This window comes from Ciconia boyciana, chromosome 4 (assembly GCF_034638445.1).
Source record: "Ciconia boyciana chromosome 4, ASM3463844v1, whole genome shotgun sequence".
Classification (NCBI taxonomy): Eukaryota; Metazoa; Chordata; class Aves; order Ciconiiformes; family Ciconiidae; genus Ciconia; species Ciconia boyciana.
In genome coordinates this window covers 83019147-83135208 of record NC_132937.1, presented here as the reverse complement: position 1 = coordinate 83135208, position 116062 = coordinate 83019147, and the positions used below count along the sequence as shown (strand labels likewise).

Here is a 116062-nt window from a genome sequence, read left to right as displayed (position 1 = left end):
ATGTTCACTTAAACATTCCTGTACAAAATCATGTTTTTGTGATTACAGTAATAAAGGGATGTACCTTGTGAAACATTAAACACTCTGGTTTTGTGTCTCTAGATATTTACTCGTGTTCTTAGAAGTAGCATTTAGAACAAATTGAGATTATATCAAAGGCAGAAACAACATTTAGTAAAGAATGCTGGAGATGGTATTAAAGATCCACAAACAAGCATTTGTGGTAAACTAGTCTGTTTTTTTAATTCTGAATCTCGTTGTTACAGGTATTCTTTTCACCTGAAGTTATCACTGCCTTGGTAAACTGTAATGCGTTAATACTCACAAGGTCAAAAGACTGATGCTTGGGCAACAGAGAGGCATAAACTGAAATCTCTTCCAAGTGTTTTACAAAGCTTCTGAAGGGTTAAGATCACCTGCGTGGCCAAATACTGATGTCCTACTGGACTGATAAATTTCATCAATTGTCTTCAGTGGTCTCAGGATACAAAAAGAAAAAAATCCTGCATGAATTCTGGTAATCAGGGAGGAAGAAAAGTATGTAATTCAGCTGAGTGCAAGGTAGTTGTAAGGGCTAGCATTCTACTTGGATTTTCTTGAGTAGAAAATACATTTGCAGGGACTGGTTGTATCTTCTGTAAGAAATCAGAGCAGCTAAACATTTTTCTGAAATACACAATATTAACATAGGACATGCTGCTTTGTCATTTTAATGACATACTGAGCTTGTCAATGGCATTTATTAATATTAATGGCAGGTATTAATATTAACAAATTTTAGACAAATGTTAATCATATAAAATACAAGAGAAGCTGTTGCTTTCAGCTAATCATAAGACTGTAGGATAAGCCCATGAATTTGTATTGTATGTGGTCAAGCATAAAGAAACACCCAATACTATTTCTGAACAGAATGGAAACCTAAGTTCAGCTGGAAGATCGTACACTCTGATTTATGCAATAAAATTAGTGTAAACTTTCCAGATTAGTGTCTCATATTGTTTCTGTACAGACTTCTGTTGACTCAGTATTTCTAGGAATTTTCAAGGAAACTACTATACAATCTGCTATTTTAAAAAAACATTTATCAAGCCTTTATCAAGCATCTTTTTAAATGATGAAATGCTAAAACCTTAAGCTTGTAATACCTCATGCATCAGTGTTTGTTAAGTTATTTAGCTTGTAACCACTTTGTGAAAAGCTCAAGTATGCAACAGGTTTATGATGAAGAAACAGATCTAGGCATAACACTCTACTAGGTGTTATGATATACTTGACTTTGGCTTGCTCGGTGCTAATGATGATTGAGCAAGAGCTCAGCGTTAAACTTCAGATTTGTTCCAGTGAAAGTGGGTACTTCCAGAATTAAAGACTCAGTTTGGACATGCAGAGCTCAAAGTGGGTAAACCTACACTTTCATGATCTTTTTTTCTTTAAGTGTTTTATCCACCTTTCTTAGCTCTTGATAATTTTTTTTTGCTTCCATCAGGATTAGAATTCAGTTGAATTATGGATCAGATTTCTTCTCTGTATGACAACAGAATGAGAAATAGCTTTCACATTAGTCTCCTAGCAGGGATTAGTGTGACTTTCTTTGTCTATACTAGGTAAATGAAAAAGTGAGTGAGTTGTGCAGGATTTTTTTCTTCAAACTGGAAGCCTGTTGGAGAACAAAAGGATAATAGCATTTCTGGAGTTCAGTGTCACAGAGGGTTGCTAATACAAAAAATTTGTAGTCTTTTTTTTGCATCACAAGGTTGATTTGAACAGAAGACCCATATCAGCTGTCACATTTGGCTAGCATAAAACTCGTTGTTTCAAGAATCTGTTAATTTATTTTGCGTGTATTCCCCTACGTTATGAAGATTGAAGGTTTGCTTATCGTCTTTCCTAGTATGATTAACATCCGTATTTAGCAGATGTTTCTCAAACCAAGTGAATGTAGGTGTTGCTGAACTATTTTCTCTGTGGAGCTCACTACAGGTTCTTGTATTAAATCTAAGTGTTGTTTCTCTGAAACTCCAAGCCAGCGTACCACTGAAGAATCACTAGCATGAACAAAATGAATGTTTGCAAAATGGTGAACTACATTTGGAATGCTGTATAAAAGACAAGGTGCTACTGAAGTCTAGTTTACTTTTTAGGTTAAAGTAAACTCTGTAGATGTTTACAAAAATTTTAAATCATCCCCATTCTTGTATCCATCGCATCCATGGTGCTTTTTGGATTAAAAAACATATGACATGATGCGCTCAAATTGAAGACGTTACCTCTTTCTTAAACTGACGTTCAGTCTACAATAAGTCTCTGATTCTTTAGTCAGTGTCCCTTTTAAAATGCTTCCCTATCAATTATTCCTTCTTTTACCTCTCCCAAGTTATTTCCCTCTGAAGGCCTCATATGGGAGTTTATGTTTCAGCATCTCTGGAGTTCATGCCCCAAATATGTCAGTTTCTTTCAAATTCTGGTGGAGATGAGCTGCTGGCTAGTATATCCTGTGCATTTAAGTGAACAGACAACATCCACTAAAATTACATGTACAGTGAAATTATTGTCTTAAAGAAAAACAAAAAGAAAAAAAACTTACTTTTTTTTCCTGTCCTTCCACTTTAGAGTAGAACAGGCTGTGTAATAATTTGAATCTCTGGCAAAATACAATTCCATTACAACCATGTGAGAGAAAAAAGTTCAATATTAAAACATGTAAGGAACTGAAGTTTCAGGTTGTTCAAAATGTTACTTGTTATCTGCTAAGGGGATTCATCTTTTTTTCAAAATTCTTGTCTTCCATAGTTGAATGGGGGGTAAGTTTGCTAGTAAGTAAAATGACTTTTGACTTCACTGCTAAAACGGTACTTTTTGTTTCCAGATCAGTGAGGAAATGACTAACATAGGGTAGGGATATAAAATAATCTGAATCTGTTTCCTGTCATTAAGAAAAATCTGTCATTAAGAAAGAGGGTCTCAGAAGAGTATGCAGGGCAGCTTAGGCAGAATCCTTCTAGCAGGATATTTGTATGAAAACTAAAGTAAAAGAAATATGCAATGAAAATGGAAGGGTGAGAAAAGACTGGAGATAAACCATGTATCTGTGGTTTAGAGAGATCAAGATAAGAAGAGCACAAGGAAGGAAGATAGCACAAACTATGAGAAAGGAAATGCTTCATCTTAGCCTCACAGCTGATGTGGAACTTCCAGGGGAGGTCTCAGCAGGGTAGAGGAGCACTGCACTGTATGAAAACCTGCAGTTATCTTATGTTGTACTAATACATTGACTTTCCCCCCTTGCTCCACCCACCCACGTGCACACACACTTGAGCTGTTCCAAAAACTACCTACTTACCAGGTCCAAATATTGTGGCTGTTAGAAGTACTGAGGTTTTTATTTGATTTTGTGAACTCATGTAGAAAACTGACTGACCTTTCCAGAGCTGTGATGCTGCCTGTCTTCTTTCCAAGTGATCTTGCTTGTACTCACTGGCTGATGAAAGTGCTTTGTGATGTTTTAGAAACAACTACACCACCTTAAAAAAAAATGCAGCTAAATCTTCAGAGGAGTGAGGAGATGTGAACCCCTTAAAAAGCAAATGCTGTTTTACTCAAAGTTTTATCAAGTATGTTGAATTTTGCTACTATTTACTTAAGAGACCAGTATCTGGAGGAGTACGATGAGGTGCAAGTTTACTTAAAACCAGTCTTTCTGGTAGCAACTGAAAAATCGGCAAACTGAGGTTGTGATCTTATTAAGGACGATCTCTTTTTTTTAATCTGGCCTCTTGTTTAGATGTGTATTTTACTTATCACTTTGATTAGAATTTTTATAGGCATTTCTTTGCTTACTTCTGTTCTAGAAACTAGCCATTCAGAAAGTCCTTAAATCATGAGGATTAGTGGAAACTGATCTTTCAGAGCTGCCCGTGTTCATTCCTTTTTCTCTCCCACAAATCATTCTAGCATGATGAATGCTGAATCCCCCCCATAGGAGGAATTGCACAGTGACAGCTTCAGAATAAAGAAAAACAGAAGTGGCCACCAAAGGGGGGTTTTGTTTTGTTTTCAAAAATATATTTCCATTTTTAGATAGTCTGAAAATTTGATTGTGAAAATGCCACATTCTTATTCAATTATTTAAGTGTGGCATACTTCACGGATTGGACCTGATTCGAAACAGTGATGATTCATAGTTTCTGTAATATGGAAGGTTAAACTAGAGTCTAATGACAGGTAACAGTTAAAACTGTAGTATATTTATTCATTTATTTTGCATTCTGGATCAAGTTAACTTCAGAATATAACCCAAGATACTGATACCTGTAACAAAAACCAGCATTGAAGACCAACACCTATAGTTCCTAGAGGCCCTTTTGAGGCCTGCTCAACAGATGAATTTGAAGGCAGCCTACGTAATTGTTGCCAGTAGAGCTTGATGCTTTTACAGGTTTGCTTTTAAGATTACTAACTTGATTTTAATACATGTTACAGTGGTTCAAATCAAGCTACATTTAAAATATATTCTCCTTGCTTTTTTTTTGTGGGAATCATTGTATCATATGTGCAATCACCTTTCAAAATCAAGAATCCTGGATGATTTTCAACAAACGTTGATAGCATTTTATGAATTAATGTTTCTTAAATTTTTGCTCCTCAATGTATGAGACAGAAAGACAATCCTTGGCCAGTCAGCCATGTGGAGAAATCCTATTTTTTTCTTTAGATGTAACTTTAAAGATTAGCCAGCTAATGATGATACATTGTGCAAATTAAGTATTTAACATTCCAAAACATATTGACGTATTTGAATTCGGCTCACCATGTAATCTTCCTTGTTCCTCTTGGCTGATGCACAGTCAAAAGTTCCATTATGTACTATTGAATTTGAAACCAGATTAATGTCTCAAACTTTTCTTTGTTAATAAGTTATATGATATTAGGGAGAAAAGTAGCTTTTTTAAATAATTGGTTATTAGATTGCAACCAACCACAAATAGTGCCCCTATGAAATTCTTCTACTGGCTTCTCATTAGCATAAATGTATTACGGCATAAATGGTGTCATTAGAATTGTCCATCCATTTTGTGTTAGGGGAAGAACAGAAGCTAAGCTTAAAGACTGGAGTCTTAACCAGAAACTAACAATAATGATAGCATGAGAATTATTCTCTAGCATGCCCACATTTACCAGACTGATTAGACTATTATTATATGGCCTGCCTTTCCTTGGGATGATTATAATGTATTTATCAGAGTGTGCTTCAGGGGAAAATGGGATTCCTTATTCACTCCCTTCAGTCATCACTGTGTTCCAAGGACAAGATCCCTACAGTGAGAGGACACAGGGACTGGAAACCTGTTCACTCTTGTCACCATTACCACAGAGCAGCGTTCTGGTCATCAGCAGTTGAGGACACTGGCACAGGAGCAGCATAATGCCCAAGGACTATCTTGCTTTGATTTCAGGTCATTTTATGTATGGTTGTTGCTTTGCTTTAGTTTAGCAAAGTGAACTAGAGGTAGTTTGCTTTAAGTCCTCTTGGTTTTAGTCAAAAGCCCTCTATTTTGTATTGAATTCTTCAGGTCACAGGTCTTTGCTTAGAGCAAATTATAATTAAATTTAGCTGGCAGTAAAACAAAGAGAAATGGAGGGAAAAAGAGCTTGTAACGTTTTTTCCCCTAATGTTACTAGTCTAGAAGGAAGCAAATTAGTTTTCAGAAGGCACTTCAAAAAGCTGATCTTAGAAGCACTGGTATAGCATAACCACAGAGGTCAGATAAAAGTAATCATTTGTTTTCTGTCCATTTTTGAGGTATGTTTTTATACTTGCCTCTGCTTATGCAAAATCAAACCCTGCATATGCATGAATTTATAATGGTAGCTCTTTAAAAGATCAGTGACAGATGGTGAAGTTGCACATCTTAACCACTTAGCCTCTGAGACTCTCCAGCATTCATAAAACCGTACAAGGTGAGTTTTAAGGTACTGCCATCTAATAGAGCTGCGGTTTGTTGTCATTTTGCAGTGCTTCCAAATGGTTTGAAGTTTGGGGTTAGCAAATTTGTGTGAGGCGGGAGTGTTACCCTGTGCAACAGCATTGCCTCCTAAATGCATCTAGTATTCCACCTTCTGTTTCTGCCTCTAGTACTTTTTAAGTCATCAACACAGCTGCTTATTTTGGGGGATAAAGAAGTTTTATTTAATTTCCCCATTGACTAGAAATCATCTGCACTTCTCTGAAATGGTTTGGTTTGCTCCGCTAGGTAACAAAGTAAGAGGCAGCTTCTCAGGAATAGCCACAATACGGGCAACTTTCCTCAGTGCTGAACTTTTTTTCCCCTTAATTTCATATTTCAGTTCACAACAGGCATTATGAAAGGTACTATATTTGTACAGCTATCGGGATTTTTTTGACCAAGCAAGCATAGGAAGTGAAGAGAATTTAGGACTGGACAAATTCATCCCTTTGGAACTTAATTTCTTCCCTGCCCGTTTTCCTGTGCTCCAAAGCACCACTGCTGCCCTGGCATATTCAAGTAGGCACTCTCAAGCTTTGTTTTTAAAAATACGGTGTTTTCAGAGGAACCTGCCCTCTTCTTACCTCACACCCCACCCCCCCAGAGCTGGGTACAGCGACGGTGGCACAGCAGCTGTGCGGGCCGGCGGGCAGCCCTGTAGCTACCTCGGGGAAAGGCTTCGGCCCTTCGCCCCGCCGGCACCGCATCCTCGCACGCCTTTACAGCGGCCTTCCCTCCCGAGGAACCCGCTGCCCCTGCCCCTTCCCGCCCGCCTTGGGCCGTGTGGACGGCGAGCCCCCGCCAGGCCGCGCCCTCGGTCGGGGTGGGGGGGAGGGGCCGCAGCGGCCGACGCCCAACGGCTGGGCCGCGCGCCCCGCCCCGCCCGGCGTCACGTGCGCGGCGTCACGTGCCGCGTGCAGATGGCGGTGGCGGCGCCGCTCGCCGGGAGCCAGCGGCCCTGAGGGGGAGTCGGCGTCCCCGGCTCGGCCCGGCCCGGCCCGGCCCGGCCCGCCATGGAGGTGTACATCCCCTCCTTCCGCTACGAGGAGAGCGAGCTGGAGCGGGGCTACACGGTGAGGGGCGGCGGGCGGGGCGGGAGACCCCTGCGTCTCGGGGGGGCGATGTGGCGGCGGCGAGCGGGGGCCTCGCCGAGGGCAAGGCCGCCGTGCGGGTGCCGGCCTGAGGGGCCCGCGGGGTGGGGCTGCCGTGCCCTGTCCTGACCCTCTCGGCTCAGGAGGGGTGGCCTTGGCCCGTCGAGCATCTCCTGCCCCACGCGAGCTTCGTGCTCTGGAGCGGTGGCTGTAGCGACAGTGGCTAATGCAGCGTGGCCAGCGGGTGCGGGGAGGCAGCACTTCCTTGCCGCTTGGACCTGCTGAGGGAGTCACATCTGGGCGCTGGGTCCAGGTCTGGGCTCCCCAGTGCAGAGGGTGGAGCAGGTCCAGTGCAGGGCCAAACATGATGAAGGGACTGGGGCATCTCTTGTGTAAGGAAAGGCTGAGAAAGCTGGGGCTGTTCAACCTGGAGAAGAGAAGGCACAGGGGATCTCATCACTGTGTACAAATAATGTGAAGGGAGGGAATGAGGAAGAGGGAGCCAGACTTTTCTCGGTGGTGCCCAGTGACAGGACAAGTGGCAGTGGGCACACGCCAAAATACAGGGAATACCATTTAAATGTAAGACAAAACTGTTTTGTTACCGTGCAGGTGGACAAGCACTGCTACAGGTTGCCCAGAGGACTGTGAAGCCTCCATCCTTGGAGGTTCTCAAAACCTGACTGGGCATGGTCCTGGGCAGCTGACCATGCCCAGGGACCTGTTCTAGCTGACCCTGCTTGAGCAGAGGAGTTAGTCTACACAATTTTCAGAGGTCCTTTTCGACCTCAGTGGTCTTCTCATCCCATGGAGCTGTTGGGCTATAACACTTTTCCACATGTTGCTGGGTGGACACAGGGGATGCTCTGGACCAAAGCCCAAGGCGTTTGACTGAAGGTGGATATTCAAAGCTAGCTTCTTTTATTAAATGTATTCATTCATACTTCTGAGCTGTTAAGAAATACCAGGAAAAAAAATCTAATCCTGTAGAATTGCTGGAAGATTAATCCATGTAGGCGTAGTTGCCTGAAGCAAGTGCATTTCTCCCTTGCATCTACCTGATGCTAATGCTGTATATTCTTTGGTCCTCAGTACTGGCAAGTTATTTACAAGCCTTCTCTACCTGATGCTAATGCTGTATATTCTTTGGTCCTCAGTACTGGCAAGTTATTTACAAGCCTTCTAAGCCACTTTAGATGTGTTAATGTGGAAGTGTAACTGCATTAATATTTCTGCCTCTTAGTTGAACTTAAATGCAGGTGGTCCCCTGCAACATGTCTGTGGGATTTTGAGGAATGAAACTGGCTTTAAAACATTCCGATTGAGTGTGGTTACAATAGCATAGACTGATCCCAGCATGTCCCAGTTGGGCAGGTTAGTTGAAGCGACCAAGTGATTTCTGAGATGTGCACATTGCACAAATAGGATTTTTAACAGCAATATATATTTTTAGTATTTGTGTTTAGTGTGTTTTTTATTTCTTTAATAGTAATTCTGTCAGTGAATCCTGCTATCTAGAGGATTTGGGGGTTTAAATTTTACAAATGTTAAGCTGTGTAAGCTTCAAAGAAATCAGAAATGAAACTGTCTCTTTCTAGAAGTCTTTCAAGAAAATTATCCTGAAAGTGAAAATGATTATTACAGCACTGTGATTAGTACAGCACTGTTCCTCTCAGGTCACTGGTAATGAGTCAAACTCATGCGTCTGAAACTTGCTCTAGCTCAGTTGAGTTTGGTAGTTGTTCCTGCATGATTACTTTGCCTCTTCAATCAGATGAGGAGGGTTCTATACCACATCCCATACAAAAATTATCATGCTTTACACTACCAGATGCATCAGTTCAAGGATTTCCCTGACCATGAAACTGTACTAGAAGTCATAGCTAAAGTCCCTCTGGGTCAGGCATGCTTGTGGGAGACGATATGGAAGTCTGTTCTGATAATAACATGGTGTATTTCCTTTACGTTTTAAAGAGCTTATGGACTACGCACGAGCAAGGCTTATTCTAATCTAATTGTCAATTTGTTACATTGCTAAATAATTTGCATAAGTATTGTTCCAAGCATGAAAATTCATGGCCAGTGCAAATGAGTACTCTATAAGCCCTCCCTCTAGCAAAACCGAGGTTAATGAGAGCTTACCATTGCTCTGCACTGGCTAGGAAGATACTGTGTAGGCAGAGGTATTTTCCTAAGAAAAAACAGTAACATAAGATTTCTTTTGCATTAAGCAAAAAGGTGATTTCACTTGGATGGTTGGAGCTTGCGAATGTTTCCGTGTCCAGACCACATCAGCTCTCATTCTTTTGGACCTCATTATGTGGGGGTTAACAGTCAGAAGCTGTGGGTTTGGTAGATACTGCTATAAAATATGGGGATTGCAGGATGTTGAAGACTTTGTGATTAAGTAGATGTTTCACTAGTTCTGTACTACCTGAATCTAAGGAATTAGAAAAGTTGAGATAAGCAAAGAAAGTGACACTGGGAAGTACTGAATCTCTTTGAAGTGTAACCTTCAAATTAAAGGGAATATGTGCAGTCCTGGACTAGTGCAGTGTATCTGAGTGAAGTATGGTTTTTTCTATGATACTATGTAGGTAATTCAATTTCAGTTATTTTGCATCATCAGGCTTATGTATAGTATTAACATTTAAAACAGTATGGTGATGAAGGTCAAAGAAAGTTTTGCCTCAGTCTTCATTGGCAACCTCTCTTCCTACACCTCTGGAGTGGATGGACTGCAAGACAGGGACTGGGGGAGCGAAGTCCCTCCCACTGTAAGAGAAGGTCAGGTTTGTGACCACCTGAGGAACCTGAACATATATAAGTCTATGGGACCTGACAAGATGCATGCCAAAGTCCTGAGGGAATTAGCTGATGTAGTTGCCAAGCCACTCTCCATGATATTTGAAAAGTCGTGGCAGTCAGGTGAAGTCCCCAGTGGCTCGAAAAAGTGAAACATTGCACCCATTTTTAAAAAGAGTACAAAGGAGGACCCTGGGAACTACTGACCTGTCAGCCTCACCTCTGTGCCTGGGAAGATCATGGAACAGATCCTCCTAGAAGCTATGCTAGAGCACAGGGAGGACAGAGAGTAGATATGAGACAGCTAGTATGGCATTACCAAGGGCAAGTCTTGCCTGACCAACCTAGTGGCCTTCTGTGATGGAGTGACTAAATCAGTGGACAAGGGAAGAGCTATGGATGTCATCTGTCTGGACTTCTCTAAGGCCTTTGACACTGTCCCCCACAACATCCTTCTCTGTAAACTGGAGAGATATGGATTTGATGGATGGACTGTTTGGTGGATGAGGAGTTGTTTGGATGGTCGCATCCAGAGGATAGTGGTCAACTGCTCAATGTCCAGATGGAGATCAGTGACGAGTGGTGTCCCTCAGGGGTCTGTATTGGGACGAGTACTGTTTAATATCGTCATCAATGACATAGGCAGTGGGATCGAGTGTAAGCTCAGCAAGTTTGCAGATAACTCCAAGCTGAGTGGTGTGGTTGACATGCCTGAGGGACGGGATGCCATCCAGACAAGCTCGAGAAGTGGGCCTATGTGAATCTCATGAGGTTCAATAAGGCCAAGTGCAAGGTCCTGTATGTGGGTCAGGGCAAATCCCAGTATCAATACAGGCTGGGGGATGAAGGGATTGAGAGCAGCCCTGCGGAGAAGGACTTGGGGGTACTGATGGACGAAAAGCTGGACATGAGCTGACAATATGCACTATCAGCCCAGAAAGCCAACCATATCCTGGGCTGCACCAAAAGAAGGGTGGCTAGCAGGTCGAGGGAGGTGATTCTGCCCCCGCTACTCCGCTCTTGTGAGACCCCACCTGGAGTACTGCATCCAGCTCTGGAGTCCTCAGCAAGGAAAGACATGGGGGAGCAGGTCCAGAGGTGGGCCACAAAAATGATCAGAGGGATGGAGCACCTCTCCTGTGAGGACAGGCTGACAGAGTTGGGGTTGTTCAGCCTGGAGAAGAGAAGGCTCCGGGAAGACCTTCTTGTGGCCTTTCAGTACGTGAAGGGAGTTTATAAGAAAGATGGGGACAAACTTTTTAGTAGGGCCTGTTGTCATAGGACAAGGAATAATGGTTTTAAACTAAAAGAGTATAGATTCAGACTAGATACAAGGAAGAAATTTTTTATGATGAGGGTGGTGAAACACTGGAACAGGTTGCCCAGAGAGGTGGTAGATGCCCCATCCCTGGAAGCATTCAAGGTCAGGTTGGATGGGGCTCTGAGCAACCTGATCTAGTTGAAAAAGTCTCTGCTCATTGCAGAGGGGTTGGACTAGATGACTTTTAAAGGTCCCTTCCAACCCAAACTATTCTCTGATTCTATGATCACAGTAGTACTACTTTACACAGTTGATATTTTACTATTCTCTTTCCCGCAAGTGCTAACTTGCTCAGAATTAAAATGTTTTCTTCAAGTAGCTGAAACAAGGAACTATCAGAGATGATGTGATTAATAGCAGAAAAGGATGATGAAGCTTGGGGCAGATAGAAGATTGCTCACATGCTGGCTCCCCACCAGCCCAGTAATGTGCCAGGGGGTTACAGAGCGTGTCTTCTGCACTGTGACTGTCAGGGGTCATTGCAGAGAAACAGGGCTGAAGAAACAGGGTTTTTGAGAAGTGTGGTGATGGTCATCCAAGTTTCTTTGGTAGAAACAGTGATGGTGATGACCTCCTGCATGAAATGAGAGACTGGAAGCAGACTACTTCCTCTCTGCCGTGGCTTTGCATGGCTACCAAAACATGCTTTCCTGACATCTCCGGGTTTCTGGTTCCTTATCTTTAGCAGAACAGAATCCAGTTCCTCTTGGATTCAGGCTGCCACTGTGTGTTCCCACTGCCTGGAAAGGAAAAACACAAAAAGAGCATTTGTCCTTTTCTCTAAGGAAGCTCATTATCAACTTACTGGTTTGTTTTCAGCTTGTTTTCACTGAAACTTGTTTCAGATGATTTTCTTTTTCTCCTTGGTATGGCTAGGCAGCACTGGGAAAGTGGAACATGCAGAGACCCACCAACCATTGGCTAGCTGTAGAAGCAAAATGCAGTTCTGGGGAGAGGGTAGAAGTGACTTGCCACAGAAACTGGAAACTTCTCCCTAGCTTCAAAGGGAAAACTGCAGAGAAATTAAGAAATAGAAAGGGTGGGGTCTTGACCAGTGAAAAGTCGGTTTAGGGAAAGAAAATATTAGAAAGAAAAATGAAGGAGAAGTCTGTAATACAACACTTGAGATAGGGCTCTGTCAACAAAGTAAATGGGAAACTTGCTCCTTTCAGTCTTTGTTTCAGGAGCTCAGCTTTATTAAAGCACTGTTGCTCTGATATAAAACCCTGAGAGCCTTTTATCCACTCCTCCCCCCCCCAAAAAAAAAAAAAAAAGGCAGTAAACTTGCACTTGTTCCAGTTCTGTTTGGGGTATACATAAAATGGAAAGGAAAATGTCTGTTTTCCTTGCAGACAATTAGATTTCATTGTCAGTTTAAATTGATGACACCAGCTTCCAAACTATTGAGCCTGTGCTAATAAATGCAACAGTTGTTCATAATTTGGCAGTGAATGACCTTTAAATGTAGACGCTTACTAAGGATGTCCCTAGGGAACAATTCAACTTCGAAATGACACCCATGTGTTCTTGTTATCATTTACATATGCTCCCTTTGTCAATAACAGAATAATAAATACTAGTTAGATTTCTAAAGTTGATTCAGATGCTAGGAAACTTACTGAATAAATTAGTGTACATTTGATTTATATTGACCAAAAAAATTTCACAGTGGTATATTGCAGGTCAAGGTGACATACATTTAAATGTGTTGTAGAGCAGAGGGCATACTTGACTGACACATGTGCTTACTATGTTTTTAATTAGCACTTCCAATGCTACTCCCCAAATTGCTCCTGGACTTGCAAATGTTGTTGAAGTAAGATATGACAGGTAAGATCCTAAAGTACTCTGGATTTTTTGAAAGTCCATAGACTTTACCTCCATAGAAGAAATGGTTTAATTACTAGGCTATACTCTTGTTTATGGAAGCATAAAACTACAAGGACTTAAAGGTTGGTATAGCTTATATATTTCAGCATTCTTTACTGTTAAAGTAAACGTGCATAGAGTCAAAAAGGGAAGTTGTTAGATGTTCTTCCGTATGAAGCCTAGGAGTAAGCCACAATAGCAAGTGATAAATGTGAAAGATAAAGGGGGAATATTTGTAAGTATTGTGGTTATAAAGCATGGAGGAAGTAATTATGTGAATGAGTTTATGTAAAAACAGTTTGAAGTATTACTCTTCTAACCCTTTCACTGAGTCTCTGGACTGTGTGAACTTGCTAGTTTTAGAAAATCTGAACAGGCTCTCTGTACCTTGAGTATGAAATTTGCCAGTCTGAAGACTTCTTGCTTACCAGTCTGGCTTTTACAAGCTCACCAAGTGTTACGTTGTGTCACAAGTCCTATTGAAATCAGTGACAGACCAGTTACCCCAAGTTCAAGGAAGTTAAACAGAAATATTAGATCTGTTAGATCAATTAGACTTTTTTATTGTCTTAGTGTCTTCATAGAGAATTTTTAGATGTCCTGGTATGTCGACAAGGGAGTCAGAGTAGGTCTATACAGATACTTTTCTCTCTTACATGGGAAGATGAAGAGGGTAAAGATAACTTGACAGATGCCAATGATTCTGTAATGTCAGAAGAATGCTGTAAGAGACCATTGTTTGTTTCAGTTCCAATGAAGGAGCATGTATTAGTGGTAGAAATAGACCTGATAATTTAAGCCAAAGGTTGCTGTTACTGAAAATACTTTTTGTTGTTGTTAACTTGTGGATTTGTCAGCAGTGATGATTAAATTTCTTTCCTCCAGTCAGTTTTCCTGTTGACAGACTTTAAGTCAGTGATATGAAACTGACCACTTGGTATGCAATGGGAACTTCAAGAGTATAAAGTAAGACACAGAGAATTTTGTAGTGCACATGAAGGCAGCTAAGGCAGAAACTGGAAAAAGGTAAAACCAAGGTGAAAAACTGACTGAATGTGTACATAATAATCAGTTAAAGCTCTTTCCTTTTTTGTGTGTTTAATCTGCTTTGGCGTATAGACAGATTAGACAGAGACATACAGCTCCAGTGATCTCTAATTGTTGTGCAATTGCTCAAAACCCCCCTGATTCACAGTCATGAAATCCTAGTGGAAAGGGCTGTGTAAGATTTCTCTGAGCAAGAAATCACTTTTGATGTATTCCTGAGGGGGGGTTCAGCAGTAGAATATAGAAGCAGCAGCATGATTACCTATATCAATTTACCATCTGAAAGACCAAAAGTTGACACATTCTGTCAGTAAACCATAACTGCAAAACATCCATTACCCAATTCTCTCCCAAGATGAACTGATTTGCGGTTTTGATGAGAAAGTTACATTTTCAGAAAGATAGGGGGTAGCAGAGCATTCAAACATGCATCACAATAAAGATCTATTTGAATTCTGTTGAATCTTTGAGAAGTAGTAGTGGCAAAACTTTGTTAATAATATAATGCTACCAATGGAATTATTTCATCAGAGGGGTTCATGCTTAACTGCTCCTGCTGGTGTCTTCTGTCCGTATAGCATCAAGTCGTGATACTTATAAAATCTTGTCCACAAAGATAGTGTTAAGCATATGTACATTCTTTACTTCCCAGGAGCGAGACCACACCAGGCTTTAAAACGCAACATGAGGGAAGATATAATAGACTTCTCCATTTTTTTTATTACTGTAATGCACATTTTAATCGGTCTTTGAACTTTTTAATGCCTGATGTATTCATTCCAGGTTTAATTGATAATTAGTCATCATTGTCATGGCATTTATGAAGTTATCCTGGCATTTCAGTATATGATATCATTTTTATGTTAGGTGACTGGTGGGTCCTGAAGAAGCTGAAGATGTGTTTTTCATCTACAGCAGTGACTAGGTTATTAAATCAATTAAGTTAGTATTGCAGGAGCAGTTCTAGAAAGCTGTCCTTTTAATAATAGGTATTTATTTTTAGAATAACTGGAAACTTTAAATTACAGTTCTTCAAACCATTACGATTCAAAATTATCCATTGGAAAATACCACCAGATATCTACCCACTACAGCTTTTAATTTTTGCAGTCTTTGTGAAGAATGTTGTCTGCTTCTAATTTACATTAATGCATTCTTCTTGGCCTTAGCTGTCTCTCTTTTTAAGTTCCTTTGTGAATTTTTTATATGGAGGAATTTCAAGGATTGCTTGTGTGGAAGCTGAATATATGTAAATCTTAGTGATTCTTGTAATGATTGTCTTTGAATTCGCATGAAATAGGAAAGAAATCGATGGGACTTTATACTGCAGCTTAGTGACCTAATTGTGTTTCTTACTCAATAGGCCACTGAGGACAAAGTTTAGTCAGTCTCGACACAGCGTTGCCAAGGTGGAGAAAGGTCTTCCTGGTGCCCTGGCAGTGAGGAGAACATAGAGAAGACAGGCTTGTGTGACAGAGCACTTGGTGGTAGAGTTTCAGTGCTACATTTGAGTACAGTGGAAGTACTTACGTTAGGTATGCGCCATGGAAGTGTGCTAATGGAGGCTTTCCAGCTACTGTATTTTGAATACTCTTATTGTAAGCAACCATTACTTCTCCTGTTTACAAGAATTGTATGAGGACTTGTATCAACTTTTCATTTTCAGTTTTCTATAAGCCTGAACTTTCTGTGGCTTGGGGAAGGCTAAAATAGCATTTTGTAGAGCATTCTGGAAGGGGATTTTGATGACAAAGCAGAAGTGTCGTCATTCCCTTTGAAAGTGGTATTGTTATTTTTAGTGGGAAACAAAAGGAGACATCTATGTAGTCTGTTAACCAACTATTTGTTCTTAGATGTCCTGATGATAAAGATCTTGTAGCTAGAACATGGATACTCTCTTTCTGGGAACAGTCTGGGTTTTTTTAATTATTTCAACCTATATATCATGTTATAAGCATTTTGCATTTCATAAACCAATAAACATTGTGTGGTTGTTTGGTGTTTTTTTTTTTTAAATAAAGTACTTGGGGCACAACAGTAATGCTTGGATACTTTTTGGCATTGAAATAAGACAGGACAGAAAGAGCATACCATGAGAAAGGAGCACCATCTCCATTCCAGGTTCTAAACAAAAGATGTTTCCTCTCATTCCTCCTGTGCTGGTGCAGTGAGAGCTCCACCTCCTGTTCAGAACAACCTTCAGCTCTAAAAACGTATAAATAGGAAATCTGAGAAGACTCTTTTGGATGTGGAAGTGGCCACCAGTGTAGCTGGAGTAAGTAATTTATAAGAAATGACAGCCAAACCTCCACTGCATCTTCCATTTAGTATATTATTCATTTGTATGTCACAGTGTTTGTGGGTCCCAGTTAAGACCAGGCCCTCTGCGTGACAGTTGTTGAATTGTGTGCATGGTACACAGAGTTTCAAAAATCAGACTTGGAAGGGGTTGCCTAAACTTGGTAATAGTTGTTTGCCTGATGAGATGCTGTGAAAAGTAATGTCTATCCAGAATGATATTATTATTGTTTGACTACTTAATTCTTTAATATAGTGAAAATGGTATAAAACTTCTGTGAAAGTCTTTTCTCCCACTAGTCTACCTTGAAAACTGTGAGATAAGAATTACCGATCTTCATTATTTTATTTTTTATATTCCTTGTCTCCTCCTGTAATTGATTCACTTTTTAAAAATGGATTCCCTTTTTATACCAGGGCAGAAGGTATTCATGTGCTGCAGTATCTCCAAATTGGAAAATAATGAAATCTAAAGCTTTCCTATCATCTTTTACGTAAGGACAAACAAAGAATCTTGATTATGTGGTGAAACAATCAATTGTTCAGCGGCAAGTTTGTATTGATTACAGCAAACTGCTTTTATGAAAAGCGACCATATGTACTTCAGCTAACTGCCTTTACTTCTGGTCTTGCACAGGGTTCTGTTTCTTTGCATATAGATTCCCTTCCCTTCCTCTTTACTTAGTAATCAAGCTCTTTCTAGGAATAGGACTCCTTGGTCATGCATCTTCCTTGCAGTTAAGCTGCGATAGTAATTACAATCTAACTTTCTTGTTCTTTTGAGATGTGGAAACATAAGGAACGTGTCTTCATTTTAATCATAAATTAATGGACTAACAGATTTATAGTAATGTCAGGGAATGTTATAAAAATATTTACTTTGCTTGAAAGATGTGAAGAAATGGATATTCAGGAAAAAAATGCAAAACAGATTTCGAGTTGAATGCTATGCCATTATAGAATCAGAAAATATATTAGCCAATTGGTTTTCTGATTTCTTCCAAATTCTAAGAAATAATTATGTCCCTACATGAAACTCCAAAACAGTCCATTCTTAAAAACAAGTTAGAGAATATTTAAAAGCTAGGTTTTAATTAAAGATCCATTCTCCATCTTAAAGCCAAAGACCTAGCTTCCTTTTTTATGTTGTAGTGAGGGAGCATAAAAAGTCAGTAAATACTGAAAACATCTATTTTTGGTATTGAATAGAAAATGTCAGAGGCCTTTCCTTTTGCTGAGCGCTCAGAATGTGGATGTGGATGTGTGATTAGTAGGAGTACAATTTTTGCACTATTTCCTCTGCATGTTTTAAAAATTCCTGTTTGACACAGAGATTACAAAGCTCAAGTAGATTCTGAAGTACGGCTGAATATGGTTTTGTTTTTTTTTTTATTTCCTTTCCATATTTCTCCTCTGTATCAAAATCTGTTCCTGTGGTAGTTTCGATTTTACCTTCCCTTGGCAGAAATGTTACGATGTCAGACTTCCAGGTTTTGCCATAAATTCTTAGTGCCAGCTGGGAAGAGGGAAAGAATATTTTTAGATGTGTTTTAAAACAACTTGTTAGGAGTGTTGTTGAGGATGGTAATTGTCTCCTCTCAAATAAGACAATCCTTATGTTGGCCTGAATTAGAGTAAAAGTAGGAGATTATACTCTAAGTTCAGCACTTGCAGCTAGGAAGTCCTTTAACATTTTCGCTTTACCTTTTGGTGCCTACTTGCTACTATATATTTATCTGAAAAATAAACATAAGGAGAATACGTTAATGGGAATCAGAAACAATTTTAAGGTACTTGGTAGAATCATTTTTTCTCTACGTGGATTTAGTCTTCATATTTGAATTTTTCCTTTCCTACTAGATGGTTTGTATCTAATTGCAGCTTCAGAAAACCTCTACACATAGTTTTAAGGCTGAAAAAAACTGGTACCATCTGGTCTGTAATACAGAACTCTAAATTAAAAGCCTGATTTTTGCCTAGACTGTGGGAGGAGGAAGGGAATTTCTTCTGAAAGGCAACTGTTCTGTAAACTAAGGAAATGTGACTAGAAGTTAGTTCCTTAAACCATGAAAGCCACTGCTTTATCTTCCCCGCCCCCCCCCCCCTTTTTTTTAAGTGTGAATGTTATGAATGTCATTACTCTTTTTAAATTCAGTGTCCAGGATAATACTACTAACGCAAAGCTTTCTAACTGCCCAGGTATTTAAATAATACATTTTGTGAACTGATAGAGAAAATGCAGTTACTTTAGTTTTGAAGTGTATTTGGTGTCTGGGAAAGAACTGGCAACATGCTGCACATTCAAAACTATTTTTTGCTGCTAGACAACTAAATTGTCAAAAATTGCTGATTTGAAAGGGGGTAAAAACCTGCTTAAAGTAATCACAGATATAACTGTTATCTGTTAGGGGCTAAGAACTTAATGCCTCATTTCTCAAATGAGTTTTTACAATAACGAGATAGCTGTATCACACTCCTAAGTGAAAAGCTCATGAACTTGCCTGCGTGGTTATTTCCAACCTCTACTCTTCTAACAAGCTCCCAAAGTTGTTGCTTATAAAAGTGGAAAATGGACCTGATAAAAATGTTTAGTCTGCAGAGCTGTGTTTTATTTATCATATCACAAAAGAACAATGTTTTGTTGCATCATGGTCAAAATAGAAGCGACCTTGCTTGTTCATGAGTGCTCAAAGCCTAGAGATAAGAGGCAAAATAATAGAGTACAATAGAAAGAGTGTAGTGTAATTATTTGTGGCTTGTCAAGTGAAGCCCTCTCAGGCCCCAAGTGATTCAAATCTGGGAACTCTGCACAATTCTGTACACTAACCGTAGCCAGCATCAGAGAAATCTCACCCAGCTTCTCCGACAGTACTGAAATTGCATCAGTTTGTCATGCACTGAGCATGCCAGCTTCACACAATATCATTTGCTTGCAAATGGGCCTGGCCCCAACGCCCTGAGACACATTCTTTGGTATCTGACTCTTGGCCTGTGATTTGTCATGTCTCTAGTGCTATCGGCGTAAAGTAATTTTAATAGATTCTGATGGTTTGCTTGTGGAAGGTAAAGAATGCACTACAGATTGTGTCAGGTAGCTTTCTATGGCATGTAGCATGGTAGAGGCCCTCATGATGGTGATAGCCAAACAAAGAGTATGGAGAAATGAGAACCCTATTTTGAGTGGTATTTAACGCTCCCCTTCTCAACACCCTGCTCTGGACATCCTTGCTAACTCAGCAGGTTCAAGAACTTAGCAGCTCAACAAAGCAGTGTTATTTGTGCTTAAGAGTTGTTTACAGATGGAATATATAGCCAAAAATTGATGTCTTTTTTTCTCCCTATTCAAAAGGAAAAGAGTGTAAGACCTGTAAAAATGTTAATTAATTTCCAGAGACTAAACTGTATATATTTGTTTCTTGGTGTTTAACTCTGTATTAATTGTTTGGAGTTTTAGTACTCTCTAAATAACATCACTGGATTTTTTAGCAAGTATGTTCTTTACTGTAAAAAAAAAAAAGCTTGTACAATTTATACTGAAATGTCTTGTATAAAATTACATAAATATGGTCTAGAATATAGATTCCTGAATAATTTCTTCATAGATATTAATTGCAATAGTTAATTGACAATTATTGGGTTACTAAATCTTTGTTTGGAATAGTTTTCTTGCATTATGAAGTAAGTATGTGGCATTTTTTTACTCTTCCTTTGACACCACTGAGATGAGATTATTTTGCCATTGACAACTCTGATCTTTGCATCATTTTTTTAAGGTGACTTCCTTAATTGATTATTACTTTGGTGTTGGAGCCTGCAGCATAGCTCCCCAGAATTCTGCTGATACCAGTCGATTAATGTGAAGGTGTTAATGTTAGTGATTTCATCTAAGAAACATTCCAAACCATGTCAGTAATCTGTTCTTAAAAACTGCCAGATCATTGAATCTTGTTATTTTGAACATGTTAGTTTGGCTTAACAAGGATTTCTCTGCAGAGCCAAAAAAAAAAAATTTTAGTGAATCCTGTGGGAAGAGCAGGTTTTTATTCAATTGTTGTACATTAGTATAGCATACATGCACATGCCTTAATATTTAACAGACTGTTTTAAAATATGTTGTTATTAATATTTATAGTATCTCTGAGGAATTTATAAAAATGCTTGAGCACAAACTATTTCTTTTTCGTTTTACCGAGGGAATTTCTGACAGCAGTGTAACTCTGAGCACCCCGCTAGCAAGTCTGTGCAAGTCTGCCACTTTCTTTCCCACTGTAGCTTCCACATTTGTTAGCAGTTTTGCATAGCTAAGCAAAATTTTAAAATGAGCGTGCGTTTTTTCCTTTTCTGTTCTAAATATATTCAGAAAAATACTGTTGCGTTATACAGGTCCTCAGAAATTCTGAGTTAGGATCAGAACTCACTGTTCAATATTGCACATAAAAAGAAAGAAGGAAAGTTTCTTTTTAACTTGACGTAGACCAACTTTCAAAAGTATGTTTTGCTTTTATTTCTTGGTGGAGTTTTTTGTAGGATGACTTCTTAAAACAATGTAGATTTTTGAGATGTGCTAGCTTATGCGTATGTTATTTGTGCATCAGTAAAACAGCTCTGCCTTATTTCCTAGTTTAAAAATGTGGTTGGTTGTGGAAGGTACAAGTTAGTTGAATCCAGTGAGCATGCTGTTAACACAAGTTTTTTTTGTACTGAAGGCAATCTAAATCAGTTGTCACTAAGCAAACATCAAACCCAACAAAGTACTGTGGCCAGTGTAATCTCCTTATATTCAGGTAGGGACAGAACATAGACGTGCATGCACATACATTTGTTTGTACGTATGTGGGCACAGGTACACAGAATGACATGCATATGTCAACAATGGAAGGATTTATTGGGTTGTATTGCAGAGGGGTCTGTTTGAGGTCCTGTATGAGTCGATATTTTAATGACCTAGATAATAGAATAAGAGTGTCCTTATTTAAATTTGCCGTCAACACCAAGGTGGAAGTAACTGTGAACATGCTGGAGAACAAGAGTAGAATTAAAAATAATTTGGGTGAATTGGAAAGATTATTTAAGAAAGGAAAATGGTGTGCTAATTCAATAGGAACTGGTGCCAAGTGCTGTATTTATCAAAAATAATCAGTAGCATGGAGTAAGAATCCAACAGATTAGGTAACAGATAGTCCTGAAAGGATCTGGGGTTTATCGTGCATCACAAGATGGCCGTGTCACTGATGTCATGCTGTTGTAGAAAAGGCAAATGCATGTTGAGGTTTCAAAAGATGAATGTAAAAAAGAGATCAGTGATGAGGAGTGTATAGTAAGCATGGAGTGCCATGTCCAATTTTAGGTACTGCATTCTAAGAAACATGTGAGTGTATGGGAAAGAGCATCCACAGGAGAAGGCAGTGCAGGAGGAAGTATGACATGTCACACTGTTTTCTGGATCTCTGATCAGTGTGAAGAATGAAATACACCAAGGGCTGTTTAGATCAAAAAGAAAAACTGAGCAGGAACTTCGTAACAATCCTCAGTAACATAAAGAGCTGTTGAAAAAAGAAAAGAGGCAATCAGTCTGTGGATTGGAGGTGGTGTGGTCCTATGCTGTGCAATTCCCTGTCCTATCCACCAGAGGTAAGGAAGACTAATTACAAAATGGTGCTGAATAATAAAGATACTGCAGCACCAGAAGACCCTTCAGGAGCAGGGTATGGAAACTCTGTCTGTACGAGGCTTAGATCTTTCTGTTGAGAGTAAGAAGTATAGTTGCTCCTGCCTGGAAGCAGCAGGGTGAGCCAGATAACTCCCAGAAATACAGAGCCAGAATAGGCCTGAGGTCTTTCAGTACTGGGAGATAATATGCAGAAAACCCATGTAAGCAAATTGTGTGGACGTTCTGAAGCCCAGCTGGCCGTCTCCCAGCAAAGTCATCCTCAAGCTTCTTTTTGTGAGCCTCCCTTGACACTCAGCAATTGTCTTTTGAGTTATTTCAAAAAATTTACCTATATCCATCCCCTAACCTCCTATCACTTAAATTCTATGGCTTTCTAAAACTCTTGAGAGTTCACCCAAGTAGCTCTGTTCTCTTCTCCTGGGAACTGCAGGAGTATCTCATAGTGGAACAGTTGCTGAAACAATGATGAGCTTCTCCATCTCTGTGTCTGCATGCAGGAGAAGAAACATCACTTGTTAGTTTGCTCAAGAGAGCCTTTTGCAAGGTCTTCCTGGGAGGTAATCATTCTTTTCTGCTCCCAGCTTTAAATTTTGGCATGACAGCAGTGCTTGAAGTGGACTTGTCACATCAGATTTTGTTGGGTTTTTTTGCTTTTTTAAACACTGCTAATATTATTCAGTAAAGCATTTGTGTTCAGTGTGCATCTTATTTAGTACTTCAGAATTGGAACAACTGTATCTGTTTCCATAACTGTAAATGTACATAGCAATGAAGGAAGGTGCAGAATATTAGGGGCATCTCCCTCTGTAAGCTAGTAAAGAAACTGCAAAAATTCCGTGCCACTCTAACCTCCGTACACCTCTTCCTATGTATAATATCAGCCATAAAATGAAAGCTTTCTAAATGTTTAAATTGCTAGATGGGTAGCTTATTAAGAGGTGGCTAGACTGGTGGCTTAGCTGTGAAGCAGAAAGCAGCACAGGGGCCAGAGTGACAGGAGTACTGATCAGAGCTCTGTGTCTCCAACCCCAGTCCAGCCCTTTGTCCTCATCTGTCTGTTAAAAAAGGAGACAGGTACATTTTTATAGGAGGGGAAAGCCATGCAGGAGCCATTCCCAGAGTTAGCACCTGAAGAGCACAGACGTGTTCCACCTCAGTCCTGTCTCATCTGAAGAGGCATGAAGGTAGACTGTACAAGTCTGGAAAGTTAGAAGGCTCTTCAGGTTTACTAATGACAGAGATAACAGAACAAAGACCAAGTGGTTTGTGCCACTTACTCCCAAATATTTTCAGAAGCTGATCAAAGAATTGTATTTTTCAAAAGAGTATTTCAGGGAGATTTGTAGGGCAACTATTGTTGCCACTTTACATACCTTTATCTGCAGAATTTACTGGAGGTATCACCTGATCTTGCATTGGTTGATGAATTAGTCAAGCACGTATTTTTAACTTTGTGGGATGAGCTGCTGCTCGTCAGTGCGTGCTTCGGTGCTCAAAGATCAGTGTCATCTCCTTTTCCTGATGTTTCTTGCATGTTCACTGGTAATGCAGACCTTGTCTCTGCCATGATGCAGGGGGTATTATGTGATGACTCCCAGCAAAATTCTTGCGTGCTTGTTCCCATGTGCTTTCTGTTGGGCACTGGTGTGCTCCATTGCATCACAGACCGTGTACTTTGCCAGAAGACGCAGACAGAGCAAGGCAATACAATAGTGCTCCACCACCTGCCACTCTAGTCCTCTCTTACTCCTCTTAGCCAGAGACATCCACACATAGTTTAGCTTCACTTAATTCTTGATGTATATAATTCATTTATTGCTTATGTAGCTTCTTGCCCTTAACACCAAGGAAATCACCAAAGAATCTTCTGCAGCTCCTGCAAGAGTAATGCCTTAAAACCAGAAGGCTTGGTGCAAAATGTTAGGTGTACAGAAGTATGGTGCTGTGCCTCTGTCCTGAACACTAAATATAAACCCCTTGTATTTCCCTGCTTTCCTTGGTGTTAGCAGAATGTTTGACGCTAACTGATTTAAAAATCCCTAGTATGCAAGAATCATGGTCGCTAACAAGGAATGTGATTACAGTGAAAAATGTTTATTCCCCATAGCTCAGGCAGACAATTCCTATATTTCTTAAGGTAGCAGGGTGAGGTTATGGTGAGCAGTGTGGTAAGTAGCCAACATGAGTCAATGTTTACTCAGTCCCCAGTTACAAACCCATTTGTACCTCCTGCATTACAACAGTTCTTCATTTCTAGTTTGTAGATAGTAAAGCATGATTCCATTTACAAATCGTGAGCAGACTTGCAGAAGAGCATTGGGGACTAATTTATCGTTCCCCAGGGAAGGCAAGTTAGTAGCCAGGTAACCTGTTTGATGGCTGACATACATTGACGGTCAGCCTTTCGGAGGCGTCAATGCTGGATCACCCAAGCACTGGAGACAGCACATTTAACTTTGATTACTGACTAACATCCAGGCCTCTTGGGTGGTTTTAACCTGAGAGCTCGGTGCATGCACACTCTGCGCAGCCTCTAGCAGGGGGCAGAAGAGACAAGGTACCATGAGAGCATACTCTGAGAAGGAGTTGAGTGTGGAAATCTCCAAGTCAACTAGATATGCTCTTACACCCATGCAGTCACAGCATGGCTTTGCACTGCTGTACAGAGATCAGGGCTTTGAAACTAATACAGATAAAAAGCTGTAGTTTGATCAGAGCAGCCTACTGATGTAGTAGTATGTCTGGTACTGAAGCTGGCTTGGCAATAGCTTTGGCATTGCGTTACTTTCTACTGCCACAGAGAGTTAGTAGTTTCTAATAGGCTTAGGATATTAGAAGTCTAATAGAATTCTCTTCGTGTAGACAGCTTGGAAACATAAAAAGTCCCCTTTCATAGAATCAGAGAATGGTTTGGATTGGAAGGGACCTTTAAGAATCATCTAGTCCAACCCCCTGCCATGGGCAGGGACATCATTCACTAGATAGGGTTGCTGATTAGATCCAACCTGACCTCTAGCACTTCCAGTGATGGGGTATCCACAACTTCTCTGGGCAGCCTGTTCCAGTGTCTCACCACCGTCATCATAAAAAAATTCTTCCTTATGTCCTATCTAAATCTCTCCTCTTTTTGTTTAAAACAGTTGCCCCTTGTCCTGTCACTACAGGCCTTAGTAAAAAGTCTCTCTCCATCTTTCTGATAAGCCCCCTTTAAGTGTTGAAAGGCCACAATAAGGTCTCCCCAGAGCCTTCTCTTCTCCAGGCTGAACAACCCCAATACTCTTAGCCTTTCTTCATAGGAGAGCTGTTCCAGCCCTCTAACCATTTTTGTGGCCCTCCTCTGGACCTCCTCCAACAGGTCCATGTCTTTCCTGTGCTGAGGGCTCCAGAGCTGGACGCAGTACTCCAGGTGGGGTCTCACCAGAGCAGAGCAGAGGGGCAGAATCACCTCCCTCGACCTGCTGGCCACCCTTCTTTTGGTGCAGCCCAGGATATGGTTGACTTTCTGGTCTGCGAGCGCACATTGCTGGCTCATGTCCAGCTTTTCATCCACCAGTACTCCCAAGTCCTTCTCCGCAGGGCTGCTCTCAATTCCTTCATCCCCCAGCCTGTATTGATACTGAGGGTTTCCCCAACCCAGGTGCAGGATCTTGCACGTGGGCTTGTTGAACTTCATGAGGTTCACACAGGCCCGCTTTTCAAGCCTGTCAGGGTCCCTCTGGATGGCATCCCTTCCCTCTAGCGAACCAGCTGCACCACTCAGCTTGGTGTTTGGTTCAGTTCTGTGTTTAGATGGCACTTACAAGGCCTGGGATCAAACATGAGCAAGACCGACCACAACAATGCTGGAACACTTGCTCACTGAATAGTGCTAAGTTCTTGAGAAATAAGTTTTTAATTATCCCTTGAGGTATTAAGCCCAACGGGATTGATTTAAGTTGTACATGGACAACATTATTTCTTGAATTCCCTGACTTTGGAGTGCTCTCAGGGTTCTTTTGTTGTTTTGGGTTTTTTTTTTATGTAATAATGTCTAAATTTATACTTTTACAGTGGATGTTGTAGTACTCTGTATTTCAGTGAAAACAATAGCAAAGTTCACTGTATAGTTTTGGAAAAAAAAAAAGCCGAGTTACAGGCTTCTTAAATGTTTTATAGCATGTCACTGTTTTTTTTTTTCTTTTATTCTCCTTTGTGTAACATTGTAAATATTTAAATATGGCTCCCAAAAATAAAATCCCTATAAAATGTTGAGCTCCTGTTGAAGGCTCTAGGGATTTGGTGTGCTAAGTTAGAGCTGGTTGAATGCATTTTAAAAATAACTTTTGGCTGTAATTGTTCACTTCAACAACTTTGACTAGTGGTCAGAAGTAAGAGGCAGGGTGCAGGCCAGCCTACTGATGACCACTGAGAAGCTCCAAGGTCCAGGTTGTGCCTCCGGGTTCCAGCTACTCCTGAGCAGCTGGGATGAGGGATGACTTTTGTAAGCTCCCAGTATGAGCACGTATTGAGCAACACTGGATTGACTTGGTTTAGATGCAGTGGAAACATGCAGTCACTACAGAATATTCCTTTTAATTTGCAGGGATATTGAAGCAGAGAGAGAAGGTTGGATTTTGATTTCTATTGCTTAAGCTTTCTAAGCAAAGTTTCCTTCAGGAGTGGGAATTAGCACTGCTTGCTCTTACTAGGTTCTTGGAATTAATCCTGGCTGAAATGGAGTCAGAGGCAAATGTTTGTTCTGTTTGGTCAATCTCCTGCACGTTTTATGTTGTAATCATATATGTGTTATTAAAAAGCCCAATGGTCAAAGAAATGCACTTAGAATTCACACTTAGCATAAGTTTTGCTGTTTTCTAGTTGTTGATCCCAGTTGGGTACTGATTTCACACATAAGTGTGTGTATATGTGCCTAATATATATATATATATATATATATTTGTAAAAAATAAGAGAACATTCAGCACTTCAAATAAACAGCCATACTCTTATTTTATTAATCTGAGTGTACTCATATTACTGTTAAGATCTTGAACTGATTCTCCTACATTAACTGTTTAAATTAATAAAATAATGTATTAGGTGATAAAGTGTGTGTATTACAGAGCATATTATTGGTTACCTGGCTTATTAGTTAGTTGTGTATTAAAGCAGACAGTATTTAGACAAATAATTAGATACTTCTGTGACCTTACTTTTTATGTATAAAATAAAATAGTGGCAAGCACAGTCTGATTCATGGGGGCTTATTGTCATAATTGCTATTCATGTTTAATTGGCAAGGTACAGGAAGTATACATTTTTCTCATTTAAAACATCTAGTAGACTGAAGTTTGTTTCTTCTGGGTGTTTTTTAAGAAAATTTTTGGAAAAAATCAAAACTCTTCATAATAACGTGGCGTCAGCTATAGATACTGGTATATGGTAAAGAGTCTTTACAAGCCATTCACTTGATTATTTTGTTATCATAAATAACAAAGAAGAATGAATGTTTAAAAGTCCATAGAAAGCACTGGAGTATTTTTGCCTCTACTGAGTTATTAGTATTAGTCATTCTGTAACTTGAATAAGGTGTGCATGCTCTTTATCTGAGGATTGTCCATGTATGTTAGCTCAGGTTCACTCCTTGGAGTGATGGTTTTTGTCAGCTTGTATCTTTGCTGGGGTGCCTAGCAGACCAGTAGGGGTCTCTCTATGCATTGAATTTAGGAAATATGTAAGTCATGTTAATTAGTATGCTAGCACACTTGAAAATAATAAATCCTAAAGGAGAATTTTACTCAAAAAACAAACTTTAAGACCATTTTAACAAGTCTGTCGGAAAGATACCAAGTTATGTTTTTCCTTCTGAAATGTGCATCTATTAAATGAAATAGGTGGCTGATAATATCCTGCTCTTCTAAGTCAGGCAGTTAATTGTGCAACTAGTTGATAATCAATGTGGTCACTTTGAACCAATATATAAGATCCATACGTTTCTAGTTTTTCTGTAGTGGCAGTGTTGTGAAATATCTCTTTCCCTCCTGCCCTCCCCTAAAATCTATATCTTAGGATTTGAAATGTTTTCTGTATAAGGTTGAAGAAAGATGAAAGGACATAAGCATCTTAATCCTTTCGTAAATGGTGCATTTATCCAGTTTTAAATTAAAGATGAAGACGGAGATTTGTTGTTTGTAATACTTTCATTACTGAGATTTCTTAACGAGGGATGCATTGCACATAATTAGATGGAACTAGCTATGCTGTTTATTTTCATATCCCTCCCATGATGATCTCTTCTACACTTATTGCAGTAGTTTCTGTACATGTGTTATTCTGTGCCGCAGTTGTGCCTTCAGGAGCTCACATATGGATCTTGAGCCTTATTTCAAAAGACTTTGAAGCCATTGAGAATCTTCAGTGTAAGTGGTCTGTGAAGAAAGCCCTGTTTTCCAGGAAAGACCACCCCAGTCTGGTGCCCTAGCTGAGATCCAGGACCTGACAGTTCAGTTTCTGATTCAGGCGAGTCACAGTGGTCTGGTAGTTTGCTTCAGAAAAGCATGGAGAACCACGTGGAGTCAGGTGAAACTGAGAAAGAGAGTAAGAGCGTATTTGTAATACTCATAGTCTTTGCTTCAGAGGCTGCCTGTAAGGTTAAAGTGGTCAATTTCTGTAATACTGGTACAACAGCAGACGGGAGCAGAAAGAGGTAATAGCAAGATAGTAGGCAGCAGCATTGCTTGTTTTTCTGTGCCTGCTGAGATTTGCTTAATTTGATTGATGAGCAGTATCTGAAAACTTGTGCTGATCACTTTTGCACACCTTCCACTCTAACATGAGAACCAAAGATCTGCACAAGTGTCTGTCTTTCTCCCTTTTTTCAATGAATTGGTTGAAATTCTAGTTATATTGGTAATTTGTGCATTATAATAAAGAATATCTTTGTTTCTTCCTTTCCTTAACTGTCGTCTCTTTACTAAGAGTTGTATAGCATGGGAGAGAGGGAACGGTGGAGAAACAAGTGGTGGAAAAGAGTATCAATCTTTTCCTTGTATTCTTATTTTATAAAATATTATTTTGCTTCATTAAGTATTCTAAAAAGTGATATCTTGCAAGCACAGAAATGTCTTCATATGACTATGATATATTTTTGATGGGAACAGAATAACAAATTTAGTAATCCCGTAACAAAAAGCTGTGAGCATCTTTTCAGCAAATGTTGCTTGAATTAACAAAATTACTTCAGCTTCAGTGTAAGTATTTTCTAGTGTAGCATGAGACTACTTGTTTTTCCTTCTTCTAATGTTTGTTCTCTGCATTGTAGCTTAAGTCATTGTAGCTTAAGTGAATCAGCTTTTCTTGATTCTCTCTGCCCCCAGGTATACTAGTTGTTCTGGTCATCTAAGCTTAAAATATTTTAACACCTTTATATGTAGCCTTTATTTCTTCAAAACTGATCTATGAAACAAAAGCTTGCTCTCCTTTTCATCTGAAATACATTCTTATCTTATATTATGCTTATCAAAACTCTAAAAGATTGAACATGTAAATATTTCTACCTCTTCAGTTGATGAGTATGTAGCAAAATTCTGCAGTGGCTGAAGTTAATGGTATGTTGTTAACATGGTAGCAACTGAGATTATTAGTTTCATTAGATTATTATTAGGTTAGGTAACCCTAATAGTTACCATAGCACATAATACTTAACATGACCTATATATGATTTATTCTGATGGTTAATGATAAATGAGTAGTGATAATTGGGAGATTACAGTATGTTTTTTTAAAAGGGAATATTTGGTTAGGGCAAATGGTTGTTGTATTACTCGGTGATTAATTGTATTACTTTCTGCAATTTTTTCTTCAGAAAGCCTATCCATTCCAGTGTAGATTGAAATAAGGCCTTCCAGGAGAGTTCAGGGATTTGATATGAATTAGGAATATGACAAAATGTCAGCATATTCAACTATGCTTTCAAACAGCACTTGGTGAATGAGATACAAGAAAAAAAAAAACTGAAATCCTTTTGCTTCTTCATCCATGGGGGAAACATGCACTCATCTCTCTTCAAAACATATCCAAAGAATGGTTTTTGAAGTATGTTGACAAGATCACCAAATTTGTATGTTCAGACCAGATAAAGGGAACAGGTTCCACGATCTGAGAAGATAAAAATATTTTATCACTTTATTGACTGAAACAATGTTTCTGTAGTTTTAAATGACTGTGTGATTCTTTTTTTCTCTATGTACTGCTTTTCTGTACATACATTATAAATTTTGATTCTATTTAGGCTTTTTTTTCTTAAATCACAGATGTAACGATTTACCTTTTTTAAACTCAATCTCATTTTCAGGTACACTTGTACTTAACTTAAAAAACTTAAAACTTAAAAAAAGTAAAAATTAGTAAAAAAAAAATTAAAGAAAAACTGTTCACAGGCCCAAACATTTAGTAATATAACTGAGAACTGATAACAGTTGAGCCACCTAGGCAGAGTGAAAAGACTTGTTACAACCTACTGTAGTAAATGTTGTACTGGTTTTGGAAGTTACTGCTTGTATACTGAACTTCGTACAGGACACAAATTGGTCATTTTGCCAAGGAGCAGTGTAAGAAGACTGAAGCTGGAGGAGGGAGCAAAACGTGACATGGAAGTGCACTGCAGGAGTTGTCATAGATCCTTGGTGTGGGACCCTTTTGAATGATGTGCCTTCAGTGCAAAGATGAGCCCCTGCTCAAAGGAGCCCTCGTAAGCGATGTTTCCCAATGGAAAGATCGGGTTATGTGATGCAGGTTGTAGTGTCTCATGCTTTGGGATTCAATATAGCAGAGAGAGAACTGTAAATTACTGCAAATTAGTAAACATTGTGTTTGTGACTACATGCATTTGTTTTTCTTAGTCTTTCAGGATTCCTTTTAAAAATGTTACGTCCTTGGTTTATTGTAAACCTTTTATAAGACAACAGCCTATGGCACTTAAATCCATATTTCTCCACTAACAAAGATGCCTCTGATGCATAATGAGTCCAAAAATTAGTTTTTCTTTTGACTTTGACTTTAACTCCATTGGGTTTAACTAGGAAAACAGAAAAGTCATTGCTTCAGCTTAGTATGCCTGTCTAGAAAGAAGCGATGATACTGCTACAGGCATGCTTTGAGCAATGGCGTGGGCATTTACCCAGTTCATATATCCCTGTCATAAAGAGTCAGTTTCGGTTCTTTTGAAGTCAGATGCAGTGATGTAGGCTTTCTGTGAATTATTCACAGGGAAGAAAAAGTCTTCTGTCTCTTCTAAAATGGAAATAAATGCTTGTGATGTATGTTTTCCTGTAATGAAATAAAGGAATATTAAAATAATGCCCTAAATATGAGCAAGTCATTTAGATTGTTTCATGCTGCAGTTAGGATCTGCTTTAGGAAAATAAAAGCTGAATCTAAAAGGAATTAAGTAGTAACATTATCTGAAATGTGATTTTATGAGTGAAAGTCATTTTATGTTATCTAAAGATTGAAAGAGCAAAGTGTGTTTATTATAATTCACTTTCAAATTCTGCACGTCCTCTTTGTATCCATATGTCAGCAGCCTGTCATACAGTCTCTGTTTCCAGTCCTCTTGGCTCCTATTCTGTTGCAGTGGAAATGTGTGGCTTCTTGCTTTTCCCATAAGAACTCACTCCAAGGTATGTCCAGCAAAATTTGGGAATTATTAATAATGAGTAGAGTATCCTTGATTTTCAGGGTGACTCAAAATATATTAACTTCACTGAATGAAGAGACATGTTTCTTGTGCTTTGGATAGATACTTTGCACTTCAAATAAAGCAAACAGTTCTAGATCCAAGGTTAATTTGAAAGTAGGTTCACTTGGCTTTTTTGTTTTTTTCATAATTGGTTATGAATTGCTGCCATTATCAGTATCAGTGTCAAGGCTTTGAGCCCAGATATTTGTGCATATCAGACAACTGAGATGAAGAGAATTTCCTGTTTTCTGTATAAGCACAAAGTACAAGAACCAGACTTGGAAAGGACAGAATGTAATTTGTCTGCAACTTCTTGTCTAAAGATATTCTTCGTGATGATTTTGAGTTCTTATGAATAAAAGGTTATGTAGTAAAGGATTTTATGGCAGAAATGCATAAGACTTCTTTCTCTTTGTTTTCTCGGTTTAAAAAAAAGTCAGTGCTAAAATAAGTTTCTTAAATATACATAAAATAGCATCCTATCTGTACTGTCCATTGTCTGGAGTACTTCCTCTTCCCTTCCCACTAACTTCAAGAAGATTACAGAGAGTTTGCTTTTCAGACATTTGGCATCACATACATTGAGTGTGTGATGTTTTTTTTATCTTGTTTTCCCCTTAAATCTGTACATATTAAATATGCATATTTTTGTGTATGTGCAGACAAATGCTGACAGGTAACCATAGTATCTGAGATGACACAGTTTCTGTTAGTTGTGTACCAAGCTAGCTGTGGAAAAATGTTGAAGATATATTTGAAAGCCATTTGGTAAGATTAAGTCCTTGGTTTCATTTTTCTGAATCATTGTAAATATTGGCTTCTGAGCTGAAATTTCCCATCACAAGTAATTAGTACACATTGAGATTCTTCTTAAGTTTCAGTGAGATCAATTCATCTGCTTCTGAGAAAAAAACAAAGGGAAAAAAGTGTTTTGCCAGGGTTAATAAAATAAATTCAGTCTTGTAACTGTGGTACTGCTTTTTTTTTTTTTCTTTGGAGTAGAAATTGGGACATTTTATTAGAGTGGGATTTTATTAGAGTGGGAAAAGTAATTGCTCTGTATCTGGAACTCGATCCAAACTTAGCCAGATGACCTCTGAAAACCTGGGTTTACCCCAAGGTTTTTTTTAGTCTGAAAGCAAAATTCTCCTAGATTTTTTGCAGCAAGTGCATTACAAGAACACCAAGAAAAGAACAAGACACTTCTAACAGTTATTCTTTTTGTCTGAAAGAAGTTTCAGTGATACGACTGAACTGAAAATAGCAAGACTGCTGTCATCTTTTTACTTTGTTAATAAGTCGTATATAGGATAGTCCATGTTGTTTCTACTGAGAAATAGCAGAAGATGTACTCTACTTGTTTAAGGCATAATTCACTTGCATTTCTCTGTTATTTTTAAAACTTGGATTTCTCTAGTTATGTAGGACTTGGGTTTAGTCAACCTCTTGTTTCGTGCTGCTTGTCTAAGTCAAGGAATAGGAAATGCCTTCTTTGAGAACTGAGTCATTTATCTCTTTCCCCTTGAAATGAAAATAAATTTCTGAGTGTCTGAGGTGGCCACTAGTTTTGTTTTGAATCTGAAAATTGTTTTCAATTATAAGAAGTTAACCTGAATGTAAGGCTTAACTTAGAAAGGCTGAGCAACACTTAATCATTGTGAAGAGCTGCATTTGGACCATTGGTATCTTTTCCCCCTCTGGATTTTTTTCTTTGAAACAAAGACCTACTTGCTCCTGTCCACTGTAAGATATGAAATGGAAAGCAAGTTCTTCTGAGGTCTGTGGTGTGATCAGTGTACCCCTAGAAGTTTCATGATTTCAAGTTATTCGGGTACTTCTTGTAACATGCTGGCTTTTTTGAATCACTGCAGTTTACTTTGTGCTAAAATTGCTTTGAGTTTTCCAGTTAGATTGCTAATGCAAACATAGATTCTGTAAGGAATGGTTGTATACTGCAATCATATCCTTACAGGTTACGCTGTGGAAAATGAGTTTACATTGATGTGGTTTTCTACTCAAGATAACAAAAAGAAGAAAGTAATAAAAATAAGAAAATGAATATTTTACCTGCAGGACAGTTTGCGTGGAGAGCCTCTGTCCAAGAATTCTTCAGCACTTAAATCAATACAGTTTGAAAGACTCATGCAAGTTGATAGAATAACCTCTGAAATACTAATCATCAGTTATCACTTCCATTGGGAAACTGTACCAGTCCCAAGCATAAAAATGGTCATTTAAAATGTCTTTACTAAGCAGCACAGAATTCTACAGAACTAAATCTCGAGTAGATCTGGCTCCCTAAATGGTAATTCCATCTTTTTTTAAAAGGTCAGCTCAATTAGATTTTGGCAAGATTGAGTCTTCAGTGTCTCTTAGTATATTCATCAGGACACGTTGGCTGGTAGTTTGCAAGTGTTTATGAGCAAAACAGGTTAGTAATACATTGGTACCAGTACAAATAGATTGTCCTCATCACCACATAGACAAAACACTCATGAGAGCTGTGCAATTCTTTAAGCACTAGTGGCATGATATAATGAAGTTGTATTCCATTAAGCACTTGTATACAAGGGAGCAAAATGTCATCACCTGAGTGTGGCTGCATTTCTATGATACAACCTCATCTGTTCCGTCAACTAGTTTTGCTCTGATCAATAATCAGTTTTCTGTGGCCTTTCACTACTGTCAGATGTCGTTGAATGATGTAAATACACGTCAGAAACTAGAAACTTGACAGCTCACCTAGACTAAAGAGAGAAGTGTAGGAGGGGGTGTACTGCTGGGATAGACAGAAATGACAGCTGATGTCTGCTGTGTATAAATGATTTGATATTGCTACAGACAAGATTTTTCATTTTCCATAAGCATGCTACAAAATTACTGTGGCTTGTACAAGTCAAATCATTCAAAAAGACTGAAGAGAAAAAAAAGTCTTTTTATATTACAGGACAGCACTGAGCACAATGTTTTAAATGGCCCACTTACAAGTTACTCTTATTTTATTCTTGTCTTTTGATACTAAATCTTGGGTCCCACCTGCAGTTAAAATGAAGGAAGATTAAATAAATATTGAAAACGTTGTCCTGGGGAGTGTACAGTGGGTAAAATGTCTACCTATGCTAGCATAGTCTTTCAAAGCATCAGAGAATTCACTTCTTCAATATTTCACCACAATATCAAAAAATGGAGGGGTTTTGGTTGGTTGGAGCTTAAAAAAAAACCCTTCAAAATTGACAGTAGGGGAGTAAAGAAGAAAATAGTTACATTCCATAGTGGGGACTTGTAGCTGAAACGTGCAATATTTTTTTTATTTGAATTTTTTTTATTATACTTCATGATTCCAATGAGGATCAACTTCCATAGGAGTTAGTACAAAGAGGAGAGAGCTTAGTACTATTCAGTATTTAATTTATAGTTGCTGTATTATGGGGCTTGCACTGTGGAACAGACTCTTGCTCCAATTTTGCCATAAGGAGTTTACAACACAAGTGCCAGATCACAATTTTCTGGGAGGAGAGGAAGTTTCTGTAATAGATGGTTGGGATAGATAAACATTTAAGCTGTTTGAACAGGAGCATGGTATTTGACTTTTTGTCTTGAGGGTCGGTTTAATCCTTCCTATGCAGTATAGACATCTTATCTTTACCATATTTGCTACCACATAAGAAGGAAAATATGGAAGTCATTATTTTGAAGAGAAAGTAAATACATTAGTAAAATGAAATCTGTTTCTAAAAAATTTGTGGTTTTAGTAATCTGAAGTATCAGCTGCTGATGTATTAACAGAGAGATCTGTACTCTAGCCTACTTGTAATAGCAATCTCACTGATACCAGGTTGCCCTCCACCCTGCTCTCCTGGCCACTGGCAAAAGTGCTGAGAAGATAGGGGTGTTATCTTCGTGTGATGGTGTGTGCGTGCGTGTGTATACAGGTGTGTCATGAAGCTATCTATCTGTCATATCCAGTTGAGTCTTCACTACCTTAATAATATTATCACGCTTTAACGTTCTTATCTGTTACACTGAAGCGTGATTTGTATGAAGAAAAGCTCGAGAGCCCTCAGATTCGGTACTGTGCTTCCGCTGCGGCAGGTTTTGGGTGTGTGCCATTTGGCCAGTGCTTACATACTGGAGATTTGGTCTTCGCCAATCAATCACCATACTGCCCATGTGTACCAGGTTGTCTCAGCTGAAAGGCCTGGTCTCAGAGCAGCAGTCATGATTCCCATTGACTTCTGGAGTCCTTGGTTTGGGCTCTCAGGTTAACGTCACCTCTGCATCTCCAAGGGGTTTTCTGCACGGCTTTCAAACAATAGTTGTCCTCAGCTGGAAAACTTAGACCAGGTTTATTGAGAGGGGCATGACTCTTGGTTGAGAATAGCCAAGCAAAACCACTCTAAATTAACTGTATTCCCTATTTTCTCAGACATCACGTCTTACCTCTACCTTTCCTTTATATTGTTAATTATTTGGTGCGACTTGCCTTTGTGTTGTGTACAAGGAATGGCTAGGTGCTCATCTGCTAGGTGCTCATATACGTTTGTAACAAGTACAATGGAAAGTAAAGTAGTTGATGCTAAGTCATTAATTGCTACTCTGCTAGCATACTTGAATTAATTTACTGCATATGATGAACTATTGTGATGAAAGGGAGGCTGCTGGAAAGCTCTGTGTAGGCCGATGTTTATTTTAAATCAGAAAATTATTTTGAGTTGATTTCTAATTTGGCTTATGAACTTGCTCAGAGCCAGTATTGGTGCCTTGCAAATGAGAAACGTTGTCACTCTTTCTGATACATAAAATAACCAAAATGATTTTATAACAGTGTTAGTGTGTGTAGAATAACTGTCACAAAAACAGAGTGGTGTCAAGGTGTAGCTGTTAAGAGGGACTTTTGTTACTGACTTCATTGTGGCCAGGATATTACCCACTTTTTTGTGGGGGAGGAAGGGAGATGATTGACTTGTGGGGTGGAGGAAATCATTACACAGAAGGAAAATACTTCAGCTGCAGTCTTGTATGTCTGGACTCAAATATCTTAAGAATGGTTATCAAAATTCTCTAGAAGCTAGTAAGAGGTCTCTGCTGCAACTTAGTGCTTTCTTGTGCTTTAGGATACTTTTCAGGTTTAAAACAATCTACTGCATATTTTCTGCCTATTAATTATTTTTTTTACAAAATCACCTTTATTTTACTTTGAATACTTGGTTGTTAGTACTGGCAAGTAAGATTAGATATCTCATAGACCAGTATAACTCCTCCAAATATTGTAATCTCTAGAATACATCAAAAATCCCCAAATGATGAAAGGAAAATGCCGCTTTCCCATTGTTCACAATCCCACTCTTGATATGATATTTAAAAAATTCTTTCTAGAGCTGCAACAGTTCTGAAATGCACTTGCAATCCTAAATACACTGCACAGTGATATAAAGATTAAAACTCATTTGTGATAACAGGGAGTTATATGGTTGCCCCAAATATATACTGATCATAGCAATTTTCCATTCCATTCTGGTTTTTCTCCCTGTGTATTATATGTATTAAAGTAAACACATAGCCAGTTTTTTTTTTTATTTACAGATTTTGCAGTGTTTCTGTCACTTCAACTTCTTGTTCCTTATTAAGACTTCAGAGATACAAACCAGTAGCTCAGTAATTGCTTTCTTGAATCTGCCTTTAATAATTACATTTAGTAAAGCTGTATCGAAAATTAGAAAGGCAGAGACTAATGGAAAACTAGATTTTTCACTGAATTAGAAAGCAAGACAATCCATATATTGACAACATTTCAAGTTGAAACAGATCAGGAAAACTGTTTTGGACTGTCTGTGCACAGAGGCAAACACAGGCCTGATGTGCAGTGGCATCTGCATTTTATACAGGCAGAGAAACTGTAAGAGATTTCATGTAAATAGGTGTCTTGAGAGGGGACAGTACAAATCTGATTTGGAAGCAAGTCACTTGAGGTTTTTTTAGTCAGAGAACCTCTTTTTTCTTCGCATTAACAAAAAGTCTAGAAAGTACAACTTTTCACTGATTAAGATACCTTGAAATAGGAGGTGGGAGAAGGAGAAAACGTGTTTTAAGTTTTTATTTTAGACTGGACCATAATCTGTGGAAGAATGTTTGTTGAGGTTGGTATGACAGACAGCACTGTGAGCCAGCTTGTATGAAGGGGGTAGAAGAGGGAAGGTATTGGATCATTGTTTAGTCATTACTGGGACTTTTCACCAAAAATTTAAGGTATTTGAATTCCCATTTTAAGAACAAGCAAAAACATGAAAACTATTTTCAGGCTTCTATTCCTGATATGTTGAATAATTTAAATGCCTCTTACTACAAGCATGCAATTAATTAATTAATTAATTAATTTAGCACAGTGTGTTCATTAATAAATGGATGCTTTGTAGTACCTTAAAAAAATAAACAACTTCAAAGTGTCTACAGATCTTGCAGTAGGAATAGATCATCTCGCTGTTATGTATTGTTAGTTGAACATAAAAGCTTGTGCTTACAAGATTTGTGTTTTAAACCAGGTTTATTTACTGTTCTGTCTCCACATGCTTTCCTTTTCATGTAGTAACTGAGGTGTTTTGTGGATAAAGATCATTCGGGTATCTTTGCATCTTCTGTAGTGTTTTGAGATTGGGCCTTGCTTCAGGCCTTGTGCCTAACAAAGGTTATTTTAATATCTTCAGCATTTTTGGAGATCCCTATTTTTACCCAACAGTACAGTCCCACTTACATGCTACACATTCAATAATAGTTTGCTTTGACAGCATAAGGCTTTCTTCTGCTGCTTTTTAGGACATATTCACAGAATTGGGCACATGTCTTGCCTCAGTCTTTGTGAGATTTGGATCAGTGTACATCAGTAGAGCATAGATCATTTGATTTTATGACAACATGGACCAATTTCAATAAACATGGAAAAAGAGAGTTTTGCTTATATAAATTTATATGGTTTATTTATTGGATATTAAATTCATTTTACTTCAAATTGCTGCTGAATTTTCAATTTTCAGAATGTTTCATTGAACATAGGTTGATGGTTTGATGCTTCTGAACATAGAAGAGCATTGATTTTCTCTTACTAGAAACTTCACCTTAAATCCTAATCACATAAAATAGAATTTAAATAGTAACTTTCATTGTGTTATGCACATGTATTAATCAGTATGTAATCTTAAGTGCATGATTAATACATGTTGGTAATCTGATAAGGTTCTTCATTAATCCAGCAACTTTTATGACATACGGAGAGTGCCAGTTGTTGCTAGTTAGCTTTTGAACCTTTGTTGAGGCAGTGTGCTATACTGTTCAGTGATAACAGTGAAGAAGACACTATTAGATCACCAGCAATCTGAGAAATTTCACTCTTGTTTGTAGAACCCATAAAAGCTAATATTATCCTTGTTTGCAATTGAAATAATGAATATGTAAGAAAGCACTGCCAAAGTCACAGAGAAAAGGGAGAGAACCACAAAGGTGAGGCATGGTTGGGATTTCCTCTTGGCTCTCTGGAATTGCTATTTGAGCAAACCAGCATTATTTGTAATTTAGGAAGGATGTTGTCAGTAGTGAATAAATTACTGTTTTAACGGTGACTTTTGGACCTGACTTTATTTTCCTGTACCTGGTGGGAAAGATGAAAGGTTCTTAAGAAGAGAAATAGTGTGAAGCTAATGGGAATATCTATTGTCTCCCATCCCACCCACCTTCTTCAAAGTATTGCAACAGGATCTTCACAGAAACAACAGGTGCAGGATATAATTTAATAAATCAGAATAAGTTTAACTTTCCAAGGTAGTTACTCTGCAAAGCTGAAGGGCAAATTGCTGCTCGATAACGCAAAACTGTACATATTTGTGACAGATGAAAAGTCGTGAATGCATAACTGGATCTTCTAACTGTCTTCCAAAAAATGACCACAGAAAAGGAAGCAATTATTTTTGTCTTTTGATTTTTCCTCCTGACTTGGAAGAAGCTTTCATAGGAACATAGAGTCATTTAGGTTGGCAGGGGCCCATGGAGGTCCAGGCACCCCCCCACCCCACCCTTGCTCAAAGCAGGGCCAACATAGATCAGATTGCACAGGGTCTTGTCCTATCATGTTTCGACTTTCTCCCCTACCTCTCTGGGCCCCTGCTCCAGTGTTTATCTAATGTAGACTTCCTGATGAAACTATTAAATAGGCCAGATTTGGCACTAGATCTGGAGTTAGTCTTATTTTTCTAGAAAAACTGAGCTTTGCATGCAGTAATTTTCCATTGGTTCTTTTAAAAAAATGGATAGAAGGAGATTTGATAGAAAATGTTTTCAGTGCAGAGAAAGATCTCGGAATAGGATTATACATTTTATAAAATTTATTTCTGGGTAGAATTTTACAAGCTATTTATTTTTCAGATTGATGTAGTGACACATCTTGGGGGAAGACTTTTTTGAAACCGAGTATATTGGGTAATATGTACATAAAGCAACAACTGTCCAAAAGCATTCAAGTCCTAGTTTTTTTCTGAAATTATTTTGTAACTATTATGTTGTCACTGTGAACTACAGTAATACTTCATATCGTCCTTTAAGACCATTACAAATCCTATCACTCTTTACTGTCAGAAATGTTATGTTCAGTTTTAGTAGGAAGTTACAATTTCATGTAGAATTAATGGTCATGATCTTACAAAGCTAACATGTAATGTAGGAGTAAGAACATGTCACCCTTTTAACACTAGCAATTTTTTACCTACACATTTTAATGAATTGGTTTGCTCTATCTTCTGTGGTCTTAAAGAATAATTGGAGGAGTTTGTTCTACTTAGAAATCCTCCACTGGTTTTATCCAGTATTTGTTAGTAATTGCACTGATTAAGAAGTTTTGAGGAAAAATAACTTTTGTCCTTTTTTGTATTTCAAGAATACCTGAAGTATGAATACTATTTGACGATTTTTCAGTTATGTATTGTCAGTGCATGCCAAAAACACTGGCTGGAACAAAATTTTGCAGTGGTTCATGGTTTTGCAGGTTAATGTCTTTTTTTGAGACTTTTCTTCTCTCATGAAGTAGAGGAGCAAAGAGATATTTTTCACTGAGACTCTCTTTCCTCAGGTAGAAAAATCAATACTCTATTTTGTGGAATAGCTCTTCTATTTCCTCCTCCACCTCTTCAATATACCCTGGAAGGAGGAGTTGAGAAATGTTGGATCTACCTGTAGAACAACACTGGTCCCTGCAGCAATACAACTTCTCATGTTAAATGAGCTACATGCCAGCACCAGCAGTGCATGGAGGAGCTGACTTTAGGAGATATTTGGGCTTGTGCGTGCACTTGCCAGGTTTGGTGGTGGGGTTTTTTGGTGGGTTTTTTCCCTACATTTTACATGCAATCCTTATTAAAAAGTCTTCCTGACAAAATTAGGAAGAAGCGAGTAAGTGCCATGGTTAGTTTCTTGTGTCCTGAAGTAGGGACCTGTACAACAGTATGTGAGGTGGGATGTTTGCTGTCTGCTTGGTTGTAAGCACATTGTATGTCTCTGCTCTGCATGTGCTGGGTCTCTGAGGGCTTGGACTTTTAACCTCGGGCCTCTGAGTTGTGCCCAAGTGGGATGCTCTAAGTAGGTTTTCCTAGGAAAAAGCATGAAATAAAATGTTCAGCATTGCAGAAGCACTTGGATTTTAGACCTAAAGTTTCCACAGTGACTGATGTTACCATTTGCCTTAATCTCAAGGCCATACTTTCTGTGCATATGGTTTTCCTGCCTTTTTAAATGTTTTTTAGTTCTTACATGGAAAGAGCTCCTAAGGACTCTTTCGTTCCTTGTTTGCCTATTTGTTCCCACGACATTGTCAGTCCCACGTGTTGAGCTGAGCGGACACTCTGTGGGGAAAAGTAGCGTGTGACTAACCGCTGTAAGTAAGTATGCCCAGGGATGCTGGGTTGCATTGTGTGAAAAGCTTAAATGACACTACGAGTACTTAAATTCACAACTATTGTTTCTTAATGGTTTCCCCTTTTTCTACTTTCTACCCATGAGCAGGTGACTGGGAATGAAGGGAAGGGAATATATCAGTTGGATAGGTACTGCCCCAGACATACAACCAGTGAACAGGGAGCTTTTAGGTCCTTAGTATAGACCTCTAGACTAAGAGGTGCCTGAGTTTTTATCATCTGGCTGCGCCACCAGCAGTGGAGGGAGGGAGAGGGATACCATGTGTTGCCAATGGGTTTTCACAGCAAGCAGGTGCAGTGACATACGTTTCTGATTTACACGACAAAATCGTGAGTTCCCTTCAAGGTTACAGGAGCCAGAGTACTTCAGTACTAAAATCCCCTTCTCCTGCTCTTCCTTGGCCTGCTTATTTTAATGGTAACACAGTATGATCTTTTCAGGTGTTGTTTCCCTGTGCCATAGCGTAGATTCCTGTCCAGCATCTCTTTCTTACAAAAACTTAAAAACACCCTCCAATCTTTTTTCTGCTCCCTCATAGAAGCTCCTGAACCACAGAAAAGTATTCTGTAGGTCTGAAACTTACCCTAACTTAGTGGAGATGCCACAAACTTCCAGTCAGTATGGACGCGCTGTAAAAATAACAGAGCACCAGCAGTGCTGATGCCGTTGGAAAACCTACATTATGCACTTCCTCTGTGCAAAGTTTTGTTAGGAGTTAGGCTTTTTTCCAGAAGTTTATGGGTTGGCCAAATTTGCCTCCCAGCTGTTTTCCTGGTCATCTTGTCCACATCCTGGGGGAATTTGTGTGAAACAGTTTGGGTTTTGTTTTGGGTTGGGTTTGGGATTTTTGATGGGGTTTTTTGGCATGGGTAGAGTAAAATATGTTTTTCTTTAAGTCTGTGCTTGGACTGTCTCAGCTGTAACTTTCTAAAAATATTTTCTGTCTGAATCACATACCTGGTATGAAAAATCTAAGCCCAAAAATTAAAGGTTGGCAAAACTATAAGTAACTGAGAACAGTCTTGTAATGGAAAATATTAGATTATTCTAATTACTCCTAGCACTGCCATTAACTCCTATAATATATTTTATTAAATTAACTCCATCTCAGGTGTTCTTGAAATGTTATTGAGATGTTAATTAAAAATAGCAGTAGTCTCTGTGAGCTGCAGCATGAAACAGGAAGGTGGAGTATCAGCTGATGCAAGGTGAATGTCCCTTCGTTACCCCTTCAGATTTCTTACCTGTGAAAAACATACATGGGTGAAAGAAAAGATAAGTAGGGACAGAGACTGTACAGAAAGATCGACAGTTGGAGATAAGATGGCATCTCATACACATATAGGATAAGGTAAGTTGCATTTTCTCTGCCCTGTAAATAGAGAAGTGGCACTTTCTGTAAATATGTAGAAGAATCAACTTTTGCTGCAAGTAAGAACTTAAAGTAAACTGAGCAAAGTTTACATTCCTTCTGCAAGGATGCTCTGGAGACTCACAATAATAGAGCCTTTGTAACAAAAAAATATTTGAAGAAGTTATTTATGGCAGTGTTTTGTGTGAATAGAAATGGCAAAAGTTTTTCTGTTCAGTACAAAAGGTGAGAACCAGGAAAATGCCAAGATTCCATGAGGTTTGCATAGGGAAGTGAAGTTTTCACTAAGTTCATAATAAGGCAAAAAGAAAATTTGAAGCCTCAGAATGAGGGAAGGAGTGATATCTGTGACAGTATCACACTGTATCTGTAATGACTTCTTATTGCTATCTGTCATTTTTTTTCTTGAACGTAGTTTCGAATTTGTCCAACAAATTCAGTTAATAAACCCCTTAAATCCCTAAATTCAGTCAATAAACCCCTTAAACCCCTAAATTCAAGGGGTTTAAGTCTGTATGTATTTAAATAGGGGACTTGGTGGGTATCTGCAGGTGATGAACATCCAGAGTTTTCTAGTACAGTAAATGAAGATTTCTTTTACACCCAAGAACCAGGACATGAAATGTGACTCTCAAATTTCAGCTAAAAATGAGTATACAGGTATTGTTTCCTCATGCTGCTGCATTTAGAAGACTACTAGCTTTTATTACTGAAGTGTTCAAGCCAAGTTAGTTCTTCGGTAGTCTGTGCTTGGCTGTGTCTTTAATTTTTTTCTTCTTTGAGGAAAAGACAGTCACAGATTTTTAGACCTGTGAATGATACTTTTTGACTCTGAGTCAAAGTGCTTCTAGTTAACATTTGAAGAGTTTGGTGTGCTGTGTTATCTTCAGTTCAAGCAACAGTCAGCAATTAAACATTTAGCACAATTTTCAATCATCCGTTGCCTGTCACTTTGTTTGCAGTACGCACACTTTTATTTCTACATTTCCAGCATCAGACTCAATTTGTAACTTATTTAAAATCTTTCTGAAATGTATTGGGTACATAATAGTTTATCTGGCTGAATACATGTGCAGGCATTTAATTACTTGATGTTTGCCTCACTATCTTCCAAGTGATTGAGAGGCCTGTTGCAAATTAACATAATTCTCACTGAATCAATTTTCATTGTCTTTGAAATGATAAATATTTAATTGTACAACCAGTGTTCTCTGATAGGTTACTCAATCTTGTATCGCAAAATTGCTAATAGGATACTTTGATTATATATATTATCCTGGCTATTGGTTTGTATTAGTATTTCTACTGCCTTTGAACCGATACAATATGTTAACATAATTGCACTGGAGGTAGTCTCCATAAGCAGCATAGGTGTTGCCTTTTCTCAGACATGGGTGTTTGAGTCAAATTCTGTGCTGCCTTAGCTCTTCCACTAATACCAATACAGTTCTGCCTGAAGTGCCTGTGATTCAGCTGCTTGCTGTGTTTTATACTGTAACTCTAAGGGAAGCAAATAAGGAAATATTTTTCTCTCTTTCCTACATTCTTCCCTTGTGTTCAAGTCAAATCCAAATGCTGCATCCCTTTGAACTTCACGCTCACCCTGCTGTCTTTTGTGGGACCCCTGCACCTTGCTGACTGCCTGGGATAGAGCCAGGCTGTCCCCCTTGGCACTCAGCTTTGTCCAGACTTTGCCACGAGTTTTGCAGCTTGTGCTGCCCATGCCGCTGCTACTGTTATGCTGCCAGCAGTACCTGAACTAGTTTAAATATTGTTCAGGAATATCTGCATTCACTGTGGCCACCAAGTCAACTACAACATAAATGCTCTGTTAGTCACAGCATGTAAACTCAGAAGCTTAAAAATTTAAATCTTAGTTTGGGCACAATATTTTATTATTTTTGGGCACTGTTTGTAGTAGCTGCTCTTGCATTTCTTCAGTAGTTGTGCTGAGTTTGTCACTTCTGTTCTCTCCACCTTCCTTACACATGAAAAACCATCTGCTTTTCTGCAGTTGGATGTATCGATAACCACATCCTGGTTACCTATTTCAGGTCTTCTCTCAGTCACAGGAGCCTTAGTCCAGTAAGAAATGAAACTGTCTTACAGATATTTGAGCTTATTTCTTCATCCCACTTTGAATTACCATTCAAAAGAGATTAACCTGGCAATGGAAGCCTTTGGTGAGCCGGATGGCATTCTTTGATAAATTGATACGATGAGTCTTCATTTCAGAAATGGGTGCTGGTGTTTGCAATAGTGCTGTCAGTTGCATGTAAAAATAATGCAGACAGCAGGCAATAGCAGAGGTAATTAGGTTTCCATTTTGGAAGGCAGACCAATGCTAATTTAGTGAAAATTTGGATGAGTTAACTCCTTGAAAGGAAGTGCCTGAAAATGTTGCATGCATCCTGACTGCTCATCTTTGTTATTAACAGAATAGCATTTGAATCCTCTATTTTGGGGCTGAAGACAGGCTAATCCCAATATTTAAACATAATATATAAAGGATCTTTGCTAAGCTCCACAGGCATTTAGAAAAGCAACCTCCTTTGACTACTGCTCTTGAAAAATGATTCAGATAAACTACTTATGTTGACAGGTAAAGAGGAGCAAAGACTTCTCAGATAGATTACTGCAGAGACCCTAATAAGAAAAGATGCAAGGTGGATATACAGTATTTCTTTCCCCTGGTATTTACTCACCATGAAGAATGTGGAGCTGATTTTTAATAGCTTGTGTATACTGTAACTTGACTAAATACTGTTGTGTTTCATGTTCATATGTGTTTAGTTAGTCACTAGCAGAGGAAACGACTGAATTCACATACCATGGTAGACATAGCATGGAATATGAGACAGTACAAAGCCAGCTCCCTTGAAGTGTAACGTATGTATTGCATTGCTGTGTGTATACTTTTTAATATGTTCTTTGACACCATTTGACATTTTTGTTTGTCAACAAAACATCTGTGCTTTGGAAGTCTTAGGTGGCCCAGGTGTCCTCCAGACAGCAAATACAAGTGCAAACAAAGTAACACAGACTTAAAGTTTCTAGAAAAAACTTAGTCTTGTGTCTAGCTTCTTGCAAAAAGGAGTTTCTTGCAGCTAGTTGGCTGCAATGTGGGGACACTTGCATTGTGGTTAGGCATTGTGTCCGGCTTTGAGAAGTGAGAGGACTCTTTATAGACTCTCCAGATAAAATAGTAAAGGATTTTGTGACAAAGTAGAAGAGTTCTTATGTTTCATCAAACTTAGAATTCATCTGTTTCATGTAAATACACTTTTGCCATCAGTTATTTTTTGCAATATTCAATTTTATCCCAAGGTACTTTTCCTATTGGAAAGTTCTTCTTTTCCATAAAAAGGCTTATGGTTGTTCTGTTCTAGAACACTTCCAATATGAGACACTGAGATGATCCAGATGGACAAATAGAGCAGAGCAGGCTAATTTTTTTGTCTGTGTAACTGTAGGCATTAGCATGTGTTAGCAACCTTTTCCTTTTTCAGTAAAAGATCAACACATTTTTCCTGAAGTTTGATTCTAAGGAAGTTAGCCAAATAGGTGACCACAGTGACAATGAGATTTTAAAAGGGTGTCATCTGTGTAACAGTTGTGCTCTGCAGAGCTAATAAAGAAAAATATCAAAAGCAAGTCAAATCTCATAGCTTCTTGGTTTGGTTACAAATTAGATTTCCATAGTCAGTGTTTTGCTGGCAAGGGAGAGGCTTTTTAGCTTGGAAAGCCAAGTAAGTTATTTTTCAGGAAATGACAGAGAGGTTCCTATGGGATTTTATGAACCATGTGTTTGGAAAAGATTGGTTTAAAGAGAGTTGAAAAAATCAGAAAACTACTTACTCTCATATGTCAGCTACTCTTTCATTCAACAATGACAGCTCCGTAGAAGCCTCCCTCGAGCTTCCCATGTTGTAGGAATTACAAAACTGTCTGGGTTGCAGTATAAATTGTTTTACTACCTCTTCCTCTAAACCCTAAGAAATATGACATACACTTCTCAAAGGCCATCTTCAGAAAGAATACCCCTGAGTCCTATACATGCCTTTTGTACATAATTCCTACCAACACGGTGCCATTTTATGAGTGGAGGAGGCCCATACTGCAAAAGAGCGTGGGAGAGAGAATATCCTTAATTATTTTGTAGTATTGGTGGGAAAGACAAACTGCATGCTGAAAGGTTCTTGAAGAGACTGTAGTCTGGTTTAGGTAGTTACTGGTACCAGTAACACAGATGTTAGTGAAGAGACAGCTTTTTCAGTCAACAAATGGCTGAAGGTTACATAAAATTAGTAAGGAGATATTTGAAGTAGGAGCCACATTTATAAGAACATGTGCTTGTGATTGTTCTTAGGTATGCATCTTTTTTTTTAGTAATGAAGGTCCACATTAGATTGCAGTAACATGAGATTTAACAGGAGTCAGTGAAACAACATACTTCTCCTCTCAATGAGTTTATGTCACAATATAAAATATATTTATTGTATTATAAAAACAGTAAGGCTGCTTCTCCAGGCCAGGAGAGGTCAGGTAACTGCTGAGAGCTGTTGGGACTATTCTCTGGAAGTACTGCAGGGAACATTTCACTTCTCTGACATGGTCTTTCTCTTTCACAGACTCTGGACAAAGCAACGTCATAATTGCATAATGTCAAGCCTTGATTTCCATAGTTAATAAAACTGTGTACATTTTTTCTTGTGCTGTAACTTAATATTGTACGTTGTAATTGGGACTAAGTGAAACGGTCTGATTTCATATAACAGACATGACAGTGCTTGGGGTGAGGGAAAGGGGCTGTTTGTAGGTCCAACCCAACTTTTGAGCTGACTTTAGGTAAGATACACACATCTTGTAATGGATAATGTAATGGATCTGAATCTCTTTGGGGCCCTTGAGTAAAAGTGAATACTTGTGTTGAGTAGAGCTGTACCACTGGAGGTCGAAGCACAGGCACAACAAACAGTTGCCTGGGTCAGCAGGGGGGCGGAGGTAGCTGTGGGCCCATTGCCTCCCTGTGAGGACCGGTGCTCCAAATGTCTGTGCTAGCTGAGCTGCCCAACTGCAGCTCCTGCTTTCTGCCTGCTCTCATGGCCATCAGGAAAAAGGGTTCAGCACATGTGAGGACTGCTACTAGGAAGGACAAATGACTCTCAGCTCTGTCCCTGTTCATCTTCCCCCCCAACACTCTGATTACTCTCAGTTTCTAACACCTAGTCATTCACTTCTTTTCCTTTACTGTCTCTTACAGACACTTTTGTCCATTAGAGCTGCAGCAAAATCAAAAGGATCAAACTGAGCTCTTCAGGGCTGTTCTGCTTCTTTCTTTACTATGCCCCAACTTGTTTCTCAGTTCTGTAGCAGGAAGGGGGCCCTTTCCTTACAGGAGGACTTCAGGACCTTGTGTAGGGACTGCTTATGTGGGTGAGGAGAGCAGTCGCTAGAGGGAAGAGGCAAAGATGTGGCTATAAGCAACCTACCTAAGGCACAGAAGGTCTTAAGTCTCAGCAAGTGGACATGGTGGGGACAACCCAAAGTAAACAGTGGCTGCAAGACAGGGGACAACTAGAACTGAGGGGAAAGTGGTTGGAGAGGAGAGAAAAAGGGAGATGTCCCTCGCCTGAAGCCTCTCTGACCCATGTCAGCCTGTCTCTGCACCCTTGAGCTGTGCTGTGCCCACTGCAGAACCGAGTTTTGCTGCCTCCCCTTCCAAAGGATGAAGTCAGAATAAGTTAATTTGTTTTCATTTGGGGGATAGTGAGATTCAGTTTTATCAAGGCTGCTATGAAATTTGAGTTGGCTCTGAATACCGTCCTCATCTCCGCCTCTGCTGTGGAGGGCATTCAGAAGTATGGAGTATTGCCATGAGGCGCTTACACCCTTGAGATACTGAATTGCTGCTGCAGCTACATGCAGCTCTGCTTACTGCCACCACCCAGCTGCTCTTACTGATTCTGTGGACTGTCGTTTTCCCCTGGATCAGTTGGATGGGAATAGGTTTAAAGTCATCTTTTGATCTCTACTATATGCCATGGTCTTGTTCTAGTCATAGCACAACTGAGACAGAAAATGTGCCATTGTCTGAACAATAATGAAACACTAAACACATGGAAATCCTATTAGTGTTTCATGGACCATAGCTGTCATTTCATTTGCTCTGGAATTCCTTCTGTATGGCCATGACAAAGGTTTAAGGTTGAGTTTCTTGACACTTTGAATGCATTAGCTGTTCCTCAGACAAAAGTCTGTCAAGCACACTGAAGCATCTAAAATGATGTTGTGGTTTAACCCCAGCTGGCAACTAAGCCACACACAGCCGCTCGCTCACTCCCCCCCCCAGTGGGATGGGGGAGAGAATTGGAAGAGTGAAAGTGAGAAAACTCGTGGGTTGAGATGAGGACAGTTTAATAGGGAAAGCAAAAGCCACACATGCAAGCAGAGCAAAACAAGGAATTCATTCACTCCTTCCCATGGACAGGCAGGTGTTCAGCCATCTCCAGGAAAGCAGGGCTCCATCATGCCTAACGGTTCCTTGGGAAGACAAACGCCATCACTCCCAACGTCCCCCCCTTCCTTCTTCTTCCCCAGCTTTATATGCTGAATAAGACGTCATATGGTATGGAACAGCCCTTTGGTCAGCTGGGGTCAGCTGTCCCAGCTGTGTCCCCTCCTAACCTCTTGTGCACCCCCAGCCTCCTTGCTGGTGGGGTAGGGTGAGAAGCAGAAAAGGCCTTGGCTCTGTGTAAGCACTGCTCAGCAATAACAAAACATCCCTGTGTTATCAACGCTGTTTCCAGCACAAATCCAAAATGTATCCCCATACTAGCTACTATGAAGAAAATTAACTCTGTCCCAGCCAAAACCAGCAGAAGGGATGTATTTATTTCTGTAAGTAATATATTAAATAGAGTTAGTGTTGGTAAGCTTGGTCTTGAGGGAGAAAAGCACAGTACTAGAATTTTGTGGGGTTTTCTTTCCTGATGAATGTTAGACAAATGTATCTGGTTTTCGTAAGGTTTTTCTGCTTCTAGTTTTTATATCTCCTCATTCTAAACAAGGCTGCCCCAAATCTCTTTCTCAGCTGTAATTTTTCAGAAGTTTGTATACTTTGCAATTCACTTTTCTATGTATAAATATACACAATATGATAGTATTAATTTATCATAATTATAAACTGTCTACTTAATGTAATTTCTATTGGTGAATATTAAAGTGCTGTCTGCGTATTTCTCATGTAATAGAAAACCAAGCTGAGAAGTTACTATTCTCGTTAGTTTTCCTCCATACTCCTGGTCATGTTTGTCATTCTTGTCTGTGTTTTTTGTTGAACTGATCGTTCTGGGGTTTTTTGAGACAAAGTTACTGGAGCTGCATATTTTCACATCAAATTATCAGTTAAAAGATGTCCTTTGGTATCCAGTGTAAGCATTTGACATCGGTAAGAACTGAAAGAGGGCAGTATCAGTGTTATTTACCACACAGTTCTTGATGTGCACTTACAACACTGGTGAGCTTACAGGAAGACATGGGTGGTTCTTGTATGTTCTTGTATGTTATTGGTTCCTATTGTCTTCCATTTGTGCTTTCTGTCTTGGAAATTCACAGTGATAGAGTACCAATTGTTTGCCCCTATATAATCCAATTTAATTATTACGTAGTACTGTCCAGTTTCTTCAGCAAGAAGTGAAATGTAAGTATTCTTGAAAACAGTGAAAAATGATCATTCAGTTAGAGGTTTGCTGACAATCAGAAACTGATAAATTCAGGAAAATGGCAAAATTAGGCATACTTGCTAACAATAAGAAATGAAGAAAATGGTTTCCAAGATCTGAATATAATCCATATCATTGGAAGAAAGTGGAGGCAAATAAGAGAGGCAAAAAAGTTTTGGTGTTTTGTTTTTTTTTTTAAATCATATGTAAATCTGTTTGGTAGTCGGACCTGAAAGTTTTTACTATCTTATTAACAAAAACCTTAGGAATTCTTCCTGAAGAGTTTACTTTACAGGTTTGATGGTTATAAATTGCAGTAGCAGATCTGCAATTCTGCTAGGCAAAAGATCAACATTACTCATGCTGATACCCAATCCAAAGGTGTTTGTCCCATACATCATTTATGTGGGTTAAATTCTGTTGGAAGAATGCTTTTAATGGATAATGCTCTTCTGGCTTTGTGCAAACATTGTTGGTAACTGTTGTGGTAGTAACCAAGAAAGGTGAGTCATTTCTAGTTTCAGAGTACTCATGAAGAGTTTTCTAATTGGTATCTTCATATCTGTGGTCCCTTGTGTCCTAGTCAGGATGAACTGCAAATCTTTCAGTGCAGTGTCATTTCTGGTATTTCAATGACTATAGGAAAAGCATTTTACTTATCTTGTTCAGTGATTAATTGTTGCATTTTTCATTTAACTAACTGTCACTTGTAAAAAGTCATATGTCTTTTCAGAGTTATCTGTTCATAGAACATGAACATTTTTACAAGAAAAGTAATTTCCTTGCAGTGTTGCATTTTTTCCCCCATAGTTCTTCCGTCTTTATTTTGGCACTTTCATCTATGTTCACCAGTTTCCTTACATTGTTTTTCTGTCAGAGCCTGCAATTGCTCAGTTAAATTTGAGTGAGATTTGTCTATAGCTATTTTGAATCCATTAAGAGATCCTATCTCTCTTGTAAGCTAATGTATCTTTCTGTCTTTCACACAAAGTCATGTCATTATATGAAATAGTGGCACAGAAACTCACTTCTCTGCTCTTGGTTTGCTCTTGTGAATTGTGATCTGGTAAACAGTGAGGACGCAAACCTGGAATTTGTGCTGTCTAAATAAAGTCATTTAGTAAGATGGAGTTCATAAGCACAGTATGTGTTATTTCCCTTACTTGCATTTCTGCTTTATAGTTACTTTGTAAATCAGTTTACTCTTTAGATTTGCATTAAATAAAAACATTTACAGATTTTCCACTTATTTATCACAAATTGCTTTACATTTCTGAAATATGGGTGCCACAGTGAGTAGATTAGAAACACCATTTGCAGGGTTTTGTTTTCCAACAGTAATTTTCAACTTAATGTATAGCAGATCTGTTGTCACGCTTTGTAAATTTTAGATGGCTGCTAAAGCTGGATCCAAGGGCTCTGGATGGTAGGAGGCAAAGTTAAAGCCTCTATACTGGTACAAACGGTTGAGGGTGTAAAGGTAGCAGATTTGTGGTTATGGAAATGACATCACTGCACGGGAAGCTGCGGTCCTCTCTTCTCACATCTTCTGCAAAAGTGACTGGCAGATATATTCTTTAGTGTCATCTTGTTAGCAAAACTTACGCAAACAGTGACTAAAACTTTGCTAAGATTAAAAAGGAGGATGAATAAATGCTGCATACTTTTTGGTGTTCTGAAGCCATTTCTGTAATTCCTTAACCAGTGATGAAACACAGAACAAAATAGATACATGCTTGGAAAAGAAAGTCCACAGAGGGATTTATATTTCCTTTCTTCCCCATATTCCAACTCTTCTCCTGTACGAAATGACAGGTTTATAGACTTCAGAGGGAAAGACGTTTGTCTGAAGTTGCACAAATATGACTAAAACCAAAATGGGACTGCACAAGCCAAGCCCTGATTCACAAGAAAGTTACCTATCAAGGGAGTGCTTACAGCTTAGGCTGGAGCCCCTTAGACTTCTCCAAATTGCTTGGCAAACCCTGTATCCAACAAAAGTGCTAAACTAACAGTGGTGCAGAGGCTCTTAGCTGACTGATGTGTAAATGGGTGTTAGGAGTTGCTCACAATTGCTGGAGATTTAATATCATGTTAATTCAAAACTGTTGCAACACCTTAATTAGTGACTCATGGTCACTTCCCATGGTCACTTCTAACTTAACTAATTTCATATTCTGTTATCCATTCTTCCCATCAAGGTATCCTTGAAACTCCTTCAATGCAGTGGCTTTCCTGTACAATCCAAAGCATTTTGTTCCTTGCAGAACTATTTCTCTCATGTAGCGTGTAGAATATAAGATGTAAACAATGCTTTTCTTTAATATAATTAGGATGTTAAGTCTCAACTAAAGAAAAAAGCCTACATTGATTTTTCTTTGCATGTGATTCTCTTTAAAACTCTGAACTTACAACATATTCCTAAGGGTGCCTTGGAGTTTTTTCACGTGTAGAGGAAAATTGTTTAATAGCCAATAGCTGTTCTCCCAAAATAGTCTAAATAGATAGGGCGAAAAGAAAAAAATCAATGTATCCAAATAAGGTCATCTGCTCGCAGTGATTAGGACACAGAAATAGTCCTTTTCAAAGAGGTAGAATGTAGCACAAGTTATTTTGATGGATTACAACGGTCTGAACTAATTTTGGTAATGTAAACATTGGTGTGAAATGACTGCAGTCCCATCCATACTGCATTCAAACAAAGGTAGGTGCATTTCAGTCTGGATTAAATAAAATGCTGTCTGTTTCTAATGTAGTTTGGCTAGCTGGTGAAAACCGTAGCATTTTGACCTGTTTGAAAGGCAGGTTCTAGTGGACAACAGAAAGTGTTTATCCGGTATGGTTTCTGTATGTTTGCTCTGATCAATGCTAGCTGGTCATGTTGTGACAGAAGCCCCTTTTTTCTGCATTCAGGCATAAACACTGTTTGCAAATTTATTTCAAATAACTTTTTATTTGGCCTAAGTCTTGGGTCTTGATGTAATCATCTGTCCTGAACATTGTCTCTCATTGTCCTGGAAATAATTGTTTCCAGCATTTTCTGAGCAAAACAGAAAACAAAGAACTCCTAGACAGACCAGGCACCTTTTCTGTATTGCTTTTCTGCTGATCTTGCCTTCATTTAATAGACCATGTTTTCTTGAGTACTTCAAAATATTTCTCATCACTTGCCCTCAGAACTGATCCGGTGACCTGAGAATCAAGAAAATGTCATGTTAGTGACTACTAATTAGTGGATCCGGAGAGCTTCTCCTGGCCTTTCAACCTTCCAGAGGCAGCAACAAAAGCTGTCACATGTATCATACAAAGAAAACAAGCATTTGCCATGTTTGGGTTTTTTTTTTCCTGGGGTATAGTTAGTAGCACAAGCTCAATTGAGACTACAGACGAATTTGTAGGTTAGGAGGAAGTTAACCTACGATATAGTGTTTGCATTTATTTCTCCTTTTCCATGCATAACATACTGCATCTGTTATCCAGTTCTTACTGAACATGTATGAGTGTGTTAGTATGCTGTATTGTAAGAGGGAAAAATAATGAATCCTTGTTTCTTTTCTCCTTTTTGTTTTTGTTCTTACCATCCTTTGTTTTAATCCTTTTTTTTAACTACTTCAAAATTATTAATAATTTCTGAAAGGCAATATTTTAATGCTTAGTTTTTAATCTACAGCATACAGTCCAAGCTTAACTTGTCTTTTTGTACGTTTGTTGAACAAATTTGTTAACAGAAGATTCTGCCATTAATCATTATACTTCCGCGCCTCGTGAGTCATCATGAGTTTTTTGGGACCACGGAATTACCATGGTAAAATGTGCAGTCATAGCCATGTCACAGAACTGCTTGTGCAAGTACATTAATCTCCTTTTTATTATTTGTAATTTTCAGGTCTTTAAAATAGAGGTGCTAATGAGCGGAAGGAAACATTTTGTGGAGAAGAGGTATAGTGAATTCCATGCACTTCATAAAAAGGTAGTGATCTCTTTCTTTATAAGATGTAAATTTGTTTTGCCTTAGTTGTGATGTTTTCCTCTCTCTTGAAATTGTTACTATATATGGTTTATCTTAAATACATCTTGTGATTCATGTCTCTGGAAATGATTTTCCAACTAACTCAGTTTCTGCTCTATTTTGTGGAAAGGGATGATGACTTCTCAGATGTTACTAACTCTCCTGTTCTTTTTGATTATTGTTTACATGCTGTATTGCTAAAATGCTGTCTGTAGTATGTTTTTTTTCTTCTTGTAAAATCACAAAATAAGACACATTCCTGTAGCAAATAAATACAGTTTTGGTTTTTATCCAACTAGGCAAATAATTTGTTAGTTCTATAAATTGTGTTGCTAACCTGCTATATGTAAAGCTTAGGAAACAATTTGTATACGCCAGGAAACTAGACATGAAAAAGACCGAGTAGACAATTTCACTCTGCTGCTCTTCATACAATGAATGTGATATAAAATGTGCTAAGCTTGTCTACTGAATCATCTTACTAATACATAGAAGGGACTCAGTACTTTCAAGATTGGTTATCCACTCATTCTTCAAATTGTTTTGATCACTGTTAAAGGAAAAGTATGATTTCTCCTCTCCAGGCTGAACTGGATGCTGTTATACAGTTGTGCAGCTGAAAGGCAAGTTTTACTTTTTTTTTTTTTTTTGCCTCATGGAGGCCAAGTATCATGAAGGAGAATTCTGGGAAAGCATTGCAGCCCATTGCCAGCAGTGGGGCTGCAATGAAGAGCTTCAGTCCTTCGTTCCTAGGACCTGGGTCAACTGAACGTTTTTTGGTTTGTAGCTCTCAGTGGCAGTGGAGTGTGTGCACACTTAACTGCTTTGACTGGTGCTGCTTGCCTCGAGTATGGAAAAGCTTCCTCTGCAAATGGCAGAGAGAAGCATGGGCATTTACAGCTCCTGCCGCTACAGAGGAGCTTACCCACACCAGCATGTTTGCTGGTGGCCCTGCATCATCTCAGGAATCATCTCATTCAGGGAAGAAGCATTATCCTGGTGGCAGAGAGGATGGATTTTGCCAGCCTTGTATAGTGTATGGATATAAGCGAACTTGGGTCAACAAAAGGCAACTATTGACCCATCTGTGTGTTGGCCCTCAGAAGTCCAAAGAACAAGAACATCTTTTGCTTTACTGCACCATAATTAAGATGTGCTAGTATTTCTTGCCTTTTTGCTTCTTGCCCCAGTTGTGGTGTCAGCTGCCACTTTTTAATACTCATTTCCTTGTTTATTGTTTTAATTCAGATATGTCTCAGGTATTTTCCCCCTTGTGTTCACATGGAATATACCACTTGAACAACAGTGTCAGTAGTACAACTCACTCACCCACCACCAAGCCATGCAATACATGTGTGCTTTATTTTACATATGAGAGTAATCCTGCAATTGAAACTAAAGCAGGTGAGTAGAGATTATACAACTAAAAAAGTTAGGAAACATTAAGAGGGGAAAATCAGGATTTATATGCTTAAAACGCACCCTGCCCAAGTAGACCGTCTCCTGTAGTTAGAGTAGAGTAGAATAGAATAGAATAGGACAGAATATTTTCAGTTGCAAGGGACTTACAACAATCATCTAGTCCAACTCCCCTTCAGGGCTGACCAAAAGTTAAATCAAATTATTAAGAGCATTGACCAAATGCCTCTTAAACACTGACAGGCTTGGGGCATCGACCACCTCTCTAGGAAGCCTGTTCCAGTGTTTGACCACCCTCTTGGTAAAGAAATGCTTCCTAATGTCCCCTAGTGCAGCTTTGAACCATTCCCAGGCATCCTGTCACTGGATCCCAGGAAGAAGAAATGAGCATCTCCCTCTCCACTTCCCCTCCACAGGAAGCTGTAGAGAGCAATGGGGTCACCCCTCAGCCTCCTTTTCTCCAAAGTGGACACACCCTAAGTCCTCAGCTGCTCATCACAGGACATGCCTTCCAGCCCTTTCACCAGCTTTGTTGCCCTCCTCTTGACGCATTCAAGGACCTTCACATCCTTCTTAAATTGTGAGGCGCAGAGCTGCACACAGTACTCAAGCTGAGGCCGCACCAACGCTAAATACAGTGGGATAATCAGCTCTCTTGACCGGCTGGCTATGCTGTGTTTGATGCACCCCAGCATGCGGTTTGCCCTCTTGGCTGCCAGGGCACACTGCTGGCTCCTATTAACCCTGCTGTCGATGGGCACCCCGAGATCCCTTTCTGCAGGGCTGCTCTCCAGCCGCTCCTCTCCCAATTTATATTTGTGCCTGGCATTACTCCATCCTAGGTGCAGGATCTGGCATTTGGACTTGTTAAATTTCATGCCACTGATGATTGCCCAATGCTCCAATCTATCTAGATCCCTCTGCAAAGCCTCCTCAAGAAAGCCAACAGCACCTCCCAGTTTGGTATCGTCAGCAAACTTACTAATGACTCATTCAACTCCTGCATCCAAATGGTTGATAAAAATATTGAACAGGTCTGGCCCTAGGATTGAGCCCTGAGGAACACCACTGGTGACCAGTTGCCAGCCAGATGTAGCCCCATTCACTACAACCCTTTGAGCCCTGCCCTTCAGCCAGTTCTTCACCCAGCACACCATGAACCTGCTCATCCCGCAGTTGGACAACTTCTCCAGAAGGATGCTGTGAGGGACGGTATAAAAAGCCTTAGTAAATGCACAAAAACTACATCCACCTCCTTCCCTTCATCCACTAGGCAGGTGACCTTATCATAGAAGGATAACAAATTAATTAAACAGGACTTACCCTTTGTGAACCCACATTGACCGCACCTGATGATTGCATTATTCTTCAAATGCCTTTCAATAGTACCCAGTATAATCTTCTCCATAATTTTTCCAAGAACTGAGGTTAGACTAACAGGTCTGTAGTTCACTGGCTCTTCCCTCATGCCCTTCTTCTAAATTAGAGTAACACTGGCTAGCTTCCCATCAGTAGGGACCTCCCCAGACTCCCAAGACCTTTGGTAGATGATTGAGAGGGGTCCTGCCATAACATCCACTAGCTCCTTCAATACTCTGGGATGAATCCCACCAGTCCCATGGACTTGTGAACATTCAGCTGATACAGCTGGTCCCTTCCTTACGCCTTACACTGAAACAGTGTCCACAAATGGAAAGTCACTGTTCCCACACTTGTGGTCCTTCAACTCAGGGGACTGGGCAGCCCAGAGTCTTATCAGTATTATTAAAGGCTGAGCAAAAAACTAATGGAATGCCTCTGCTTTTTCTTCTTCCCTTTGTTGTCTAATTTCACTGTAATTTCTGGAGTTGCACAATTACTCCACACAAAAGTCACAAATGACTGCAGTCTTGCTCTCAGATTTGTCTCCTTGTACACTGCTTCCTCTGTAGTAACTCCCTTTGCAGAAGTTTCTCCTTAGAACACCAGAAAAACCATAAATGATGGTCCGTTTCTGTCTTTCCAGAAATAGCAGCAATAAACAAACCTGAAAAACAGGTATTCTAACCAGACACTTTGCACCATTCTTCAATTTGTTTCATCTTACCCCTCATCTGCTTGCTGTCTGTTTATATTACTCTGCAAACTTGATAGTGACTTTTTCTTATTTGTTCCCTGTACAGATGCAAAGCACCTAGCATATTTTGGCAACAATATACCTCTTTTCTTAAGTCTTACTTTGTGAAGTTGTAGTAAAATTTCAGTAAACATGGTTGAACAGCTCATGCTCTGAACCTTTCTTAGTGCTTTCAGTGTTACAGAATCCTGGAGAAAGCATTCTCTGGTAGTAACAGTATGCGGTTTCACCCTTTCTTCTGCTTTCTGTTTTGTGTTAGAGCAGAAAATCTCAACGCTTTTAAAGTAGGGTGTGTATTTGAACAGTTTTTACAGGAGAAGAATATTTTGAACTTGTATCTCGATTGTTCTTTGTGAACAATTTGTTCACGTCCCATGACACTATACTCGGGTCCAGATACCAGTTTGCTTTCAGCATGCCAGTAGGGTATTTATTTTTTGTTTGTCTCTTCCCCTTTAATTTAAAACGTAAGTTTCACTCTAAATTGCTGTGAGTACATGGCAATTGGAAAGGTATCTTTAGACTTACTGCATATTCAAAGTGCCCTTACTGCTGGAGATGGCTGTCGTGAGCAGGAGAAAACAAAGCTGCTGTAGAGAACAACTGTGGTAGAAAATGGGAATAGAAGTTGAAGGGGAGATTGTGCCTTTCACTGGAGACAGACATGCTCCGCTGGCATCTTATGGAGGAAGGAGGACTCCATTGCTCATATAGGACATTATTCATTCATCAGAATGCCAATTAATGTTTTGATTAATTTTGATAATTATTCTTTTTAAACAAAGCCATTTCCAAGAACATGGCTGGATTTGTCTCCTTCCTGGGTTCAAACTTTCTTACATTCCAGTTGTGTAAAAAAGTAAAGCCCCGCTTCCTATGCAATCTGGCTGTAGTGCAAAAGGTTTAAAATCTTTTCAAGCCTGCTGTGCTACACCAGGACTACAAATTATTCCCTTGACAGAAAACATGTACTGCTGCTGGCTTTTTTTAAATAGTTTGCATAGGCCATTATACTTTGACCTGGTTATGAATGACAAACCAGGCCTTTCAGGCTATACACTATTCACATTACAGTATTGTATTCAAGTCTTTTAAAAAGTCTAATTATTTTCATACAGAGAGTTTTTTAGAAAGAATCAAATTCTTTCTATGTGTGTAACATAATTAAAAATACAACCATTTTTTCTTATTTATTCCCTAATTCCTTTTTATACTTTTTTTCCTTTACATTTTTAAATATTGGTAGTTCTTTTTAAGCACTGGAGTGCTAGAAGGTGACAGTGTTACAAATACTGCAGTGAAATCTGCAAAAATCTTAAGTTCTATACATCTCGTTTTGCAAATTAGTTGTAATTTTAGGATAATTAGTGTACACTCTAAATCATATTGACTTTTCACACTTGGACAAATAATTCGTTACTTGATAATTTGAGCCATCTTTTAGTCTTGCAGGAAATAGAGACTACAGTATGTCAAATAGGCATTAGGTCAGTGTTATGGACAGGAAGGTATTACAGTCAATAATTGTCCTCCAATAAATATTTCTTGTGTAGGGACAGATCTGAAGCAATATCGCTAACATGTACGTAGATTTGCTTAATATTCTTTGACATTGTAATAATTATTTGTTGCAATATATTATTGGGTTATTGTAAGGATAAGAAAGTGGGCTTATCATTTATTCTTTGTATATCTATATAGCATGTGCTTTATACCTACATACAGTACCTGTGCTTGCACATTTAAGCAATTGGTTATTGGATGCTTTACATAACAGGGCCACAGAGCACAAAAGGATTGTTAATCATCAGCTGAGGTACCAGCCACAGAGTATTTATCTTGTAAGCAGCTAGGCCTTGGTGGACGCTTGTATTGTTTCAGATTTGTTTCTCCTCATGTGGAGCATTCTCCTCGTTTGTTACTCATCTGCAGGTACTGTCATAGTTTGCAACAGCTGTGACCATAGCTTCTTCAACGTTCTCAACCAATTTAGAGGAAAAAATAGGGGTTTATGTTCTGGCTTTAAGATCAGTAAAAGTACATGGGTTTGGGGTTTTGTTTTGGTGGGTTGATTTTCTCACTTCATGTTTAATTGTAATTTAGCACTGTTAAGAAATAAGGAAGTTGCAAAATGTTTCCAGAGCAATTGTGGTTTCCTGGCTGCACCTTTGTGACTTGTGATTGTAGAGACGTTGATATGTTGGCACTGCTTTTTCCTATAGTGACATCTCAGCAAGCTCAAAGATGAAATGTAAATTCTGTGTCTCCCACGGGTATGCATGTCAAAGTCAATTTTGAGTTTCTTTCCGTGCATTCCTTGCCTCGGATTTACTCAGAGGCAATATCCAACAGAAAGAATGTCTAATGTCACCTTCTATTAAAATGCAATGGAGTCTATTCCACTTGCTATTTTTGCTCTGTAGTTTTGAGGAAAACATTAATATTTTTTTGTTTTGAAAAAATATGTTGCTTCTGCAAGAGGATTCTTAGGGTTGTCAGAATGTATGTTTGTGTTTATCTATATGCACTCATGTGTATGCATATACACATTTCTGTATCTATCTAGAAAAGCTTTCCTGTGGAAATCTTTAGAGGAATAGTTATGTAGCTCTCTTGGAAATACATTCAGTGGCAATCTTGCTATTTCTCTGTATAAGATATTAAACACAACTGTCAATCTGTTGGTGCAGTTTCAGAGCACAGATATTTTCCTCTCTTGATTACCAGCTCTCCAGAGAAATGGTTAGATCTCCCCCCTGTACTTCTCCCACCTGTTCATAGTTGCATAAATCTATAGTTGGAAATTGTCAGTGTTTTGTCACCGCACTTAGCAAGGGAATATCTGGGCACATCGTGGTGATGTTGTGAGGTATCATCCCAGGTTGACTAATGGGGAACTCATTTCAAGTATTCTCATATAGTTGTTGCTGTTTTGTTTTAAGGCTGTTAGTCACAAGAAATTGTTGGTAGGGTTCCCCTTCACTGTCCAGGGCAGCTAGACATGGAGATTTTTAACTGCAACCTGTAGGTATGAAGTCTGCTGTTATTTCAGTGAGCTGATGGCGAGTAACTTCATTGCCGTGCTGTTGTCCTTTATGTGTGGTTATTTTACCTGTACTGCCATGCTTACTTTAAAGGGACGCTATTATACTTTGTTTCTGTCTGTGTTTCTGTTCGTTTGCAGCTCAAGAAGTTCATAAGAACTCCAGAGATCCCTTCAAAGCACGTCAGAAACTGGGTCCCCAAGGTTCTGGAGCAGCGACGGCAAGGCTTGGAGTTGTACTTGCAGGTGAGTCTCTTCTCAGCACTGTGAAAGTAAAAGCGGCATCCATTTTCAGAGTGGTAGTACCCAAAGCATTTGAAGATATGGCAGGTATGAAGTGAGCTGTTTTACCAATAGGCAATTTTAGAGGTGGGAAATGAGCTGGATACTTAACCAACAGTGATGATTTCTGTTCACTTAGCAAGACTAGCAGCTAGAAATCCAAACTGGTTTGCATTTTTTTCCTGATTCTGGCAAAAGCTGCTGGCGAACCTACTAGTACCTCATTTTCCTGTGCCTAAAATGGGGAAAATAATGTTATTCTTTCCAAAGTTATTCTGACTGTACCAATCAAAAGTGTTGCAGAAGAGATACAAGGAGGCTTTATTTAACTCACCTCCATTTAGACAGACTGGGGAAGAATCAGCTCATCAAATCCATATCCCAGTACTGTACATGCCTCTATCTGAATTGTTCATCTAGTTGAAATAGGCCCCTGTCATCCCATATTCATCTCCATTGGTTTGGAAATTTGCACTTAAAGTCCCAGATTCTACCTGTTTGGGTTCTGATTTTGCTGCAAGCTGTAAAAGGAGTCTTCAGGAATGACTCGGATATATAGAGATCTAAATATACCAGTGATAAATCCCAGCCTTTTTTTAATAAATGGAATTTCTAGTCTTACCATGATTGCTTTAAAAATGCCCTGTGGTGTAGTTTCACAGCTGTTTCTCTGGTGACAAAGTCAGATTAAGGTGTTCTTCTAGACATGTTCCCAGTTCACTGCACCTTCAGCTGAACTGTTGAAAGTGCTGTTTTATTGAAGGGATCACAGAAATTATCTGAGTTAAAAGATATTTGTTTTGGGAGGAAGGCAAGAGTGAGAGTATTCTATTTTTACTCACGTCAGAGTAGTAAAAATAGTAAAAATTTCAGAGATCTGATTTATGTCATCATCCACAGTTGCAGTGGCACAACTGGAAGAATGGTGAACTGCAACAGGATGGACAGTGAGCTGCATTCCTAGAGAGTAGATGGTAACCTGCACTGCTCAGGAACCTCCCTGATTCTTAGGAATGTTTGTAAAAAACAACTGCTTAAGGAGGAGAATAGAATTATAGTGTGACATGAGACAGTATTACTTCTGACATTAAACTTTTGAAAAGAAATTTGGAAATAAGGAGAAAAACACAGCTTGGATTTTGTTCTGAGATACAGGGAGTGTTTCAGGCAACATAGTTAATTTTGATTTTTTATTTTTAAATATTTAGTTAGTATTGTTAAATTGAAAAAATTAATCCTTTTTTTTCCTTCTTGCTCTATGATGTTTATAGCATCCTTGGCATCTAAAAATTACATTTATTGTACAGGTAAAAAACATTGCCATTGGAGAGACTTTGGTTTTGAAAAGGACTAGGGCCTTTTTGGTTTCGATGGCTATCAGCACAGCTTGCTCCATTGTCAGTATGTTTTTCTCTTACAGCTATTTGCTGTGAATTTTGTATTTTTTCTGATTTTCATACAACTATCTTTTGGGGAATATTGCTGCTAAGGCACGTGTACTAATTTATTTTAAGAGGTTGATTTTGTTAAAAAGATACAGGGGTAAATTGGTTAGCACTTTTTCGTTGCTGATAAACTTTAAAATAACATCTCCCCCTACTGGAGGAGTTAGTCAACTCTCGTTCTTGTACAGTCGTACATTTAATTAACTTTTCCCCTCTTCTGTCACCATTGGCTATCATAGGAACACGCAGTGGTTTAGGTTGGAAGGGATTGCTGGACGTCACCTGATTAAAACATGACAAACCTCTAAGTTATATCCATACTAATGTGCATACTAAATTAAAACAAGAGCGAAAATCATTAATATTCTTATCAAAGTTATTAATTTCTGTTTCTGCTAACAGAAGGCAGAACTAATCATCAGTGAAATTTTAAGTTTTAAAATAATGAGAGCCTGATTTTAGGCAATTAAAAGTTCATATTCAGGCACTTCAGTTATCAGAAGGTTTTTAATAGTGCCAAGCATTTTCCAAGACACAGTGTAGGAATGTGCTACAATTTCAGAAGATGTGATCAGTTTTTAATTTAACACCATGTATATAAAATATTACAAACGTATTTTCAGGTGATACTAATGAGAATTAATCTGTAAGAGCAGTTTGGCTACTACCATCAATAGGCTATGGTGGTACTAGTAGCCAGCCATTTGTGCAGCTGGTAAACTATTATGGAGTCATTGGAGTCATGGTAGTCATTAACTGTTTTTTCAAAACCAGCCAGAATCTCATGCAGAGATTGAGCATTTACACAGATGTTACACTGAAATAATTTGTTTTATGCAATACATATTCATTTCTCATTATTGCACTTCTTGTTATTGCACCTTGAAAACCTGTACAGGCAAGAAGTAATGTGCCATGCAGATAGCAGTCAAATACGACCTGTATCTGACATGGTCTAATTATATGGGCTTCTTAATATATTTTTAATTAGTCTTCTATAGTTAAATGCAGATAAAAATAATGATATGAAATTAGAATAGTAGAATTGGTCTGTATCAAGTAGTAAAGCAAGCAAGAAATTCCCCTGCCTGAGCTGGAAGGTGCTGCGGTTGCCAGTACCTTGTTACTTCTTTGTGACCTTTTCATGATGACACCGCCTACTTAAATCCTTTCAGCACAGGTTGTTTGTTTCTTGGAGTGGATGGACAGGAGCTCAGAAACATTTCATTATATCCTTCTGAAGAATAGAAAAATTATGAATAAACCAAATGTTATTAAATTGTGAGATACAAATAGTAATTTTCTTAAATTTATCAGTATCCACTTGTCAGCTAATATTCATCAGGTGTCTTATTTTTCTCTTGTTTTTGAAAGGTTGGTTGAGGATTTTTTCTTGTTATAATAGACCAATTTTCATGGAATTGTGAAAGAATGATTTATCTATATTATTTTTATGTGACTTTCATATTTTACAAGTTTGGCCAGAATTGACAACTTTCATTTTTAATACTGTGGAACAATTGACTAGTAAGCACTAGGGTGTGTAGTAATTCAACTGCATCTATAATAATAATACAGAGCCCTTGTGAATACTGAGAACAATCCACTGACTGACAAGAGGAAAGAAAGATTATGTTTAATTAATTAATGAGGAAACAGATGCAAACATAAGTGAATGACAGACTGTGGCCCCAAACATTCAAGCAAATTAGTATGAAGCAATAAGCTATTGCTCCCCTGCTAATCTGTTGTAACTGTCTCTGTGCATGATCTTAACCTACAGCACACAGGACTTAAGTTGAGCTGGTTTAGTCTTCGCTAAATAAGAAAATGCCTGTTACTGGCAGTGGAAGAGGACTGAATGAGCTGTAATTACTTTGTGATGGCTATCAACTAAGAGTTACCATAAATCAATTAGTGTGTGGTATAAATTCTGACTTAATAGTTACTTATTTGTATATCTGAGCTTGTAGCTTGTAATACAGCAGAGATGAGAATCCAGGTGGTTTTGATTCAAAATTTGTAAAATAAATCATTGGATTACACTATTGCTGAAAAAATATCTTTGATAGTAGTATTAGATTGCACCAAGATTTGAACTTAGCTATGATTTGTTTATGGTTACGAAATGTCTTCTCTTGATATGTTTCCTGAAGAGTTTGAGAAAAGGTAGAAGATACAGATTTGAGGTAACTGGTTGCGTACGGAGCCTCTAATTTGAGAAGGGCTGCCAACTGGACCTGCATTGAAAGTCTGTAACTCCTGATAATATGTTTGTGAGCCTGGAGAAATATGTTTGCTTGAAAGTACCAGAAGGTAAAGGTAAGTGTGGAAGATAAGGCAGACTGTTAATCAGCATTGTAGCTTCTGGGTGGTAGTTGTTTGTTTGGTTTTTTTAATCCACTGTATAATCTTGGACTGACCGTTTATCACAAAGCAATACAGAAATATGGTCTGCTTTGGAAGTGTATTTAAAGGAGATATAGATCACTTGAAATGCTCCCTTTTGCACAATTATTGTTGTGTATGAGTTCAGTAAGTCATCTTGTGGATGGACCAACTGAACAGGTAGTTGGGGTTGTATTTTGGATACTGAAGACATTGTTGGGATTCCTAAGGGCAGCACTGAGGGACCTTATCTAATTGGTTATCGAAGCAGCTGCAGCTGCATTGTCAATCTGATAAGTATTTGTTACAAATAGATTTTATATGATATACTCTTGGAGGAGCAGTTTTTATGGAGCTTATTTCCAGTGAATTGGTAATGGGAAGAATTTGATCTAGCCACCTGCTCTCTCCTGATTTGGAGTTAGGTCATATCCTTGTCCCAGTAAGCTGACACTGGACGTTATTGCCATCCAGTCTCTCTACCCCAGGGACTTGCCCTTTGACAGGTCTGCCTTTTAAAGTTCAATGGAATAGATATTTTCTAACCCCCTTGGGCAGAAGAAATCTCATCATTTGCTGATATCATCAGTCCAACAAGATAACAGGCATCGTTAACAGAATTCACTGTGAAGTGGCACCCACACCTCAGCATGAGACTTTGTAGCTGCTGCTAGTCTTCACTAAAATGGTTTGGTTATGGAGAGAGATTTTGGAGGAGGCCCGTATTTTTGATGAGCTTCAGGATACTAACTCGTTTCTTGTGGTCTGGATGACCTGAAGAAATTCTTCTTGTGACTGGCAAGATTCTAATATAAAACAGGGGGCTGTAAACCTTCTGAACTGCTCTGTATGTATTTAGGGTCTGTATGTACATATGTCTCTAACCAGAGTTAATAGGTAGAGCTAATATTTCTCTCTCGGCTGAGGTCAAGAAAACATACTTGCCTTTTATTTACTCTTGAACTTTTTACAAAGAGAACAGTCCTGATTCCTGGAGATAAGATTGGTTAAAGTGCTGCTTGGCTGTGAGACTTGAAGACTTGATGAACTTAACATTCCAGGAGTTTCTGGAATCCAAATCTTCAAAATGAATTATGGAGTTTATGACACTGGACTAGAGATTTGTTTTCCATTTAAGGAAACAATCTGGAGATCTGAGAAGCACTTTGACCTATATTTCAGTATTCTTCAAAATGCAATTCTCTTTAAAAATATTTTAACTACCAATCCTTCCTGAAAAAGATAAATAAAACCATATATGTTATGATTTTGCTCTTAAGAAAGTAGAATCCAATCCTATACTCCTTAGCTGTCTTAGTTTCCAGCAGGGTGGAGTTAGGAAAACAGTGGATGGAGTCATGAATAATGTGTAGTTGCTTTATGAGTAAGTTCATCAGAAATATAAAGGAGAAAATAACCCGTTATTATATTGCATTTTTTAATTCTTTTTTGGGAAACAGTTCAACAGCAACTGCAAAAAAAATGCAGACAAATGAGCTATTTCTGCACTTAGTGACTGTAGAAGAAAAACTGTCCTACAGAAAATTTGTCTCAAGGTGTCATTTCTTCATGGGCCTTGATGATTTTCTTTAATTACTTCAGTAAGTGTTGATACTAAATTCCTGGTGGTAAAGTTTTAATAAGTAAATAAATAGCCTTTTCTGACTGGACAATGGGTATGAACAGATCAATAAATCTGGGTGGAAGGATTAAATAACCTTCCCTAGCCCCAGAAAAAAACCCTCTGATTTTAGTCATCAATCCAAAATTGTATTCTAAAGCATTTGAACTGTCTTCTTTTAAGTTGATCTAATTGTGTGCTGTTGCTTCATAAAAGTTTTAGATTCAATTAAAAAATTTAAATATTGAAAGGATCTTTTTGTTGATTTGGAAACTGTTGCAGAGCATTCAGAGCTAATATAGCGTTTCATATTGCAACTGAGGATAAGAATCTTCTGCTTTGACTGTCAGTCATTGCCCCTTTCCGCTATCATTCTGGGGAGTGAGATAATTTGATTTCTCAGGGTTTTTTATCTAAATGTGAAGAAAAAGAGTTTTCCATCACCTAGTGGGAAGTTTCATTAGTTCTTCACTGCTTAACTGATTCAATTTCTGTTGGCCTCTTGCTATTCTAACAAGGAGGAATGCGAACCCAGTCATTTATAACCTTGTCCGTCCTCAAGAAGACTGGAGAGGTCTCTGCTCTGAGAAAAGCCATCTAGACTCCTGATGCCAGTCTGCAAGTACTCCACATTGTGCATTGGCTACAGCTTTGCCTTTCAATAGCCCAGTACTCCTCCTCTGTTACTGTAGCTGAAATACTGCTTAAGAGCTGTCTTGGCTGGAGTAGGATCAGAAAGTGCGGAAAACAAATCCTTGGTGATGCACAGGATTTTTCACTGTTCTCTCTTCTCTTTGTGAGTGGAGGAAAAAATGTCCCACAGTGGTACATAAAAGTCAGCCTGAGCTCTGCTAGGCAGAACAAAAGCTAGGATTTCATATAAAGACAGGGAGATCTTGGTTTGTGGGTTGGTTGAAGCTGACATAGTTCTCTAGGATTAGAAGCAATCTGTAAGTGCTTTCTAAATAGAACAGTTCTTACATTCCATTTTTAATATTAAAAAAGGAAAAAAAATGTAATGTCTGTAGAGGTAGACATTTTTGAACCAGTGCTTTTGGAGTGGTTTAGAAATATTGAGATCTCTGTGTGCGATATGTGCACTTTTATGAGACATTCATTTGCTTTTGCCCAATAAAAATAAATCAAGTTGGTTACTATTTAATTCTGGAATCGTAATGGCAAAATGATCTTAGAACTATTCAATGATGGTTCAGCTATTCAAATTTTATTTCTGTGCAGTTCACATTAATCACATTTATCCACTCTGTCAATGCTAATATTCATTACAATTGTTCTTCCTTTATATTCTCAGAAATGCATTCTGTATCAAGCATTTAGTTATTCCTGTATACCTGTGTGTCTTTGCCAGAGGGTGTTGTGAATGCAAAATTTTAAATTGGTTCAAGGGAAGACTAGAAAGGTTCATGGAAGAGCAGTTTATATCAAGCATAGAAGGTCCTCAAGCTGGAAATAACTTTCAAGGCTGCAGGGTATTGAAGGAAAATGTCTCATGTGTTAGTCTTGCTCATTTATACTCTTCCTTGGGATCCATTTATAGCCATTTTTGGAGATAGGATACAGTGCTAAATGACCTTTGGTCTGAATCATTATGACCTTTCTTATATAGTCCTTAAAGTAATTAAACACATACTTGTGTTTGAGCTTGTTATTAGATTTGATTACAAATTAGTGTGTTTTCATGAACTGAGCCCTGTACGTATCACGAACACTATTCTTAAAAGAAAAAAGATTGAATTATATGGTTGAGAAGACATGGTTGAATCATATTGATATAATGAAGAGGTATGCAGGTCAGATGCCACTGTGCAAAGCCTCTTATAAAGGCTACTGCCTTTTAAGACCAAATGCTTTACACATGGGAGGTAATTGGCTGTATATTTAAAAGCTGAACTCAGAGGAAGAAATTTTAAGCCATAAAGCTTTTGTGCAACATTTGGGCCTATTTTGTTCTTCTCTACCTTATTCTATGCATGCCTGACCTGTGGGTTTTCTCCCCACTAGGCTTCTGTTTAACCATTCCCCATATCTGAGAGCAGGAGCTGGATAGAATTCACTTTGACTTCCTTGTGTCATTCTTTAACCACCACAAAGATTTCTGCAGAGGCAATCCTTCCCTTTCTCCTATACACATTCACTGTTGGCATCTATTTGTAACTAATTTAAGACGAAATTGGCTTATTTGCAGAAAAAAAAAATTCCCATCAAGTCCAGAACAGATGCTTATCTTCCTGATTGCTGTTTCTGGAAACCAGTTTTGTTTTAAATGCTGGTGAATACATTGGGAAGAATGAGTCTAGCATTAGAAAGTTGCAAGTAAAAGTTGGATTCAGTGAAATAAGATTTAACTGATGTTTTGCTGGACAGTCACCCACATCTATTAATCACATTGAAAATTCTCTCCATTATCCAAAATTATTCAGTGTCTTCCTTCTCTAACTCCATTTAGTCTGCAGTAATCAAGGTTGAACTGTACCTGTAAGGAGCTCTAAAAGCAATGGTATGATAAGTATAAAAAGACAAAATGTTCTTTGTCCTCATTAAAGATTGTGAGCAGAGTGTTAAATAATATTAATGGCTGGGATTGTCAGTACTTAACAGTACTTTCCTAGTACAAGTGATTTTATTGATCGATACAGTCTCAATGTAACAGGGCAGATTATTCTACTGATTTTATCGAAACCTTAACTAAGTTTGTTAGTGTACCACATATCTTTAAATAGATCTAGATGATGATGTAGATTAAGAAAAGCAGACCACCATCCATCTTTTTTTGATCGGTTAATAACTTAAATCCATCACTGCTGCGACCAGCTCTTTTAAGATTCTGTTGTGCATACATGTTTCTTTGGCGGTACAGATACATAGCTGGTTTTAGATTGCTGTGGATTTTAAAGAAGCGTGCTTGACACATGCAGGATTGCATATTTGTTAAGAGGAGGTGGAAAGCAAGAGAAAATGGGAAAGCAAAATAATTCTGTAGATAATTTAAAGGAGAGCCATTTATTAAGAATGTCTGTTTGCAGAGGTGTTTCCTGCAGAAATATTACAAGCATTTTTCAAGCATGCTTAGGAAAATTACCTGGTTTATGTTTTAAGAGTTACATTTTTTGCTTTTCAAGAGGTGCTACATTGTGGTTTATGATTCATATTTTTTCCTTCATCTTCAATAATCTGTTTGGTTTTGCTGTATAGAATTGTGCTGCATGAAGTTCTCTCTCATTTCACTCTTACACGTTAGAGCTGATCAAAATAAATTTTACTCAGTTAACAGCACTATTTATGTTAGAAGTCATGACAAGTTTAGAAACCATGTCTGAGTGCTCGTTCTCTTTTCATTATACTGTATATCATAATGCTATTGTATCCCATACTTTCACCAAAGTTAAGATTAACATCGAACTGTACTAATTGTGCATTTATATACAGTGAGAAATGGTCTCTGTCATGACCTGCATATGCTCAGAATAACTGTAAGATATTTTAAGAGGAGGGAGAAAGAAATTAAGTTCTTTGCCTAAGATGTCACAGCCTGTTAAAGCAGAACTAGGAATATTAAAACTCGAGTGCTGGCACACCGCTATAGTCACTATTGTCTGCTGATGGCCAATTGTTCTAATAGGCATGATTCCTTCTAGAGCAATACAAAGTGTAAGATGCTTATTTCATTTAGCCATGATGAAAGAAAAAATTGTCACCTTCCTTATCCTGAAGGCAACTCCTCATTTGACATGTAGGCATTAAATTTTCTTTTTCCTTAATAAATATTTATTTTGCTTGAGCTGGGGTGGGGGGGGGAAGTCAAACAATTTTTGTCCTTTATAGTGAAGGAAAGAAGGAGGGAGCTGTAATTCTTGCAAAGAGTCTTTATTGTCACCGCCTGAAGTATGGTAGAAAGACTCAGTTTCCCCTATCTTTTTAATCAATCTACAGCATTTTAAACACATTTTCATTTCTTACTCTGTGTTGTTTTACATAAGCTAGTTCTTATTTTTTGGTGTACAAATGACTATTGCTTTTTTAAATTGGACTTTCAAGGCAAGTTAAGTCTTAAGGGCTTTTTCTTCAAAATTAATCTGTAAGTTACTTAATGAATTGCCAATGAAGGGAAAAACTTTTTTCCTAGTGAAAGAGTATTTTATTCTTGCATGTGTAGTGCAAAACACTCTGTTCTGTTATGGTTGTTCAGTAGTGTACAGCACTAAATTAGCATGTAGTTTAGACCTAGGTCTGACAAATCATTGCCTTTATGCAATCTGATAGTATTCTTTTGCCTACACTCTTTGTGTGACTGAAGACCAATCATTAATACTCTCTATGCATTTATAAACTTCACATGAGGGCTGGAGAAAAAAGTTCATGAAGAAGTGAATGGTTCAGTCTTTATAGCAGTATTTGAATTTGCACATAAGACACAGGCCACATTTAGAGGTGAGAGGAAGAAAACGTATTGAATATATGGTGAATAACTGAACACCATCCATTCTGTGCTTTGGATGAAGAACTGATTCAGGGGGCGGAAATTGCTGTGAGATCATGTAAGCAACATTAAATAAATCCCTACACGTAAGGAAGCAGAATTAAAGTTTGATTGATGAACTTAACCTGACAATTCTTCACTTTGAAGTGTGCCATAATAACTTTAATGTTTTAATCTAATATTGTTTGTATCATTTAGCGTAGACCATTCTGAGGGCGGGGGGGGGGAACAACCAACAAACAACCGTGGAATTAATCACAGGACTTTACCAGAAAGATACTGAATTAAACAAGAGTAATTCTTGAGCTTCTGCTTTAGAGATGTTACAAGAAAAGAGCACAGGAACAGAAAAATTCTTTGCAAGAAGGGCTGCTAAGCAAGAGAAGAGCTAGTCCATCAGTAGCTAGGAGAGGTGAGCAGAGGAGGAGATGACTGTCTTCCTCAGATAGGTTGTGGGAAGGTGGTCAGTGAGCCTTGTCCTTTGGTCCTGCAGTAAATTGGACTCTCCTCCATTAGATATTGTTCCCTTGTGTGTGTTCCTTTTTCTTGGCTTTTATGTAATCTTGCATGTCTCCTTTCTGAAGGATATGTTGGAGGATTTCAGAGTGAACTAAGGGGAGAAGGTCCTGTGCTCATGGGTAGCCTAGGAGAATAACAAATGCTTGTTATCTTCTGCTAACTTTGTCTATCTCCACACACATCAGCATTGCTTGCCTTTATTTTTCTTTTCACCTGCTTATTGTCTCTATAATCCTAATATAATACGGATTTAGTTAAGTGTAAAAAAGTTCATTTTACTGAAACTGTTGATTGTAGAATGAGAGAGACAGACTTGAATTTAAGTGAATGTATATTTGCAAACAAATATGCATTACTGATGATGCCTGAATTTATGATACAGATTTTTCCTGTTGACTTTAAAAACATGGACATTAAAATAAGAAACTTTCATAGAGTTTCCTGTTGTGATAAATACTATGAATTATATATAAGAAAATCTTCAAGAAGTATTGATATAAAAATTGAGTTTTGTGATGCAGTTTCTTCTTTTTAATTTCTCATAACTATTGTTGTCTTTATCTAATATACTTTTTCTTCTGTAGATGAAAAAAGTTTGCAGCAACAAAGTGTGAAGTAGAAGTAGAACCTTTAATTTCATTAGGCACGTTGTAACTGGTGAAGATTAATGTATATATCTCTTGCTAATTCTTTTCAATTACTCAGTTCATATAAATTCCCAAACCTTGTTAATTATGCTGAAGTCAAGTGGTAATTTTTAACAGTATTTCCACAGCAAGGGAATTTTCCTGGTCTAACCTTGCCCTCCTGTAGAAACTCTCAGCAGATTAGGCATTCTGACTCTAGTCCATTCATTTTCAGCACAAGCCTAATTGCTGCCGACTGCCTGCCACAGGTACCCTGGTTATCGTACATTTAAGGGATGCAGGTTCTTCTGAGAACAAATAAGGAAAGATTAATTGTTTGTTTTGTTTCATCCCAAGAGAAATGTGGGAGCTTAATCAAGAAAAATAATTTCTTCTGTTGATTTGGCTTATTTGTGGAAAGGGATAATTGTATAGAGGCAGGCATAAAGCTATGCATTTTGAAAGAAATTTTGCCATTTACCTACTTGGGAAGCAAAGATACAGCAAAATGAATGTAACACAGCATTGGAATTGATGGGGATGGTTCACATTTCTCATAGTAAGTAATTTGGCTGCTGGGCTTTTATTTGAACCAATATTGCTAGGTGGTATTGTCATTTGTTTTGTCTGCTTCTTTGGAAATCTAATCAAGGAGACAATAGTAGGGGGAAAAACGCTTTTCCAAATTGTCCTTAATTGCTAGAGCACGAAGTGAGCTAAACACTCTGGTATTTCCAATTAAAGAACTTGTTTCCAGCAAGCACCATTAAATCTATCTTTCCCAATCTGATAAATAAGCTATCAAAGAGTGGAACAGATTAATTGAGACCAATTAGTTCAAAGCTCAGTATAACAGTCAGAGTAAACCAATGTTATCAATGAATGCAAATTTTACGTAAAGCAATAAGAAGCACTGATGCAACAAAATAGAGTTGAGAGTAACCACTAAGCACAAAGCAAAAATTTATCTGTGATACAGAAATTAGTCTTGTTTGTTTCTCTTCGCAACAAAAGCACTAAAAGCCATTTCTTTTCAAGACCTCTGTTATGGGAATGTCAAATTGTATTTGACACCTTTGCTACGTACATTTCTCCTTCAACATGCTGCAGGAAATAACAGACATGGGAAAATCACAGATCCTACAATTCAGAGCCGATCACAAGATTCACTCCAATTCCATCTAAAGCTCAAGAAAGCCCTTCTCATACTACAAGATTTGTGTTTGTTACTGTCTGGTAGACATGGTAATCTCTAAGTGTGGTTTGCTTATGTTAATAACCAGTAACCCCTGTGTTTGGTAGAGACTTAAGCCTAGCACGTTGGATTTTGATTCCTCTTTAATACAGGTGGGTGTCCCTAATGATACATATCTAGACATTTTTGATGGGTGTTCCTTTCTTCTAGCTACCTGTGCATGCCAAATGGTATTGACCCACATGGTGTAAGCATCATTCTGCACATGGGTCCTCTGGATACTTCCCTCAATGACAAACCATAGGAAAATGGCCTGGATGCTCCCCTTAAGTGCCAGCCTTTTGCCTTTTGAAAATGAGTGCATCAGCATGAGGAGAAAGCCTCTCTGTCACTTTAGATATTGAAACAAATTTACAGGCTTTGAGTATTAGTATATTCAAAGGAAGTATTGCATGTTGGTTCAGCTGTTGATGTTTGTTGTGTATTTAAGGCTTTGGAGTAATGTGCTCCATCAAGAAGAAGGCAGGAGAGGATACATGCAGTCTATTACACACTAAACAAACTAATTTCTAAGTCAGTTTTTACAGAACTACCTTGGCTAGGTAAGCTGTATCACTGCTGTGCGTGTTGGCATCACTCACGTAAACTGACAGCACAAATATACCAGCTGCCACAGCTTTTAAAACTGCTCTCTTAGAACAGCGGTTTGTGTGGTGCATCCCTGGCCTTTACAGCAGCGATGTGGCTGGAGTCTGCTTTTGTAGAATTACAGTTTTAAAATGGTTGGATAAAAATCTTCTTTCTTATGCTGTTGCAGCCCACTGGGTATGTCTATTCTAGGAAAATGAAAAGGTCAGTGATAACTTTCCCAATAAAACCTTCTGAGAAAATGTCATTCCAGTTATGTGTATCTGACTGGGGGAGTTCATCCTCCATTTTTCAAGCGTCTTATTTTTTATTTTCAGAATATCATCATCAGTAGGGAAATACAGTATTCATAACTGTGATAGTATGGTGTCTTATCAGCTCATGAACTGATGATAACAGACATGCTGCAACAGACATAGCACTTTGAACACAGGTCATTTACAGTATTTTTCTTTATACCGTTGCTGGCAAGTCACAGTTGTAGGAGATCACAGTTGTATTCTGAGTAACTGTGGTTTTCTGAGCAGCTTCCCTGTAATGTTGGTTTCTGGGAAATGTTCAGAATGTCCCCAAGAAATCATGAGGAAGTTAGACAAGTGAAACCTCTTCCAGTTTCTCCAGATCTGGATGTCAGGGCATCCAGATCTCCAGGTGTGCTTGTCAGCATGGGATCCAGCTCTCACAGCTGTTTCAGCAGGGAAGATTCCTCATGTAACGTTTCAAAAACACTCATAAAGCAACAGGAGATTACAGAGGAGCAAAGACCATGCAGAGGATTCACAATCAACAGTCTTGCAGCCACCAGCATTTAAGCAGCTGTCTCTGTATTATCCCATCGGGTGGTTCTCTTTGTATTTGGACTCATTCAAGGTCATGCAGTGATACATGCTAATAGCTTTGAACAGCAGCAGTTATCCAACTTTAAATGCTGGAATGATGAGGACATGTGCTGCAAGAGTAAGTTACCATAGGATATTGAGGTCTTTTTGTAGTATTGGAAATAAAGGTTAGTGGTTAGTGGGTTTTGTGATGAATTTGTGCTGTAATGATGCAGGAGGCTGTTGATAACTGTGGTCCAATGCCGATACTCAGGAACAGTATTTTTAATATAAAAGTACAGACAGCATTTCAGTGAAGAGGTCTAGCAGCCAGGCTTGGCATCCCAAAAAAAATTGAATGTGGCCAAAAAAAAAAGAATCCTAGTTGCTGTAGTTTGGTCGATTATTTTTGCCCAATTGTACAAAGTGGTGATGTTCACCAAGGAAGTCAGAGGGAAGTGCACCATCGGACCATTAATTGATGCTGAGATATGGAACAGGTGGAGAAGCTGGGCTTGTTAATGTGTGGATAGAGACATCTAAATTATTTCCCCTGTAGTATATTTACCAGTTATAACCAGCATGTTATCATTTTTATATCTACATGTTATCTCAACCACCATGTTATAATTTTTATATCCATAGCAGATTCTTTCAACTTCATGTGTCACTAGCATCTTCCCACCTTTTCTCGTTTTGTTTGTTTTTTCCCTGAAATTTCATTTTGTTCCCTTGGCTGGTTTATTCAATCTACGTATCAGTCATAGTGTTGTCTTCTGATGACCATGTGTTGAAGGTCACCTCTGTGTCCAGTCAACAGAGAATGCAACTTTTTTTTAGACTTCAGTTCTACTACAAATCCTTTCTGAACTCCTATACTGTATCCACATTTGCTTTGATTTCAGGGCACCGCTTCTCCAGACATGCTTGCACTGATGGCATACTCTTTTATTTGCTTATCATGGAGTCTAGAGTCTGATTAAGCTCTCCGTACCACAGTATTATAGTACTGTTCTGTCCTTTCATTGAGGCACCTAGAAATGTGACTTAAAGTAACAATTTAACCTTAGCTTCAGATGCCAAGGTTTACTTGTAGGGTAAACCAGAGCCTTCAGGGACAGAATAACCACTGGGAAGGAAGGGTGCAACACAGCCTTTTTGCAAATTCTTCTTACATGGGAAACTCAGAGACCAAATATTTGTGCCAAAAATGAATAATAGAAATAAAGAAGATTGCTGTCTAAAAATGCCAGAATATATGATTCATGAATTCATGATTGCCAGTTTCAACCTCATTTGTGGACTTTACTGGACAAAATTAAGTAGTTCTCTGGTTGCTGAGTAAGGAACATCAAGCAATTGCTAAGTGTGAAGATAACATTAAAAAAAAAGAGATTTATAGAGAGCAGCTTGGCATTCTTGCAGTATTTTAATGTTATGATAATTTTAAACAGAAATCCAGATAGCTATGTTACTTCTGTTAGGGGGCTAACTTGCAATCTTGTTTCTCCTCTCCGGATAAGTCATCCCTCTTTCGATAACAAGATATGGAGAGTTTTAGCCAAATCAGAACATTATCTGCAGAACTGCTATGCTGTGATAAATGCAGCCCTCCGACTGATGCTGCTTGCCTGCCATCAGTACAGAAGAAGTAAATAAGCATTTGCTGACCAAGTTAGGATGGTCTCTTCTCACAAGTAATTGCATTATTCCTCACCTTTATCAAGGACTCCCTTGCTAGTGAGTTTTGGGAGGGACAAGTGTCAAGGAACACGGCCATAATGAAGTACCTGCAATTGAGCAAGGATTACATTGCTCCGTTAATTCTGTAAAAACTTGTCAGTTTGCCACCCAAATAAATGCCTAGAGTGCGTAAAACATGGAGCAGAGTGACCTCTAGAAGAAAAATCAATGGCAATTCATATTTCATATGTCTATAATTGCCTGTGAGAGCATGGCAGCAGTTTGTTTATAGAGCAACTCGTTCTACCCGGGATTGTTTCCTGACTTTTTCTTCTTTTCAGTGGTGATGCCTCTCATGGACTGTGAATCACAGCCAGACACAGCAATAGACATGTTTTATTGGTGGTGATTTTTTGTTATTGTTTTCACATTACTGTCTTCAGAATTGCTGCACTGTGCTCTGTTTGAACCAGTGCACTACTCTATAGTCGCAAGACTCAAGTCGTGTTCACAGCTGTTTCCTTGGAAGACTCCTGAAGCTAGTTTTTACCTTCTTTTTAGTAGGCAAGGCTTTATCCTCTGTGAAGTTATCCATTTGCTAGTATTTTAACCATCAAACTGAATCCATTGTGTGGCCTTAATTTTTAAGCAATTTGTCAGGCAGGGAATTCTCACAGTCTGCTAATTTAAAGACAGAATTTTGAAAATATCTTTTTTCCCCCCACTTTGCTTTGCTTTGTTTTTTCATATTTTTTAAGAAGCTGTTGCAAGATTTGTATCCCCACTGAGGACTGAGATGTCATAGGGATAGAGAAAATGCCGCTCAGTTTATGGATTACTGTTAGGTCAACAAAACTTTGGCAGCATTGATTAACTTGACAGTGAGTACAGCAGTACATTTATCACTTATGGCTGTGCTGTAGAAAATCTAATAAGAGGCAAACAATTCCCTTTAGAGCAGTAACAGGTTCACTGTGGCTAACAGTGCATGCACTGGAAATTTCTGACTTTAAATTATACCCTTGCTGCTAGTTGGGTCATTGACTCAAAGCTACTGCACTTTCACTACTATGTTCTGTATTATTAATTTGATCAAAATGATTTTGGCTTCTATAAATGTGATCAAAGCGTATATTGGAGTTCATATAAACTCATAAGCATTTTTGAAGAAGGCATGCAGAAGGAGCTTGATCCAAGCTTCATTATGTAGAAGGGGCAACTGCCTGTTATAACTACAAATGTTTGGGGTCTTAGAAGGTTATAAAAGAAAAATTGTGAACTGTTGCTTGCAAATCTGCCTCTAATTCACAGATTTAAATAAACCCAAGACCCAAACCTATCTTACATTTAGTAAGTTTCATTGGTTGGTCAGAAGGAATTTTTTCATATGTGCAAATGTGTGCTTTATTAATTACCAGTAATTACCTTAAAAATTCTATACAGGTTGATTTATAGATATGTTCTTCCAGTTGTCTTGTTTTTGTAAGAATTATGAGAAATGAACAATGAACAAGAAATTGTCTGTCTCTCCTGTGTGTAAGTGCTGCTGCTTGACTGCAAGTTAGTGTTTGGTTCTAATCTGGTCATGAAATTATTTTTTATTCAGTATTCCTTGGTTTCACTTTAATAAATCTTTTCTGGAAGTCCATGACCAGTACATTGGGAAGTGTCTTTGCATTGCAAATATAGAGAAAATAAGTTTGTTTGTTTAAGTCTTGTACTTGGTAGTTCTCTTAAATGGAAGCCCTGCATAAGATATTCTTTTACAAAAGTGTACCAAGCTTTTTTTTCAGTTCAAATAACCAAAAGTAAGTAAAGGCCACATACCTGGATAATTGTGTTGCTCGGTAGAAGTAGGAAAGAACAGTAAAGAAAATGAAGTATTAAGTGCAGATGAGGACATACAGTGTGCAACTAAATTTGTGGCTTTGTCTTTGTTATATAATCTGCAAAATTGCTGTTCAAATGAGGGATTAGTTAATTTTTTTTTTAATAGTAGGATATATGGCTCCCTAGAGTAGAGAGCCTTTGTGAGTAGGAACTGTTATTTCAAGTACTTTGTGTTATTTTAGGAAACTGTTTAAATTGAAGGTTTTGTTCTGCGATATCTGTAAAAATGATGTCGTTTTCTTTGTTGGGAGAGAAGTATTCTACTTGAATCAATTGTCAGGAGGCTTAATGTAATAAGGCAGTTTGTGGTCTGACTAAAAGAAACACTGTGCAAAAGAAATTCCCATAGCAGTTTGTTTTTAACAGAAAAACTGAGTTCACCTGAAACATAAATACATTGAAAACCAAGACTTAATAAGGTAAACCAGCTTTAGAAGGCAACAGAGTGGGTTGCTGTCCAAAGTATGTCTTGTAATGATTATGATTTAACCAAATATCTGTGTTAATGATAGTATAGCTCTATCAACAGCATAACAGCAGATTCTTTGTGACAAATGATCAGGCAAGCTGACATAAGTATCCTTTGTCTAGTGAGGGGAAAAAATATAATTAAAATAGTGCTTCCTGTTTAATTCTCCTTTTTTTAATTTGCCGGATAAAAGTTGTGTTTCTCACTCTCTTAATGCATTTTAGAGGCAACAAGACACATTTCCACACTTTTTCCTGGGTTCATACAATAAAGGAGTTACCCTACTGCCTTGCCTTACTGAACAGAGACCTGATATTGATTAACTATCACACTGGCATCAGAACTACTCTTAGGATTCAATTTTTTTGTTGTTTTGCATATTTTATTGATCAAAAGTGGTAAATGAGCATCAAGCGTGCAAGAAGACGATGAATTGTTTACTTGCATAAAATAACCTTTCAATAAGGGAAGATGCATTGCTCACACTTTTGGTGCTGTTCTGCTGCCCGAAGCAGATGGCATTCAGCTGCTATTGATTTGCTCCTATAGTTACAGAGCAGCATGTAACAAGGCATGCTCATTTCTCTGAAAGAGAGGTGAGGTTTTTTGCCAGGGTGGTGGGAGTGAAAAAGGAAGGACAGGGGCTTTTGGGGATTGTTTTGGGGTTGGGGTTTTTTGCAAGAAAAAACAGGGAAAACCTTGCAACTTCTTGTTAGCAGCTCTATGCAAACAAAAAGCAGGGCCTGTATGCTTGCAGAGGAAGAGAGTTACTTTGTCTAGTTCTAGTACTTCTGGTAACATTAATTCCGACTGCAGACTGAATCTGTGAGCAAGCAAGTACCTAAGATTGTAAAGAACATCCAGAATTTAGCATCACAGACTCTACACCACACTTCTTAGCTGCTGTATTTTTTATTTATACGTGTTTTTTCCTACTTGTGTAAAAACTGTCGACTCCTTAGCAAGACAAAATCATACTGCAATATGCTGGGCTTGATTCTGCAAACAGTTCATTTCACTGATGAGTAAAGAATTTAATAATTTGCTGTTGGATCCCTCCTGGAATGGAGGGGGGGAACAACAAAAAGAGCTTTCTCTGAAAGTTTATTTGAAAGGGTATTTAATGAAGAATTTTGGCACGAACAAGATCTTTAGTTGTTTGACAGATTTTAATGAAATGTAGATAGAATAGTGTTCAGTAAATAGAGCATAGGAATGGTTGTTCTAAGACAAAACATGTTAGATAATTTAAAGTCTTGTTTCTGGAAGAGTAGTATGGTGGGTGGTACTGAGAAGCAGGGTGCAGTCCTCAATCAATCTGTTTTAACACAGAAATAACCCATCTGTCAAGATCCGTAAGTGTGGTAGTATGAGGGTTAACAAACTTAGCCTCTTGGTGACAAAACTGGGCCAGTTAAATATTTTGGCAACATGATTGTCACATACTGAAGTCTTCCTTGCCCACCTGACTGTTCTGCACTGACTCTTACTTCTGGAAGTGCTTAGTGTTGATTTTTGACAGTCTTGAGCATCTTCCTGCTCTGATGTTGTTTGGGAAAATAAAATAATTTACTCAGTTATGACTGCCCTGCTATCCTCCATGTCATTTATATTGTCTTCTTTTTTAATGAAAACAATCCATGAATTATGACCCCTGACAAAATACTCTTACAGCACAGTCAGTAGCTAGTTATTTATCAAGAATTTAATTTAAACGTGCATATTAGCGTCTGTTAAAAAATGTACTGCTTCATCTGTTCAAACTTCTGTTCTCTGACATTGATTCGAACTTGCTTGTGTAATTTATGAAATGCTGTCTAAGCTTTTTTAATATCCATATGGTTAGATGTCACTACATCTCGACCATTTGTTATGCTGCTTCGGTAGCATAAGCAGGCAAGAAGAGATTGTCTGAATCTTTGACTTTAACCTGTTGGTTTCAATCCAGAGTAGAAATTTCTTATGAACGTTCTTCAAAGAGAACAAACCTTGGTGAGTTTTTCAGAAAATAGATGCTTTTGAATCAATGGCTAATGCTGTCAGCACAGCATTTACCACATTGTTCTAAGTTGATTGGGTCTTGCTCTCCTGTGGGGCTAGGGAAATGTTTTAAACATAAGAATTATTACAAACAGAAGTTAATTTAATGGGACCTGGAAAAGTGCATGTTTTTAAACAGGGTTTTCTCCGTTACAGTGGTTCTACAATAAAACCAGTTGCTTTCACAAATTAAAACAAATACATTTATATTATTGTTCTGTTTCTGTGGTGTCTATTTATACTGTTAGGACTGATCCTGGTTTTCGTCAGCCCCCCGTCTCTCTCATTTCTGAGTTTGTTAGTGGTCAAAACTTACTTTGTGCTTCTTTGCCCTTGTGTAAGCAACCACCTCATTAACTACAGAATTAGGATATTAGAGTAAATTGTTAGTATAGTAATAATTCAGAAAAAAACCCCAGATTTTTACATTGCTTTTGCTGCTAAAGGTAAGTAAATGTCTTGCAAATGTAACACATATTTTCTTGTTAAGCTGATTAAAATCTAATGTAAGCTTCAGAGTTTTTAAAATTAAGCTTACCGATTTCCTTGCAGTTACTCTTCCAACATTGCAAAATAGCGTAGAGTCTTTATTCAACAGCACATTTTGTGCCGAAAGGGCTACCAACACTCAAAACTAAAAAACAAAGCCCCCAGAACCCCCATCATATAAATCTAAATATATTTGGTCAGCTACATTACCCCTTTTTTACCTCTGCAAAAATGACACAATGAGTTCATTAACCCCAGGTGCAGTGAATTCCCTGTGCTTTCTACATTCTCTTGTTTGGACTTTGGAGTGGGTACCTGCTGCTTAGTCTAATTAGTTTCAAAGGGAATGTCAAATCATTTCTCAAGAGTTTACTCTGACCCAAAACCTCTGACAAGAAAATATCAGAGAGACAAAATAAGAAATTATTGTGCAGTTGAATAGCATTTTTGTTACAGTACCTTGTGGAAACAATGCAGATGAGGAAATCATCCTCAGATGATTTCTAGATTTTTGATATGACGTTTTCATGAAATTGTCATTCTTGTGGAGAGCGAGACTTATTGTCATAGCTAACTTCCTCAGTCTTCATCAACACTTGACTCTTTCCTTGTTCCCAGCAAAATGAGTTAGAGCTGTGGGATGTTTCTTCTGAAGCAAAAAAAGTGAAAATGCTATTTCAAGGCTATTCTTAAATGTTTCAGTATTTTTCTGGGCTTTTTCAGTTCTTTCGAAGCTGTGTTATTTGACCAAAACCACATTATCCAACCAAAAATTCCAACATGCAATCCAACATCTGTGTCTTAACAGAATAGTCTGTGACAGTATCCAGAGAGTGGTGGTTTTTTGGGATCGAGGAAGTCAGTCATGCTGCAGAGCTACTCCTCTGTTTCTCTGACTGCTGAGGTATAATTCTGTTGCATTTGACTCTAAAGAATGGAGACAGCTTAGTTCTTTAATCGCTGCCTTTTCTTCAGGCTTGCTCATAGCTTTCCTCGTTATAAAGGACTATTTACAAGCATAGTAAATATAGTAGACAAAATATGGCAGTGTAGGAAAAAATAGTAAACATTCTGTGCAGAAATAGGTGGCAATTTTTTTCAAACTCCTCTTTGAAATGAAACATAATAACAGGAGAAAAAATATTTTTTATACATTTTAGTATGTCTAGAAAGTAAACATGAAAATGCAAACACTGCAGCCGTTCTGCAGCTAAGACTGTATTCTCTGTCAAACTGTTTTTAATGAAGTGTGAATTACTTTAATATATCTCACAGCCTGTCGACATAAAACTTCTAGTGAATTGAAATAACAGTAATTTCACTTTCATTTTGCATTCAGAAATGTATTTTCTTTCAGATAATTTGTATTCAATACAGGTAAAACAAGGCAAGCAACATTTGGTTCCAAGTGTTGTCTTAAGTTTTCTTGGGTTCTGTTTATCTTTGTTTTGTCCTAATATTATTTGGCTTTGCAAATCTTTAAGTAATGTGCATATTTCTAAAATAAAACTTCTCCGAGCTGACAGCAAGTAAGAAGTGTTGGATTATCATCACTGCATCACCCCTTTTTCCCTGCCTGCAAATGGGGATGCTGGCTGCCCACTGGGTCAGCCTCCAGCTCAGTCCTCTGTCCCCAGCAGTCTTTCCACAAAGCAGAACTGAGCTCCCATGTCCCCTCAGCAAATCTCCACCCTTGCTAATGCTGGGAGATGAAGGAGGTAGAGGGTTGTGGGTGCACAAAAGCCAACAAATTAACTTTCACCATGGGGTTTTGCTGGTGAGGACTGGCAGGTGGGAGCAGCCTCTTCCAACCACCTGAATTTTGTGCCATTCAGGATGAGTGAAATGGAGGGAGGGGAGAGTGAGTTGGCAATCTCCCAGCCATGCTCCATCTTCCTTCTCTGGGAGAGCCATCTGCTACTGCAGACTAGTACCATTAACCCTGTAACTCTGCTGGCATAACATAAAATAGTAGTTGGAGCAGATTAGACCAGAGGTCCCTCTGGGAGAACAGCCTGCCTCTGATAGTGCTCAAAAGCAGGTACATGAGGGAGATTTGATAATTCCTCCTTAATACACTCTCCATTTCCACGCATTTTCAGTTCAGTGAATTCCTTTCCCATCAATCTATTCAGTCTCTCCTTAAACACATATACATTTTCAGCATCTGCAGTGTCCTGTGGCCTGTGGTTCAACTGCCTGTTCCATGAAGTCTCTCCTTCTGTCTAAAGCCCCTCCTTTTTTATTATAATAATATATAATAATAATTTCTTGATTCCTTTTCTAATAGTTTCGAATAAACTTTTGATTTGCCTTTTTTAATTGCTGCTGGATAGCAAGCTTATCTTTTGAGGTATATATTGTAGCCCCCAACATCTCACTCCTCTGATCACTAATGGTCAGTCTAAAGCCCATCATTGTTTGTTATTTTTTTCCAATACATGTTACTGTGGGCTGTGTTCTCCTAACCTTTCTTTCAGGACTTGTAACGAGTTATTAATCTTTGCAAGGATGGTGGCTTCTGGGTTTGCCTTAAAGCCTTTGGTGGGGGTCTTTGCTTTTGGAAATGAAAGTACGCTCTGTCAACAGGACCACATTTATCTGTGCTTGTTGATCCTTTCAGGGGTTGCAGTAAGTTTTGAAACAGGGTCTCCCTTAACAGCAGCCCTGTGATTCTTTTCCATCCAGATGTATTTATCCATGTGCCCACTAATTATACTCCTTATTGTAGTTGTTACTAACTTCCCTGGTACAGGCATACTAGTTTATAAATCCATAGTTCTCACATGGTACCCTTTTTTTTTTTTAAATTATGTTTGTCATTTTTTTAGTCCTCCAGTTCTAAAGCAGCCATAAACGATATGGTATACACCAATGTTAATTCAGAAAATTCATCAGTGAGTTCCCTTAGCCCTTTGGAGGAATACTGTGTGATATGCTGACTGGTTACTGCAACAAGCAAATACTCTTCTGTGTATTTTATGACCTCAATTAGAGAAATCCTTTGATGAGGATCCAAAAAAAAAAAGGAAAACTAAAAGAATATGCTGAGGGTTCAGATTTTAAATCTGGCAGTGAGGAATGCTGATGGCTTGATGATGGCTGCTTATGGCTTGGACGGGCACACGCTTCACTGGGTAAAAAACTGGTGGGATGACCGGGCCCAAAGAGTTGTGGTGAATGGAGTTTACTCCAGTTGGTGGCCGGTCACAAGTGGTGTTCCCTAGGGCTCAGTATTGGGGCCAGTTCTGTTTAATGTCTTTATCAATGGTCTGGACAAGGGGATCGAGTGCACCTTCAGTACGTTTGCAGATGACACCAAGTTGGGTGGGAGTGTCAGTCTGCTTGAGGGTAGGAAGACTCTGCAGAGGGATCTGGACAGGCTGGATCGATGGGCCGAGGCCAACTGTATGAGGTTTAACAAGGCTAAGTGCCAGGTCCTGTGCTTGGGTCACAACAACCCCATGCAACACTACAGGCTTGGGGAAGAGTGGCTGGAAAGCTGCCTGGTGGAAAAGGGCCTGGGGGTGCTGGTTGATAGCTGCCTGAATATGAGCCAGCAGTGTGCCCAGGTGGCCAAGAAGGCCAATAGCATCCTGGCTTGTATCAAAAATACCGTGGCCAGCAGGACCAGGGAAGTGATCATCCCCCTGTACTCAGCACTGGTGAGGCTGCACCTCGAATACTGTGTTCAGTTTTGGGCCCCTCACTCCAAGAGGGACATTGAGGTGCTGGAGCGTGTCCAGAGAAGGGCAACGAAGCTGGTGAAGGGTCTAGAGCACAAGTCTGATGAGGAGCGGCTGAGGGAACTGGGGTTGTTTAGCCTGGAGAAAAGGAGGCTGAGGGGAGACCTTATTGCTCTCTACAACTACCTGAAAGGAGGTTGTAGCGAGGTGGGTGTGGGTCTCTTTTCCCAAGTAACAAGCAATAGGACAAGAGGAAATAGCCTCAGTTGCATCAGAGGAGGTTTAGATTTGATATTAAGAAAAATTTCTTTACTGAAAGGGTTGTCAAGCACTGAACAGGCTGCCCAGGGAAGTGGTTGAGTCACCATCCCTGGAGGTATTTAAAAGACGTTTGGATGAGGTGCTTAGGGACATGGTTTAGTGGTGGTCTTGGTAGAGTTAGGTTAATGATTGGACTCAATTATCTTAAAGGTCTTTTCCAACCTAAACGATTCTATGATTCTAAGAAAGGGTTATCACATACTAAGAAGACAGGAACATGCACTAAACCCCGATATTTAGAGGTGTCGTGGTTTAACCCCAGCCGGCAACTAAGCCCCACACAGCCGCTCGCTCACTTCCCCCCCCAGTGGGATGGGGGAGAGAATCAGAAGAGTAAAAGTGAGAAAACTCGAGGGTTGAGATAAAGACAGTTTAATAGGGAAAGCAAAAGCTGCACACGCAAGCAGAGCAAAACAAGGAGTTCATTCACTACTTCCCATGGGCAGGAGGCAGGTGTTCAGCCATCTCCAGGAAAGCAGGGCTCCATCACGCATAACGGTTACTTGGGAAGACAAATGCCATCACTCTGAACGTCCCCCCCGTCGTCCTTCTTCTTCCCCATCTTTATATACTGAGCATGACACCATATGGTATGGAATAGCCCTTTGGTCAGTTGGGGTCAGCTGTCCCAGCCGTGTCCCCTCCCGACTTTTTGTGCACCCCCAGCCTACTCGCTGGTGGGGTGGGGTGAGAAGCAGAAAAGGCCTTGACTCTGTGTAAGCACTGCTCAGCAATAACGAAAACATCCCTGTGTTATCAACGCTCTTTTCAGCACAAATCCAAAACACAGCCCCATACTAGCTACTATGAAGAAAACTAACTCTATCCCAGCCAAAACCAGCACAAGAGGAACAGTCTTAGGACTGAAGAAACACTTTCAAATTTGGAAAATCTAGAACTGACATTTTCAGTACCAGCTTTATTTGCCTTAAAGTAGAGTATGTATTTATGATAGTCTTTAATTACCTGATCAGATACTCTTATGGGTTTTTGCTTCTTTTTCCCATCTCACTTCCTCCTCAGTGCACAAGGATCAACATAGGAGAGCAGCATCTGACTGTGCGAGAAACCAAAAAACCTACCGGTTTCCAAACTTTCCAGGTGTCATAGTTTGCAACCTGAATGTTGGGGTTTTTTTCATTACAGCGTATTTGTATTTAGTTCCTTTAAGCTTTCAGAAAACAGTACTGCAAGTTTAAACCTCTTCTGCTTTACCTGTTGTTGTGTTGTGGATTGTAAATGCGGTTGCTTTTTCCCAAACCTTTTTCCCCTGTACTCTTGAGAAGACTTTTCCAAGCATAACTACCTCATTTCTTTACCGTCCTATATGTGTATTTTCTGGATCTACTTTTTTTTTAATATAAATATATATATATATATTATTGTTTAAGGCACTTCTGCACCTGTTTGTTATCAGCAGCATTATTGACATGGTCTTAATTACTTGTTAATTGTCCATTGTCTTAGTGGTCCATTGACTTTTAAAAAATACTTCAATTCAGCCATTTTAAAATCAACATTTATTTTGGTGTTTTTCTTTGTCATTAATGGATCTACTTACTCTTTGTACTACTTTTTCCTGTTACTTATTTTTAAAAGCCTTTCTTGTTTACTAACTTTTAAAAATATCATTAACTCGTCTTGCCCTTCTGCTTCTTTTCCTTTTGCTCTGTTGATTTCTTCACTTCTCATCCAGCTTTGTCTTAACCTCCAGTCCTTTGAGCAGTGTCTCAGCAAATGATATTGACTGCTTCCTTTCATTTTTATTTTTCAAAGGAACTGTAGTCTGTTGCACTTTGTTTCTAGTCTTTCAAGGGCTAGTCTCCTATTTTGCTGCAGAGAGATTCACTGTTTGCTCCCACTACATTATGTTCCCAGTTTTCCGAAAAAAATTCAATATTGTCTTTTTCACATCAAATGGGTTATATTTGTACACTTAGCCTCAAGTCAATCTGCTGTGCACTTAGTAGTTAAATGTTAGTTTGGACTGTAAATGTGTAATTAACTAGCTTTCTAACTAAAGTACTCACTGCCTTAAAATTTACTTGGTAGTATTTTTAATCAAAGTGAGTAAAGTGCTTTAAAGTTAGGTTAGGTAAGGCTTAAGTAAAAAATTTAATAGCTGTAGATGCTGCCATGAATTTCTGCATAAGTAGTTTCAGTGATGATCCACCAGTCGTTTAACCTATTGGGCTTCCTTTCCATCTAGTTCCTTTATCCTCTGTGTAGCTTGAGAACGCTGTGATAGATGGATTTGTCACTCAGGAGATATCTGGTGAGTTTTAAGCTCTCTGGAAGTATAACAAATTGATCTGAAAGTTGGTGCAGGAATTTTTTTACTATTCTCCAGTCTTGAGGTTCAGAGGTACAATTCCCCTCTGTGCTATTTTTTTTTATTATTACTTTTGTGACTTTACATTAACCTTCAGATAGTAACTTATGGATCTTTGTGGAAGTATTTTGGCATATAATACTTACAGTCAATATCTTATTTCCTTTCAAGCTCCACTGTGTAGACGGCACTCTTACTGTTGACTGTCCTTTGATACGCAGCCTGGGAGTGTTAGCTAGTTAGTACTTCATATGGAGCATCACTTTTGTGTCATTGTATGTGTGTGTGCATGCTTCTTGTATCGTTATACAGAGTTTTAAAGATGTTTCATAACCTCCTCCTGTTCTTACAAAACTGCCCATCAGTGAATGTTTCTGGTAGAAATGAAAAGTGGAGAGTCCTTACTACGACAACTTAAGTGACGACTTATTTAGAAATAATTCTTGTTGATAACCTGTAACAACATCCTCACAGAAGAAGGGAGTGAGTTTCTTCATAGTTCTTCACAATGGGTAATATAAAACATTGTATCTGCTATTACTTTTAAAAAAAGGAAAGCTTGCTCTTAGAAGTCTGGTTCCTTCGTCTACTTGGTTTTTAGTTAATGTGTTCTTTTGGTAACCTTTTTATCATTTCATGGGACTGTGTAAAGCAGTTCAGGAGAAGCAGGTTAATAGAAGAATGTAGACTCTGAAGTGTTGTAAAAGATGTGGGTTTTGGTCCCAGTGGAGTCTGACACTCCAGCCTACTTACTGTAGCTGGAATGTATTGATTTTCTTCTCCCCCATTTTAGCTGCACCACTGAATTAAGTATTGTGAAGCATCTTTCCCTGTGAAGAGAGGAAAAACTGTCATGAACTTTTTCACCCTAACAGTACAGCATTTCAAACTAAGCCCGACTCAATGGAAAAGTCTGTAAGGACTCTTAAAAAACCTTGTAACTCAGCTCCCCACTCTCATTTCTTCCCCTCCAACAGCTGTTCCAGCAACCTTGAGAAAGTATGATAGATGATTGTAAGAAATTAATTTTTCAATCTTTTTTCATTAAAAACAACAACAACAAGAATAGTAAAAATCTGTAAAAATGATGCATTCCTGTGGCATGATCTCCTAAGGTTAGCAAAGTGGTCTTTCCTAAGGTTAGCAAAGTGGTCTTGTTCAGGTTTTCAGCAAGATGTTCAGTTACTGTTATAATTGGCTGATGAGTAGGTTTGGACCTAACTAGAATGCCAGTGTTCGATTTCGCAGTGTCCTCTGTGAAGATATGTCACCATTTACCCTGGCTTTAGTGACAATTTTCTAAAAAGGAAACTCGTGGGAAATCATTATGCTGTTTATATGTCTCCCTTGTTGGAGAGCATTATCCTGTGATATTTTAGCACTGTTTTCCACTGCATGATGGCATCTAGCTAAGGTTAAGGCAGAACAAGTCCCTTTGCAATTTTGTGACTGTATTTTACTTGCTGAAGGAGAAAAGATAACCGACAATTAAGTATTTCAGATGTCACTAAAAGAACATGTGCAACTAATCAATGACATCCTTAGGGAACATGATTTTATGAAACTGATAAGGTAGAAAAATTGGGATTTTTGTGATTTGTGTTACATAATAATAATTGCACCCTTTCGATGAAAAAGACATTTCTGCTGATGTAAACATCACGCTTTCCCTTGTGGGTTTTTTTTTTCCTGAAGCATGGAGTAGTTCATTAAAGTGTGACAGTAACAGATAAACACCCTTTACGATTTTCTGAGAAAATATGGTGCTTATACTCTTAGTTCAGCTGAAATCAATGAGTTGAAAAATGTATTTCTGGAGTCACTTCCCAAATCACTTGCCAGAGGTTGTGTTAGGTGTTTTAGTTTTGGGGGTTTTTATTTATTTTAGGAAGGAAATACACGTGCTGGTTTTTTCCTTATATTAGTCTACTTAGCACTCTGGGGCCCATAGTTGAAACTCATTGCTATGATCTTGGTACAATTTGGATGTATTAGAAATTCACATTACTAACAAGTTAATTGTGAGGTTTTATTTATTTGAAAATACATATCTTTAAGTTTCTGACTGCAGAGCAAACAAGGTAGTAGTCATGTTTACAAGCCAATGTCATATATCCACTTGAACAAAGGCTATGGTTGAGCACGTTACATCACAAATTATACATAGTGGTTTAGAGACTTTACCTGCTGGTTCCTTTTCTGCTCAACTATTATATAAAGATCATCGAGTTTGCAAAATACATATTTCTTACAAGTTTTCAGTCGAAAGTCAAAAATCTGTTGTGTTATGGGTTTTTTGAGGTAAATTAAGCCAATTATAATAATTTAATTCAATTTAAGGGTATTTTTTTTAACAACTTAAATAGGAAGTTGAGAATGCTTACATTTTTCTCCAGACATCCACTCTGGGCTACCACCAGAGGTAGGAAATGCAGCTAGACAGACATGCCTAATCAAGTGTGGCTGGCTTCTTTTTTGTCATTCCCAGTTTTTTTTCTCTTTTCCTTTTGTTTCTACCATGTATATTAAAGAGCTGGATTATGTGCTAGCCCTTTTTTGAAGTCAAGCCAGAAGATTATTTGCCCCCTTATTAGTATAATTAACTTGTACCTTCATTTATTTTTTAATTCCTTAAAATGCATGTCACATTACATTACATCAGTTGAAAAATCCTCCTTTGTTGAATGCAGTCATTCCTCCTTCATAAAATTCTGGAAATGACAAAATTCCCAATCAACAGAGGCAGCATCCAAAATACAGTGCAGTACAAAATTGCCTTTTCTTCTCTGCAAATTCTAAATTTTCAAGTTTATTGATCACCAAAGCAGAGTTATTGACAGTTAACAAACATGTGGATTAACACACTAAAACAGATGCTATTTGCTTACATCTGCTTGTGAAATGTATTTGGTCAGGGCAGGATTAGCAGGGCTTGGGTGACTTAATGCATGTCCTGAAAAAAACCTAAAAGAAATAGAATGATATATTAATCTGGAGTGAGTGGAAGTAAAAACAAATAGGTTTGTAAGAGCTGTCCAGAGTTTTCTTTTTATACGGTGATGTATCCTTCTCTTCTTCCCTGACAATCACTGTTCTGTTCAGGAGCCTCAGCAGGCAGCTCAACTTTTGGAGAAAGCTGTCAGGACATGTAAGTATGAGGTTGCATATAAGCATTGGATGCCCTTAAACATCTTTATACAACTTTTTGCAGTTCTTCACTGCATATAATCAGTAAGATGGTTTTATTTGGGCAAACCATACGCATTGTTATGCAGTTCACACACCCTCTGAATATGCATCCACCTCCACCCCTCCTTCTGGGCATAATCTGAATGCAGAACAGGATAAATTTTGCAGCAGCAGAGTGCTGATTTTGCAGTATGCAAATGAAGTGGCATTTTTTAATGCAGCATCTTCATATAGAGGTGAACTGAAAGGCTTAACACTTGCCAACATTTCAGACCTCCCTGTTTGTTACATCTGTTAAAATCTAGAACAGAAAAAGGTCAAAAGCTGTATTTTTCCCTGTTCTTTTTTTCAAACTCATTAGTGATGGTCTCAGCTGTTGAAGAAATGTAGACTCTGAATTCAGGTTTGCAAATGTAACATAAAAAAGAACCAGTTCTCAAATATCTTTGTTTTAAAATGTGTTTCTCTCTTTAAGTCTATGCACATCTTATGTAATTTTTAAACTGGGTTTTCATTACACAAATAACCAAACCATTTGCTATAAAACCTGCTATAAAATCTAGATGACCTCTAGATGTCTCTTCCAGCCCAATTTTTTTTTGTGATCCTTTTATCCTCTACATACCATTGCATCTCCCTAGTGATATTGTAATGTAAAAGAATACACGTGAAGGAATAAGTTACCTCCTGAATGTGAACAGAGTAATGTTTCTTCCCATCACCAGTCTTGTTTCTTCTCTAGGTTTTGTTTCTCCTAACATAGGGTGTGAAAATGAACAGGATGAACATGGATAGCTTTACTTGTACAAGTCGTTTTATTTATAAATCTAGTGAAGTTTCTTCCATGCATACGTTCACTCCAGATCCAGGCCTTTATGAAGGAAAGCCCTTTAGGGAAGAGCTTGTGGCTTTCATGTGCATGTGAAGTACGTGTGTTATCAGAATGTATGGCAGTATGAACAGCAAATAAATAGGGGCTTAATCTTTCAGGTGAGACATTGGTTGAATTTATGAACTGTTTTGTTTGTCTCGTGAAAATTAAAGATCAATTATTTTTGGTCTGCTTCTATGAAACTCAGAGATCTATTGTTTCCTTTAAAAGTCATCCTTTCATGACGAACATGCACCTAAGCATCTCATTTATTTACTACATATTTTTAAGTGTACTTGTAATTAATTTACTAAAAATCATAAATCATCTCATCAATGGAAAAACAAAGGAGGATGGAGTCCAGCCATTATGTCATTGCTGTGGAAGAATGTGGCAGGTCTAGCCAGCAGCTCTTTGGTCAGAGCTTTGTCATTAGGAGTCTCAGTGCAGATATAAGGAGTACATTGTAAGGTGATCTGTCAAGCCAAGCAAAGAGTTTCCCCTGTTAGCATTTACCAAGGCATGCATTAATAAAATTGCACAAAGTGGAGACTTCCTTTTTCCACTGATGTGCCAGACAGGAGTCTTCTGTGAGGTGAACATGAAAGCACTGAGCTGTAGCTGCTTTATTTTATGTTTTAAATAAACAGAATTTTATTCACAAATGAGTGTGCCAATAACTTAGTTCCAGAATCAGACATCTCTTCTTGAGAGGCATCTAGCTTGGCACCAGTGATGGCAGGTGAAAATGTAGTAGCATAAGCTGAATGTATTTATATGTGATTCATTAAGAACTGTGATTTTCCTATTGAAATGAAGCACTCCAAAATAGGTGTAAAAAAAATGGAGAAGCATTGAAAAATGTTGCAAGTGGGAAATGTTTTGGTAGCTTGACTAAAAGTATGCAATACCTAAAATACTAAAAAATCTTGGGTTTCTATTGTGCCTTTTTTTTTCCTTACAGACAGTCATTTTAGAAAATGAAGAGCTCCCTAAACTATTTCTTGATTTCCTGAACATTCGCCATGTACCTACCTTGCCAAAAGCAGAAAGCTGTGGGTAAGCTCTCATTTACTGAAAAATACATGAAGGCCAAAAGGCCCATATCTACTCAGTGCTGATGCAATTCCGTTGACTTAACATGGTCTTGCAGCCAACTCTTAACACTGTAAAATAAATGGGCATTACATTCATGTTAAGTATGTTTATATATCTCCAAAAGGTGGTAAAATAAATCCAGCCTGTTCAAAGACAGAAGTGAGGTTTAATATAATATTCTTGGAAAGCAAAGGAGAGTTTAGATGAGAAAAATATGATTTTCTCATAGATCTTGAAGTATCTACTGAAATGAATTTTGTAAGACATTCATAAACACTCGCTAAAGTTGCACAGAAAGCTTTTGCATGTGTTTTATGGTCATAGTATAGAAGTTCATTCTGTGATCATTTTATGGTCTCCCTCTGTGTGTTTGAAAATGAGGTCTTTCACCTTTCTGATGACATCTACCCCAATGGCCCCATTGCCCTTCCCCTGGGAAGGGTTCTTGATCAGGGTGGGAGAAGGGAATCTTAGTATGCTTATGATGAGTATAATGACTACAGAAACGCCCAAAACAGTGTAACTGGAAGCTCTGGTACCATCTGCAGACGTAAGGTTTGTAGGAAGAATAATTTCTTCTGCTGTGCAAGCTGACGTAGTTGGAAAGTCCAGCAACGTTACCAGAACTTGCTCCCCAGAAAGTTAAGTGGCCCTTTTCCACTTTGAGGGAGGCTGTGTGGATCTGCAGTGAAGAGAAGGCGAGTTGAAAAAAGTTGAGATAATTTTGAGGCCCTCTTACACTTGGAGGTGTTTATGGCCCAGGGCGGTCTCCAGAGTTATTCAGAAGCTAAAAGACTTGTAGTTTTCACTTGTGGTTAATGACATCAGCCAATATCCTCAGTAGGACTGTACCCGATCACTTCATAGATAGATAGGAAGATATGCTTGTGAATCTGTTAGAGTAGAATGGATGCTGTCATTTCCAAGTAGTGGTGGTTGTAAAATGGTATGATCTCCCACATTCATTTCATCACACTGCATTATGCAGCTACTGACCAGAAAAAGGTTGCTCCCTTTGATGGTTCTTAAAGGATTTGGGTTTTTTTTTATTGTAGAGTTAATTTTGTTGTAACCAGTTTCCTCTTACTTTACTTGCAGCTCTTTTGATGAAACAGAATCTGAAGAATCAAGGTGAGCTTGATTTCTACTCTTTCTAGGACACCAGATTAATAAATTATTGGTGTTTAGTGTATTTGTTCCTTGCAGTTGACAAAATAGCAGTAGTTTAGCATTAATACTAGATGTGTTTGTTAAATATTATGGCTAGTTTCATCAGCCATTCTAGATGCACCCATTTGTAGTGTGAATTGAGCATCCTTATGCTTGTACTGAGAAATTCCTTACAAAACCCTGATAGAATACTCCTAGCTCTGAAATATTTCTGGGAATGTTTTTTACCCATTGAAGTGTATTTTTCATAGCAAGAAAACGTAGCAGAAGGAATTAGAGGTTTGGGTTCTCCCCTATGCGTTTGATAGAGCTTTGTATGTATCTGGTTGCACTACTTGGCATGTGTATGTACAGAGCAGAGCGGAGAGGGCTGGCACTAGCTGGGGGAGGACATCTGTACCATCACCAGGGTGGGAGACAGCCCTGTGAGGGGCTTCCAAGGACTTTCTCTCCATGGGTGAGGTGGACAGCAACTGCTTTGGGGGCTGGAAGAATGTACTGAAAGTTTGAGTCTGTTTGGTGGCCTGAAGAGCCTGTAGACCATGGAGCCTAGCTGTAGGTGATCTTGTAGCCTGTATTGGACCAAGTACGAGGGAGCAGAGCAGGATCAGGAGGTCTCAAAGGCAGCTGCAAGCTGCCCCTCCTGGATGCAGCCCCTTTACCTCCAACTTCACCTTGACAGTTTCATTGTGTGGCTGAGGAGTGGGGGAGCTTTGCTCCCAGGAGATGGAGTCTGTCCTTTTTGGGCAGCGCTGGTGTGCAGAAACACACCGACATGGCTCTTGCGCGGCTTGACCACCTCACTTTATCAAAGCTAGTTTGTAGAATATTCTGTTTGCTGTCCCTTGATACTGACATCCCTGTTCTTGACCTTTCCAGCAAACTGTCCCACCAGCCTGTGCTGCTGTTCCTAAGGGATCCATATGTCTTGCCTAAAGCCAACGGTAATCAAACCTGTCATCTGTTAACAGTGCTTTACTGATCTGACCCTGCACTGCATAAACCGCATTATTATTAATACCGGCCTAGTCAAATGACACTGGTCCAAAATCTAATAACCTGCCAATAAAATGATAGTTCTTGTGTAAGAAACCATTAAAACACTAAGTGGGGTGGGTGATTTATAAAAGGGTGGAATTTTCTCCCCCAGTTATTCTCTCAGACTAACCTACTGAGAATTCAAATCAAAGGACGAAGAACATTGCTTTTCTTCTCTTGTTGTTGACTCTTTGGGCTGTTTTGCCTGAAGGATTTGAACTTAGAGGCCCAGTCCTTTGTAAGTGCTTTTTCCCTAAACACCAGTCAATCTACTGCGAGCATGTTTGTATTTCCATTTGGATTATTACTATTTCTTATCATTTATAACCTCTAGAGCTCTTTAGGGGAAAAAAAAAAAAAAGAGTGTATACTTTAAGTATAATTGATGTGTTTCACTGGACATTTATGTTAGCCTTCATCTCTTAATACATGATTCAAAAGAGTATTTGAAATAGCTTGTTATAAACTCTTTTTCTTTTTTTTAATATAAAAAGTTCTTTGCATTATTAATTAAGAGAACTTACCCTCTGTCTTAAATTAAATGTGTGCAGGAAAAAACCCACCATTTTTAGTAATGTGTTCCTCCTGGTTTTGTCCTTTTACTTGTTTGAACTGTTACTATTACCAAAAATGTAACATACTTTCAGGGGAGAATTTTCTCCCAGAGCGGAAAATTCAGGGTTGTTTTTTTTAATGTGGCATTTTGTTTGATTTTACAAAATAATGTGTTGAAATCAAGAGTCAGGTGCTTGAGCTGCCTTGAAAATCATGACATTTTTAAGAGTAAATTTAGGAAAGAACACTTGTTTGCTTGTAGTTTCTTAGCCAATGGAGTGTACTTCCTTGAGATTTTCTCAAGATGTATATAACTACCTGAAGGGAGGGTGTAAAGAAGACAAAGCCAGGCTCTTTTTAGTGGTGCCCAGTGGCAGGACAAGAACATCAGGAAACACTTTGTCACTCTGAGGGTGACTGAGCACTGATACAGGTTGCCCAGAATGGTGGTGGAGTCTCCATCCTTGGAGATACTCAGAAGCTGTCTGGACATGGTCCTGTGCAGCTGGCTATAGGTGTCCATGCTTGAGCAGGAGGTTGGACCAGAAGACCGCCAGTCATCTCTTCCAGCTGCAGCCATTCTGTGATTCTGTTGTTTTTTCAAGCTGTTTTTCAAAACCATAGGGACTAGGCTTATGTATTTTGAGAGGGTTAAATAGTCTCTCTTGCAGGCAATGCCCACCCTAGCTAGTAGTGTGGCCCTCGAGTAGGCTAGTAGTATTGACCCTATGGAGTCCTTGCTGAACTTAAAGTTGTAGTTCTACAGTGAAACAGCAAGTGCAGAGGTCCTGTGTGACCAAGGTCCACATTGGAAGACACATTACAGGGTCGTTTAGTTTTTACTTTGACTTAGCACTAGTCTGGTCACGTGGACTGAATGCCCATTTGAGGCTGGAGTGCAAATCACAAAATCGGTGAACCGAAGCACAGTAAGAGGAGATGGTCACTTCACAAGGTCACTCCTGACCCAAGTGACAACAGTAATGCAGAGGCACCCACAGAGTTACCTCTGTCTAAAAGTTGGTCCAGGTGCTGCCTATACTAATATTTAAAGTGAGCCACATTGCATGTCTTAATCTTACTGTTTAATGCTCTTCTTAATTGCAAACTTGGATTCCTCAAGAGCAGGGTGTAAATTATGAACAGCATTTCATTCCATACTGTTCCTGAGAGAGAAAATGGATTTCATATAGTTATCCTGAAAAATGAAGACAGTGTGTAATGTTTCCAGCCCACATGTAAGGTTTTGCTGGAAGACTTCTATTCAAGATTTTGCAGCTCTGTGATGGTAGTCCTCTTCCTTCCCTCATGTGTACTCCGAGTAAGGCTAAGCTTCCTTCTCTTGAAATCATTAGGAACTTTATAATGACTTTTGTAACTACTCTTTTAAGTAGTGCTTTACTTGGATTAAGATAAAAGCCTCTTCTAATGTGTGACATGTTTAAATATTAAGTAGGCCTCATTAATGGCATCTGAAACAAAGGACTTTTCAGGCTTTTGCCAAGGCATTTTTTGGCCTTGACACACAATATTTAGAATTTCATATGGTAGGTGAATATTCTTTGTATTTGAAGACCCTAAAACATCAAATTCATTTGCAAGTTATTCTTTAACTTAATGAATTAAAACACAAATTAGAATGTGAGTTGTAGTTTAAAAAAGGAAGAAGAAAACCAAGTCGTAAGTCTAGAGGCTCTACTAGTTGACTCAAGTCTAGTTAGAACGAAACAGTTTTTACACAACTACCATTGCCTTTAATACTTCTTCTTTGTTTTTAGTTTGCAGCACAGAGAAAAATAGAGATGAGCTTTCTAAAATTTTCTCTCTCAGATCACTTTGTACTTTGATAGACTCTGATTCCTTTGTAAAAAGCAGCCAAGGCTGTTCAAAGTATGACCAAAAGTAAGTGTCCATTAGCAAATAACTCTTCATTGTATATACTCTTTGAAGAAGGTGAACTGTGACAGTTGTTTGGATCAGAAGTGGAGTTAGTCTTTCCTGGATACGTGGATGCCTGTGTTAACATCTTCTCATAAAACAGGAAATTGTATATTTGTGGGGTTTTAATGAAATAGTTGTTTCTGTAACATAATAATCAAAGAAAAGGTTTTTTTTCCCCTCATTCCACTGTCTTTATAAAATATAGTCTTGCCATTATTCTAATGACTGGACTTAAGCATTGTTGAGTTGCAAGACAACTTTCCAAAAATAAGATTCATAGTTACAAACCTCATCGATTTTCAGACTCACTTTTTCGTGATGTATCTAACACAGTCTGAGTGCACGAGCACATCACTTTTAGTGTAAGGTGCCCACTTCTTTCTGAGGGGATGGAAAAAAACAAAAATGTACTATTTTGAAGAAAAATGAAGGAAAAATATAAAATGCTGCAAACTGAAAATGATACCTCAGAAGCTAAAAAAATGGAATCTCAGATTTACTGTCATTTGTTTGAAAGTTCTGATGATTCTTTAAGCCATGTAAGTATCACAGATCTGCAAGACTGTGCTTCGGTGTATTTATACATTTAACTTAAATTAATATGCTTGATTTTTTTAGGCAACAAAGCCTCACAGTAAATCTGATGCTGTAAAGTTGTATCATTTTTTTAATCAATACTCATTTTCCTGTATATACTGTATGTTATAGAAGAACCAGTAAAAACTGGTTTGTGGAACTGCAGCATTTAATTTAGAAGGAAAGCATCAGATTGCCCTTACAAGTGTATTTTTAATAACATTAATGACAACAGCATAGGGTTATTCTACCAGGGTGATTTGGGATAGCTGAGCTTGCAGGACTTCAGGAATCATTATTGAATTCAAAATATTAACAAGTAATTTATAATGATGACTTCCTATGAGAAGTTGGGGAGAATTATGCATCTATTGTTTACGGTGGAGGTTGCAGTTTGTTAAAGCATCTTAAAATACCTCTGTAATATCTTTAATACACTGGAATCACCTTATTAATGCCTATGAGATAACACCTTTAAGCTAATAAGGATTTTTTTTTTCCTTCTTAGTCCAAGTTTACTTTTTGGTCAATGTTTTTACCTCCAAAATGATTTTAGGAAAAGAATTAGGGGCAAAAACTAATTCCCAGTCACATTAGGTGATTGAATTTATCAAGTATCTAATGATTTTTATAAAAGTTGCATCTCCCATTTTTTAATATCCTGTAGGCTGATAGGTGAAGGAAAGATCTGATGAACGTGGAAAGTTCTGTATCAGAAATAGTCTGTTCGTCTAGGCAAACCCATTTCCTAGTGTACTTGCAATTTTAAGATCATAAGATGTGATCAGAAATTCTTACTCTTAATGCCCAGTGATTTAAGTAAACCCTTCATTAAAAATGCAGGAGTTGGTGCATTTGAAAAGTATTTTCACTTCACTAACGTACATCCTGCCATTCCTCTGTATGGATCTATTACTGTGTTCTATCAGGTAATTCCTTCATGCTAAATTTAACATGAAAATTAAGTGCCAGTTTCCTCTACATCTGCAGTAAGAATACAGTGGGGTTTTTTTCCTTCAGGTAATATAGGATGACTTTTTCTAACGTGACATTTTATGTTGATTAGGCAGCCTGAAATTTTCCTGCCTCAAATAATCATCTCTGATTGTATAGGCATCCTCAAGTCTTCTCAGTCTAAACATTGCTGTAAACCACAATGGAAGAACAGCTTTGAAGTATTCCCAGTAGCAATCTTGGAATTCCTTCAAGTATATTGAGATTTTGTTAGAAATTGAATTGCCAGTGTAATCCATCTTCCTTGTGAGAAAAGATTCAGATAAAGAGCTGGAGCCTAGCAGCATTAAGTATTAGAACATCCCTTTAAATCAATAAGCTACAAATCTGGCAGCACATTCATGCAATGCCCAGTGCTACACTAAAGTGGCTTTAGTGCTGAAACAGCATTACTAATAGCACATCCCCAACATGGATAAACAGTTGAGTGATGCAGTAACCCAAATTATACGAGGCCTTACCTAGTTCAGTTTCACAAAAACATTTGTATTGTATTGACATAGATAAGAAAGCACGGGGGGGGGTTTTCTTTTTTTTCAGATGACTTTCCAAACGTAGTTATAGAAGGCATTCTACATGGAATATTTTACCCTCATTTACTGCCCAGGTAGAAGTGATGCGTGGCTAGAAGAAGCTGAAGCAAGTCTCCGAGTCATGTTTAATGGAATTAACAGAAATAAAGTTCTGTGATGTGAAAATTATGCTCAGAAGCAAGAGGCACAACCTCAGTTTAAGTTCAAGCATTATATCTTTCTAAATAAAATCAATGTCACTACAATTGCTGCTTTAAAAAAAGAAGATATGGAAACCACAATACTGAAGTTATTTATACCTTCTATGTATTGACATGCTCTAACTATTTAACACTAAAAGCTGAAAGTCATACACTGAATTACACTAACCTTTGATAAGAATTGAAAGCTTTACTAATTATTTCTACAATTTCTATCATAAATTACACCAAACCTTTTTACACCAGGATTTTTCCCAGCACATTACCCATTGCTGGCAGTGGATAGATTAAAAGTGCTGGCATTGCAGAGTGTGTGAGAAATTGCAAAAAAAAAAAAATTAAAGCAAGAAGAAATTGAAAGCAACTTTAAAGTATTTTGTTCATTTTTCTTAAATTATTTTGAATCTGCTCCTTAATATCACGTTGGAAAAGAGCCAGTGCAGGTGTATGGAGAGTTTCTATTGGAAAACATGCCTCCACATTCTGAAATACATAGCGCGCTCTCAGGAAATTTTCTAGATTTCAGTTGAAATGATTTTATCTACCAGGAGATTTTACATGGCATTTATGCATCTCCATTCACTTATGACATCTAACCCGTGTGTATGTTTACTCTTCACGTCAACTTGCAGACTGTATTCCATATCTTAACATTTTATAAGTCACAGAGCATACAACTCTGTGGTAAGCTAAAGCAAGAATATGATTAAGTAGTAAAATGATAAAACTGAAACTGATACATATATATATATGCTTATATATATATATTTGTTCAGATTTAACTGGAAATATGTATGTGTGCTACTGGACGTTACGAAGTAAATTACTAGAACATGAATGTACTGCTTCAGTGTATTTTTTGTGTGTTTCTATTCAAACAAGACGTTTCTCTGAGCTTGTGTCATCAGAGATGGGTCTCATAGATATCTCTACATGAAGCATTAGAAAATACCTGGGTGTCTGCTCATTTAAAACTCTCAGCACCATGCTATCATCTGAACATGCTAGGTTTATAAAAGTGTACATCTTGGGGGAAAAAATTCAGTGTAATTGAACACCCAGTAAGTCATTGGGCTCATCAGAGGAAGGGAGTGTTGCACAAAAGCAGTAATGGCAAGCTAGACACGAACAGAAGTCTGATCCTGGAGACGCATGGGTTGCCTCCTGCTGACTACTACATCTGTTTTAAAGCTGCCTGGCGCTGGTGAAAAGCTGGGACTTGTATAAAAGGTAGGCCTGTGACTTGCAGCGCTTGTTCAGGTAGCAGAACTCTCTACGCTGTCTGCAGGATCAACCTCCAGGAAAGCTTTCAGCTACTAGCAGAAAGCTATTTGGGCAATGGAGTCTGAGGCATTCTCACTCTTACTTCCTAACTCTGCTTCCCAGTGCTGCTTTTCAGAGAATTTTAAACTGTTAGTAGAAAGAAAAATGAACAGGGCTAAAATGGAAGTCTGATTGTCTAGTCCTAAGCAAATTTAGAGGCCCTTGACAAGTTCTCCTCTAGCTCCGTTTTAAAGAGGAGTAAGCCCTTCACAGGTCTCTGCAAAAAAGTGTCAGTGTTCACCCTCAGGAGAGGCCCCAGGACTGTGGATGCTGAACCAGCAAAAGCACCCCTGCAACTACAAATGACATGTCAGGAAGACCCAAGGTAAATCCCTGCTGGCAGCTTTTTCCTGTTTCCTGTGAGGAGGGTGCCAGGAGGTACCTACACACTCTGTGCTGTAGTACTCGCTCTTCTCCTGTGCCACTCCAAGTCTGGGTACTTCACATGGGCTCCAGGACACCCTTCAGGAAATCTGTCACTACAGAGATAACTAGTGTGCTGCCTGCTGTGCAGGTGGATGAATCCTTCACCAGATCTTGGCATCAGCTCTTCTATCTTGAGTTCTGAAACAAACTCCAGAGAAAAAAATCCACATCTCTTTCCTGTGGAGTACTGTGTAACTCATTTCAGAACCTAACAAACACAGCTGTCTCTAAGTGGAACCTTATACTGACCTTGTTTAAAAGCTACCAGTTAAGTTGTCAGCTTCAGAGTTATTGAAGAAGCATTACAAAAATAATGCATCTGACATACAGCAATACTACAAGAAAAAGCATTTGAGCTTTATCATAAGTAACATTAGCTAGGCATTACAAAATTCACTGTGCTGTAAAACAAGGACTCTTCTGTTTTAATCAGTTTCTAACTGATGATCTTATTTAACAATAGACAGAGCTGCTCTTTCTTGATTACAGGATTGTATCTGAATACTGTGTTTTTTTGAAAGACGGCAGGGACTTTATCTGACACGTTAAGATTAGAGAAATTTACCACCCGTGCTCTAACCTTACAACCTCATTTCCTGGAAAGCAGCACCCCCTGCATATTTTGCAGGATCAACTGAGGTGAGAAAAAAGGGGCGGGGGGGGCATAAAAAAAGCTCTTCATTAAGTATTTATTTGAAATCAAAGTTTATTTATTCAAACAACCTCTGTATTTTACTTTTTTTTTTCATTTTTAGAAATGCTGATACTGTTACAGAAAATAATATTTTCAGTTGAAAAGGCAGAAACAAATATTGCAAAAATTTCCAAAGAGAACAAAACGACTGTATTTCAAACCTTGAAAAAATAGAAGTACTTCTAAAATTTTTCATGAAAGACTTTTTCTGCAAGATCTAGGATTTAGTGGGATATGTCTTGAATTTCAAGGAATGACAGCTCCATGAAGTTGTTAAAGAAATGGTCATATCTTTTACATATTTGGCAAATTATAAGTATTGTCTAAATATAGTCTCATATGTTTTGAGGAGAAAACTCGATGGATAGTTGAGATTGGTCAAGAACAGGCCTTAAAGAAAAGTGATTAAGTTTTACTTTCCATTCCGACTGTTGGTCTCACCAGTCACCTACTTCAACTACAAATGGTTCTTTTACAGCTATTTTGCCACTGTTCACAATCACACAGTCTTGAAGGGGCCGGTCATGTTCATCTGTCTGCTGGAGTTCTATCGAGTGCACCACAGACTGTTTAAAAAAACAAAACAAAACAAAACAAAAAAACCCAACTCAGTTTAGCCAAGGAAACTCCAGTGGCTCAAGTCTGGTACCAAGTAAACAACTAAGTACTCCTCGCATTACTATTTATTAAGCAACTTCTGAACAAAGACCTTAACCCAGTTGAGTTCCCACATGCTTTTTTTTTTTTCCACATTAACAGTTGTGCCACTCTGCAACCCACACACAGTTGACAGAAGCACACGGAAGGCAGTTTGCCATTCTATAAAAACTTTCAGCCAATAAAAATATTATGAAGGGGCAACTGAAAATATCCTTTCAGCTGATCAACAGATACAGGGTCTATCTGTAACCTATGAGCATAAAGTGAATCCAGAGATTATAAAGAATGAGCAGCAATTATTTTTCTAATCATACAGCGTAACTGTGCTTCAAGAAATATGATTACTGCTTTTACCTTTAGTATCACGTACACACATATTTTAAGTGTGGTACTATGCTCTCCAGTCAGACAGGTACAGGTAAACTACTGGCCTCACACTAGACAACTAATTAAAGTAGTATTTTTAAAGGACAAAATTCAGTTAGGAATATTGACTACCTGGCTTTGGATATCTGTCCATTAATCTAACTAAACTAAAACTTAGTCTAAGTCTCTCCTCAAAAATTTTCAGCTACTACTGTAGCTCATGAGAACTGAATTCAAGATGAATGTGGGAGTGGGGGGCAAGTGTTCTGATGATGTTTTCAAACTCCACAAAGAACTGGTCAGTGCAGCAGTTCATGTGTCCCCCATTCATTTCAAAACACAAATTAAATGGAACAATTTAAAACAAAAACCAGACTACTAAAAGTATAATCAGTTGGAAGTACCATTTTTAAACTTAAATTCTATTTGGCCTTTGATCAGTTTTGCAGCTGTGTACAGTTTGAGGGAATTAACTAGATTTTTTTTTCTTTTTAAACAGATCTGAATATATGTGTTTGTATACTTCACATTCACATGCTTCTAAAAACCCTAACAGTGAAAGTGTTATCCATACCTAGCACATGCTACAAAATTAGATTTTAGCTTGTAGAAATACAATTATTTCATGTCTAACAGCGTTAGTGGAAGGGGGACCTGAACTTATTCCATTTGTAATCTGCAAAGATGTCACTGTTGATTTCAGTGGTTAGTGGTCTGAGACAAGAGCTGTGAAAGCCAAAGGCATGATTTAAGTTTCCATTTCTGCAGTCACCGTTTGCTGTTTCAGTTCTAAATCATCCCGCTCCAGGCTCTTCACAATTGTTTTCTACCATGTACATATTGGATAAACACTCAATTGTTTTGAACCACAATGGTGTAAGTTACGCTAACACAGATATAACGCGGCAGAATTTGTCCAGATTTTCTTGGATTAATCTTGCCACTATGTTTAGCTTACCATTCCATCAAGGACTTTGCCAAATACTACATGTTTTCCATCTAACCAGGAAGGCTTTGTCACACTGATGAAGAACTGGGATCCGTTGGTGTCTGGGCCAGAATTAGCCATGCTAACCCATCCAATTCCATAGTGTTTGAGCTTGAAGTTCTCATCTGGAAACCTTTCTCCATAGATGCTTCTTCCTATGACACAAAATAAGAAAGCAAACTTTAAAAAAAAAAATCAAATTAAAAAACCCCTTTTTGTTCAAAAACAGGAAAAACAAAGTATAAATTCAAGACTTGAAGATTCATTGTTTGAGTAAGCACAGCAACATCACTGAAAGCATTTTGTGTGTAAAGAAAAAGATAAGCTAAAACACCACATATAAGGAGACAATATTTAAAGCTGATGATGCTTTATGCTTTGAATTTAACAAGCAAGATGAATACCTTCAGAGGTCCTGCTTAGATACACCACTGAACAATAGTATACTTCATCCTATTCAAGAAATTTAAATTACGTAATTATGGCCACTAAAAATAAGGTTGCCATGTTTTGTGACAATTTTAGTCTTCACAGCTTTTCCTCCTAATAAGAAATTACTTGAAACATGTTTAGAAACACATGAAGACCAAATGGAAGTTAGCCTAAAAGACTCAGTGCGGATTGGTACAATCATTACATAAGGATTTTGATGTTTCTAAAATAGTTCAGAAGAGAAAATATTTGAGTCATGTTTAAACCACCATCACTTTGAAAAGAGAAGGCTGTCTCTCATTCTTTATTTGTACACTGCCTAGCACAATGGGGACACTGCTCCCAACACCGCTAGATACTATCCCAATAAACAGTATTAGCAGGCAAACAAACCCTGCCTACCTTTAATGCTAAAACTCTGTCTTTGGTATTTTAGCCTTCCCCATTTTTCACTGCAAGGAAAAGGAATGTGTGTTTTCCATTCTGTGCCAGTGGGGAAATCACTAGCATTGTACGCAGACAGTTCAAATCATAGCACGTGAAGAAGGTGCATGTAAAGGAAGAGAAAAAATCAGAAGCCAGAATGCATGCAATGCAAGAGATGTTGCACTGGGATTTCCCTCCTTAGTGGACTGAACTGGTATTCTGGAGGCTCAGAAGGGAGCAAGTAATACACACAGCCAGAACTCACACCACCAGTAAGTTTATGGTTTTAAATTTAGAAAGAGAAAAAAGGGGAGAGAGCATGAGCCTCATTTTCTAATTTCTCTACCCCATTTTGAAATTCCCTCCCATAACACATTTCAGAAGGTTCCACAGAACTGGCTGAGCTAAGGGCAGAGGACAGCCTAGTCCTTCCCTACCTGCCTTCCCTCTACGTGCTTTCACTGTTTCATCACGAATTAGTTTTCTGCTGGATGACTTGAATCGGTTCACGTATACATGCAATCAATGAGTGCCTCAGGGAAGGCGTGCTGTCGCAAAGCCAGAGTGGGGGAAGAGCGGAGACATCCATCTTTTGGAGACAGTATGTTGTAGGAGCACCTCAGCTGGTCACGTGGCTCCAGCCCACCACACAAAGCCATGCTTCTTGAATGGGGACAAGTCACAGACAGAAAAGAGCTATCTGCAAAAATTGAGGACAAAGGAAGCTCTACACATACTTATAATCAGGTATTCCAAATAACTGCAGCTTATGTTCCAAGATGCTTGGAAAAGTACTAGATTCTCTAAAACAAATGGTGGTTTTTTCATTTATGTGAGATGAAAGAATGAGAGAATATGCTGTTTTGTCCATCTTTTCAGCAGACATTCGAAGAAAGGAAAGGGAACCTGGAAGATACTAAGCATGTTACCTCCTGATCCATCTCCAGCTGTAAAGTCTCCTCCTTGAATCATGAAGTCTTTGATCACACGATGAAATTTACTTCCTTTGTATCCATATCCTCTCTAAGAAAATGAAATAATTCTTTAAATGTATATAACATCCAGCTCCATACAGTCATGTGGAAATACACGTGGCAAATGGCCAGATTTCACAGAATATACCACCAGCAGAGACAAATACTGGAAAGAAACAAATTAAACTGAGATGCAGGTGAATGCAGCTGGGCTGAAATGCCACACAGCAGGTTAATTCAGGTGATCAAAGCCATTGTCTTTATTTGACTGGTATCTGACCACAGTACCTCTACATGCTAGATCTGCATGGCAGGGACAGATTGAGGTGGTGATATCCAACATCTCATAATTACATGTTGTGAACCAAGGCCCAAGGACCTGAGAAGACACATACCAGTGCACAGCCTTGGGGATGACACTCTTGCACAGGCTCCACTGAATTAAGACTGACAACTGAAACAGCATTAAAAAAATATTTACTTCCCAATCCAAACTTGAGTACACAGTGGAAGAAAACTGCAAACGTACTTCTCCGGTTGCCAGCGTAATGAAGTTCTCCACAGTCTTTGGGACAACTTTTCCAAACAATCCAATTACAATTCTGCCAACATCTTTGTCTCCAATCTTCACATCAAAGAACACCTGAACATTTTTGTGAAGAGAACAAAAGTGATACAAACATGAGCCCAACAAAAAGCCAAGCTTTTGAAAGTGTAAGGTGGTAAGAAACTGCTTCTGGATGGTCTATATTAATAGTATCCTTCAATTCCTCAGGGTGCTGTTTAAGAAAATTCCTTTCAGAGCTACCAAAATGGGATTATGCAGAAAACTGTTTGAGAACTGGTTTTGATTCTTAGTGCTTTTAAGGGCTCAGTGAGACTGCTGCATCACAAGTTTGAAGGTAGTGTTCAAGAAGATTTTTCCCAGACATGCATGTCTTTAAAGCTGTACAGAAAAGATGAAACATGAAAGTAAGGAAGAACAATGATGCTATTCCAGTGTGGTGAACAATAACAAGGAAATACAGTACTTACACTCCCCACAAACAATAGTTTGCTATCCACTCATAATCTTCACTGTTCTAGGCATTAGTATGCATGTGATTAAGTATAGGCGAAAGCCTAAATTTCATTAAATTGACAAACAGCGGGAAGAAAATCCTAGGGCTCAAGTAAGGAGTTGCTTTCCTAAATATGAATTCAAACCTGACAGAGAAATAACCAGGCTACATTATTCAGCTGATTGCCTAAAAGCTTCAACATAGACGTTGCTAAAAAGCAACTTCAAAAAGGCAAATGAGTTATAAAGCATTTTAATATAGTTCAGAATACATGAATGCATATTTGAATGTGCAAAAATGTTCCAACAATTACTGAAAATAGGAACAGCTGTCAGGAAATGAGGCATTTTGAAGTTCTGAAAAAGTTACATAAAGACTATTACAACTTCTAGGAAACAGCAATGTGTATTGCTATGATGTGGTATTTGCTGTTCCTTGTGGCACTCGACCAAATATTACTTGTCTGCAACACTAAGAAATTAGTCCAATAATGATAATAAATGACCACAGTCTCTCCAATGTGAATGCCTCTTTCACGCTCTCCTGCTAAACATTTCTACCGTTTCTTGATCTTCCGTGTGGTTTTGACTGTTGAACTTTTGCCTAACGCTATAAAAGCCCTATAAAGAGAATAAAATTCCTTTTGATACACCTCATTCATTTCCTTGGCACTTGGCACTAACTAACATACTTCTTAGATGTGTGGCTCCCAAAATATTAACAGCACACTTTCAGTAACGTCTTAACATTTCTATAAACACACCTCTCTGAATTTTGCTGCCAGGGTTATCTAGGTAAGGGGAATTGCCTGCCTACATTTTCTAAACGCACCTTATTTTGCCTGGAAACGTTGTCCTAGTAGAAGGACTGCCTGCAATACATAAGCATATATAAGTAACACAACTGAGGCTACTAAACAATGCCCCCAGATAGCAATAATATCAAACGCTTTCACAGAGCACATGGAGACAAGCCCATCATATATTGTAAACCTAACCCAACCAGAAGGCTTCATTCATGGCAGAGCTGCTCACCTGAGCAGCAAACCCAGTACTTCCAAAAGGCATTGCTTCGGCTTATTCTGTGTACAAACAGTAAGTTCCTGGCTTCCTGTTAGCACTACATGCTTGGTGATTTTTGGAAAGCTCTGCTTCCTAATTATGCACCACATGGCGTGTCTGTGCATATTTCTGGCCAGGAAATCAAATACGGAAATATTTGGTAGCCCTAGATGCCATTTTTGCATAGAGAAGCCATGTTCTCTTAAGCATATTTCCTCAAGTTCTCTGGAAAGTCAATAAGCATGTAGACACTACTGAGCTGGTCAACACAGCAGTCTCAAATCTCAAAAAACATCTGGCCAGATTCTTCACCAAAAACTCTTAAAGAAAAGAAATATTACACATTTTCAGTCTTATTAATATTTATATAAATATTTAATCTTATTTACAATTTGCAGTAAGTATTTCAATACTGAATGAAAAAGGGTGCAGCAGTAAGAGTGGCTGGTTCTCATTAACATATTCATATATAATTTACACAAGATGGTGTATATCAAAATGAAAAAATGGCCAAGAGCATTCAATTATTCAGGGGGAAAAAAAAAAGTTGACTGTGAAAGAAAGATGTCATGATTCCTAGAGACCAGGTAATATAATGACAAATGAACTCCAAGATAAATGCAAAATACTGCATGTGGAAGAGGACTATACAGCCACAACAAGGGATCCAATTGGCTACCACTCAGAAAAGATATCTGGAGTCACCCTGAGCAGTCTGATGAAAAGTTTGGCTCTGGGCTTGTGAAGGTCAGAGAAGGAAAATGAATGTTAGAAATAATTAAAAATGGGTAAGGACAAGAGATGGGCATAATTATGCCACAGTATACATCTGTACTGGGCGTTCACACTCTTGAGTGCTGCATGTAATTCTGGCTTCTCTATCACAGAATGATAAAACCAACCTAAAAAAGGTAGAGGAAAGGGCAGCACAGATGCTCAAAGATCTGGAATACCTTTTATATGAAGAAAGATTAAATAAAACTATGCAAGCTGGAAGAGAGAAAACTGGTGTGATTTGGTGAGCTCTGTAAAGTTATGACTGGCTTGGCCAAGGAAAATTGGCAGCTGCAATTCTCTATGTCCCACAACATAAGAATCAGAAAAGGTCATAAAATTAAATCCCAGGCAGAAGGTCTGAAGAAGCAAAGTACTTCATGCATAATTAAATTGGAATATCTTCTGGAATATATTGCCAGAAGATAATTTGGAGGCCAAAGCATATGAGATTTATCCTCAAAAAAAATCAAATTCATGGACTAGAAGTCCATGGCAATGAAACTGTAGACAGTTGTAGACAATGGTGCCAGTGAAGTTCAGAGACAAAGGCATAGCCTGTGGCTTAGGAAGCTGAGGCCGTGCCAGAAGAAGCAGCTCTGGCCCTGCCCTATCACGCTTTCACAAGTGCAGACATCTTTCACCAGGAACAGGGCACTCGCTCTTGAGTGTCGGTGGAAAGGTACTTGGGGGCTGAAACATCTAATTCCTACTTTATCCAAAGCCGGACTAGACACCCTACCTCCTGCACCAGCAAAATATTTTTGGAAAGAGATGCTGTCATGTTGCCATAACCAGGTGCATCCCCATCCCACTGCCAGGCAGCATGGCCCACAATTCTGTCTCTTGGGCAGTGCCATCTGTAATTACCACACGTGCCTCTGGCGCAAACCTTCTCCTGCCTATGAAGGAGATATGCAACGCTGAGCCATGCTGATTCCCGGTCCACAGCTTCGCTGGCAGCACACTCTGAAGCCTGACGCAGTTAGGTTAGGTTTTAACCCACACCAGGTGCCCGAGCCTGTCGCGGTCAGGAACAACAAGAGAGCAGGAAACAAGGGGGCAATAAAATGACAGCTCACAGCACTAAGAGTTTCTGCAAAGGGGGGCCAAAAAATAAGTACAGCACAACTGAGCCTCAGAGCAGTTAAAACCCCACTGCTCAGCGCAGCACGGACACCACCACACAGCCCCAAACTGCCTATGGCGACAGCAGAGACCACAGGAGCAAGGATGTAATTACGAATTTTAAAGTTAGCATTTCTGTGAGCCAGAGGTGGGCTTAGCTAACTGAAAGTTTGAGGTGTGCCAGCGCCTACAGAAAGGCGGCATGCCCAAAGGGATTAAAAAAAACCCAACCCTAAAACACTTATAAAACAGGAAAGCTAAGGCATTTGTCCAAGCCCTCCCCAAACCCCACCACCGCAGGGGCCTCCTTTCTGCCCGGAATCCGGCCCGGGAAGGAGCGAGCCGGCGAGGGACCAGCTTCACACTATAAAACCGGGGGTAAAAGACAGCCAGGCGGTCCCCACCCTCTCAGTAACCGCCGAGAACGGGCGCGGAGCTGGCAGGATAAACACCCCCTTTGGGGGCCCGCTGAGGAGACGCCGCGGGCCCTCACGACCGACCGATCCCGACGCGCCTCAGGCCGGCGGCCGGGGAGGCTTCCCGGTCGGCGGAGCCGCCCCGGCCGCGGGCGAGAGTCACCTTGGCTGTCACGCTGGGTCCCCTCTTCTTGAAGCCCTCAGCCGCCGGGGCCAGGAAGCAAAGGCAAGCGACAGCGCCGAGAAACGCCGCAGGCCCGCCGCGAGCCATGGCGCTGAGGCGAGCGCTGCGGCGCCTGCGCCCGCCGCCGGGCGGCTCCTCCCGCGCCATGTGGCGGGGGGGCTGTCGGGGGAGCGGCAGGGCGGTCACCCATCCGAGCTGCGGCCGGCCCTGGCCCTGCTGAACGTCGGAGCGTGATGGGAGGGGCGAGCCGCGCGGGTCCTGTCAGGAGCGCGGCCGTCGGGGACCCTTCCAGCGCAGAGGTGGGCGCTGGGAGAGGTGCGGTGGGCCCGCGGCTTTCTTCCGAGCTGGTTTTCCTGCTTCTTGGGTACGGGGGGCTGCCAGGGTGAGCCCCGGACCCCTGGCTGGGTTTGGGGTGGTTACAAATGCCGGGCGGGGGTCATGGTGCCCGTTCCTTCTAGGGGGCGCGGGAAGCCGTGTGGCCTCTTCGGGGGCTCAGCCTCGCCCAACAGGAGCTGGAGTTACCTGTATGGGGCTAAGTAGCCCTGCTTTTGACTTCACGGGAGGCTTCCCTGAAGATCCCACAAGTGGGTGAAGTAGCCAAAATAGTAGATGTTCAGGGGATCTTGAAAGTGGATCGTTGGTCCACTTTGGGGTATTTAATGTGCTGAGGAGAAACATGAGCCTATCAGGCACTGGTAATACTTCTAGCTTCCTTTGTGTTAGCAGTAGAGGTGCGCTGCTTGGCACCCATGGCAGCACCCCTGGCTTTAAAAAATAAGGAGCTGAACCAAACGACTTCATCAAACGCAAAGGTCTTTCCCAAGCCATTGCCTTCCAAGACACGGAAAAGGCAACCCGGTCTAGCAAATTACTTTACCTTTGACACTCCCCTGTTACCTTCTCTGCTGAAAACTCCTTTGCATTCAGGACCTGTCCCAAATGGTGTTGCTGCTACAGTCCCTAGAAAATTTGCAAATTCTAACACACAGTGACATTTGTGGCCTCCCAAGTGCCAGCATATGAAAGAAAAATAATTAGTAGATACTGATATACTGCAAGCAGGAGGCTGACAGTGGCTTATGTAAACACACTCAGGATTAAACTCAGCAGCACTGCGTTTCTGGGTATATTGCATAGCACCTACACAGAGAGTTTGGTGCTGGTTGCAAAGCCAGCCCAGAGCTGGGGTGGAGTGCCTGAGAGCGAATAAGCTCTGCACTGCCACATCTACACTGTCATTGCTGCTGAGCCGCTCAGCTTGAGACTGTGCCTCAGTTAGCAAGTAGTAGACAATAGTTGGTGCTGAAAAGTTGATATCTATCTGCACTGTGCGCTTTTCAAGTGGTCTGTCCAGCAGTTGAAGAGTGCTTGGCATGCGCCTGGAACACATCTTCTGGTTTAGTTTCATCTGGCAGGAATCTAGTTTGTGCATGGCAAGACCTCTCTGCATTGAGAACCAAAGCACAGTAAGTAGGATGTCGGGAAGATCCACTTCAAAAGTCCAGTCCCGATCCAAACTAAAATGTACCATAGACATACCCTCATGCACACCTTTGACTAGAGATTGGTCATAGACTGTTTTTTTGCAGGGGATGTCACTTTCCTGCTCTTTTCCATTCTGCCCCACATGCTACCTACACTAGTGCATCTGAGTGCAATGAGATTTCTCATCAGGGGACTGTAGTAAAAAATCATTTCCCATGCAGAGCAGACAGTGGTGGTTACTGATTCCACATTACATAGCACATGAGCAGAAACACCGAATTATCATCTTGCTTAATTGATGACTGACACAAATAGGTTCCTTTTCCTCAAGACGTGTAAAACATCTGCGGTTGTAGCTCCTCAGCCAAAGAACCACCTGGGCTCATCTAGGGCTGAACTTTGGCACCTGATTTATGTGCTGGCGTTTTGTAAAACAGGGCTTTACCAAAGCCCTGCCTGTGGGGACTCACTGTCAGCACTGGGGCCTATGGGGCTTCAGGGCATGGTTCAAGACATTCACCCAGTTTCCCTGTAGCTAGTTAGATCTGTTCATCTTAGTGCTGAAACAAAACTAGTTCATGTGTGTATAGGTGGTTCAAGTGTGTCTTTGATCCACTAGTGGCTGCTATATTTCACACTCACATTCTTCTTTAAATATCAAAGCAGGCCCAAAACTTTACTGGATCTTATGCTAGATTCTTTGATATGTCACTGTACTTTCAGTGAGTATGTGAGTATGAGAGTTTACTCAAAGTAAACTGAGTACGTGTTTATTTTCTCTGCCAGTTTGATAAGGTACTGAGAATTTAAAATTACGATTCAGCTGCCTTCCTTGCATTGCGTCACTGCATAATAATGGTGTTTGACTAGCTCTGGAGTTAAGATTTACTGCAGAAATATAACAAAATCCAAAGATACACTGATTTGTTGCCGTAGTTGGGTATAAACTTTAAAAGGACTGTATTATTGTACAAATATGTTAGAAAATAGTTAGGGATTTTAACTAAATACTCACAGAAACCTTTTGCAGCCCACATATGTACCTAATCACATAAATCTCAATCGTTAAAATCCAGAAGGTGAAAACTTACCATTTCCATTTCCAAACTTACCATTTCTCTCTTTATCACTACAATCTACCTTTATTACAGCTACCTATTCAGTATTTGTCTGCTCTGAAGTTGTAGTCATTATGCTTACACTAAGAAATGCTACAGACTGTGGGATGTTCAGAGGAATATGATGAAAATGGAAAAAGGTTCCTCTCGGAGGATACATGAGGGCATGTTAGAATTATTCAGCACTCTGAAGGTAATATTTTTAGGTTTGCGGTGAGTGGGAGGAGACCTATGTGAGACAGAGCACTTTTGATACTCAAGATGCATGCGAGTCACAAGCTGAATGTTGACAGAAATGGGGGGAAAGGTGGAGCCATAACTAATTCTAAGTTTTAGAAAGAATCTGAAAGAAGACGAATACTGGCTGATGAGACTGTATTTTCTCAGAGCAATTCAGTCAGAGTAGTACACTGGTTCAAATCATGAGGTGCAGAGGAACAAACAATGAGCTGGGAAGACAAGAGAAGATGGTCTGGCTGAGCAGCTCCTTAATTTAATACTCCTTAATACAGAAGGGCCTATTCAGTGTAGGTATGCTGTACAATACTATCCCCAGTACTCCCCAGAGTTCCCTTTCACTCTCTCTCAGTAAAAACGTTGGTGTTTGCAAGGATGACTTCCCTGTCTATTGAAGTGTAAATATGTTTCATCCATGTACAAGATGGCAATATGAGGCAGGAAGAATGAAATGAGTGGTTACTAGTACTGAAGAGATTTAAAAACAGCAAGATGAGACAGGATCTGGTTTACATTATCTTGGAAAGTTTACACACATTGGTGATGCTGCTAAATAATTTTTGGAAGAAGATAAAACAAATGTTTAAAGAGGAAATCTCAAAAAGAGGCAGAAATGTAATGTGTTCAATGAAAACTCAATTTTACACAGAAAATCTCTTCCTGACTACTGAAAGAAGTACATGTTCTTTCTGTAGAAATTTGATGTCATGACTATCAAACTGAAAGTACACAAAAGCCAGACAAACAGTAGGCTTTGTACTAACTGCGAAAAGAAAGAAATCTTACAATAAAACTAGGGAATAATATGTAAAAATCTGTTATGACTTCTTTATTTTTCTGCTTTAATTATTCGTAACTATCTTGAAGATTTTGGAGGTCTCTGCAAGCTCTTCACACAGACAAACTGAGTACAGTCTGCTGAGAACTACACTGCATTCAGTGTGGCTTTGCACAGGGAGTGTTCCTCTGTATTACAAAAAAAGGGCAAAATCAGGAGAGTGTCTACAACAGAAGACCATTCTTTCCTGGTCCGTCCTCTCTAGCCATGAACAATTTGTTCACCTCCTCGGTGCAGCTGATGTGAAGACTGTTATCATTTCTCCCCTCAGTTTTCTTTTCTGTAGACTAAACAACCCCAATTCCTTCAGTCTTTCCACATGGGTCAAATATTACAGCAGGCGTCATCTGGCTGTTTAGTTTTTAGTGAAATATTACCTTTATCCTTGAATGTGAGTAGAAGTTACGGATAAGCACATTTTGTCATTTCTTGCTTTTTTTTCCTTTTTTAAATTGATCGAGTGACATAAGGCTATTGTGACAAAAATTACGTAGCCCATTAAAAGAATATGTTCAAACTATCTTGTCTTTGTAATATGGTGCACAGGACATTTTGCATTTTAGAGCTAGCAGACATGCGTTATTTTGGTGCTTGTCTTCTGAAGTAATCAAGCCTCTAAAAGAATAATTTGCTACTGTTTGACAGTCTTCAATTTAAGTAATAGTATATGTAATGAGGTGTTTCATTGCTTCTGATGGGCTCTTTACAATTTAAAATGGGTACAGAAGAGAGATATATTAAGCGTATAGAATCTGACAGATTTTGATTTCTAGTAGTACTAGCATGGGCAGTAATTCTAGCACTTCCTTTCAGCACTATGGCATTTTCGTGAGCTATGATTTACTAGAGTGATATAGAAATATTTCATATCCAA

General features: G+C 38.8%; 2 protein-coding genes across 5 annotated transcripts; one reads left to right on the top strand and one right to left on the bottom strand.

The window, feature by feature from the left end:
- The first annotated feature begins 7001 nt into the window (after positions 1–7001).
- Positions 7002–101429, top strand: SNX24 (sorting nexin 24). 4 transcript variants are annotated; one of them, XR_012042301.1, is made up of 7 exons: positions 7002–7081; positions 54762–54845; positions 61604–61708; positions 93437–93531; positions 94669–94701; positions 95620–98235; positions 100405–100516. XR_012042301.1 is itself a non-coding variant. In XM_072860410.1 (7 exons), the coding sequence occupies exons 1-7, from the start codon at positions 7022–7024 to the stop codon at positions 100552–100554; spliced, it is 525 nt and encodes a 174-aa protein (XP_072716511.1). In that variant the 5' UTR covers positions 7002–7021; the 3' UTR covers positions 100555–101429. The 4 variants fall into 4 exon arrangements, 3 of the variants coding, with proteins under 3 accessions (XP_072716511.1, XP_072716512.1, XP_072716513.1); XM_072860410.1 differs by having other exon boundaries at positions 95620–95684; positions 100472–101429; XM_072860411.1 differs by having other exon boundaries at positions 95620–95684; positions 100405–101429.
- A 1632-nt stretch (positions 101430–103061) lies between these two features.
- PPIC (peptidylprolyl isomerase C) lies at positions 103062–111666 on the bottom strand. Its single transcript, XM_072860409.1, has 5 exons — positions 111490–111666; positions 107416–107529; positions 106842–106935; positions 105025–105209; positions 103062–103606 (listed from the first exon to the last, which is right to left on the bottom strand). Exons 1-5 carry the CDS (start codon positions 111655–111657, stop codon positions 103478–103480), a joined length of 690 nt encoding a protein of 229 aa, XP_072716510.1. The 5' UTR covers positions 111658–111666; the 3' UTR covers positions 103062–103477.
- Between the last annotated feature and the right edge of the window lie 4396 nt (positions 111667–116062).

Bases quoted from the DNA above. Each gene is read 5' to 3' on its own strand.
- SNX24 (XM_072860410.1), top strand. From the start codon at position 7,022: ATGGAGGTGTACATCCCCTCCTTCCGCTACGAGGAGAGCGAGCTGGAG. The intron at 61,709-93,436 runs GTGAGTCTCTTC...TTTTCCTTACAG, and splicing joins GCTTGGAGTTGTACTTGCAG to ACAGTCATTTTAGAAAATGA. The intron at 94,702-95,619 runs GTGAGCTTGATT...TGACCTTTCCAG, and splicing joins ACAGAATCTGAAGAATCAAG to CAAACTGTCCCACCAGCCTG.
- PPIC (XM_072860409.1), bottom strand. From the start codon at position 111,657: ATGGCGCGGGAGGAGCCGCCCGGCGGCGGGCGCAGGCGCCGCAGCGCT. The intron at 107,530-111,489 runs GTGACTCTCGCC...AAAAATGTTCAG, and splicing joins GACCCAGCGTGACAGCCAAG to GTGTTCTTTGATGTGAAGAT. The intron at 105,210-106,841 runs GTAACATGCTTA...TTTGTGTCATAG, and splicing joins AGCTGGAGATGGATCAGGAG to GAAGAAGCATCTATGGAGAA.